Source organism: Topomyia yanbarensis, chromosome 3, assembly GCF_030247195.1.
Source record: "Topomyia yanbarensis strain Yona2022 chromosome 3, ASM3024719v1, whole genome shotgun sequence".
In the NCBI taxonomy this organism is placed as follows: domain Eukaryota; kingdom Metazoa; phylum Arthropoda; class Insecta; order Diptera; family Culicidae; genus Topomyia; species Topomyia yanbarensis.
Window position 1 is genome coordinate 288528449 of NC_080672.1, and position 144179 is coordinate 288672627.

The 144179-nt window shown below is 38.5% G+C and overlaps 2 protein-coding genes and 1 long non-coding RNA gene across 5 annotated transcripts; 2 read left to right on the plus strand and 1 right to left on the minus strand.

The window, feature by feature from the left end:
* Positions 1–4332: 4332 nt before the first annotated feature.
* Positions 4333–6884, plus strand: LOC131691875 (transmembrane protein 209). The gene is made up of 6 exons (XM_058978552.1): positions 4333–4477; positions 4540–5166; positions 5232–5514; positions 5577–5906; positions 5976–6209; positions 6381–6884. The coding sequence occupies exons 1-6, from the start codon at positions 4467–4469 to the stop codon at positions 6507–6509; spliced, it is 1614 nt and encodes a 537-aa protein (XP_058834535.1). The 5' UTR covers positions 4333–4466; the 3' UTR covers positions 6510–6884.
* Positions 6885–12177: 5293 nt separating this feature from the next.
* LOC131687100 (85/88 kDa calcium-independent phospholipase A2) lies at positions 12178–60572 on the minus strand. 3 transcript variants are annotated; one of them, XM_058971140.1, is made up of 11 exons: positions 60348–60572; positions 58913–59148; positions 58575–58776; positions 22991–23081; positions 22749–22919; positions 22561–22689; positions 22322–22502; positions 21865–22040; positions 19456–20799; positions 19256–19379; positions 12178–14509 (listed from the first exon to the last, which is right to left on the minus strand). In XM_058971140.1, exons 2-11 carry the CDS (start codon positions 58950–58952, stop codon positions 14277–14279), a joined length of 2691 nt encoding a protein of 896 aa, XP_058827123.1. In that variant the 5' UTR covers positions 58953–59148; positions 60348–60572; the 3' UTR covers positions 12178–14276. The 3 variants fall into 3 exon arrangements, with proteins under 3 accessions (XP_058827123.1, XP_058827122.1, XP_058827124.1); XM_058971139.1 differs by lacking the exon at positions 58913–59148 and adding an exon at positions 59397–59441; XM_058971141.1 differs by lacking the exon at positions 58913–59148.
* A 76025-nt stretch (positions 60573–136597) lies between these two features.
* Positions 136598–138399, plus strand: LOC131689878 (uncharacterized). Its single transcript, XR_009305487.1, has 2 exons — positions 136598–136696; positions 138156–138399. It is a non-coding gene; the product is annotated as an uncharacterized LOC131689878 (long non-coding RNA).
* The last annotated feature ends 5780 nt before the right edge of the window (positions 138400–144179 follow it).

Sequence of the window (144179 nt, forward strand, 5' to 3'; positions counted from 1 at the left end):
TGCTAGGATTGCACACAGTACTACCTCCAATCGCAGCAGGATCCCGATACAAACCCACAATCTGTACGGCCCAAGACGATACCATTGTCTTTGCAGAATCTTTGGACGCAGCTATAGAAAAAGTTCGAACAATCTATATGGGCTACGAGGAACGCAATCTACCAATTGTTCCAAAATTAATTACTATTGGAACAGAAGTATCTCGAATCGATGGCCCATTTTATATATGGTATAACGAAATACTCTATGAAGTGAACACAGCTGCAAGAGCAACGGACGTACTTCTAAAGCTGTCTGCAATATTCGGATTACCTTTTTCGAAGGTGTCTAAGTTGGTGTGGCACTTCATAAGCTCTTATGCATATTCGATCCGCCAGCGTGAGTCATATGCTGCAATAAATCGTCTGGAAAAGTATCTGGCTGCTCAGCACATATCATCAGTAACCAAAAATGATTAGTTGTATGCTATCTGACTGTAACTTTATATTTTCTAATGTAAGCGATTATTTCGATCATCTTAAAAATTACCATGTAGTACCAGTAGATTATCGGTATAGATGTACTGTAATAAGTTGCAATCAACTTTTTTCAAAGCTGTATCTATTTAAAAAGCACATGAGCAGGCATTCAATAACAGGTTTAGCAACAGAAAACTTTAGTCACCAGTCAAATGAATCGAATCAGGGCAGGGAATCAAACTACAGCCAAAATTCAAATAAAAAACAAAAAGTTGATTCAAATGAACAAAATACTCTTTCAAAATACCAATTTCCAACGTTTGAAGCGATTGATAAATCAACGGCGGATTTTACGTTAAGTATGCATATGAAGAACAATTTTACGCGCAACGATGTATACGACATTCAACGTAGAGTCTCATTAATCTTCAAAGAATTTGCTTACCAAATGGAATTGTTGGATTTAAAGTTTGCAGATCCTGAAATTGAGTTTAATTTTAAATGTTTTTATTTATATATAGGTCTTCGACTATTAATCGCACAGACTGGTTTATCAACTAATCCTAATACTAAAAGTACATCTTGCAACATTAAAATCGAAAAAAACAATGTTATCTCTCCAAACTTAAACAAATGTTTTCTTTAATCAGTTCAGACCACAACTTTTTTAAGTATTTACGCACACATGGATTTAAATTGCCTGTAATAATTGCTATTGAAAATGATAACATTATTAATAAGCCAGCCGATGTAGTGAATGAGTTGGGCATCGAACCAAACTGTAGTTATCTAATGTTAATGCCAGTTGAATATCAAATTAAAACATTTTTTGAATGTGGAGCATTATTAGAGAAAACTATCAGTAACACGGTAGAACTTGAAAAGACATCGGACATTAAAAACTTTGTTGCTGCTAGTAGATGGAAACAAATCCGAGAAAAATATAAAAACGACATTATCATTCCAATCTGGATTTACAGTGATGCATTTGAGGTAAATGACCCCCAAAGCTCTCATAGTAATAGGCATTCCATATGTGGCATATATTACAGTTTTCCAACGTTCCCTGAAGAATTTCAAGGAAAATTATGCAATATATTTGTAGCAGGAATGCTAAAAAAAGTTGACATCAAGGTAGTTGGATTCAATAAGCTACTATATGCCCTTATAGAGAAGTATAAAGGTTTAGAAGAAGTTGGAATCACGTTTATGCTTAACAGACAAGCAGTATTAATTAGGTTCGTCTTATGTTTGGTACAAGGAGATAACTTAGGAGTGCATACAATGCTACTTTTATCAAGTGGTTTTAATGCTACCTTTTATTGCCGGTTCTGTAGACGACCTAAAGAATTGCTTAAGAAGGACGTGATAGAACATGCAGATTGTATGCGTCGAAGACAAGATTATGATGAAGATATTGATATTGGGCGACATTGTGATACTGGTATTGCAGGCAACTCTATATTCAATAATCTGCCATCCTTTCATGTAATCGAAAATCGTAGTGTAGAAAGATGCTATGCACGACATTTTCAGCAATGGAATTTGTAAATACGGTTTCACTGAGGCACTAGACTATTTCATTTATACTAAAAGATACTTCACAGTTAGTGAATTCAATACACGACGATAGATATTTGCTAAGTTGTGCCTAGATAGCGAAATGAAACGCATGCCAGATATAACTGAATATTATAGTAGAGAAAAAAAGAAAACCGTTTCGTTACGAATGACTTCCAGTGAAATGCGCTGCTTTACTCATTATTTCACCTTTCTTATTGGTCAGTACATTCCTATTGAAGATCAAGTTTGGACATATTGTAAATTATTGATTAAATTAGTTCATTTGTGCCTTCTCCGTTCATTTTCATCAGAAGAAATTGATCAATTACGTGAGCAGATTAGTCAACATCATAATTTATATATTATCCTTTTCAAAAAAGACCTCAAACCTAAGCATCACTTTATTGTCCATTATCCGTCAATTATTCGCATCTCAGGGCCGATAGAAAAAATGATGTGTTTTCGTTACGAAGCAATAAACACAGAGGATTCAAGCAATACGCACATGTAATGTCATCAAGAAAAAATCTTTGCTACACGTTAGGAGTGAAAGCCAGCTTGAAATTCTATTACGATGCGTCTAACAAAAGTTTCATTGACAATTGTACTACTGGTAATTTTAAAACGGGCGACCTACGACTTAGACATTATTTCAGAAATTTGTTACAACCTCTGCGTTTGAACTCGGATTTCATAGTAATGTTTTCGAGCTCAATTGAATATAAAGGAACGCAGTATAGTGCAGGGAATTTTTTGACACGATTAGAGAAAAACAACATACATCTCTTTGAAATTTTGGATTTCATCTCATTAGGTGGATCGATTTTCGTTGTTAGTCAGTTTTGGGAAACAGGGGATTATAATGACCATTTTTTGGCATATGAGGTTAAGGCACGAAGCGCAATAGTTGATATAGTTGATATTGAGTTATTTGGAACACCTCCAATTACTTTGCACAAGATCGGTCATCTTTATATGTTTAGGATTAAAAATAGTTTTAATATCGATTGTATTGAGTGATTGATGTAAATAAAAAACGTTGCCTTAAAAAACCATTAAATTTTTATGAATTCTTGGAAAGAAAAATCTGTTTAAATTACATATAAAATTTACCACAAACAAATTTAAAGGTTACTTGAACATCCAGTTATATTTACTTGAATATTCTTGTGATTTTTAAGAAATTTTAATTTGAAGATCATTGTATATTACGATGAAATCTACGTGAAAATCATATAGTGTTCAAAATTTGCCAGAAAACGCGAGCGAAACCGAGTTCGCCCTCACGCTCATTCAAAACTACTCAAAATTTGAGTTTCCACTACTCAATTTCAAAAACCGGGGCAAACTGTCAAAAAATGAGTATCGATTTGAGTAGAATTGACTGAACTCTGGAGTAACCATGAAATTATCAACTATTTGAGTGAAAAAAAACTTACTGGTGCACGAAGTGGAACAACCCGCACACAAAATTGAAAATAGTTTCAAATGTTGATTCAACAGAAAAAAATCAACGAGGAGACATTCGGAAAACTAAAAGGTAAGTTTTCGCAAGTGTGGTTTCTTTTTTAAAATAACATACCTTCTTATTTTGCATATCCAGTAACACGAGATCCTATTTACAGGAAAAAGGAGAAAGGACCTCGGAATAAATTTATAAGCATCGTATTAACAACTAGAGATACAGGTAAGTGGAATTTTATATACAGATTAATGCGTTTGTTAGTATTATTAAGATCGGTTAAATTTCAAATTTTGTCTTTGCGTAAAAAGTACTCAAAATTGACATTTTGTATCCGAACTCAAAACTGAGTAAGTGAGGAAAACTCAATTTTTGACCATGTGCACTTTTTATGGAATTGAGTGGCTGGTCACTCATTTTTGAGTTATTTTCAATGAGCGTGTTGGCTCGTCTTGTCTTATGAAAATGTTAATAGTCGGTCAATTAATCGGTCGACCTTGAAGGGAAGCACCCGATTTCATCGGCTGACTTTAGATTTTTTGAGTGCTTCCTAGCAGCGATGCCAGATGTGAAGACATGTTTTCATTTTGAAGACATTTGGAATATTGTGAAGACATTTTTTGCATCTTTTATATTCTTAAGACAAAGTCCCTCTAAACATTTTTTTAGAATATCTGCTCGGTTTCGAGCAGAATTCTGACTAAAAATCAACCACCGATTCCGAATTCTGGTCGTTGATGGCAAAAGACATTATTTGACTAAATGTGAAAACCTTTGAAAAATATACCTGGTATCCCTGCTTAGTCTCGCACAAAACAACCACAACGATTTGCTTACCTCCTGCTGAGTCCTGAACGTCAAACCGGCACACTCTTCGCTCTTTTCACAATAAACATCACTTTGCGCCGACTGATCGGCATTTTAGTCCAAGGAAGTGTATTTCATTATTCTGAATTATTTCTAAATTGATAGAAAATATTCAAATGTCTATCAGGTAATTTAGTAATTTATCTCTTCGTAATCAGTTGTCTGAATATTACGCACGCTTGTTTCCAGCAATCCGAACTCTCCTTCCGAGCGGAGTCCACTAGTGGATCGAACGCTTGACCTATATCTCAACATTCAACGTTCCCGGGAATGCCTCAAATGGGGCGCGTTTAACATAGCCCTTCTTTCCATCATCATGTTCGATATATCTAACAAGTGTCCCTACTCCTTTTCCCATTGGTATTATCTGGAGTATGCAGCGGCTGCGATTTTGTCTTGCAGCGTGATATACTATTTTGCACGCTACTTTTTTTACATGTTCAGTAAAGAACCACTGAAGGGAACGGAAACTCAACGAAAACTGTTAAAATTTGATGTGGATGATAATTCTTTCATAAGTACTACACCAGCGCCTAAGAAACCAGTCAGTTCCGCCGATGCAACCTCAGGAAACCTGTCGTCGGTCAGTTTACATTCATTCAATGAAAGTGGTCTTACGGCGTCACCGGGATGGGTCTTTAGTCGAGGTAGTCCGCATCGTCAGGGAGATCGAAACATGTCGGTTCCCAATTACTCACTGGAAAGTTCTTTCAACGCGAGTACAAGCAATTCGATAAACTTTTCTCCCTCGCTGAGAAAAATTGCAAATAAGAATGATTTCATAGTGGACGAAAAAGGTTTGCAAAATTATTTGAGGTATGATTACAAACGCTTTGTGTATTATTTTATTTACATGTTAACCATTGTGGTTTGTCTTTTAGAGAAGTCTCTAATGAAGAAAGAAATAGTAGCTCGTACATTGAGGGTATGAACACATCTGGCAGTACTTTAAACTCATTCTGGAACAGTTACAAATTGGATGATATGTCGAACCTGCTGAAAACGTCGCTCTACCAGCTTTCACCATCGGCTCCACCAAGTAAGCAGACTTCGAAGGAACACGAGAGTGGACCGTACAACACTATAGATTCGGAAGTTAGCTCGGAGGTGTTGAAAAAAGTTTCTTCGGTTCAGCTATCGAACTATGTCGCAAACTTGAGAATGGTCGGCATTATATTCGTTGTCATATCGAGCCGTAGTGATTTATAGGTTTTGATCAATTTTAGTGGGTTTCTCTAACAATACTTCAGCGAATCGTATCGGAAATGAACAGCATTGATCACTCGTTTCGAACTCGTGGCTTCACCGACATACAGCTGGGCAGCGTTGGCTTGGAAAGATTAAAGAAAACCGCTGAAAATCAGCAACTAGTAACACTGTATATCCCGAAATTGCCGCTGATGATTCCGTTTCTAGAAATGTCTACCAACCAGGAGTATCTGGTCCAGCGAATAAAGGATTTGTCGAAGGGAAGTTGCATCGCTGACTATCGTTGGAACTCTGGTTCCGCCTACAAGGGGCTGAGCTGGGATGAACATTTGCCTACTGATTCGGCTGTAAGTGTACTCATTTTGTAGGATTATACCTTATCGAAGGTATATCGGCTACATCTTATTCCATTATAGGTAATTTTTCATCTGTTCTGTACCTACATGGATAGCCAGTTAAGGCCACTGCCCCAGCCAGGTGGTCGCCCGTTTTATCATCGGTATGTCATGATTGCTGACAAAAAGAGCTCGAAAGAAACGTTAGCGGAAGTGAAGACAAAAAACAAAGCAAAGTGCGCTATCCTTTGCTCGAATCCGATGAAACCTCGGTTCAATTTTATATCGGACGACAAGATCCACAACAGTGCTTACGTGAGTATTCAGAAAGTGGGTGGTTTAGGTTTGATATCTGAAGAATTTTACTGTGATGAAAGAACGATGCAATATCAAAGAAATCGACGGTAGGGAGGTTTATTTATGATGATTCGAGCATAACTTAAATTATTCCAAACGACATCTTATGTATTTTTTTACTTTTCACAGGATCGCAACAATCTTTTCTACGTCATTATTCAGTTCCTAATTTATATGAAAAATAACCACGAAGGCGCGGTGGAAGGAATCAACTTGGGAAAGAGCGGAATTAACATTTTGTGTGTTGTGGAAGACTGATTCATTGTAATTATTACTCGCTCTTACGATGTGTTACAATTACTGATAGCTTGGATTATACTTCATAATGTAAGATTACTGTAAATCAAAAATGGTATTTAAACTAGCATTGATTTCTCGAAATAGAGTATGTTATGTAAATGCCTACCGGTAGAGAAATTGTGTAATGTATATGTCTACGGATGACAAATGATATACGGAAGGTATATAAGGGACAGTCATATAGGGTTGTACAAGAAACTAATTGAGAAGTTTTCCATGGTTCAGGAGGTACGAAATAGTACAAGTAGTACTAGAGGGCCCCTAGGAGATTACAATGTTGAAATAATTTCTTATATTAGATCTAAGAGGAACAATTTTACGGCCATCTTAAGCTAGGAAAAGCGGCCATCTTGGAAAACAAAAAAGCAGTTTTTTTTCACACCGCTGGAAAAATCTTGAAATTGAAGATTTTCCAAACGGTGTGAGAAAAAACTGCTTTTTTCTTTTCCAAGATGGCCGCTTATTAAGGCGTCAGTTGAACCGTAAAACGCATGCAAATTGGTATACGGGTCATTCCATGCGAAGTGATCAAGGCACGTGTAATCGACCTCCACGGATTTGAACAAAATTTGGAGGAATTGTTCATCTAGGGCCAATATATAAAAAATTCTTGTGACAATTGAACCACCCCTCGGGTCATGGGAGCACCCCCCGTTTTGGCAAATTGCCAAAACCCTTGATTTTCTTTTGATCATATATCCGGTTCTATTTACTCTAGAATCAAACCACAAGATGGCTTTTGAAGAAAGATGTTCAAGGAATCTAGAAAAAATATTATTTTTTTGCTGGCAGTGATGCCAACTATGCGATTTTTTCAGTTAAATATTAAAAGTTAATTAACTTTAATTTCTCTCAATACATATATTTTAATCTTGAAAATTTTAATGCCATCGCGTTCCTCAGACATTTTTACATAAAAAACACTTACCACATCTCAATATATTATGAGCGCATCCTGAGATACACCGTTTTGAAGAGAAAAAACCGCAATTTCCCATATAAAATCGCAAGCGCACAACACTAAAAAACCAACTTGAGTATTCTGAGTTCAAACATAATTTTTCGTGAAGTAGACAAGAAATGATGAAAAACTACGAATTTGGTTTGCTTCTAGCAGATCAGGGTCGATTTTTATGACCGTTTGAAGATTTTCTCAATTCTAGCCAATAAAAATGGATTTTTATATGAGAAAATCGGAGTTTTTCCCTTCAAAACGGTATATCTCAGGATGCGCTCAAATTATATTGGGACGATAAGTGTTTTTTATGTAAAAATGTCTGAGGAACGCGATGACATTAAAATTTTCAAAATTAAAATATATATATTGAGAGAAAAATTAACTTTTATTATTTAACTGAAAAAAATGTATAGTTGGCAGCACTGTTGGCAAAAAATAATATTTTTTCTAGACTTCTTGAACAATTTTCTTCAAAAGCCATCTTGTGGTTTGATTCTAGAGTAAATGGAACCGGAGATATGATCAAAAGAAAATCAAGGGTTTTGGCAATTTGCCAAAAAGGGGGGGGGGGGTGCTCCCATGACCCGAGGGGTGGTTCAAATGACACAAAAATTTGGGTTTTTATATATTGGCCCTAGATGAACAATTCCTCCAAATTTTGTTCAAATCCGTGAAGGTCGATTTCAAGTTTGCATCTTTTTTTGATCACTTCGCGTGGAATGACCCATACAGAAGAGGGAACCATAGTTTTTTAGGGAGTATTTGACAATACAATTCGATATACAAGAGGGAAAACAATAGTTTCTGTGGGAAATTTCACATCGATTTTGAAACTATGAATATAGTTCAGTTTACAAGAAGGGAAATCTTTTTGTTTCGATTATAGAAGTTTTAACCTTAGGGTCATTCGCTCGCCAAATTTCTTTGGGAAAATCTCTAATCTTATGTGTGGGGTTGGGAACAATTACTGATTTTAATTAAGGGAATGTGAGGATTATGGTGTCAACGAAACATATAATTTTTAAGACCAGTAGTTGAGGTTTTATCCAAGAGACGTGTAAATATTATAATAGTAGCAGGGTGGCAAGTGGAATTGACTGGACTTCCTGCTCACCAATGTGGTTCCATGTCTGAACCTCTGGGGCCAACTCAAGACTGCGGGTGATATTCCGCAGGAAACCTCGCTCACAGCAGCTATAGCAGCATTTCGAAAACATCGTACCTTCTATATCATGAACCATCAACAAACGAAGCCGAACCACATAAGCTCCATTCAGATCCGGCAAATCTGTTAGCACCGTTGGCTCTTTTTTGGAAGTTTCCTCGGCCGAAGCATCTTATCACAGTACCAGTAGGCAGCTACCAGAACCGATGAAGAAAAGAGTGGCTGCCACACACTGGCGCTATAACCTAGGCGTTATAGCCCGGACGGGTCTAAACACCTCTGTCCCATCCCAGGAAGTTAGGACCAATTGAGTGACATTAACCTTTTTAGCCAAGTCACTCCCAACGATTTATCAAAATCCCTTTGAACTGAAATGGTTGGTACGGTTGTCCACATTTCTTCTTTATTCAAGGTTCAAAATGGTTCGTTGATTAAATTCTTCAAATGAATAATTTAATTGCCTTATAATTTTGAATCATCTTCTTCATTGTACGCTGCACAGTTGGCCTAGCCGCCTTAATGGTTGCGTCACATATCATATGTGTCACACATATTAATATTGACAAGAAAAATTGCAGGTTCGTCTGCAATTTTCCAGGATCCCTACATATATTGGCGGTGTATGTGTAGACTAGACTAGACTAGATAAACTAGTGAGGTCTTATCCAAGATATAATAAAACTAAGAAAATACAATCAAGTTTGCTTGTTGTAACGACGGCTTATTCTTGGCAAACTATTTACAAGGGGGCTTAACCCTCATGCCGATAGAAGCAATCGTATCAGGGGCAGAGGAGAGAAGGCAGAAAGTGTCCAAAAAAGGGTACCCAAACTTGTAACATTCAAACGGTAGATCAGCGACATTAATTATAGCCTCGGGCTGCCTTGACATCATGAACTGGGTCGACGGTTTTCGGATCCCACATCCATCCCCTTGAACCGAGGCTTCGTCGATACTTTCGGGTTAGTCGAGTGTAGCCATCATCCGATGTCCCCGTTTCTCCACGAAGTTTGCCAGCTGTTGAGTGTCCTCTGATGACAGATACTGAAAAATTGATTGAAGCCAATTGGTCTTTTGTAGATGTCACTTTCTAATGCGCCCAACATTATTAAAGAGTTGGCCTTTTCGTTACCCTAGATGGAGCAATGAGAAGGTAAGATTACCTTTGTGTGGGTCCCGATTCTTCCCCAGAAAAATACAGGAGTTGCTTTTTGGACTTTATCGCTCAAAGAGCCTCGAAAGAAGTGAGGCTATCCTAAATGATGAAGTAATAATCTGTGGGCAAAGTGTCGATGACCCTAAAGGTATACTGAATAGCTGCAAGTTCTGCGACGTAAACTGAACCAGCATCATTGAGCTTAAATGAAGCGGTGACATTATCATTGAAGAAACCGAAGCCAGTGGACCTACCGCGATTTGATCCGTCAATGTAGAACATTTTGTCACAGTCAACCTCTCGGAATTTATCATAAAATATAGAGGGGATCATTTGCGCGCGTATATGATGTAAGGTACACCGGGGCAAGTTGGAACGGGTTTTTCAATGTTGAAACAAATACATATTTGTATTTGGTTGAAATTTGAACTTCTCTAATGAAATCATAACATAAACAATAGACTGGTTCAATTTTTGCCTTTTAGCTCCACCAGGCTGTACTGATTCCTTTTATGGCCCTTAATAATTGTGCAAATTTTGGTACCGATCGGTTGCGTCTACGGACCCTCCAAAAATTTCAAAGTTTATATGGAAATTAATATGTAAAATCGGTTAAAATTGAAAATAAATTCTTAAAAAATCACCTCATCAATCAAATAATAAGAACATTATATATTGCTAAAGGTATTCTTCAACTGAACACATTCGTGGAACATTGTAAGTTTGTGAAAATTCGCTGAGAAAAGTTATTAACTAAAGAAGCAGCATGACTTCAAAACAAGTGGATTTTATTATTAATCATAGTATCAGGAATCAGGAACCAGAATATATTGGCTTAAATGGCACGTTCCCCGTATGTAGTCGGGGATTTGTGCCTTGCCGTGAGTTTTCATCATTTCCTGAGCGGAAGGAAAGGACAAGGAGGTGTGGGGAAGTCGAATCGGAAGGGTGGGAAAAATAACAGCACAAAACAAAAATAAACAACAGGTAAGTTAAACTCACAAGTAGTTCAACTTGCCTGCGAATAAGCCTAAAGCTCTTTAGTACATTGGATAAGAAACTTTAGTATGTCTCTGAGTTTCAGTTGTCCAAACATGGTTTCGTCTATATAAGGACGGCTGCGGACTCGAAATCGCAATTGCGCTACCGCTGGACAGTTGCATATCAGATGATATGAGGATTCACAAAGATCACATGAAAAAGACTCAGCGCGCTGAATAGTTGCCATGTGATAAATGAGTTTGCAGTGGCCGGTTAAAGCCCTGGTCAGCTTGCCGCAGTGGAGCTTCGAAAAATGTAGGAGATTTTTCGAAACCACTGGGCATGGTTGTTCTAGAAACGCCTTTGTTTGGCGACACGTTTGTAGATTTCTCCAATAATTGCGGTGCTCGGACGAAGCCCAGGACCGTATTTTTTCCCTTATCCAACTTATCGAAATTGACAGCGCGGGCTCAGGACCAACGAAGTCAATCGCTGAACCTGCTCTGGCCAATTCGTCAACCCATTCATTACCGCAATGTCCGGGCACCCACACAAGGTAGATAGTGTTGACAAGGCTTAGTTCTTCGATTTGGGTTCGGCAGGCGATCACTAGCTTGGACCGGGATTTGTCTGAGCTAAGGGCCTTGATTGCAGCCTGACTATCGGAGCAGAAGTTAATAACTCTGCCGGACAAACTCAGTTGAAGGGCCGATTGCACCCCGCACATAATCGCAAAGATTTCTGCTTGGAATACAGTACAGTATCTACCTAGTGAGTGAGATTGTTCCAATCTCATTTCACGACAGTAGACACCAGTTCCAGCACGTCCACCCATCAGAGAACCGTCAGTGTAACAGACCACTTGCGTTTGTTGTTGTCTTTCCATAAAGCCAGACAATCACTTCTCTCGAGAAGGAATCTTCACATGGAATGTCCTGTAAGGAAAACTACAAGTGAGTGTAATATCGCTGGGAGCAAGAATATCTTCACCCCATGTAACCATTTCTGACCACAAACGTATATGACAGGTAGCAAGATCAACATGATTACTGTTCCAAAGCCCAGTAACCTGCAGTCTGTATGCACATGATAGTGCGTCTTGTTTGAGGTGTATGTGTAATGGTTTGATATTTAGAAGTGCCTCAAGAGCAGCAGTCGGAGTCGTGGAGCACCAGTCAACGCCATGAGCGCCATTCTTTGCAGATGGTTTAGCTTTGACTGGACTGTCACCACCTCTCCCCTCTGCCACCACACAAGGCATCCGTATGACAGTATTGGACGTACAATTGTTCTCTCCTGAGACTATCTTTCCCGCGAACTAACAATATAAATAGAAGGGCTTTCGGAAAAAGTATGGTTTTCAACCTTCTTCAAAAGTCTTTACAACAATGTTTTAATAACCCATTTCAATATTTTCCAATGATAATACAATATAGTCTGAGTTTGTTCCATTTACTTGTAAATGCACACCAAGCTTAACGACAGTAAAACCATTTATTTATTCAATTTTTCCAGTTGATTTCAAGAGAAGTTTTCATTCTTCCTTTGGTTAACGATACTTGCAAAATTTGATAAGAAAAAGATTCTGCTCATAAGTATATTTTCCAGAGATGCGTTTCCTTTCCTTATTTCTTAAATAAACAATAACATGTTACACCACGGTTTGCAAAATATCATTGAATGTAGGGAATGGTATTAAATATTTTTGAAATCTACTTTTATCGCAATATAGTAAATATGTTTTTTAAAATAAAGAAAAAAAGTGCTTGAAAATAAATCAAGCTACTATGAAAACGTTTCTTTATTACTCTTTATTAGTCTTATACACCAACAGGCATACCAAAGCCCCAATGGTGTTGGTCTTAATAATAAACTTATTACTTCACACATTAGAACATATAACAAAAGCCAATAAACTCGCTTTTTGAGTTGGGTCCTTCTTACCGTCAGCCCTGAATTTATAGGAGAAAGAATCGGTGAAAATAATTAAAACGGCAGCGAAATGGGCTAAATCGTGTAAGGTTCACCAACCCCAGAATATTTGGCCAAATCAGAATCACAGATTAGAAAAGCATGAAAAATAATCAGTTGTGCAAAACGTTGTGGCGACTACGAAGAAAGAAATGATCGTACCTACAAAATCAAAATGGAACTATAAATGAGCAAACAAAAATAAAGGTTGCAAGAACAGGGCATGTGTCGTAAGAGCCGCTTTATTAGAATGTAAAAATCGGATACATATAAACTTTAATCGTAGAAATCGGACTAGGGCTTCTCGATGGAAAATCCTCGAAATTTATCCTGTTTTTACGAAGTATTGCTCTATAGCCGGTTTTTAATCGTGATTGTAACGATGTATCTTTTCATACGAATTCAGTTATTCAGATTTTCCAGGGGAAAACTTTTTACTGTTTTATGTTCAAAGACCTCAATCTGATTTTGACATTCTAATATATTCAAAGCGGAATTTATAAAGCATGTTCTGTCCCTGCGACATTTATTTTCGGTCTTTGATATAATTCTTGCTAAAAATGTTTCACAATTGCTAGCGATTTTGTGTTCTATTTTTACAGCAATTTGACGTTATTTTCAAACGTCACTGCTTGGTCTCAAATTTAGATTTCATTTATCGCAAACCTCTTTTGCACGGAATAATATACCTACAGCGAATGGGATAGACTTAAGCGGTTCGGAAAAATGAGCGAACTGCCTCAAAGGTACACTGGATCATTTCGTAATCCCTGCAAAAGTTTAGATGTCCAAGAGTTTTGGGACACTTAAATCTAGTGTGATACATTCGTATATTTAGTTATACGGTGTTAGTTGTCTGATGATCGAAGTTCACCTTAAATAAATATTCATTTTTGGTGGTAGTTTCGTCTTTTTATGCTTCTATATAGTTTTATTCCACACACATTTTTTTGTTGTGGAACGGCTGTTTGACTGTCAAATTTTTATTTGTAAGATACATGTGTTAAATCAGAATATGGTATTCCTGTCTCGGGTGAATGCACAAAACATGCAGAAAAACAATAACCAATTCCTCCTTGAAAACAATTGTATTCGTGTTTTACAGGGAAGTATTTCTGTCATTGTCTCGGATTAAAAAATACCTTATCAATTTCAGTATACAACGGACAATTTTCGATATTTTGTTGCATCATACATTTTCAACGGCAATCATCTACTTTCGATTATTGTAAAAATGAAGCCGTAGTGTTTCTTCTTCTGCTGATAATTATCTATCGTTGTACTTTAGGCTAATACTAGCCGGAATTATGTTTCATGTTTTTCTGAGGAGAAAATGAAGTCGAAGCGCTACTCGATCGACACCTGTATAGTAAAAATATGTTTCGGTTTTTGTTATTAACTTTTTGTATCCAAATTTATTCAGCTTTGATTTTGTATTGTCTGTATGAACATTGGCTTCCGCCCTAATTGTGAACGTGGTCGATTTCTTTTCATTTATTTGAGAAAGTTGATCATCTCGATTACCTTTTTTCGGTTGGCGTACATATAGGCCTTTACTTCCCACAGCATATTGATGAGAGGTTCATCAATCTTTTCATCCATTGCGATATCCACCGACATCTGTGGGTTGAATCGATAGTACGGAACGCCAATCATGCTGCACCATGCGCGAGCCCGGTCTACCACCCGACCATCCGACGCCGTTGCCTGGTCAACTAAGAGGTTTCCTATATAAGAACGAATTAAAAGAACAAACGGGTGGTTTAAATTTATTACTTTATATTTTAGCGACCGAAAATAAAAGTTGCAAGTAGAGTTGTGGTACCGGTAATACCGATACCGAAAATCTCGGGAATACCGAGCCATTTTTGGAACCGTAAAACCAGTACTGATCAAAAGTCAGTACCGGTATTTTCGGTACCATACAAATTTTTTATGAAATATATGGGAGCGGGCCATTTGGCATAATGGTCATTTGGCATAATTTTGAGAATTGATCACACTCAAGGTCATTTGGCATAACAGACATTTGGCATAACGTACATTTGGCATAGTTTTGCTAAGTGATCTTACTGAAAGTCATTTGACATAACATACGAATGTGTAGTTTATCAGGTGAATAACCCATAAGGTTAAAGCTGTACTAAGCAATAATAATAATAATGTGTTGTTATCTATTACCTATAATATTGATTACATTTCGAGTGATTTTTTTACATTTTATAACTGATTTTGCCTTCTTTCCAATATGAGCAGTTCTTTTGAATTTCATTTTTGAAGTTTTTGTGCTTGGTCATTCTTGCAATCATGGATTTTTGCTATGACATACGTTTTAGTAAAGTATAGTGTAGAACTGCGATCCACCCGACGTATGTTTTGGCTATTATTATTATGATCGCCAATGAGTTTTGATTTTCCATATAATCATACATACGACCCGCCGTCGGAAGCGGCGGCCCCTCGCAAGCAATCCTGTGATCCACTCGTTTGCCCGGATTACTCAAACATAGGGGCTATAAATTAGTTTAAGAGCGACAGCGATATCGGACAGCACGCGACGTGAAGTGATGTGGCGTATCCACATTAGTCGTAAATGTTGTTTTATTAATTGGTAAAGAAGAATAATCTAATTAATTTTGGTTCAAGTTCAATTTTAGTGCTATTGGTAAACCAACTCATTTAAAGTCATTTGAATATTTAGATAGTTGCCGTTATGCTCAAAAATGTGATCAACATGCCAGCTGCTTACAACTGCATAACTAACTTTCCCTCGAACGATGAACATTATTGTCAACATACAATCAAAATACATAATACATACAAGAAAGGATATACTCAAAAACATCCTGGTAATCAATAACTTTATCACTACATATACCTATGCTAAACGACCGTAATGCTAAATTAGTGTTTTCCTTAACCTAAAAATATTTGTACGGAAAGACTTTCAGCAGTAGCACGGCTCAAAACTATGCCGAATTACCTGCCTTCTCGAACAGTTTTAAATTATGTGTTTCCCCTTTAGTTGAAAAAATGGCAAATGACCTCCAGTGTGATCACTTCTTAAAATTATGCCAAATGTCCGTTATGCCAAATGATCTTCAGTGTAATCAATTCTCAAGATTATGCCAAATGACCATTATGCCAAATAACCGTTATTCCAAATGACCTTATGCCAAATGACCAAATTCCAAATGACTATGCCAATTGACCCAGACCCGAAATATATGTAGACTATTGGTGGACCCGTTTCCAAATATCGGTCTGCAATGTGGCTTTTAATTATATTGAACCATCTACTACATAAATCATTCAATTTAAGCCTTTGTGGGGAAATGAGGTGGGGCCATCATCATAATAATTCTTGAAGCTAAACATTACTAACTCCCGTTATAGTGAACGATATGTTTAAATTCCTCCACTATTTGGTCGAAATAAAATTTCAACTAGCTTCTATTTTATCTATAAAAGAACGAACAGCGATTTAGTAGCTTATAATTTGAAGGTTGGTGAACTGCTTCGAATGGTGCGATTCGTAATTTGTGGTGATCGGAAAAGTCAGCAAAACTCCATAGTTAACAGGAAATTAGGAGCCTTATTTTGCATTAAAGTCAGCACTAATTTACAGCAAAACGATAATGCCGAGAAGAAATGCGACCAACGTACATGGATTTCCATTCTCATTTCGATTTACTGTTGATAATAGAGTTTCTTGCATTTACCATCTGCTGAAGTCGACTAAGGTCGCACCGCTTAGCAGTTATTGAATTCAAAGTGGCCTAGATCTCGAAATAAAAGAATGTGCCGCATTAGAAAAATACCATCTGTTGCAATTAGACATCAGTTTGAGCATTCAATTTCACTTTGAAGCGTTTCTCGAATCTTTTGAAAAAAATATTAGAGTACCGGTACTGGGGGCTTCAGTACCGTAGTACCGGTTCTCGCCAAAATGGATCGGTACTGCGAACCCTACACATTATATTCAAAGTATCATCCGCCAGCTTTGTGGTGAGAACAATAGTATGTACTCATTACCTTAATAATTCTCTTGGTTCGTCTCCTTCCCAAGTGACTCGGCATTTTGATGAGTCTTGTGCAGGTTAAAAATTAAGCCGGAAGTCGCCACCCTGGATTTCAAAAAAAGGCGCCAAGCATAAATTTCTGGTACCTACTCTTCAAGACAATTCCGACAATACCCATATTCAATGGGTTGTAGGGAACCGGATGTCGCCATCTTGGATTTCAAAATGGCGTCAAACATAAATTTCTAGCACCTACTCATCAATACCATTCCGAAAATACCCATATTAATTGGGTTATAGCGAATTTCGCTAAACCAGAAGTCGCCATTTTTGATTTCAAAATGGCGTCAAAATCAATTTCTGGTACCTACTCGTCAAGACCATTCCGAAAATACCCATATTGATTGGGTTATAGCGAATTTCGCTAAACCGGAAGTCGCCATCTTTAATTTCAAAATGGCGTCAAAAATCAATTTCTGGCACCTACTCTTCAAGTCCATTCCGAAAATATCCATATTGATTGAGTTATAGCGAATTTCACTAAACCGGATGCCGCCTTCTTTGATTTCATGGCGTTAAAAATCAATTTCTGGAACCTACTTTTCAAGACCATTCCGAAAATACCTTCCAGGCCTGTCTCTTCCATCTTTCCGAAAATCTTCTAAGTCTTTTGCATTCAAAAGGACTTATTTAGGAATATTTTTTGCAAAAACCGTGTTCATTGCGAAATCCGCGCAAAATTAAAACTGCCAAAATTCTTCAAGTTCTTTGCATTTAAAAGGACTTAGAAATTTTTTTCAGAAAAAGTCTGTCTTGCATTCAAACGGACTTCGAATATTTTTGCAAAAACCGCGTTAATTGGAAAATCCGCGTAAAAAAACCGCGTTGATTGGAAAATACGCGTAAAAAAACGCGTTAATTGGAAAATCCGCGTAAAAAAACCTCGTAAAAAAACCGCGTAAAAAACCTGGGTGTACATACTATTGTTCTCACCACAAAGCTGGCGGAGGATACTTTGAATATGTGAAAATCTTTGGCAGCCCCGTTGTCAATCGGAAACAATCACTGTATCCAGAAATGCCAATGAGACCTGATCAGGCTGTACCAAACAATGATCTTGTCGGTGATGGAATACGAGAGTTTCTATTTCCGCTGCGAACATACATTTCATCAAACCGGAGCGAATCCAATATTGTTGTTTGCGTATTTGGGTTGTACTCGACCCATAGGATGAATCTAGAAGTGCTGGCGGGCGTCCTTTCGCTGAAGAATCGATTACTCATCTGATGCGATATCTTGAACCCGTTAGTAATTGCAAATTTCGAGAGGCTTCGAGAATCATCTGATTCGTATGAGTTAACAAACACGGGCTATAGCTGTTCGGAGGTCAACTTGTTTATTTGGCCAATCGTATTAATACGACAAATGATAAATTTCATAAATTCTCGGCAGCCGGCTGCCCAGAGCAATTATTACATGATGACGCTATTGACACACTTACTAACAACTCGTGATACATATGGAGATGCAGAGGATTCTTCGGTCTGTAGCAGCGACATGTATCGGACTAACATTCCTTCCTTTCCCAGAAGATCTACATTCGGACGTTGCCGGCGTCGGTATTGATCAGCATGCAGAGATCAATATGGATATGTTGTTCCAATGAACATTTTGCAATCTGAATTGGTTCTGGTCAATAACGGAGTAGCAACCACGGGCGATCTTTTATGCTTATGTTCATCACAGCTTCCAAAAATTGCACATTCACCCAGACAAGGCGAGCAAATCAACAACTGCACCTCCCATCCTGACTCAAAAGGCATCCAAGCCCCAAAAAGTCGGACCAAATAAAGAACATCCCCTCCGAAACAACACTACACCAAAGACATCCGGCATCAAAAATACGAATTCCGATCCCCAAATGGTTCTCACACTCCGCAGAGAAACCCCCTCACCCCCACGCGGTCATGATTTGCTATTCGAAAGAATTTAACTCGTTAGTTGGATCGACTGATAAATGTTAGTCAGCCAGCGAATCAAGACCGTATAACTTGTAAAGGCCACTTTTTGGTTGACGATGTGGTCCACGTAGATTGGGAAATTCTTAAAATTTTAAAACTATTGTTGGAGTTGCTTTGTTGAGATTTGTTCATGCAACGAACAAGAGTGACAATAAAATGGCCCATTGGTTTTGATTGTTTTTGTCATAGATACTGAACTTTTAGTTCCTTCCACTGGATGTCATCGCATCATCAATCCGAGGCCCTACTGTCGGTCACACGAGCAAGACTGAACCCCTGCAGTGCCAGCCTCGCCGTCAAACATTAGAAAAAAAAATACAAACAGCAACAAACCAACAGCAAACATCAGACTGGGGCATGCAATAACCGAGGAAGAGAATTCGCCTCTGTATAAAAGAAGCAAGCTGAAATAGTAATTAATTTTACTTACCAATAGCAGAGATACCATAGGCCAGCTTAGCCGTGTCCCATATACTGTCCGGTCTGAAAACATCAATTTCCTTCAACTCAGTAACAGGAATCAGGCCAGTGCCAAGTGAAACTACAATTGAAACCTGAAATGAAAATGATAATGGTAAAACGTTCCGTAATCGTTAATATCGCTACATCATCAAAGCAAACAGAACTAACCGGTACCGCTTCCGCTTCCCGTCCAATACTCCTTAGCGCCATATTGTACTCGTGTATTTCAGTCAACGCATCTAGTGTTGGATTATTTGCTATTAGTCCCCCGTCCAGGAAGCGGCCAAACGCCCGGAAATATGATGGTGCTGCACCAGTTGCCCGGGCTGCTCTCCACACCAGTTGGTCTTCCGGTGGCGGCGGTGGCTGTCTTCGGCAATTGGAAGGAGTTGCTATTCCTAGAATATCACTAGCGCATTTATAATTACGGAAAAGGTGCAGATCAACTGGCTTCCGGTCGGCCATCACCCCTGTTACCATCAGTTTAGGATGTTTGATGTCAGACATAACGGTAAATTCACCGAGCTGCTCTTTTAGCACGGATTCCAGTAGATCGCTGGGATAGGGTCGTGAACCAACAAAGGCTTGGTCTTTCATACGTAAGTATAAACACATGCACTGCTTCATTGTTTTTCCGCAACCGAGGCCGAGCGCCAGTATCCCTCCGGTGCTTGTTCCGGCAATCCAATCGAACAGATGCGAGATTGGTGTTTGTGCGAGTTTTTCAATTTCCAGCAACATTTGAGCTAGAACCAGACCACGGATTCCACCTCCATCTAGACAAAGAATACGCCCGCGGCCATGATGCTCTTCAGAATTATATGCTGGAATAGCGGACGAACTATTGGGAACATCTTCGATAATCATCGGTTCATCGCCTATATCTACGGAATGTTTCTCTGTAGGCGAGGATTTAGATGAGCTTGGAGACGTCGGTTTGGAAGCTGCTTGAACTTTATTGGTAAACATAGACAACAGCGCATCCATCATGCTGGCTCCTTTTCGTTCTTGCGTGACATCAACGGTTTTCAGTTCCTCTCTTGCTTCTCTTTCTTCGCGCACTGTCTTGATTGTATTGGAGATAAGGCTCGGTATGCTATTTCGGCCGGGTCGTGTCGCACTGGCAAGCATTTGTTGAATGTGCTCGCGCTGTTCTGTTGTTTCCGGTTGTGCCGGTGGGATTCCATTGTAGGTTCCTTTGTTCATACATCCCGGCGGGCATTTGCTTCCCCCCGTGTCCGGGCACCGTTTCGCTCCGATCGAATGCAAAATGTACAGAATCATCGCTTCTTTGGAGCCGGAATCATCTTTACCCACCATATGGCGGGGAGTTTTACACTCCTTATTCGGTTTATTCACGTCGGCTCCAAACACCACCAAACACTGAACAATTGGAATGAGTTTCTTCTCGACGGCGATGTGTAGCGGAGTGTTTCCATTGTGATCCACCACATCGATCTCTGCTTCGTGAGCCAACAGGGCTACCACGCACTCCAGTCGATCGCGGGTTACCTGTTGAATGTGGTTTGAAACAGGAGTTATTACAAGATATGTGGAACATACTTGTAATTATTAGTTTTTATGGTGAATAAAGAAAAGTAGTTTGAGTCTTAATTAGTTATAGTAGTTCTCATATAATATCACTAACTTTTTCTTTATTTAGTTGAAAAGAGATACACTACCCATGATCGCATAGTTGTCCCGTTTTCTATGGGATTTCCTATCTTTATGGGACTGATATGCGATCATGGGCAGTACAACAACCTGGTATATTCCCAGATTTTTTTTTATTTATGCGAGATTAATGTGTAATATGCCAATATTAGGTAGAAAGCACCAAGTTAGATGCTCAGCAGCAGAGGCAAATGGTCGGTCGCGGTTTAATGAAAGTAACGGTTGTTTGGTTCGAATCTATCTTCTGTATATCTAGTCCTAGGTGCGAGGCAATTTTTGAAAAGGAGCGCGTAGTAGGAGACATATTAAAAATGTAATGTAGCATTGGAAAAGATAATGTGTTGTTTTCGTCGATGCTTGCCAGAGTTAATGAAGAAACCAGTTATTTAAAAATTACTATTGAACACGAGACATTTTAAGATATTACTTGAGCTTGAGCTTCAAACACTGTCTTAACCAAAACAGTATAAAAAGAAAATGTAACTTTCCATTTTTATTAAAGTTAGAAAGCGTTATCCGTTTATTCTGCTTTCATAAAACCTGCAATCTACTTCAACACTACACTTGAACTGCAACTCACTGATATACCAAGCATACAAATGCGCTGACATCGGCGGGTTGATCAAACGTGGCAAACTGCAAAGGATTGAGCATGAAGTGCCGAATGCCGGAAGCAAGACCTAAATTGATTTTCAGCCGAATGGCTGGAACAGGTCGTAAGCTTTGGGGAAGACTTCCCATCTGCTGGCTACGCAAGCGAGGAAAATGTTCGTAAGACGATCAAGTGAAATTAATATTCAGGGACACAAGAATACATTGGAATTGTTCTGTGGTCGGAACACTGGAATTGTTCTGTGGTTATAGCAACAAAAGGAATCCAAAAATAGCGCAATTGAAATTTACCATTACATGTAGCGGAGTCTGACCGTTAAAGTTGATGAGATTGACGTCACAACCCCGTTCAATTAGTGAATTCAGAACCTCCCGGCTCGAGCTCCAGTGCAGCGGTGTACCACCGTGCTTCATATCCTGCGTGAATAGCTTATTCGGGTTGCTTACCAGAAAGTCCGCCACATTGCCTGGGAAGTAAGGTTCTATTGTGGTTACCAGATATATGTTTTGGATATTTAGTTGATTTATAAAATTATAGAGAAACAATAAAAAAGGAAAGAAGAAAAGTTAGCGTTATTTCTTTTCAATCATAATGTGTAACATAATTTTTTCATCAATTTAGATAGTAAGATATTGCATTTTTTTTTAAATAATCTTAAGATCGAAAAAATAAATAAATGAACCAGATTTTCTGATCATATGCCAAAATTTCAGAAGTTTTGAGTGTTGAATTTACATCCATACTTACTCGTAGTGGCGGTTTGGTTGTAGGCATTGCTGGCGCACTTGGCCATTTTATTCGTATCAGCTCCAGCTAACAGTAACGCCTTCACGCAGTCTGGTTTGTCCGCCAAACATGCCAAATGTAACGGCGTGTAGCCATCTGCGTTACAATGGTTCAGATTGGCTGTACTTTTTGCCGACAGAAGCTAAAGTGAATCTATTAGACGCTTTATTTATTTGGATAACAAAAGTCGGATCACTTACGTTGATCATTTCTTTGGTAGTACTCGCAGCGTAGTGGAAAACCGAATTGCTGTTGTTATCCAGGTTCTCTATTCTACTAACTGGTAGAAGTGCTTTGACCATTTCAATGTTGTTAGCTTTAGTAGCAATCTGAGGGTAGAATGTGTTGATAATACATTGCTATGATATGGAAACAGTAAAGTAATAACCTGTAAGGGTGTCAGAAGATCGGCATGGTCAGGATCGTCCAACGATTCTACAATCTTTGGATTGGCTACGTAATCAACGAGATTGAAGAACGCAATTATGTGGGCCAACGACCAGGAAGGATGCTCTATCAGTGTATCGCATAGTTTCTGCAGACCATTTATGTTGTACATCTGAAAAGTAAGTATGCGGAACTTTCAAGGGACAGCTCTAAAATCAGACTCATCGATAGAAGATCACTTACCTCGCGAACCATCTTTACTAACTCGGGTAATCTTTGGTGGAAGGCTTCGAATTTTTCTTCCGCTTCAGTTTGTGTAGTCGCCCGGTACAGACTGAAACCAATGGAAATGAATATTATAGGGAATTTTGGGGCAAGATTGCTACACTGATCTTAGGACTTCAATGTTTATCATAGATTTAACGTCACTCTCCAAAAGTTCCACCCGATTTAAGCATCAAACTACCAAGAAAAATAATGATTTTTTGAAAGGTCAATTCCACCAGTAAAATGTGAAGTAAATCGAACAAGTACAGCTACCAGACCAACGTGCCTGAAGTTTGTACGGGATATTTCGTCAATTTACATGGAGAAAATGCACTAGCTCACCGTGGTGCCTACTGAATCTGAAAGATTCTAGGAATCAAGAGCAGCGTTACGGAAACAAATCAAGTTGGCAGAACACAAATCGTAGGAAGATTTTGCCGAGCATCGCAACGACCAGACTGTGGCCTACAGTGAATACTCTGCGCAGTAACCGGCAGCGAAGCACTGTAATCAGAGTTACAAATATTCATATTCACTGAATGAAAATTGAACATATTCAGCTGCATTCATTTTCAATATTCTACCGACAACGCCACACGAGCCAACTGCCCATTCATTCACTGCAGGTTTTCAATAGTCTTCGATTATTGCACGAAGCGAACGTACAATGCTGCAGAATCGATGCGTTCTAATAGAATATCAGAGATGAATAAGGCTCTTGAGGGATTCCATGAGAAACCGGCCGACCGCAAAATATGACCATCGTCGATTCGAACGAAACTTTGCAGGTGTGTTCGCTGTATGAATCTCCATGATATTCTCTGGCAATTGGAATATTTTGATACAAGAGTAATTTTTCAGAAGGGCGTAAACGTTTCTACGTGCATGAATTTCAATTTTTTTTTGTTCGATTACTGTATTTTATACAGCAAAACTATCTGAGAACAAGTTACAGGGAATGAATACTTCTGTCCCAAAGAGAATAGGGAAAGAGACGAATAGTGTGAAGCCAAAAATACCTTATTGAGCAGACCAATCGTGCAATGTAAATAAACATTACTCATGCCTGAGTTGGAGGAGATAAGTATTGTACTTCTATCAAAAAAGAAATTTGAATTTTCATCAGAATTTAGTTCAATCGTGATTGTAAGGTGCATTCTAGAGTATATGTATGAGTAAAAATAAGCTTTAGAATTATTTCATCTCTTTGTTTCGAAATGCACATCGTTTGATAAACAAATCCATCGATCGACATACGGTTTGTTTTCAAAATATAATAGGAGTCATTTAAAGTGCTGCCTATAAAAGCGGTTGCCAAAATTCTAGTGTTGAAATCATCATAAAGGGCGTGTTGCCGTTTTGACTGATTTTCACTCTTCGTCTCTTTCCCTATTCTCTTTGTTCTGTCCGAAAAAATATACACTGAAACAAATGTTGTGTCATTTTTCAAAAAAAAAACAAGAATTTATGATAAAAATTTAAATTGCGAAAAAACCCATTTTTTAAAATTTTTTATATTTTGTTACCAAAAACCTCGTCAGAAACCAACACTAACTTATTGTCGGAATAGATTACGCCGGCTTGACGCAAATCCCTTAAAACTAAAACACACTTTGTGTTTCAATCGAACGACAAAATTTTTCTTTTCTCTTTAGGTTTTTTGGTTTTTTCAGTGTATATTTTTTTCAGACAGAAGTATTCATTCCCTGTAACTCGTTCTCAGATAGTTTTGCTGTATAAAATACAGTAATCGAACAAAAAAATTTGGAAATTCATACACGTAGAAACGTTTACGCCCTTTTGAAAAGTTGCTCTGGAGTCAAAATAATCTTATTACCTGTGGAAAATATTTAGTCTTGCATGACGGTGAAACGTGTAAAGTTTCATTGGAATCTAAGATGGTCACGATTTTAAAGATTTTCGGACGGATCTTCGTGGAATTCCTCTCTTACAGCTGGCGGCGATGTCTATCAGCCGTGAGGAAAGAGTCCATCGGCAAACACTTGTTAACTTAGAAGCGACCGATTTGCAGACAATTTGTGAATTATTCCCACTTCATCGTTCCAAAAATATCGCAGAAGGCAGACCGGTGTATTTCTGCTGCACATTGACGAAACTCCAAAATGATTTGGGATCCAACTTAACCCTACGTTGCATTTTTCGTTGATAGTTTGCAAAACAAAAACTGTTTAGTTTTTTAAAATGCGGCATTTACTAGACGTTCGGAATGCTGCTCTTTTCGCCGTTTTTAGTCGACGCAGCTCTGCTGTCTGCCAGGGGGATTAGTCAGTTTGTCGATTAATTACCTTAGTGACATGACGATCAATGAGTTAGCTCTTTATAGGGCAGAAGTTTTCAGTGGTGGAATTCTCAGCAGCTTAGCACAGAATCTCAGTTATTACTTTGTAAAATGTTCAAAATTCTTCTGTGGTTGACCAGCTCGTGGTCTTTGTCTTCGGGTGTAAGATGTAAGGTCGGATGGCGACGAATATATCTTAGGGGCCATCCATATACCACGTGGACAGTTTGGGGGAGGGTAGGGGATACGAAAAAGTCTACGCTTGTCCATGGAGAGGGGGGGTTGGGGTATAGAAGTAGTCCACGTGAACTCATACTTACATATTTTTTTCTTAATGAGGTAGTAAAACAAATTTGCATCATTGGCAAACTGTGCAATACTTAAAGAGCTACTAACAGCATAGCATGTGCATACCCTAAACTCAGTGGAAATCCACACGGAGCAAAATGTTGCTCCCAGAAACACTTGATTCAATCTTCTATAGTTAACTCTCTCTATGTCGATATTTTTCTCTATCTCGATTATTTCGTGGGTCCCTTCAGATCGCTCGTATAAAAACTCCTCTATGTCGATATTTTCTCTATCTCGATATCTCCCTATCTCGATGTACCTAGCTTTATATTTGCCTGCATTATTCTCTCTCTATGTCGATGTGTTTTTGTTTTCTCTCAGGACATCATAAAGCATATACATAATGAAATGAAAATTGGTGATCAGGGCGCTAAGTCCTATATCAATATTCTGCATGTAGGGGCAGTAAAGACATGATTTGCGGTAAAGTGGATATTCAATGTTTTCCTACGAGACTTTGTAAAACGAATTCATCTTAATCTGCATATATCGAGGTTTTCTAGAAATTATGCATTTTTAGGTTCAAAGTTTTGACTTTAACGTGCTATAAACATTTTTAAAATGCAGCCATCTGTAGCACGGAAATCATACTTTCGTGGTCAAAAAAATTTCAATTAGGGGAACATGGGGAGATTTGACCAAGCGCAGAATTCGATTATTGGATATGACATGTTCTATTAGGTTCTTAAATTTTTTTCAAAAATATTTTATGCTAGTTTCGGTCCGTTAAGGTAATTTTAAAAGTTTGGAATGAAAAATTCTTTCCTTATAGAAAAGATTCCGTATTTAATAAATTCACGTTAAATGATGTAATTTTTTATCAAACTTTGTATGGACATATCTACTCGCCTAATAATTACTTCTAAAATACTCATACATTATATATACTTTATGAACTAGTGAAATGATTTTACATATTTCGGGATATTTAAATAGTTATTACTAAAATTTGCACGAGATTGAACGCAATAACTAATGATGGGGAGGCTTGACCAAGATTTTATGGGAAGACGTGACCAAGTGGCAATAGGCCGAAATGAAAGATAAAATTTATCTGATATTTACTATGCTGTCGTACCTCCTGTTAGTGTTATTCACCTCACAAAAAAATCCCACATCAAACATCAGTCTATATCTTGTTGTACTAGTGAACAAATTTAGTAGTAATATGGCTGATTTCGTGACGTGTTAATATGCAATGTAATCCAGTTAATCCTTAAAAGGAAATGCATTAAACGCAGTCGAAATTTATGAAATGCAACCCTTTTTATATTTTTTGCTGCTACCTAATGGCCTCGACAATATGGAAAAAAAGGATTACAGTATTATTTATGTCATTATTTTTTGTTCTGATTTTTCAAAATTCTCTTGGTCAAGTCTCCCGAGGTATTGGTCAGGTCTCCCCGCATTGGGGAGACTTGACAAAAGAAAACAATCTCAAACTTTTATAACTTTTGAAAAAGTAAATTAAAAATTCCGCAAAAAATTATGAACACGAATAATACCTTTTTACATTATATCTCAATGACTTTGGAAGGATTGAAAACTTTTTTAGAGATTTATGTAGGTTTAGCTGAAAACCAGGTCAAGTCGCCCCATGTTCCCCTACATGTGGGGCAGAATGATAAACTGCAAATAAGGGATTCCTTCTCAAACGGCAAACTTGATGTTTTGCAGTGCGTGTGCACTTTACCTCGTCGTCTACTACCCTACTCCCCCCAATACGAGCAGGAAGGTCAAAAATGGTGCAGTTTCAGTGCACTCCACTACACCGGTGTCAATCAATCGAAAACCCCATAAGTAAACTAAAAGTTGTTCAGTAATTTCTTTCGACGACGGTAAAAGGATATTTTTACGGAGCTGTCAGAAAATTGTTTAAATAATTGCGGTAAAGTTTTCATTTTTTAGCGATTTTCAGTAATTTTTCGAATAATTTCTGAAACCCGCAACATTTTTTACTGAATTTATCAACAATTCTGTTTATTCGGTACATAAACATTATCCAGTAAAATACTAATTGATTGTTCGACAAAATTGTACCAACATTACCGAACCTGTGTGTGTGTGTGTGTGTGTTAACCTTCCTATCTCCCACTAGCTGGTAGTGATTTACAGAAAAAAGATGTTTGCATGTATTTAAACATTCATGCAAATAACTTGGTTCACGGATTTAGGAAGGTGTTAGCTCAATTGACTTTCCGATGACCCATTTCGTGTACAGTGCCAGACATGTTCCGAGGTCATCGTTCCATCAACTAGCCCCGCCTTACTGTAATGTTTGTATCAATTGGATTGTAACATTACAGTAAAACTTTCGATTCCATTTAAGCAGGCAATCGACGCGTATTTAGTTTATTGGTTCAATTTGCATATATAACATAATACATGTGTGCTAGAAAACTTATCATTTCTGCAGTTTTCTACCTGCATTCCTATCTCCCATTTATGTCTCCTTTGACTCTCATCCACATTTCTTGAATTCCTGCTTATTTAAGGAAGAAAAGGGGAAATAATGAAAAAGAACCGATAGACTCCGTGTTTTCCTCAGCGCTTCCGTTTCTTCTAGTCTGGTGTCACTGCCTGTTGGACTTGTGTAAGTTGTTCCATTGGAGATCTCCAAGGAGCTGTAATTGGAGGAAGATCTGACTTCTATCCAGAAGTATCAGTTTTTCACATTAATAGATTATATGTGTACACTACAAAACAATCCCGTGTATAATGCAACCATTTTTTGAACATTTATATGTACATATACACACATAAACACATACACATATATACACACATGTATACATAAAACCGATCCACCCATCAGTGGGATGAGACACCTCTCATACATATAACTGTTGTATTATTCATTAAATTGCCAAACGCACGCAAAGCTGGCAAGCAACTCTATGTGAGACAAGCACAGCCTCGAGTCCTGCACGTATAACACGTATAATAAACTGAATAAATTAAAAAACAATAACAAAACAAACCAAAAATCAAAACAATTATGAAGCAAAAAAAGTTATTCATAAAATGGATAGAATGATCCATATAAATCAAATTAATAAAACAAATCAAATTAGCTCAAATGAAAATCAGACAATATTAAAAAAGTTATGAAATTAAGAGAGTAAACTAAATTGTTTCAAGCTGTCTTTTAGTTATTGGATGACTAACTGTCATCCAATAACTAAAAGAACTTACTAAACCGAATTAATAAAATGAAGAAACTGAACAATATATGAACTGGGAAAAACTAACAATAAAATGATTAAAACAAATGAAACAAATAACATGAATAAAAAAATTATTGGATTAATAAGATAAATAATATGAATAATGTGGATAACACTAACCGCCATGTTTGAAAAATGCTAAAACAACCAAGTCCATTGCAGCCGCCAGAAAATTTGTCGTCTAAGTATTGAAATTGCCTTTAAATCGCATTCGCAAATAGCATTTGTTTTGTACCAACATTACCGAACCTCCTCAAAAACTTACAAAACAGGTACAGCAAATCATCTGTCAGGTCGCCATTTTCAGAGGAAACTGCTGACTGACCAGTATTTTTATATGTTTAGATAGAACGGATTGGGGAGAGCTCCGTAACCGAATTGTTTTACTGAACTGATTACCGAACGGTTTGCTGTTCAAAACCCCAGTAAAATTTTACTGTACCCAGTAATTCAAATTAAGTGTGTACTGTTTTATTATACCAGATGATTGCATGCCGAACAAAATAACATCTGTTTTCAACAACTATTTTAAAAATCCAAATCATGCTGTTGATTTTACATGAGCCAATTGAGGTTCATAGTTTACTTAAATTTTGTGTTATTATCTTGAGTGCAAAAAAGTGTTTTTTTGACATACAATTTTTGATATTTGTTAAATTCACAAATGTCCATGAAAGCCTACAAAGTTTGAACTATGTTTTTATTCGGTTTCTTCAGGGTACAGCCAGTATCAAAAACAGTCAAAACACAATACGAATACATGAAATAAAAAAACCATCTTTATGATACTACTTGACAAAAACTGCGGGAAAGTCCACGTGGACATTATGGGGAGGGTAGTATAGGTACATGAATTGTCCATGTTTGTCCACGTAGGGGGGAGGGGGTCAAAAACGAAGGTTTTTTAGGTTCGCGTGGTATATGAATGGCCACTTACTAGCGGGACGAGGGCGGTTGAAATATTCGACGATTGATCTCGAGCATAAACTAGGCATAGATCCAAAATCTGATCGCTCTCGTTCAGCATGCTGCTAATCTGCAGAAGCGTGGTCGCTGTATAGCTTCCCAAAAGAGTCATGCTGCCTGGATGAAACATGGATTCTTCGGGATCAAAATATAGAAATCCGTTATCAGCAGATCGCCACTTTATTGAAGAGAAGTTGAAATCGCCTAGAATCTTAATTACGCCAGTGGGTTGTGCCATCGCAGCAATAGACGTCAATGATTCAGAATGATCATTTAATAGTGCAGTGTCACGAATTTTATCGCCGTGGAAAATAAACCACACACCGCATCGCAGTACACTACTGCGAAAGATCGGCAACCTCGGACTACCTTCCATACTTTCAAGCGAAGGTACGAGTGGAACGGCAATGTGTGAATCGCTCACCCGATAGCGATGATTTATACAACACTGGTTCCACTCTGAATAAGCTTTTGTGGACTCTCGACAAACGGCGAAGTGTCTCAGTTAGGCCTGACGTGATCGGCTAGGCTCTTCTCCAACGACTCCCGCTATCCGTAAAGAGAGTATCTTCGAGATTTTTATCGCAGTTTTGCTGGCGGATTGCTATAGTTATTTCAACTCCTTAACCCAATTACAACGACTTTGGAGTTACTGACTCTAATGCGGCAAAACTCTTTTTGTTCTGGACACGGCACTGATACGTACTTTACAGAACTAGAGAGATCGCTCCCGATAGCCGACGAACATAGCTTCGTTGGATATCTGCAAGACATACGACAGAGCCAGGTAGCATGGAATACCCCCATCGAAGATGTTCTACTGTAATCCTTATGCAAATCAAGATCCAGTGCGTAAAATTACCATCGATCATGTAGCTGTTCCAAAACTAATGCAAAAAGACTGGTCAGACCGGACTCGTTGGCTAAGTAGCAGCAAGAGTGGGGCAACGCGGAGAAAGGAAGGTGGACCCACCAACTCATTCTAAATGTGACGGCGTGAGTACATAGGAAACATGGAAAGGTGAACTTCCATTTTTATCTGGGCATGGATGCTTTCGCAAGTACCTGCATCGGTTTGGACATACTTCGTCACCAGGCTTGTTATTTGCTCACACAATGAGCCACAAACAGCGAAATACACCGATTAAAAATAGAGCAGCACAAAAACACTGCGATGTGCAGAACGACCGCACAAAGAGAAACTTGAAAACGAAAAAGAGTAAGATCTGTGCACCAAGAGCTGCACAATTTCGTTCAAAGAGTCACCTTGAAGAGTCACTTTTTTGTGCCTCCCCTCACTGGCAAGCAGCTAGGAAGGTGAATCAAACTACAATTCAGATAAAGTTAGATCGGAAGAACGTTTTAAAAATGTTTTATGGTTGCCTTCTCTACTTACGTGCGCGTGGGACCAAGATACACACTAAAGAGCCTCTTTATTTCTACTCTTTGTGGTGTGCAGCCATGGAGTAGAATACACGTGTGGGAGCAACATGCATCGGAGTGAAGAGGTTGGTTCGCATGAAAAGTCCAAAGCGCGTTTGTTATTCTTCTCTTTATTTACTCTGAGGTGCATAACATCCCTGTTCGTCACCACTTTGCCCGGAATGTGTGAGCGTGCAAGAGACGCCGAAGCATGTGGTCTTCGAATGTACTAGGTTTGACGAAGATCGAAGGCATGACAATCGACAATATCGTCGAAGAGATGTACCACGATGACAACAAAGCAGCGCCGCCATGAAACAACAAATCGGGTTTGGGAAAAATTCCGCCGGAGTAGACTAGATCCACCGCCGGGGACCAGTTGAGTTATGCGAAACGCAGCACCGAGTTCGGGTTATCGAGGCGCCCGTAATCCCTTGACGAACCTCGGCACCTACTGGCTGGCCCGTTCAGTAGGGTAGCTTCACCACCGAGACTAGATCGAGTAGATCGGTATGCAGCGGAGAGCTAAATGGCTCACGAAAACAAATTCTAATTGACTGGGAGCTAATTGGCCTACGAAACAGACGTCCGTACCGAAAGAAACTCCGCCGCCGGGGATCTCTCAGTCAGAGTAGGGTAGTTTCACCGCCGGATAATATCCAAGTAGATCTTGATAAAGCTGGGTGCTTAATGGTGTCGGAAGAAATGCGTAGATTGATTTGCAAAGGAGGCCAGAACACGATGATCATTGATATGCCGATCCCAGCAGATGTTTAAAGAGAAGTTAGATATGCGATACGATGACAGTAGGATATGCAGTGATTTTGCTCCCGGGAGAAGTACAACACAATACACAGAATTGGACGGAGGGAAGCAACGCACAGTGATCACCTTCCATACAAAAGTCGTACAAAACCTCAAAAGTGGCCCGAATTCGATGAAAACTTCATATAAGGATAATTTTGCGGTGCTGAATTATTATTTAATGTATATTTTTTTCTGACCTCAAAATTTTGGCGGATGGGGTGGTTCGAAAATTCAACATTTACTTATATAAAGTGCGCTATACCTGAAAATTCATTTTCAAAACATTTGGTGTGGTACATTTCTAGCAGAATACACTTTTTTTCAATCGTTGGTAATGCTGAGAGACATTTATAAATTATAATACGAACTGTGGGTAATCAAACACTACCATGCGTCTCCATCAGACATATCAAGAAAAATCAGCATTTTTCATTCCTCGGGGCAGAAAGGGGCAAAACAAGACATTCACTTTCGGAAAGTACACTAATTTTCAAGTGTTACCAACTACAAGCGATCTTTTCGAACTGTTTCAAAAAAATTACAGCCACCTTGAACATTATAATTTTAATTTAATACACGATTTATTATTTGTTCCTCATGTCTGAGCGATAAGATAGGCTTGTATCGACTAAATCGAATGGAAATTATAAGTTCAACGAATAAACTCTAGAGAAAATTTTCAATAGGACGTAAGTAACATTGAGAGCCTCTCTTTGTTTACTTTCTCTTTCGTTTATTACGACGTCACTACAACACTTTGCAGTAATTTTCCAGCACATATCGAAAGCCGACGGTTTTTACTAGAATATTATGCAAAGAGTGGAGTAGTAAATGTTGAAATGGCCGAGTAATGAACAGAAGAGAAAGACCCCAAAGAGAATCTCTCATTGTTACTTACGTCCTATTGTAAATTTTCTCTAGAACTTTCAAATGAAACCAGTGCGACCCTAATCGGAATCTTAACTAAAAAGATATTTTCATATGAATATCACAGGTTTGAATGCAGTTTTTCTAGAATTGATCATCTATTTCACCTTTGAAGTTCTGTAAAAAATTTACTTTTCGTCCTCGACACTTGATATTTTGAGAAGACTCTATATCCCTTGTTTTGATGTCTTTGTTTTTTCCTTTTCCAAGGATTTTTATAAACGTGTCCACTGGAAAACAGGTAGAGAAAGAATGACCGGAACGGTGAGAATGAAGAAACGGTGAAAGCTTTTTATTGGAAACATTGAGAAAAGATATGTCCTCAAGCAGGAATTGAACCTGCGATCTACCAGTCTCTAGTTGGGTTGGTTAATCACTCTGCCATCGAGGAACTGTGACGATGTCATCACATATTCCCACATTGACCCATCGACCCCCAATGTCTCCTATAAGCAGATCGTCACCTCTCCCTCTCATCGATTGGGCCTAATTTCTTTCGTTATCTATTTTTAGGTCCAGTGGACTGCGCCTAGGCTTGAGATATTTATTATCACTGTTTGTCCCCTTAGCTAACTCAGTCGCCGCCAGACTTTGGCACCTACTGCCAAAGAGCTGTGGAGAGGTATGTTGATGTCTGTCCTCAAAGCCTATCGGCATATGCTAACGACAAATCCAGTCGTTGATGGAATTTATATATCCCTTGTTTTGACGTGAGTCTTTGTTCTTTCCTTTTTCAAGGATTTCTTCATTCTCACCGTTCGGGTCATTCTTTCTCTGTCTGTGGACACGTTCATAGAAATCCTTGAAAATATAATTTGTGCTTAGAACCAACCTAAAATGTTTCTGGAATCTTGTCAATTAACAGAGAAAGGAAACTGGACTACCCAAACATATGTCACTTGACGGCATCCAATCGTCAACCGCTCTCGATATTTGCAGCTTATTTCGTAAGCACTTCAGCAGTGTTTTCTCCGATGAAACTTAACTGACCAACAAATTTCTGATGCTACCAATAACGTCCCGCTACGCTCCCCATCGGTTGACATCCGATTATTACAGCTACTATAGTTAACTCAGCATGTTCTAAGCTGAAGTTTTAGACAAGTATCGGACCTGATGAAATCCCAGCTGCGCAAATAGTTTACTTGTTCCACTTTCAATGCTGTTTAATATTTCTTTGCATTCAGGAATTTTTTCAGACCTTTGGGAATAATCGTGCATTTTTCCAGTCTTTGAAAAAAGGAGTGAAATGTGACATCGCAAACTGGGATAGATTCATTACGCGCAGTATCAAAGTTGTTTGAAAAGCTTGTTCTGGATTTCATTACTCACAACTGCTCCGAATATATATATCTGAAAACCAACACGGTTTTATGCCTAAGCGATCAACTTCTACTAACTTAGTATCCTTCACATCATTCATCATCAATTCATTGCAAGCAAGACTTCAAGTAAATGCCATATACACTGACTTCTCCGCAGCTTTCGACAAAATCACTCACCAGATGACAATTTCCAAGCGAGACAGACAACTCTCTTCTAAATTGGCTCCACTCGTACCTGTCTGGACGTGAAATGACTGTTAAAATTGGCGACACCACGACCTTCCCATTTGCTGCAAGCTCTAGAGTTTTACAGGGCAGTCATCTAGGCCCATTAATATTTTACTCTATCTGAATGACTTAAACCTTTCGACACAAAGAACAGACATCCATGATCGAACAAAAATATTAAAAAAACGTGTGTAAACATTTGAATTAATACACGATAAACACTAGCGCCGCCACACCAACCTATCCCAACTATCCGTCAAATCCATTCCGGAACCGGTTCGAAATCCTGAATGGATTCTGTATGGAATCTTATAGTTTCCTTATAGTTTCCTTATAGCACATTTTTGGTGTAGAACCGGTCTGATCGGCATTTCGCCCTAGGCCAAAAATGCGTGCCCCCCTCAACCCAAATTTTAACTAGGACGAATTAGCGCATGGGCGCCATTTAAACTCCTTTTTTAATATTAAAATAATTATTTAGTATCATTCAGTATCATTATTATTATCATTATTATTGGTTATAATGCATTCTTAGCTTTGCGTTTCCATAATTTACCTTGAGGCTACATACACACATACATACACACATACATGTACATATATATATACACATATATACATATACATACACACACTCATATATATATATATATATATATATATATATATATATATATATATATATATATATATATATATATATATATATATATATATATATATATATATATATATATATATATATATATATATATATATATATATATATATATATATATATATATATATATATATATATATATATATATATATATATATATATATATATATATATATATATATATATATATATATATATATATATATATATATATATATATATATATATATATATATATATATATATATATATATATATATATATATATATATATATATATATATATATATATATATATATATATATATATATATATATATATATATATATATATATATATATATATATATATATATATATATATATATATATATATATATATATATATATATATATATATATATATATATATATATATATATATATATATATATATATATATATATATATATATATATATATATATATATATATATATATATATATATATATATATATATATATATATATATATATATATATATATATATATATATATATATATATATATATATTGGGAATGGAGGCCAACACCGACAGTCTAAGCGGGGATGCGCTGGTAGCTGTTCTATCACGCGCGTGCGACGCCACTATGCCGAGAAAAACACTGCCAAGAAACGGTAGATGCCCGGTATACTGGTGGAGTGCCGAGATTGCAGCTAGACGGTCAGCCTGTCTCAGAGCTAGACGTAGGATGCAAAGAGCTCGCACCGAGGATGCAAGAGAGAACCGCCGTGAAGTGTTTCGAGCTGCGAAATTAGCCCTTAACAAGGCTATTAAAAGCAGCAAGAGAGCGTGTTTCGACAACCTGTGTGAGAGTGCCAACGCGAATCCGTGGGGTGACGCCTACCGGATTGTGATGGCCAAGACCAAAGGGGGCTCCTCACCCCCAGAACGGTCTCCGGACCGGTTGGCAACGATTATCGAAGTACTCTTCCCGTCTCGAGCCACAAGCCCCTGGCCACCTGCACTACGAGACAGTGCGGGCACGGTCGAAATGGTGGCTCCAGTGACGAACGAAGAACTACTCGCAGTGGCTAAATCCCTAGCAATGAACAAAGCTCCAGGGCCGGATGGAGTTCCGAACAACGCTCTCAAGGCAGCGATCATAGCGAACCCGAACATGTTCAGGCTAGCTATGCAGAGATGGCTTGACGAGTGCCGTTTCCCCGATAGATGGAAAAGGCAGAAACTGGTGCTGTTGCCGAAGCCCGGGAAGCCGCCAGGCGACCCATCGGCGTACAGACCAATCTGTCTGATAGACACGACTGGCAAACTGCTTGAGAGGATCATCCTCAACAGGCTCACCCCGTACGCGGAAGGTACGGACGGTCTGTCAAGCAACCAGTTTGGCTTTCGGAAGGGTAAGTCCACAGTGGACGCTCTCAACTCAGTGATAAATACTGCCGAGATAGCGATCCAACGAAAAAGGCGAGGTATTCGATACTGTGCGTTAGTGACACTTGACGTGAAGAACGCATTTAACAGCGCAAGCTGGGATGCCATCGCGCTCTCGTTACACCGGCTTAGCCTACCGGTGGGTCTGTACCGGATCCTGGAAAGTTACTTCCAAAACCGCGTACTGATATACGAGACCGATGCCGGTCAGAAAAGGGTTCCGATTACCGCCGGAGTCCCGCAGGGCTCGATCCTAGGCCCGGTGTTATGGAACCTCATGTATGACGGGGTTCTGAGACTGAAGTTCCCTCCTGGGGTCAAGATCGTCGGCTTTGCCGACGACGTAACCTTGGAGGTCTACGGGGAGTCAATTCCTGAGGTAGAACTAACCGCAGAACACGCGATTAGCACGCTGGAGGAATGGATGAGCGCGAGAGGCCTGGAGCTCGCTCATCATAAGACGGAGGTAGTTATCGTCAACAACCGCAAGTCGGCACAACATGCAGTTATCCATGTGGGAGAAGTCGCGATCACTTCACAGCGAAGTCTGAAGTCTCTCGGAGTCATTATAGACGACAAGCTGACCTTCGGCAGCCATGTCGACTATACGTGCAAGAGAGCGTCGACTGCTGTTGCGGCACTATCGAGAATGATGTCCAACAGCTCAAAGGTGTGCGCCAGTAGACGTAGGTTACTGGCAGGCGTTGCCGTATCTATCCTCAGGTACGGCGGCCCGTCATGGTCAAGAGCACTGAGGGTAACCAGTTACCTACAGAAACTGGAGAGCACCTACCGCGTGATGTGCCTCAGAGTGATATCTGCCTACCGCACGGTATCACACGATGCATCCTGCGTGATAGCGAGCATGATGCCAGTCGGGCTGGTCATTCGGGAAGATGAGGAGTGCTTTGAGCTACGTGGAAATAGGGGAGCCCGCGAGCGCACCAGGGTGACCTCGGTCGCCAGATGGCAGCGCGAGTGGGACAACTCCTCGAAAGGTAGGTGGACCCACCGGCTGATACCTAGCATATCGAGCTGGGTGGGAAGACCCCATGGGGAAGTTCACTTCCACCTGACACAATTCCTGTCAGGCCATGGCTGTTTCCGTCAGTACCTCCACAGGTTCGGGCACGCGGAGGTCCCAGTCTGCCCGGACTGCCCAGGTGTAGATGAAACTGCCGAACACATACTGTTCGTATGTCATCGGTTCGACGTCGAAAGAAGAGCAATGCTTGACGTCTGTGGCTGGGACACAACCCCGGATACCCTTATTCAGCGGATGTGTCAAACGGTGGAGAAGTGGAACGCAGTCTCGGCTGCTACCATCCAGATTGCCAGTAGGCTACAGGTAATCTGGCGAACCGAGCAACAGACGGCGGGCACGGCTAACTAGTGATTGGTTAGTTGGAGCGAAAAAGGCCAAGCGCAAAATAAGAGAGTCAATGGTCTGTTCATGCCGAGGTAGGTTGGCGCAGCGAATGGCAACCGCGTAAGGGGTAAACCCAGCCACCCCGAAGCAAGACAGAAGAGTGAGTGTATAGGCGTATAAGTGGACTGCCTCATGCCAAGACGGGAGGGTCGTAGCGTAGTATGTTGGAACTAAGCTATCGATGCCTCATGGCGTGGCAGAGGAGTGAAAGGGTGAGCATCCAAGTCAGTCTCACACTGCATGTTAAGGGTGAGCATAAAAGTTAGCCTCACAGGTTGGTAGAGGCTAGCACAAAAGTCAGCCTAGCAAGGAATGAAAAAGGTGAGCACAAAAGTCAGCCTCGCATGGTATGTCAGAAGTGGGGCCTAAGAAAAATGTCCCACATGGGATGCCAGAGGGAGTGACAAAGGTACAATAGAGTGGCACGATTGAGAGTGAATCAGGTGATAGGGTGAGCACCCAAGTCAGCCTCACATGGATGGGTAGGGCGAGCACAAAAGTAAGCCTAGCAAGGAATGAGTAAGGTGAGCACGCAAGCCAGCCTCGCAAGGAACGAAAAAGGTGAGCACAAAAGTCAGCCTCATGTGGGAGTGTTTGAGAGTGAATCAAGGTGCGATAGAGAGAGCACCCAAGTAAGCCTCATACAGGACGTATGAACGCGTGAGTGAGAGTGAATGAGTACATTAAGTACAGCCATCTCCCCAGAAGTAATACCGAGAGGTAGTTCCTGGGAGGAATGATGGCGGAGCCCAATGGAGTTTAGTCGGTATTAATGGCTGGTCACCATTCGAGTCCGACACGCCCCCAGTGCACCCCGTGTGGTAGATTGGACCCTACCGTTAGCACGTGTACTGGGCTAGGACATAAAGGTCTTCTCCATTGTAAAAAAAAAAAAAAAAAAAAACACACATACATATTAGGGTGGCACAAATTTTAGAATCCGGTAGAACCGATCTAAAACTACTCGCTATACGACCTCATTCAATCATGCAAAATGTTGATTTGATAGGTTGCACTATATTTTAGCACAAATGGTTTAAAGTTTGTATGTGATTTAACATGGATAAACGAACCACATTATTTAATATTTCGTAGACACGTTCCTATGTACTCTAAAAATATATGCTATGCTAATTTCGGTAGATACGGGTACCGTGTACAACTTCCTTGAAGAGTATAATAAGCTGCGACTTCTGGTTTAAAAGTTATTCTTTATACAATGCATAAGTGTCTACATCGTTGGTTAAAATTGAATTTATCTGGATACTCTGGCTTCATACTTCAATCAAGTTAACCGTGATATGCTAGTCATAAACCGAATTAGGCAGCTATCAACATAGGCGGTTTTATAGTTCAGATGCGAGCGTCATAAATAGACAAGCTGAGGACACGAGTTCGGTTCTTAATTTTTTAATATTTTAATTTTTTTTTGCTTCCTGTAAAGCGGGAACGTTCTTATGTAGAATTGTTAGTTTCAAATAAAGTAATGATCATAACCGTTATTTCTGATGTGTTATTTTATTTTAGCAAAGTTATGTTCTAATGTAATATTCACGATACTACTCCAATCTTAATCCCTGGATGATTCGTTAAAAAGTTTTGGTTAAAATCAAATCGTGCTTCATGGCCGGAGACACTTGCTGGCGTTTAGTGACAAATATTGCCCGGCTTACTCAATTAACCTACCTTCAGTTTACGGGCCACTCTATAGCCAGTTCCAGATCCACAGGGATGCACCATGGGCCATAAATCGATTTTTTTGGTCGAAAATCCAGAACTTATAAACCGTTAGTGCTAGACTTTCAGTGTCTTTGGAACAAATTCTCTACAATAAGTGCCCTTCATTTTAGGGAAAACAAAATTAGGGTGGTCCTCTCGATTTTTGAAATAAAAAAATTATCTCCGGAATGAAAAAAGGTAGAAGGATATGACCTTCCCAAGAAATGTAGAGAAATCAATTTTGAGTAACTTTACTGAAAACGTCGAAACTCTATCTTCAACGGTTGTTATTTTACAGCGATTTCCCTTGTTCCTTTTAGGGTGGCTCTTAAAAATTCAGTATTTTTAATATAACATCTTTGAAGTTGATTTCTCGTGAATGTTGTCTTCGAACAAAAGTTAGCTCTTTCAAATGCGCACATTTCTTCTTCAGAGGTCCAACTCATTAACTTTTATATAAACAGAGTTATTGACGATTTTATGCTCAAAATTGGACATTTTCTAAGCTAAATAACTCCGAAGGTGGCAAAATGTGGCAATCAATGTTATGACCATCTGATAGTACTTCAAAAATACTACAAAATAAGGGGTACATGGTTTGTCTCCTAGCGACTCTTCATGTGAAATGTTTGCTTATAAACTACCTCTGTTATAGAGAAGGTATGCGGTATTCATCTAAATTCGTACTTAAAATATATATTAATCATAGTCGCCGTTCTTATATACACACACATCCGGATCTCCGATGCAAATCAAATTTAATGGTGCTCTGGGAAGATGTTATTCTAAACATGTGGTTTTTGGACTAAAATGAATGTTTGGAGTATTTGCATGGCATACGTTTTATTCGCATGGCAAAAAAGAAATTATTATCAACATATTACAATTTATTGAAAGCTCGAGTTTATGGTAAAGGAAGCACCCTTTGTTTAGCATTAAAGATTTATTTGTCTTTTATTAATTATATTACCTCCTCTGTTTCAGTTCACTGTAATTTGCCCTAATAATTTCCCAAAATACCCTTTGTTGCCTTCGGAAATTAACAATAAAAAATTCCACGTGAATGTACGTTGGGGAACAAGCTGTTCAGCTCTCATTTAAATTTTTTTTAAAGAACTAACCGCAGAACACGCGATTAGCACGGTGGAGGAATGGATGAGCGCGAGAGGCCTGGAGCTCGCTCATCATAAGACGGAGGTAGTTATCGTCAACAACCGCAAGTCGGCACAACATGCAGTTATCCATGTGGGAGAAGTCGCGATCACTTCACAGCGAAGTCTGAAGTCTCTCGGAGTCATTATAGACGACAAGCTGACCTTCGGCAGCCATGTCGACTATACGTGCAAGAGAGCGTCGACTGCTGTTGCGGCACTATCGAGAATGATGTCCAACAGCTCAAAGGTGTGCGCCAGTAGACGTAGGTTACTGGCAGGCGTTGCCGTATCTATCCTCAGGTACGGCGGCCCGTCATGGTCAAGAGCACTGAGGGTAACCAGTTACCTACAGAAACTGGAGAGCACCTACCGCGTGATGTGCCTCAGAGTGATATCTGCCTACCGCACGGTATCACACGATGCATCCTGCGTGATAGCGAGCATGATGCCAGTCGGGCTGGTCATTCGGGAAGATGAGGAGTGCTTTGAGCTACGTGGAAATAGGGGAGCCCGCGAGCGCACCAGGGTGACCTCGGTCGCCAGATGGCAGCGCGAGTGGGACAACTCCTCGAAAGGTAGGTGGACCCACCGGCTGATACCTAGCATATCGAGCTGGGTGGGAAGACCCCATGGGGAAGTTCACTTCCACCTGACACAATTCCTGTCAGGCCATGGCTGTTTCCGTCAGTACCTCCACAGGTTCGGGCACGCGGAGGTCCCAGTCTGCCCGGACTGCCCAGGTGTAGATGAAACTGCCGAACACATACTGTTCGTATGTCATCGGTTCGACGTCGAAAGAAGAGCAATGCTTGACGTCTGTGGCTGGGACACAACCCCGGATACCCTTATTCAGCGGATGTGTCAAACGGTGGAGAAGTGGAACGCAGTCTCGGCTGCTACCATCCAGATTGCCAGTAGGCTACAGGTAATCTGGCGAACCGAGCAACAGACGGCGGGCACGGCTAACTAGTGATTGGTTAGTTGGAGCGAAAAAGGCCAAGCGCAAAATAAGAGAGTCAATGGTCTGTTCATGCCGAGGTAGGTTGGCGCAGCGAATGGCAACCGCGTAAGGGGTAAACCCAGCCACCCCGAAGCAAGACAGAAGAGTGAGTGTATAGGTGTATAAGTGGACTGCCTCATGCCAAGACGGGAGGGTCGTAGCGTAGTATGTTGGAACTAAGCTATCGATGCCTCATGGCGTGGCAGAGGAGTGAAAGGGTGAGCATCCAAGTCAGTCTCACACTGCATGTTAAGGGTGAGCATAAAAGTTAGCCTCACAGGTTGGTAGAGGCTAGCACAAAAGTCAGCCTAGCAAGGAATGAAAAAGATGGGTGGGTAATGTCTGCGACATAACCGGAGAGATGTAGAATACATAAGGAACACGTTCTTCAAATATGTTGATACTCATTGGAATTTTCGGACAAAAGGTGATTTGGGCGAGGAATATTTCAAATTATTCTTTACAAAAATGATGGTGGTCCTGAAAAGGACCAGTTTTGTTGGCGTTGTTGGCCTTGGTGAGGGAGATGGCTAACGATGAAATTAATTGTTAGCATGAGGAAGTCGCGTAGTACTGGCCAATGGAAGAACAGATAATAATTGATTCCTGAAAATCAATTTTTCTTTATTCATGTAAATTATACATACTTACAAATCTAACAGAAGATTCCTGATCATATTTCTGAATCATTAGTGCGAACATTGTGTAATTTGGTTAAGTACAATGAAAGTTACAAACTTTCCAAACTCGACCTTCTGTTCCTTCAGAAATATTGAAATGGGGTGTCTATATTAAACCGTTAGTCGTGGTCACAATAAAAAAAGATGGGTGGGTAATGTCTGTCACATAACCGGAGCGTCGTGATTTCAATTCGAGACGTTAATTTAAATCTAATAATATTCAACAGAATCACGTTTGAATGGGAAATTTTCAAATAATTCTCTATGGTAATAATGGTGGTTCTGAAAAGAACCTTTGGTATCGGCGTTGGTGTTGATGGTGATGCGCTGGATCGTTGGATATTTTTGGTATGATAGTTACGTGCCTGGCGAACTGTTTTGTAGCCTCGAACAAAACGACAAGACTGGCTTCTTCGGGTCCCATTACGGCTGAACTTTATAAGCTTAGCTCGACTTTGAAATCTTGCACAATCTCACGAATCAGACACTAGTAGGGCCATTTTGTTTGCTACTAGCACGGAGCTGCACAAAAAAACCAGTTAATGCAGTTAGTTCACGGGGGCTGCCAAAAAGCTTGAATATAAGCATGCGACTTCAACGTTTCTCTTAAACACATGCAACAACACATTCGTTTTGGTAATACTGATAATAACAGTAGAAAGGAATGGAAAAGCAGTGCACGAAACGAGCGAGAGGATAATTTAAATTTTTGTTCCGTGTGCAAGCTACTTCTTTCCACACAACGTATTATGTTGCTTGTTGAAAATTTGCTACACACCTTAAAATGAAAGTTTCAGTTTAACTCTCACTAGAACACAATTGATTGGTCCTGAAAAGAACCGTTGCTTTTATTGTAATTTACGCCCACTCCCACAAACCGACCAAGTAGGCATCACTGGCTTCATTACGGCTGAGTGTTGTAAGCGTAGCTCGACTTTGAAGTAATACACAACCTTACGAACCAGACGCTGGAATGTTAGCCAGCGGATTAGTTGCTCCGTTGCCCTCTAGTTGGGGCGAAATACTAGCACGGCGACAGTTCCTGATCGGTAGTTGGTTGCGATGGGCCACCAGTAGCTGGGGCACTTTTGCGGACCGTCATCATCGCCAACTTCTTTCCTCCGGTGGACTGGCTGCTTGCTAGTGCTTGAACAAATACGAATGATGAGAAAAACCGACCGACCAATATTCATATATGAAAACACGAGAAAGCACTACTATCGCTCTCCCGCTCGTTTTCGTGCCATTCCTGTGCCTTTCCTTTCCGTTCGGCTACCAATACTAGCATAACCAAAACGAATATTCTGTCCTTCCATCGCCTTCAATTTAGTGGCCAGTGCTAGCAAACTTGCATGTTCAGTTTTTCAATAACAACATTTTCAATATTTTCAAAGAATGTTGCAGATTTGAAAAGAAGGAAGGAGAAGATTTTCACAAATTTAAATTCTTTTGTCTTATTTGTTAGCGCTGATAAAGGCTATTTAGTTTGCTACTAGCAAGGAGCTGCACAAACAAATCGATTTATGCAGTTAATCAACGGAGGCTGCCAAAAAGTTCGAATAAAAGCATGCGACTAGTGTACTTTGCATATTCTATATTTTATCAATACTAGAGAGGATCAATAAAATAATTCAAATTGTTATAGCAACATGCAATTGTGGCAACACTGGCCATGAGATGGTGGGAGAACGCGCACATTCGTTTTAGTTATGATTGTAGTAGCAGCAGAAAGGAATGGAAAAGCAGTGCACAAAAACGAGCGAGAGAGGATAATTTAAATTCTCTTTCTTTCTTTCCACACATCGTATTTCTTATATAGCTTTCTGAAAATTATTTGTTATACACCATAGAATGTAAATTTCAGTTTAACTCTTATTAGAACACAATTAATTGGTCCTGTAAAGAACCGTTTATTGTTTTATTGCGGGAGCATAATTCAGACGCACTCCCCGCGGACACGGTGAGCCCGTTTAACTCTTATTAGAACACAGATTAGTTTCTCTGTTGCCCTTTAGTTGGGGCGAAATTCTTGCAGGGCGACAGTTCCTGATCGGGTTGCGATGAGTCACCAGTAGCTGGGGCACTTTTTCCGACCGTCGTCATCGCCAACTTCTTTCCTTCGGTGGACTGGCTGCTTGCTAGTGCTTGAACGAATACGAATGATGAGAAAAACCGACCGACCAATATTCATATATGAACACACGAGAAAGCGCTACTATCGCTCTCGCTCGTTTTCGTGCCATTCCTGTGCCTTTCCTTTCCGTTCGGCTACCAATACTAGCATAACCAAAACGAATATTCTGTCTTTCCATCGCCTTCAATCTAGTGGCCAGTGCTAGCAAACTTGCATGTTCAGTTTTTCAATAACAACATTCAAACAATATTTTCAAAGAATGCTGCAGATTTGAAAAGAAGGAAAAGATTTTCACAAATTTAAATTCTTTCGTGTTATTTGTTAGCGCTGATAAAGGCTATTTAGTTTGCTACTAGCAAGGAGCTGCATAAACAAATCGATTTATGCAGTTAATCAACGGAGGCTGCCAAAAAGTTCGAATAAAAGCATGCGACTAGTGTACTTTGCACGTTCTATATTTTATCAATACTAGAGAGGATCAATAAAATAATTCAAATTGTAATAGCGACATGCAATTGTGGCAACACTGGCCAATTGCTGGCTGGGGGAACACGCACATTCGTTTTAGTTATGATGGTAGTAGCAGCAGAAAGGAAAGGAAAAGCAGTGCACGAAAACGAGCAAGAGAGGATAATTTAAATTCTCTTTCTTTCTTTCCACACATCGTATTTTTTATATAGCTTTCTGAAAATTATTTGTTATACACCATAAAATGTAAATTTCAGTTTAACTCTTATTACAACACAATTAATTGGTCCTGTAAAGAACCGTTTATTGTTTTATTGCGGGAGCATAATTCAGACGCACTCCCCGCGGACACGGTGAGCCACAAAGCACTATTTTGCATCCTCGAACAAACCGACCAAGTAGGCATCGTTGGCTTCTCGGGGCATCATTACGACTGAGCTTTGTAAGCGTGGCTCGATTTTGCAGTCCTGCACAATCTCACGACCCAGACGCTGGAACGATAGCCTACTCTGTTGCCCTTTAGTTGGGGCGAAATTCTAGCAGGTCGACAGTTCCTGATCGGGTTGCGATGAGTCACCAGTAGCTGGGGCACTTTTTCCGCCGTCGTCATTGCCAACTGCTTTCCTTCGGTGGACTGGCTGCTTGCTAGTGCTTGAACGAATACGAATGATGAGAAAAACCGACCGACAGATATTTATATAATCGCGCTAATATGCACTACTATCGCTTCCTCGCTCGTTCTCGTGCCGTGCATGAGCCTTTCCGTTCCGTCCGGCTTCTAATGGCCTAACCAAAGGAATATGCCGTCTTTCCCCCACCAACTGCTCTCGTCAAGCAACCCAATGCGAATAACCATAGGAACAAACATGTAGTGGACCTATATATAAACTTTTCATTATTTTATTGTTCGGTTGGTCCACCATTTTGACGGCTCTGTGCGGGATGGGCTGAAAATTTTCACTTTTCCGAGTCGTTTTCGAAAGATTTTTCAAAACACAATTTTTTGTTATTAGTGCATGTTATACATACTTCAAATTTTAATACAGCATAGAGGAACATATTTGCAACAAATTGGCCTAAAAATCAAATCATTCTGTTAGGTATGATATAAGTTATTAACGTTCAAAATCTGACGCGGCGCCGCAGCCGATATTTTGAAACGGGACCCCTATATTGAAACCTTAAATGTATTCTACATTAAAAGGTGAGCACAAAAGTCAGCCTCGCATGGTATGTCAGAAGTGGGGCCTAAGAAAAATGTCCCACATGGGATGCCAGAGGGAGTGACAAAGGTACAATAGAGTGGCACGATTGAGAGTGAATCAGGTGATAGGGTGAGCACCCAAGTCAGCCTCACATGGATGGGTAGGGCGAGCACAAAAGTAAGCCTAGCAAGGAATGAGTAAGGTGAGCACGCAAGCCAGCCTCGCAAGGAACGAAAAAGGTGAGCACAAAAGTCAGCCTCATGTGGGAGTGTTTGAGAGTGAATCAAGGTGCGATAGAGAGAGCACCCAAGTAAGCCTCATACAGGACGTATGAACGCGTGAGTGAGAGTGAATGAGTACATTAAGTACAGCCATCTCCCCAGAAGTAATACCGAGAGGTAGTTCCTGGGAGGAATGATGGCGGAGCCCAATGGAGTTTAGTCGGTATTAATGGCTGGTCACCATTCGAGTCCGACACGCCCCCAGTGCACCCCGTGTGGTAGATTGGACCCTACCGTTAGCACGTGTACTGGGCTAGGACATAAAGGTCTTCTCCATTGTAAAAAAAAAAAAAAACACACATACATATTAGGGTGGCACAAATTTTAGAATCCGGTAGAACCGATCTAAAACTACTCGCTATACGACCTCATTCAATCATGCAAAATGTTGATTTGATAGGTTGCACTATATTTTAGCACAAATGGTTTAAAGTTTGTATGTGATTTAACATGGATAAACGAACCACATTATTTAATATTTCGTAGACACGTTCCTATGTACTCTAAAAATATATGCTATGCTAATTTCGGTAGATACGGGTACCGTGTACAACTTCCTTGAAGAGTATAATAAGCTGCGACTTCTGGTTTAAAAGTTATTCTTTATACAATGCATAAGTGTCTACATCGTTGGTTAAAATTGAATTTATCTGGATACTCTGGCTTCATACTTCAATCAAGTTAACCGTGATATGCTAGTCATAAACCGAATTAGGCAGCTATCAACATAGGCGGTTTTATAGTTCAGATGCGAGCGTCATAAATAGACAAGCTGAGGACACGAGTTCGGTTCTTAATTTTTTAATATTTTATTTTTTTTTTTGCTTCCTGTAAAGCGGGAACGTTCTTATGTAGAATTGTTAGTTTCAAAGCAAAGTTACTCAAAATTGATTTCTCTACATTTCTTTGGAATGTCATATCCTTCTATCTTTTTTCATTCCGGAGATAATTTTTTTATTTCAAAAATCGAGAGAGCCACCCTAATTTTGTTTTCCCTAAAATGAAGGGCACTTATTGTAGAGAATTTGTTCCAAAGACACTGAAAGTCTAGCACTAACGGTTTATAAGTTCTGGATTTTCGACCAAAAAAATCGATTTGTGGCCCATGGTGGGATGTGGTGAACATCAGTTGTGCTTCAAAATAACGGGAATCTTTCCCGCTTCAGTCTCGTTTCAATTTTAATTTACTCAACGTATATTATTTTGCACAAAAAATACATAAAAAGAATTCTGTTACAATTCGATCCCAAGTCCTTTAGATCACATGTTTCGGACGATACCATCTGGACTATATTTCCACTTTACATCAACGGTATAACTGGTGACCACAACAAATACGTCAAGGTTCACTTGATTGAAGGTTCAGCTCACCGGGTGGCCAGAGACAGCACAATTTTCATAACTTTCAGGGCAACGAAAGTTTAATTTTGCAATAACTCATGAACCAGTTGTCATACCTATGAACTGTCTTTAGAAGAAGTTGTTCTACTTGACTAAAGCTATAGAATGTAGCATACAATATATTTTCCAGGGGCACCAGGCAGCATATTTATGAATTTAATGAAAATGTATTATTTTTTCATAGTAAACTCCATACAAACTTAGAATCATTTGTGCTAAAACATTCTCCAACAGATTTGGCATAGGAGTTCATTGAAGAATTACGAATTTTTCTAACTTGGTTCTGCGTTATTCAATTTTTTTCATATATCCTTGTGCCACCCTAATATATATATATATATATATATATATATATATATATATATATATATATATATATATATATATATATATATATATATATATATATATATATATATATATATATATATATATATATATATATATATATATTTATATATATATATATATATATATATATATATATATATATATATATATATATATATATATATATATATATATATATATATATATATATATATATATATATATATATATATATATATATATATATATATATATATATATATATATATATATATATTCAGCTTTTTGTTGGTGGCTGCGTTCCCAAATGCGCACCCCACTTTGACAAGTCGTCCGTCCAATGTCAATTTTGACAAATCATCAGTCTTGTCAATTTTGACAAGCCGTCGCTTGAGTTTCAATGTTCACATCACGGTAGGCGTTCATTTCTGTTCTCAACTAAAACGTTAAACGTCAAATTAAAATTTTGTATATTTTTCCGTGAAAATAAAAAAACCGATTTCCTTTCGAGTCGGCACAATCGAGTGAATTGAGGTGTTTGTTTTGTGGATCATCTCTAATTCAATTCGCCGATTGATATACTGAGAAAAACAATTATCAGCGACACTCGATTTAGTTGAAACAAATAAGCCGGTTGAATTGCAACCGATTTCGTCATTGCAGCTGCAATCGTCAATTTTCTATGAGATTGTTTTTATCGCTTTTCTAGTTTGGCTTTATTCTTTTTTACGACGAATGCAAGATTCGTTCGGGCTTACTTCGAATAAGGGTGGTTGTGATAAATGGTTAATTTTGATCGAAAATCGCCCATCTCTAAACAAGGTTTGCAAATTTACTGTATTAAAAAAGATGGAGTGCTTTTCCGGGTGATTTTGCACCGAGTTTCGTTGGTCATATCGTACGTGATGAATTCATGTAGGAGCAGAAGCTTGAATCCCTTAATTCTCTCGACACTCATAGTAGCATCCAAACAACTGAGAATATGTTATAAATCTATTAACCAGCCTACAAAAAGATGCGCGAAGCGATTGATATCAACGGAAAAGATTATTGAAAACAAACTAACAAATTTTAAATTTGACGTTTAACAGTTGAGAACATGAGCAGGGTAGGTTAAAGTTTGTGACACTGAAGGCTTGTCAAAATGGACACTCCTGTCGATTTCTCAAAATTGACACTGGACGGTCGACTTGTCATAGTGGGGAGCGCATTTGGGAACGCAGCCACCAACAAAAAGCTGAATATATATATATATATATATATATATATATATATATATATATATATATATATATATATATATATATATATATATATATATATATATATATATATATATATATATATATATATATATATATATATATATATATATATATATATATATATATATATATATATATATATATATATATATATATATATATATATATATATATATATATATATATATATATATATATATATATATATATATATATATATATATATATATATATATATATATATATATATATAACTCCGCTAGCGAATGACGGATCCCAATAGTAGCATGTCTGTAATAACATACGTACATGGAACTATTGAGATCCAGAGCTACAGGTCCAAAGCCCTGGTAAAGGAGGATGGTTGTGATGATCCGGGCCGAGATCACCACGTAAAGCAAGGTAGGGCATAACCCCAATTCCAAGGCGTGAAGCGACCCGTGCCGAGGGATGAGTGATCGAGGGGGTGAAAAAGATGCTCGATCGTTAACGGAGCCTGTGGGGTACCTGGGCAACCCCCACAGTAAGCGTCCCTTACCACGCTAATGCGGAGCTCTGGCGTGGCGGACATATATTTCTCGCGCTACTCGTGGGACTATACATGGAGGCAAATAAAAATAAAAATAAACAGACGGAGATGCCAAACCCCTTCGCAAGAGGTGGTTTGGCGAGGTCTCCCCCCCGTGGGGAGAGTAGTGGAACGATGAGTGCTGCACTCGAAAGCACCAGTGACCCCCCAGCAGCGGTAGGCAATACCCCTACCAATGCATCGGAGGGGCCAATAGCTGCGATGCGCAAAGTAGCGAAGCAACTCGATGCTATAATCGACTTCGCTAGCGCAAAGCAGAACATAGCCAAGGAGTTGAAGTTGAGCTCCGGAAAGCTGTTCGTGTCGCAAGACAGGAACAGCAGGCATATGTTGAGAGGGTGGAATGTCGGGAGAGGCCCGACATAGAAACCCAGACAGTGGCCTCCAATAGGGAGGAAAGAGAGAAGGTCAATAGAGGTTCACAGACAGTGGCCTTTACCTTCTACGGAGCAGCCACGTCGATCGGAGCGGCGACCGAGTTCCCCTCGAAGGGAAAGGGAAAGGGCAATCGCAAGACGGCATCGAATGCGAAGCGCCCTAGGAAGTCGCCAGGCGAGGGTGCCAAAACCGACACCACTCGGCGTGCAACCGTCAAGGTCAAACGCCGCTTGGGTGAGGTAAGCGAGGGCGAGAGTGACCTCGCTGTGGAGAGCGATGGTACCAGCAACCCGGCACGACCGGGGCAGGGGGGCTCAAACCCCTGGACGCTGGTCACCAAGAAAAAGCCGGCACCGAAACCGGAGGTACCGCGGCCTGCGAGGAAGGCCAAGGACAGAGGCGAAGCCTTGTGGTTAAAAACCGACAAGGACAAATACGCCGATGTCCTTAAATCGATGAAGGCGGCCGAAAGCCTCTCGGCCCTTGGGCAGGATGTGCGTAGCGTAAGACGCACCAATACGGGAGAGATGCTCCTGGTGCTGAAGCGAGGCGCACAATCAAGTGCAATATACAAGGCCTTGGCCCAAGAGGTCCTGGGTGAGGGCGCCCAAATCAGGTCGCTAGGTGCGGAAACAACTCTCCAGTGCAAGCACTTGGACGAGTTCACGACCGCAGAAGACGTCGTCGCAGCCGTCAAGGAGCAATGCGGCGTCACAATCGAGCGGGCCTCTGTGCGATTGAGGGACGGACCCTCTGGCACCCAAGTAGCCTACCTCAGGCTACTGAATGCGGATGCCAAAAAGGTAACCGAGAAAGGGAAGCTGAAGATCGGCTGGTCGGTATGCCCTATTAGTATACCCCAGCCTCCTTCAGTGGACAGGTGCTATCGGTGCCTAGAATCCGGCCATAAAGCTTACGAATGCAAAGGCTTAGACAGGAGCAAGCTATGTCGTCGATGCGGCGAGGAGGGGCATAAAGAGCGGGGGTGCACTAAGGCATATAAGTGCCTTATCTGCACCTCTAAGAAGCAAGCCCATAAACATGCTATGGGCGGACCTTCGTGTCCCTTCGGCGAGTTAAATAAGAAGAAGCCGGGAGAGTCACACAGCTAAATCTTAACCATTGTGCAGCAGCCCAACAGCTGCTGTGGCAGTCGGTCTCGGAGTCGAGGACAGATGTCGCCCTATTATCAGACCCGTACAGCATCCCTGCCGGCAACGGCAATTGGGTGTCGGACGGGTCTGGAATGGTGGCAATCTGTACAACGGGAAGGTTCCCGGTTCAAGAGGTAATACACCCCTCCGCCGAGGGTGTGGCGATTGCCAAGATCAATGGTGTGTTCTATTGCAGCTGCTACGCCCCACCAAGGTGGCCAATAGAACAGTTCTACCAGATGATCGACAGGCTCTCGTCGGACCTCGTGGGCCGGAAACCGGTAGTAATAGCGGGAGACTTCAACGCTTGGGCAGTGGAGTGGGGCAGCCGCTGTACAAATAGCAGGGGTCAAGCGCTAATAGAAGCGTTTGCGAAACCCGATACTGTGCTAGCTAATGATGGCTCCGCTAGTACATTCCGTAGAAACGGAGTGGAGGCGTGGATTGATTTGACCTTTGCCAGCCCGAGTCTGGCTCCAGGCATGGAATGGAGGGTAGACGAAGGCTACACCCATAGTGATCATTTAGCAATCCGCTTTAAGATCAACTATGGTGTGCAGCATCCGAGGGCGGGAGATCCCTGTCAGGTACGCGGGTGAAAGTCCAATCACTTCGACAGCGAAGCTTTCACCGCGGCCCTGGGACTGGAGGCCAACACCGACAGTCTAAGCGGGGATGCGCTGGTAGCTGTTCTATCACGCGCGTGCGACGCCACTATGCCGAGAAAAACACTGCCAAGAAACGGTAGATGCCCGGTATACTGGTGGAGTGCCGAGATTGCAGCTCTACGGTCAGCCTGCCTCAGAGCTAGACGTAGGATGCAAAGAGCTCGCACCGAGGATGCAAGAGAGAACCGCCGTGAAGTGTTTCGAGCTGCGAAATTAGCCCTTAACAAGGCTATTAAAAGCAGCAAGAGAGCGTGTTTCGACAACCTGTGTGAGAGTGCCAACGCGAATCCGTGGGGTGACGCCTACCGGATTGTGATGGCCAAGACCAAAGGGGGCTCCTCACCCCCAGAACGGTCTCCGGACCGGCTGGCAACGATTATCGAAGTACTCTTCCCGTCTCGAGCCACAAGCCCCTGGCCACCTGCACTACGAGACAGTGCGGGCACGGTCGAAATGGTGGCTCCAGTGACGAACGAAGAACTACTCGCAGTGGCTAAATCCCTAGCAATGAACAAAGCTCCAGGGCCGGATGGAGTCCCGAACAACGCTCTCAAGGCAGCGATCATAGCGAACCCGAACATGTTCAGGCTAGCTATGCAGAGATGCCTTGACGAGTGCCGTTTCCCCGATAGATGGAAAAGGCAGAAACTGGTGCTGTTGCCGAAGCCCGGGAAGCCGCCAGGCGACCCATCGGCGTACAGACCAATCTGTCTGATAGACACGACTGGCAAACTGCTTGAGAGGATCATCCTCAACAGGCTCACCCCGTACGCGGAAGGTACGGACGGTCTGTCAAGCAACCAGTTTGGCTTTCGGAAGGGTAAGTCCACAGTGGACGCTCTCAACTCAGTGATAAATACTGCCGAGATAGCGATCCAACGAAAAAGGCGAGGTATTCGATACTGTGCGTTAGTGACACTTGACGTGAAGAATGCATTCAACAGCGCAAGCTGGGATGCCATCGCGCTCTCGTTACACCGGCTTAGCCTACCGGTGGGTCTGTACCGGATCCTGGAAAGTTACTTCCAAAACCGCGTACTGCTATACGAGACCGATGCCGGTCAGAAAAGGGTTCCGATTACCGCCGGAGTCCCGCAGGGCTCGATCCTAGGCCCGGTGCTATGGAACCTCATGTATGACGGGGTTCTGAGACTGAAGTTCCCTCCTGGGGTCAAGATCGTCGGCTTTGCCGACGACGTAACCTTGGAGGTCTACGGGGAGTCAATTCCTGAGGTAGAACTAACCGCAGAACACGCGATTAGCACGGTGGAGGAATGGATGAGCGCGAGAGGCCTGGAGCTCGCTCATCATAAGACGGAGGTAGTTATCGTCAACAACCGCAAGTCGGCACAACATGCAGTTATCCATGTGGGAGAAGTCGCGATCACTTCACAGCGAAGTCTGAAGTCTCTCGGAGTCATTATAGACGACAAGCTGACCTTCGGCAGCCATGTCGACTATACGTGCAAGAGAGCGTCGACTGCTGTTGCGGCACTATCGAGAATGATGTCCAACAGCTCAAAGGTGTGCGCCAGTAGACGTAGGTTACTGGCAGGCGTTGCCGTATCTATCCTCAGGTACGGCGGCCCGTCATGGTCAAGAGCACTGAGGGTAACCAGTTACCTACAGAAACTGGAGAGCACCTATCGCGTGATGTGCCTCAGAGTGATATCTGCCTACCGCACGGTATCACACGATGCATCCTGCGTGATAGCGAGCATGATGCCAGTCGGGCTGGTCATTCGGGAAGATGAGGAGTGCTTTGAGCTACGTGGAAATAGGGGAGCCCGCGAGCGCACCAGGGTGACCTCGGTCGCCAGATGGCAGCGTGAGTGGGACAACTCCTCGAAAGGTAGGTGGACCCACCGGCTGATACCTAGCATATCGAGCTGGGTGGGAAGACCCCATGGGGAAGTTCACTTCCACCTGACACAATTCCTGTCAGGCCATGGCTGTTTCCGTCAGTACCTCCACAGGTTCGGACACGCGGAGGTCCCAGTCTGCCCGGACTGCCCAGGTGTAGATGAAACTGCCGAGCACATACTGTTCGTATGTCATCGGTTCGACGTCGAAAGAAGAGCAATGCTTGACGTCTGTGGCTGGGACACAACCCCGGATACCCTTATTCAGCGGATGTGTCAAACGGTGGAGAAGTGGAACGCAGTCTCGGCTGCTACCATCCAGATTGCCAGTAGGCTACAGGTAATCTGGCGAACCGAGCAACAGACGGCGGGCACGGCTAACTAGTGATTGGTTAGTTGGAGCGAAAAAGGCCAAGCGCAAAATAAGAGAGTGAATGGTCTGTTCATGCCGAGGTAGGTTGGCGCAGCGAATGGCAACCGCGTAAGGGGTAAACCCAGCCACCCCGAAGCAAGACAGAAGAGTGAGTGTATAGGCGTATAAGTGGACTGCCTCATGCCAAGACGGGAGGGTCGTAGCGTAGTATGTTGGAACTAAGCTATCGATGCCTCATGGCGTGGCAGAGGAGTGAAAGGGTGAGCATCCAAGTCAGTCTCACACTGCATGTTAAGGGTGAGCATAAAAGTCAGCCTCACAGGTTGGTAGAGGCTAGCACAAAAGTCAGCCTAGCAAGGAATGAAAAAGGTGAGCACAAAAGTCAGCCTCGCATGGTATGTCAGAAGTGGGGCCTAAGAAAAATGTCCCACATGGGATGCCAGAGGGAGTGACAAAGGTACAATAGAGTGGCACGATTGAGAGTGAATCAGGTGATAGGGTGAGCACCCAAGTCAGCCTCACATGGATGGGTAGGGCGAGCACAAAAGTAAGCCTAGCAAGGAATGAGTAAGGTGAGCACACAAGTCAGCCTCGCATGGAACGTAAAAGGTGAGCACAAAAGTCAGCCTCATGTGGGAGTGTTTGAGAGTGAATCAAAGTGTGATTGAGAGAGCACCCAAGTAAGCCTCATACAGGATGCATGATCGCGCGAGTGAGAGTGAATGAGTACATTCAGTACAGCCATCCCCCCAGAAGTAATACCGAGAGGTAGTTCCTGGGAGGAATGATGGCGGAGCCCAATGGAGTTTAGTCGGTATTAATGGCTGGTCACCATTTGAGTCCGACACGCCCCCAGTGCACCCCGTGTGGTAGATTGGACCCTACCGTTAGCACGTGTACTGGGCTAGGACATAAAGGTCTTCTCCATTGTAAAAAAAAAAAAAAAAACACACACATACATACACACACATACACATATATATATATACACACATACACATACATATATACACGTATTTCTTCATCCTATTCATTGTTTCCGAATCTCCCGGGTTAAAAGGGATATCCACAGATCTCCCATGCTTAGCCTTCCGGTGAGGGCGCTGATTTGTGCGACACTAGCAGAGCTAAAACGATATAGAAAGGAAAAAGGTGAGTGTTATGGATAAATAAAGTTATTTTGGCCACTCAGTATGGTTCCACGGACATGAAACAGGAACATGGTTATTCATATTTTGTGATACATACACATTTGAATATTAATTACTTTTAATTATATTATAGTTTATTTACTCGAAGCAGTTGGCAAATTATGACAATGTAAACTAAACTGCTTTTAATGAGGTACATGTTTCCATTTCAAAGTCTTCGATTGATCCTTGACAGTGATTGCCATCGGCTCAGGCACTTTTGCGCGTCAAGCATTCACCGACTTACAATCGAATTGTGCCTCGACCAATCTGGCACAACGCGCCCATTCCCCTTACTGAGCCAAAGGGCAGGGTGAATGGATTCTGTATGGAATCTTGCTAAAAAAAACAACCGATTCCGACTCTATCGGTTGATGCATTCGAGCTGGAATTCATGCTGGAAGTCCGAACCGGTTCCGGACTAGTCTGACTGGGTAGAGGAATAACCGCTGTCAATTCTGTCGAACTCAGCCACAAAAAAAACATGACGACAGTAGCGCACCTGGTTTGGATATCCCAACTACCTTCGAAACCGTTAGAGATTTTACACAAGTTGAATGCTGAAGATGGACGTCTGTTCTCTGTGCTTTCGACTAAGTGCATGAAACTATCGTTTGCAGATGACTTCAAACTATTCCATATCACCACAACACCCACCGATACCGATTTCTTTCAGTCTCAGTTGGATATCTTTACAAATTGGTGCAAGGTTAACAGGTTGGAGTTGAATCCCTCTAAACGCTGTTATTTCTTTCACACAGAAACACTCTGCCATCAAGTTCGACTATAACATATCACAGACTATCCTAAAACGGGAATGGTCCGTCAAGGATCTGGGCGTTCTGCTGGCCTCCAAACTGATTTTTAAGGTACACATATATTCCACTATTTCCAAAGCATCTAAGCTCTTAGGATTAATTTTCCGAGTCGTAAAGGACTTGGTCTATATGAACTGCTTCAAAGCAATGTATTGTGCCTTGATTCGTTCCACGCTCGAATATGCAGCTGTTGTCTGGTCACCTTATTATCAAAACGATATTCAACGCATCGATTCTATCCAAAGTAAATTTGTCATGTTCGCCATGCGTCGTCTCCCGTGGAAGGACCCGTTTAACCTCCTGAGCTACCAGGATCATAGTAAGCTTATCGACCTAGATCTCCTGTGTGTTCGTCGAGATGTTTCAAAAGCAACGTTTATCGCAGATCGACTGCAGTCACGTATCAATTGTTCTGATCTTCTGCAGATGCTAAATTTCGATATTTGTTGTCGTACCCTTCGATATAATACTTTCTTCCCAATTGCTTTCGCTAGAACCAATTACGGCTATAATGAACCATTCGCCTGTATGTGTCGTATACTTTAACTTGTCCCGTAGCGTTACCAAGCGAATATTCATTAATTATATCATAATCCCAGTTAGCTTTAATATCAAAGTTAGTTATAATTTAGCAATTGCACAATGTTACTATTAATTGTAGAAATAAGCGCTGAGATGTATCATTTGGATGTTTGTAATCTGTTGATGCAAAAGATGAGGAGGTTTCATGCCTGCTAGAGAAAAAGCTTGAATGAATGAATCACAACTCCAGCGGGCTTTTCCCTGCTCCAAAAATAAATAAAAAATGAACAGTGGTAGTAGTAGAACTAGTACTGATGCAATCCCTAAAGAAACGAACAAAACATCTATGTCAACCGAAGCAGACATTCAAGGATTCGACGAGAATGAAAACACTTTGATCCTCTCGGATAGAACGAATCAAACACCCCAATCAGTCCCACAACAATCAAGGAGCAGAAACCTCTCGGCAAGTCTATTAGCAGCACTTCCACCGCGGATGAATTCAACGACTAACCACAGCGACGGGGGAAGAGAACCACTAGAAGCGCGATGCGCCAATCGTGTAAGAGGCTCCCAAGTTACAAACAGCAGATATAGTGCGTAGAAAGAGTTCATTCTAGATGACCGAATATTCAGCAGTATTTTACTACTGCCTTATAAACCATCAAGAACAGATACGAGCGATGCCGATGAAAAAGCGAATTACTACCACCTAGGAGATGAGTTATTACGACAAATGAACCGGCGAACTCAGGAATACATTCCTAGGCCGCGGTTAGAAGAAATAAGGACGCTGAAAGTAATCCATAACTGGCCGTTTCTGTAAAAAGGCGAGGAGGATTGCTCATCGTTGAATTCATTTCTGCAAATGGTGGATACATTCGCAGCATCGGAGGCGGTTTCGGATGACATATTGCTGCAAAAAGATAAAACTTCTCTTGATGGACGACGCCGTGAACTGGTACAGCGACATTTATGCGATGGGAGTGTTAGCAACTTGTGAAAAGTTCAAGCGACGGATCAGGCACGAGTTTCTACCATCTAGCTATGCTTACATCCTGAGAGCACAGGCCTACCATGGCCCCTTTAACAACTTTTACAACGCGCCAATTGCCGCATCACAACATTCCATCTGTTTACGGGTGCAGGCGTGCAAGGAGTTGGATGAGCTCAGAAAACTCCAACAACAGCAACGTAGGGCTATCGCTTTGGAGCAAATAGATTTTTTTTTATCGCGAAACGCGTCTTCTGTTTGCAGTAACAAAACTAGAAACGCATCAAAACACTCACCTGTAGGACGTGTTGATCGTCTCAGAGTGCGGTCGCTCCAGGACGATCTCGTAGACCATTTTCTTCTCGTTAGTCCCATTGTTCGGGGCATACAGCCGCATGGCGTCGTCCCGGTGAAGTACGTGCAGGTTGATGTACGCATCATTTTTCACTTCCAACACCTTGTTTGGAGGGGCATCGCCGCCCAGAAGTCGTTGCAGAGCTATTTGGGCAGACCGATTTAACACGAGTTAGTTTTAGTATGAATGGAAATAAAGTGAAAATGTAGAGATATTGAAAATGATTCAAGTAATGGGTTATTAGTTTTAAATGGTAATTTTATTGAAATATGATCATACCTAAACCGGAAGCCAATGCGCCAATACCAAGCCAAGCCATTCGCGTATGATGTTATGTTTTTGATTTGTGTGGATGGATGTGCGTGAATAGCTTAATAGTGTAAGCGTGAAATTGTTGCTCTATTTTTCTTGAATTATTATAACGATGGTAAACAAATATGCCTGCTGAATTTTCAAAATAGTTGTGTGTGTTGTGATTACACTTTTAATCAACCTTACTATTTAAATCCAAGGGACTGAAAAATACGAATTAAATATGATTGGATTTGTAAATATTTACATATTTTTGTATTTGACACATCATCTCAAAATTGACACTGATATACACCACAATCTACTGAGAGGGAAAAATCTTGATGTTATCAAGTTAAGACAACAAACAGGGATTTTGCAAGAGTAATAATTATTTAATGAGCTTCTAGTGTTGATGAGCAGTTCTATAGCGGATTTATGAAAGCTAATTATTCGCTTTTATTTGATATACCTTGCAATAAGTCTCTTTCTCCAATCGCAGGATTTTTCCATAGTCCTGATAAATACAAATTTAAATGTAGTATACATAATTATATGAAGTGTACCTACTGCAATGCTCGATTGGATATTTTAAAATTCTATATGAAGGAGTTATACAGATATCTACTAGTACGGATTTAGTAGCGTCTATCTATTTCTATTTCAAAGCTGAAACCCAGATAAGGTATGTTTTTGCTACGCAAACTAATCTAGACTGACTACGCGAAAAATGTGGACAATACGAGAAACATTCTACATCAAAATCTACGTCCATTTTATATTGTTCCATGACAGTCTCTGGTGCATATTGTTATTTTTGAATACATAAACCAAGCATAAAGATCTAGTAGAAAGTAATTTATCAGCTTTCGAAAATCTGGAAACGATCGGTTGTTGCAGCTAACAACTCTACTGGTAATTGATACAGATGTCAGTTCAAGATCAACTGCTACTGTAATAGTAAAATGAAAGTTATGTGTTCATTGAACTTTCTAGAACTATCGTGATATCACAATGGATTTGGAAATTTAGTGCGCGGTGCTAAAATTCGGTGGATCAATTTTAATCACTATTCTTGAATCATCGTCTAATGCTAATGTCCACATTGTTATCACGCGATTCTCTCTTCAATTTCTCGCTGAAATGATGACAGGATGAACTACTTACCCTTCACATTTTGATCTTTTGTTTTTTACGTCAATTACTAGATTGGAATAGGTCCGCTAGTTCAAGTATGATTACAGAAAATTAACAATAAGAAAAACTAAGAGTGGCATTCTATCAGATATTAGATACAAACGTACACAAAGAGAAACCTATCTAAGAAAAACAGATGGCATGCAAATGAAACATCACAACACCCCTTAGAATTTTCATTGTTCTGTGGTGAAAATTTTTCCACCCGCACCCCGTAACAACTCACCATTCAACATTTCCACTGCCCTGACGCAATTATATTCGAAATCTACGGAAAAAGTGTGACAGTATTTCACCGGTATCTGTTACGAAGTCCGGCACGATTTCTGTGAAAGAACGAACTCACTCGAACTTTTATCTTGTTTTAAAATCACGGGAAAAGTACGATTCCTCTACCAGCATTCGACACAACTTGAACTTCGAGACGTTTTATTTGTTATGACTAATGAACGGTAGCTGGATTGCACATTCACAGACACATGGAGTTTGACAGTTGAGAAAGCTCAAGATCATTTGTGTAATAAAAAGGTGCGCTATAATAATGTCGTGTAATATTTGGTAAGGGCAGGAAACTCGCATCAATGTAGTACAACCATTTTTGCAAGATATAAATATTGTACTTTTAGCAATAATCAAAATATCAGCGCAACCGATTTTGCTTTACCCTCCTGTTTGACGCCGCAATTTTGTAGTATAGTAGTGCAATTCCCCAATAAAAATAATTATACACGAACTTTAACCCATATAATGCAACGATTCCACATATTATTTGGATGATACCCTGAACAGGTCGTTAGGCTCATAGAGGGTAACCAACCAATGTTGGACCCCTAAAGGAAGTGAAATTACATGAACGTCAAAAAATGTTTGCTTGCCTATGTTTTTTAATGCAATACATGCACGAGTCTGCTCCAAAATTACTGTTCTTGAAAGAAAACTGCCAATGGATGTTTTAAACATTGACATAAACTCGAAAATGACATTTCTTCACAGCATGAATTTTTCACATTTCGGATCCTTCCACACTAATTTGGACAGTGTTCCAAGCATATTGTGAACACACTGAATGTGACTGAATATATTTTGGAAACAGTGAAGTTTTTTCTACTAAACTGACCTACTGACTCGTTCTCTTTGCAGTATATTTAATGCGTGAAAGAAGAGCATAGGCAAATCAATGACTGTCAATCAAAAATGGTATTTTTTTAGTTCTATCATTTTAAGAAATAGAAAAACTTTCGGTACAATTAGGTTACTGCAGGCTTAACAAAGCAGCATTAAATGTTATGCACTAGAGTTAACTATAATATATTTCGTGTAACAATTCATCTGTAGCAGCATTATGGAGTACCATCCTCAAGTGGATGATAAATCAAGGTTCAAAGTTCGTCAGGAATCTTCTTGTACTAAATATTAATTATTATTTCTTTTGTTTACGAGGTGGTTTCTTGTTATTATTTCTAAGCTCAATTTTTCTTTGTTTCTCTTCCTTTACTTTCCTTTTTCTTCAGTTTTCGCCTTGTGGTATTCAACTGTTCGGCGCAATGTTAAAACAGCAGGACTACGTCGCTTGAATCGTGATGCTCGTGTGAGTGTTTCAGGCGATTCTAGGAATTCAGCAAGCACACTCTTGTTATCATTGTTTATCTGTGATATGTCTCTTAGATTTGTCAACATATAGCTCGTCGAATTCAACAAATTCGAACTACAAATGTGCTTCAACGTGGATTTTAGAAGTCTCCTCTTTGGTCATATTATGGTCTTCAATGAAATGTTCCTCAATCGTTTGATTTTCGACATCCATTGGTTTGAACATTTTTAAATAATTTGACCAAAAAGAGTAGGCGATCTACCTTTACGAAAATTTTCACTTTTTGATTATTCTAACTCGATAACCAAATAGCGGTCAAGAAAGAAAATCGAGGGGTGTCCAAAATAAGTTGATATCAATTTTTTAAGACATATTGTGGACACTATTTATTTTTTAGATAAAACATTACGAACAAACCTTTTCAAACACGTAACATGCATCATACCAAATCAGACAAACTAATTAAATCGATAAAAAATATTACAATTGTACATTTAAAACCAATTTCAAAATGTATCATTTCCACCGGTTCCTCTTGGCTATCGTTGAAACATGAAACGTTTACGGTGATATTTTTGAAAACTGTGGATTCTGTTCAATTTTAAACAATTAGAGATGAACTAATGATATTGAAGTAGACAACCCAAGGAATGTAATTGCTGCATCAAACCAAACAAATGCAGAGAAACTTGTGTAGGAGGTAAATACATTAACAGGGTCCAAAATATTGAGGGGTCCAAATTAGGTTGGTTACCCTACTATGGCTCTTAATATTGAAAAATATACTTCACCTTTCAGTCCCTATTAAATTAAATGCCGTAACAACTGTTGACAAATTGACTCAATAGGTCGTTAACAAAAATGGTTAACAAAATTGGTAAAAATATATGACAGCAATGAACAACAATGGCACTCATATGGTCTCCTGGATAATCGAACATGATCTCCGACAATCTACGGCGCGCTAAACGTAAAAAGCGACGCTGCACGGTTTCAATTCTCTAAATGCCGTTATTGTAGCTTGGGCTCCATACTTCAGAGCAATATTCTAGGATTGGTCGTGATAAAGAGCAGTGGAGCGATTTGAGACAACAGATATCCTTAAAATTTTTGGCTATCCTGAAGATGTATCTCAGTGCAAGAGACGCTTTACCAATTGCTTGGAAGACGTGTTGTTTAAACGTAAGTTAAGAATCCAGAATCGCTCCCAGATCCTTCACGCAACTGACGCGTTCTTCCGTGAAAATTAATCCGAAGATTCGTGCGGTTCGTGTTACACAAATCTGCAAAGACTTGATGCTGCTATTGGTGGTTTCCTTGAGGCATTCCTGACGTAGAAGTGAAGGTGGGGCCTAACAATCTCCTATGACAGCCGCTATCTATCGTTCTGTGAGGAGGGATTGAAACCACTGCAAAATACTACCAGTTATTCCAAATCTTCCCATTTTTGCGATTGCGATATCGTGATTTATCTTATCTCTGTTATGTCGTATATTAAACACAGCAGGTTAGACGCAGTTGATCATCCGGATGTGAAGCCGCGATCGTGAGGTTCCTACACCCGTACATGTCTGAATCGTACAATGAATATCACATTCAAAATTACGGCCAGCTGGAATTGGCCTTAAGAAGTGTTTTAGTGGGTGACATTTCCCGCCTTGTCTGCAATTGTATTGAGTGATTCTGGGGGGGAACCCTGCTGAGATCCTAACTCAACAGCTCCAGTAGGACAGCTCTCGATAAAAACAATATTTCTGGTGATATGCAGAATGTTATTGTGAATTTTTCCAATAAATTGAAAAAAACTTCAAAAAGTACCTTCTTTGCGTACAGAATTATATTGGAAACTAAACATCAGAATCAAAAACAAATTAATTGCGTTCTGTCTGAATGTTAGACCATCCATTTGAAATTGGTTTGGATAAGATCGAATGAGAGTTTGCCACATACATACACACGCAGACTTGGGAGCTAAACGAAAGCGAGTGTCTTCGAAGAACTCTCAGTCGGAGAAGGGTGAGTTCACGGTGTTACTTCGTAGTCGGAAGGACCTTGACTAAACCCCTAGTCCCTGGTCAAGCCACGGGAACCGTCTGGGGTGGGCATCAAACGCCTCTTTTATCACGGCTAGCTCGAGCTTGAGAGTCTGTTCTCTCAAGGTCGGCTCAGGGACACCAACCAGAAACACAAAGATGGTTTCTTGTCCGGATTGCGGTTCCTTGCTTGGGCAGCTGTTCACCGTGTGGCGTTTTGCTAATGAAATCTAATGGGTCCTATTCAGGATGGAAATGGACTATCTCAGTACGGGAAAGAGGTCGCTAGATATAATCACAACGATTATCATCTTTTTTGTCATACCTGATTCGACTGTACGCAAATCTTAATATTCACTTCAAAATTTTAATACTCTTTCTTAACTTGTCTTCCGATACACTAGCTATTTACTTCAACTTACAAATCGGCATATGCACTTAGGCAGTTCAAACGGAAATGAGCCTGCTATACTAAGTAGCAAAACCTTCATCTCATCTTCTCTTTTTCCTTCTTGTGTTTCATATTCTTTTCTCATTTTTCCCCTTTTCCGGCAGGTTCGCCAATTAGTTTATGTGTTGTGTATAAAAATTAAAGTGTTTTAACAAATAGTGTTCTATAATTTTCAAAATGACAGTTAATTATATTCATCGTAGTGGAGTTTTATTAATTTATTATTCTCCTTTTTTATAATTTCATACCAGAAATTTGACATGTAGATTATTTAATATGATTAAATTATATTTATTATGTACACATAACATTTACATATATATTAAGTTAAATTTATCAAATTCTGTTTATGCTTTTATAGCATATACTCGTACAAATAAGCTTGCAACGAACAGTAGTATGACCTGTACTGAGTAAAGCCATGTCAAGTGATCCTCGAATTTTTCGCAAAATCACCGATCTTCATGAGGTATATTTTATTGTATAGGGATTATGGTTATTAGCTTTTGGCATAAATATTTCGTTACAATTCCTTTTTTTCTTTAAGATATTAACCCTTAAACTTTATTTCATGATAAAATTGAAAATTTTATATCTCAAAAACTACTAAATATAATTCAATGAATTTTTGCACACTTATGGAATGATATTTGCACTATCTTATAAAAATGTTTTTGCTTTATAATTGTGTGAATAACGGTACTTTGCATCTGTTTAAAATTTTCAATTGTATTTTTTCTTGTGTTCTTCACGCTAAAAATTCTCAAAACTTATGCCAAATTATGCAAAAATCTTTCACCTTCAATAATCTGTATTGATAATTTTTCATTTTTGTTCCTATCAGGAGTTATGGAGGATTTTGTAACAGTGCGCTCTTTCAACGCACGTCCCACTTTGATGCAACCCGCGAGAACGTACATATTGGCAACGCCGCACGTCGCAACGTCCTAATGCGCATCGCTTTGAAGGAGCGTATCTCATGTTCAAAATTGGCATCTCGGGATTAAAGCAAAAAGACAAGCTTTTCTTTATGGATAATTGAAAGTGATGTTTTCTGAGTAATCTGCATGCTCTTTAGCGTTATTATATTGTTCAAGAGTTATTTAATTTTCTGTCACTCAATACCTCGGACAAGTGCGCTCGGATGTTGCCAGCCGATGAGCAAAGTTAAGTAGTGGGCATGTTTTAACCTGCGTTGGCATATTTTTTCGCAAATTGCCATACTTCACCACGTTTTATTTTCAGTTGATTCTGTCTGAGAGGTAGCACGGTATATTGTGAATCTTTTCTTAAATCCACATAGCGACTTTTCAGCCATGCGCCATCGGGTCGCGCGTTAAATTACGCGCTCATTTAATTTGCATCAGTGCGAGTTAGAAAACGTTTTGACGTTCGTTTTTGTTTCGATCGCACTTAGGTGTTACCTATATAGAGACAACTCGACGAAGTGCTATATTATCTCAAGATAGACAATATTTGCTCAAAACATTCGATTGATTTATGTTATAAATATGGGTCGATCACACGAATGATGTATTGCGTTAAAAAAATTTCATAAATATGTTGGTCATATCTTGTTTTTGTGGCATCCATGTGGAGTGAAAAATTTAAAAATTATTTTGGTCAACACATGTGTAGCATATGTCGTAATGGGCGCAAAAAATACAACGAAAATATGGACATGAACAAAACACAATTTTCCTTAAATTTTCAATTTTACATCCCATGTTTATAGTAATGGGTTCCTCTATAACGCGTTTAAAATATAGGAAAATTTACACGTTTAATTTTTCTTCTTATAGTGTTTGCCAAAGTAATTGAACTGGAATATTCGATGACTAAACCGGTACATGCGGAAAACTGTAACGATGATTTTGAAATAAAGATCGTTGATGATTAATTGAAATTCGACAAAAATAAATAATATCTTACAAGAACTTGAAGAACCACCATTTAACAGGATTAACAGAAGCAATAGAACCCCAACATCAATGCGATTGAACAACAGATTTTAGATAAACTTTTTTCAAAAGACGCATCGTTGTTAAAAGGTGAAAATAATATAAGAAATGTAAAAACGTGAAATAAAATGCTGTTGACATAAGATTTTCCACTTTCATATATTAATGTTGTAGACTAAAAAAGAATTTGGATATAACGTAGATGTATTTTGACTAACAAAAGTGTTTTTAAAGATGTTAATTGTTAGTAGCGTTAAATTATAATAATAAAAAATATATTAAACAACTATAATTTTTGTTCAGTCAAAAGAATTTAACGCATCTCAAAATATCCGGAAAAAATCACCTTCGATAATTCGTATTGAAAAGTTTGCCCTTTTGCGCTAATCGAGAGATATGGTTTCTTTTAGTCATGCGATGCGCACTTCCCACACGATGCGCTTTCTGACGTAGTGACGTGCGACGTTGCCAATATGAACGTTCTCGCGGGCTGTATCAAAGTGGGCCGTGCGTTGAAACAGCGCACTGTTACAAAATCCTCCATAACTCTCGATAGGAACAAAAATGAAAAATTATCAATACAGATTATTAAAGGTGAAAGATTGCCGCATAACTTGACATAAGTTTTGAAAATTTTTAGCGTGAAGAACACAAGAAAAAATACAATTGGAAACTTTAAATAGATGCAAAATACCGTTATTCACACAATTATAAAGTAAAAATATTTTTATAAGATAGTACAAATATCATTCCATAAGTGTGCAAAAATTCGTTGAATTATCTTCAGTAGTTTTTGAGATATAAAATTTTCAATTTTATCATGCAATAAAGTTTAAGGGTTAATATCTTAAAGAAAAAAAGGAATTTTAACGAAATATTTATACCAAAAGCTATTCACCATAATCCCTATACAATAAAATATACCTCATGAAGATCGGCGATTTTGCGAAAAATTCGAGGATCACTTGACATGGCTTTACTCAGTTGTTTAATATATTTTTTATTATTATAATTTAACGCTACTAACAATTAACATCTTTAAAAACACTTTTGTTAGTCAAAATACATCTACGTTATATCCAAATTCTTTTTTAGTCTACAACATTAATATATGAAAGTGGAAAATCTTATGTCAACAGCATTTTATTTCACGTTTTTACATTTCTTATATTATTTTCACCTTTTAACAACGATGCGTCTTTTGAAAAAAGTTTATCTAAAATCTGTTGTTCAATCGCATTGATGTTGGGGTTCTATTGCTTCTGTTAATCCTGTTAAATGGTGGTTCTTCAAGTTCTTGTAAGATATTATTTATTTTTGTCGAATTTCAATTAATCATCAACGATCTTTATTTCAAAATCATCGTTACAGTTTTCCGCATGTACCGGTTTAGTCATCGAATATTCCAGTTCAATTACTTTGGCAAACACTATAAGAAGAAAAATTAAACGTGTAAATTTTCCTATATTTTAAACGCGTTATAGAGGAACCCATTACTATAAACATGGGATGTAAAATTGAAAATTTAAGGAAAATTGTGTTTTGTTCATGTCCATATTTTCGTTGTATTTTTTGCGCCCATTACGACATATGCTACACATGTGTTGACCAAAATAATTTTTAAATTTTTCACTCCACATGGATGCCACAAAAACAAGATATGACCAACATATTTATGAAATTTTTTTAACGCAATACATCATTCGTGTGATCGACCCATATTTATAACATAAATCAATCGAATGTTTTGAGCAAATATTGTCTATCTTGAGATAATATAGCACTTCGTCGAGTTGTCTCTATATAGGTAACACCTAAGTGCGATCGAAACAAAAACGAACGTCAAAACGTTTTCTAACTCGCACTGATGCAAATTAAATGAGCGCGTAATTTAACGCGCGACCCGATGGCGCATGGCTGAAAAGTCGCTATGTGGATTTAAGAAAAGATTCACAATATACCGTGCTACCTCTCAGACAGAATCAACTGAAAATAAAACGTGGTGAAGTATGGCAATTTGCGAAAAAATATGCCAACGCAGGTTAAAACATGCCCACTACTTAACTTTGCTCATCGGCTGGCAACATCCGAGCGCACTTGTCCGAGGTATTGAGTGACAGAAAATTAAATAACTCTTGAACAATATAATAACGCTAAAGAGCATGCAGATTACTCAGAAAACATCACTTTCAATTATCCATAAAGAAAAGCTTGTCTTTTTGCTTTAATCCCGAGATGCCAATTTTGAACATGAGATACGCTCCTTCAAAGCGATGCGCATTAGGACGTTGCGACGTGCGGCGTTGCCAATATGTACGTTCTCGCGGGTTGCATCAAAGTGGGACGTGCGTTGAAAGAGCGCACTGTTACAAAATCCTCCATAACTCCTGATAGGAACAAAAATGAAAAATTATCAATACAGATTATTGAAGGTGAAAGATTTTTGCATAATTTGGCATAAGTTTTGAGAATTTTTAGCGTGAAGAACACAAGAAAAAATACAATTGAAAATTTTAAACAGATGCAAAGTACCGTTATTCACACAATTATAAAGCAAAAACATTTTTATAAGATAGTGCAAATATCATTCCATAAGTGTGCAAAAATTCATTGAATTATATTTAGTAGTTTTTGAGATATAAAATTTTCAATTTTATCATGAAATAAAGTTTAAGGGTTAATATCTTAAAGAAAAAAAGGAATTGTAACGAAATATTTATGCCAAAAGCTAATAACCATAATCCCTATACAATAAAATATACCTCATGAAGATCGGTGATTTTGCGAAAAATTCGAGGATCACTTGACATGGCTTTACTCACATGTCATTTATTTTACAGCAATGTTGGATTAAAAATACATTAAAGTGCATTGGTTTGCCGTTTAATGAAACTGTAATTTTCAATCAACGTGTAAAATTATAATAAAATTCGTAGTAGAAAGCATGAAAAGTTGTGTGAATTTGTGGTGGAACTTGATTTTACATTTATATTCATGCTGCAACTATGTGCATGGAAATACATTTAAAATTACAAAATATTTTTTTCTGTGTATATATCTTTAGGCTCACTGATGTTTTCGTGTTCCACGCCATACTCAAAACACTGCTAAAGAATGTTGCATTCATTCAAATTTTCATTCAAAAATGGATTAATTTGCCGGCCTTTCTACCGAACCATTTCCTTACAGTAGCGTTAATGATGCGCACGATATCTCTGCCAGATTTTTAACAATTCTTTTAATAGTTTATTTTAATAGTTAGATCTTGAATGAAAGGGCTTGCAATCAAATTAGTAATGGAAATTGCGTTTCTTTCTTAAAAAATCGATGTGTGTGTTTCAAAACTTGGGATGGTTTGTAGTGATATCATGCTTAACGCAAACGCTATTTAAAATAAGGAATGTTTCTAGAACGTGTGCAGAAATATTTAGTCGGTTCATCGAATGCATATTTCGTCTTATTTGTTATACTGTAACTGTAATATCTGTAAATTTTTGGATGTATGAAAAGAGATACATAACGTTGTATCTGTCCAATATCCTGCGCATCCAAACTCTTTGAATGCTTTCAAGGATGCAGGCAAGATTTTTGAAGGGATACGATCAAGCAATCCAGATACTTGCCCGTAACAGGAAATCGATATGTAATAGGCTTCATCCATCGCTGCACAGTTCGTCCATTATCTGCTTGATTTTGAATCACACATAATTCGAAATGATGCTGATCCTACTGTGACGGAAATGGATTCCATATATAAACTTACCTCTTTTGATCGGAAGTAACTGCACACTACCCAGAAGCAGCTCAATCTTTTCATTCAAAATTACCAAAGAAGGTGCTTTGCATTAAATTGATCACATTCCATCGTATCAGAACAACGAATTCCTTTTTGGACAGTAACTCTAGCAGCTGCGTTTAGTATATCGTCTCAATCGTAATCGTAATTACCCAAATTTAGGCTATACATATAGCCAAGTAAAAGTTTTGCGTAAATTTATTGACGAGTTATCAAATGATTGAATGATGTGTAGGCCACCAAATCGCCATCTTCTGACAACTGCTTTAGGGCAGATATACATGCGGGTTTGAAAACTTTTCAATTTAATTTATAACATTCACCTTTTTATTTTTCTTCTGTATTCCCGGGATCCCCGGATTTCCCGGGAAATTTATTATTTATTTCCCGAATCCCGGGAAACTGAAAACCGTCGGGAAATGGAAGCTCTAGCTTACACCAGATTAATGCTAGTTCAAAACGGAAAAAATGATTTGTGTTTCTAAGGGCCGATTTCTTCACCCTCGCTTAACTTTTAAACCAGGTTTACCAATACGTTTAAACCTGGCTTAAGCGTTAAGCGAGTGTGAAGAAATTGGCCCTAAGGGCCGATTTCTTCACCCTCGCTTAACTTTTAAACCAGGTTCACCAGCACGTTTAAACCTGGCTTAAGCGCTAAGCGAGGGTGAAGAAATCGGCCCTAAGAAAAGTAGCATCGCGGTTGCTTCTATGCTTAAGATTTACTGCATGAAGTTATCTTGTGATCCCTTAGCATTACCGAAGTGCTCACATTACTAATCCATACCATGCGCACGCGTCTCTACATCGAAGTCGGTGATAAAACTATCCGACAACTGTCGACAAGTCGTGCGTGCTCCTTATTGCCATGATTTCAAAACATTTCAACCGAAATTAAATCTATTTGCTCATTGTGAATTTGCATTCACCGGTACAATTGTTCAATCAAGTATTTTCCGAACGCTGAAGTTGACCCCTATCACGAACTTCATTCTTTCAAGCGAACATGCTTCAGGTCGGCTTGCTACATCGATTTGCCATCAACCTATAAATCTTCCTCGAAAGCATTACAATCTACGAGCGTAACACAATAAATCTAAAAAGCGTGCGAGAGTAGGTTAAAACGTGAGTTAAATCAGGTGTGGTTTTACATTTTAATGTGTTTTTTCCTTTGCGTGCCATTATATTTCCAAGTTTGATATCAATCGCTAAAGTTAGGGGCAATAACTCGACTTTTTTTAATCAGTGGGATTCAAAAGACGCGTAAGTTATGCAATACAGTCCAATAGATATACAACAGCTAGGTTTAGTCGATGTAGTACACAAACTTATCAAATAATAAATCAAGGGAATGTATAGAGGTGTACGCCGATAAAAATATCGATGTCGGTGGCGTTGATGAGCTTTCGATTGACTGCGGCGGCGTATCGGCGTGAAACAGTTCGACGAACTAATTTGCGTCGGTAGCGGCGCAATGCGGCTTGGGATATTATCATTTGTAACGTCTGAACTCCTTACGTTCTACACTCTTATAACTTACTATTACTATTATTACTACTATTATTATCATTCATTTGGGGTACGTGAACTTTTTTAAATAGGTTTTACTTAAGTGCTTATCATTTTATTTCGAAAAGAGCCATTAACATTCGTTCAACGTTGTATATTACTCGATATTGACCAGGCACAGTGACGATTCGAATTTGTCAGCCTCATGGTGTATTTTGGGCAGACGTCGGAACATCATTTTCCTTTCCTTTTTCAGAACCAAAACTATTTGAACGTTCATCCTTAGTTCGTGGCCACCACCTCATACACATTTCTTATTATTTGATTGTAAGATATTTTTTTATTGGACATATTGTGCAACTATAAAATTAGAAAAATGCGTCAGCATAAGGCCACTGTGATGTAATTTGGTTTGAGTTGGAGATTGTACAACTTTATTTTTTTTATTATTTAATTTTATATTTGATTATATTGTTTCCTTAACACGGGAAATATCCGTTCATAAATTTATGAATCACGATTTCGTATACTGAGCGATTTACGAAAATCGTGTCAAGTTGCTAAACTTATGCATAATAATCCTCGTATTCATGAAACTATTCGTGTTTTAAAAGAAATTAAAGGGTTGTGTACAGGACACGACCACGGTGACATTAAAAATGTAGCTTTTTTCAAGAGCCTGCAAATGAATTTTATCTATCACACATATCGACTCACGTTCTTGCTCACTCGCCTGTTTCCATATATTACAATTTGCTATATACCCTTCCCATTAAAACATAATTTATTGAAGGTCATTTAACGGTAATCTATTATTACAATTAATCAAGTATCTCACTATGTGATTGGCATTATTTGGCTGATCCATCTAGTCAAAATAGGCTGGTCTGTCCAGAAAATATATTCAAAAGAAAAGTTCCATATTGAGAACTGTGATGAGGAAGCCCGCCCGCCAACGGAAAAATACAGTTTCTCCATGAAATATGAAATTTCATTTTCCATTTAAATTTTCAATAATGTACTAATGAACTTAAGTAAACAATCTTAAGGTTACGTATTTCTTGATCGATTAGTGGTTGAACAAATAAAATTATTTGATAAATTACATTGTTATAAAACGTTCGCACTACCAGTTAAAACGGGTTTTTATGCTATCTTGGTGACATTTTTCTTGTTGATAATAATTATAACGTGTTATAACTCTGTAGTGTAAACATTGTATTATTAAACCAATTCTGCAGCGTTTTATGTTATATAGGTGTTTTATGTGGTAATAGGACTGACATAATTATATCTTCAGTACAGCGGTTTGTTTTATAATTTAAAACAGATTTATTTTAAAATTTAAATTGGTATACCCAACCGTTCTATTTGTTGAATACTTTAAAACGCGATTATAACTGTGTTTTAAATACATAGGGCAAGACAGATACTCTGACTGCATAAACTGGGAAAACAAATTTTAAGTCGAGTAACGCTTAAGACAAGGCTTGAATTATAATCGAAAAAGAACACCCGCTTAAACTGCTGCTGGGACGGTAAGTTCTGTTTTAAAATTTTCCTTTTCGTGCAGTACGAAACAAAAGTGTTTGAAATTAAAAAACAAAAAATTCTGCTGGGAATGTGATTGTTTCCGATGCAATTACACTCAGGTTTTTTTACGCGGGAGATACAGGCCGCGTAAATGAAAACCGCGTAAATTTCAAAAAACGCGTAAATGAACACCGCGTAAATTTCAAAATCCGCGCAAAAAAACCTGAGCGTACTCTCCTATATAAAATACTACGCTGCTGAACAGTGTAATAAATACAGAAGCACGTTGTCAGATGCCTTACTGATAAAAAAAACATATAAGCGATATATATATATATATATATATATATATATATATATATATATATATATATATATATATATATATATATATATATATATATATATATATATATATATATATATATATATATATATATATATATATATATATATATATATATATATATATATATATATATATATATATATATATATATATATATATATATATATATATATATATATATATATATATATATATATATCACATATAACCGAAATATGAAACATATGAAAGCCAATAGGCTCTTTACCCTACGCAGCTACAAAGCGCCGTAAACATGGATTAACAAGTTATAATGCACACGCATGCATAAAAATTTTTTTTTTCAACGCAGCACTCTCAAGCAGCACACATAAGTCGCATCTTGCCGTATTTAATTAAATCCAAACCACCCCACCCACCCACTTTGCAAATCATTCTGTGACACCGTGCTGGTACCCGAAAAATCCGAACATGGCCACCGCTGCCGAAAATGCATAGCATCTACCGCATAGTGTGCCGTCCAAACGCTGTAACCATGATCTTACCCGTTCGACATAAGAACAAAAACTGATTCAAACGTGTACGCGTCACCTCTATTTAGGGTGATGTGCCTATTATGGCAGTAGAGCCTATTGTGACCCTATTTCGTACCCCTTGGTTTCGAACCAAGCATATGAGATAATGACAATATCGATTTGGCTAAAACAGGTGTGCAAAAATAAGTTATATTCTTTATTTGTTGTGCACATACGTATTCAGAACTATCCACTAAATCCAACTTTTAATTAAAACAAAATCACCTTATTGAAATATCTGCTGATTCGCCTCACTCGCGTAGTGAACCGAAACAGGACGCAACGGCGCTTAGCAAAATAAACACTTTCGAGCCAGCATTTACCGCCTCATATCTCGTTATTCCGGCACAAATATATTAAATATTGCACTAATACCTTTATTACATTTATTTCAGCTGGAGAACCTTTTTACGATTATTTCACTTTAAAAGCACTCGTCAAACACTAGGATATGCCTAGTGTTATAATAGGAAAATATTAAATACTGGCGTTCATAATTTTGCCATGTTTTGCGATACACTACCACAATCAAAACAAACTTTTTTGCATCCATCGTACAGAAAAGAATCACCAGTGCGGCCAACCCAAAACATGAACTTGAAAATATATTGTAATGCAATTCCGTGTATAAGTAATCAATTATTTCAAGCTATTCAACTAATTGTTGATTGCAGATATTTTATTTTCATCTGCACATACAATTTGGATCGGGAGGAAGTAATGTGTGATGTGAAACTTTATATTCCAGTTGTTAACTATCGCATGGTTATTTCCTGCATGCGCAGTTCTGGGCGCTCTTCTACTAACAGCTGATGAGTTTCTTTCGTGTGCGTGATGTTTACGTTTGTTTTGATCGTCTGAAAAAAGCAGAATGATTCGTTTTACAAATCACGCGTTGGCGTCCATGATCTGGATACCTAGTTAGAATCGACACAAATGAAATATGAGGCATTGCGTTTCAACTAGATTGTTTTTCGATGAGGTGGAAATCGGCACACCCATGAGGCGATAATTGGAACGTTCAGGTGGGAATAGATGCACAGAATAGAACATTTATTTTCATTTGTGCTGAAAATTGAGACAATTCTGCCAAATAAGAATTATACAGATGTTTAAGAAACAGTACACTGATACTTTATTCTGAAAAAGGTTATAGGTAATATGGCTTCTTTTTAAGTTGTTCAAAAAATAGTGCGACTCTCTCCATAATGGTGCCAAAATAGGCTCATCACCCTATAAACATATGGTTTAGTCACTTAGGTGCGAGTGTGTGCAAATGCCAACGTTGCCGAAAATCGATAGCGCTTATTGCATCGCCCGGAGACGATGTTACTCGTATGGGATATTAGCAACAACTGATTTAAACGGACATGCGTCGCTTCTATTTATGACTTTTCGTGTTCGATTGAGCGACTAAGGTGCCCTCTAATGACGGCTGTGTCTGAGAAATCTGCCTCACGAATGGTAATTTTCCCGTTTTTCGTGAACTTTTTAATTTTTCCAATTTCCAAAAGTTTACTTTTATTTGGGAGATATTAAATAATTACCAATATTTAAGTAAGGTGTTTCTGAATCGGTTGGTGTATGAATGATTAAAATCCATCTAGTAATATCGGAGTTATAAGCGTGCAAACCTTACATAGTTTCGTTACATGGGAGATAGTTTAGATTTTAGAATGACACCTAGCCCCAGATAGTGGACAAGGCATTTTTAATGTCAAAACTAATTCTCGCAAAAATGTACATGGCGTTGAATTGTAATTTTTGGTTGGAAACATCCTGGATATGTTTAATTTTTATTATGATTCTTGTTCATACTTTGGGGATACACTGGTTTGTAGTATATCAACTAAAACTGGACATGATTTTAGGAGTTTAGTCGCGATTTTCGTAGTTTCTCATCATGTTACTGTGATATTTTATTCATGAGTTTTATATCGTATTTTTCTGACAGAGTAGCACGATTTATGTTCATGATTTCAGGGTTTTGAATAATGAAACTCGAGGTCCTGATAGTTTTCTTATATCTGCTGCTCGCACCTATTACAATTCACGACAAAACCCAAATTTTGTGAAATAGTTCACGTGAAAATTTCAAGACCATGTACAGAGTTGTATGAAATAGAAAATGATTACGGATGTCATATATTACGAGTCATGAATCAGTCTACAAATACACAAATTGATCTTTTATTCGCTATTTATCGATAATTAGAAAATGATATTTTTCCTTCGAAAATTGAAAATGGCGGCTTCAAAATGGCATTTTTCTCGACATCATGTTTTTTTCTTCTTACGGCAAGAACAGAACCCAATAAAATGCTCATGGGTTCAAACACCATACAACCCCATGAATATGGTCCGCGACAAATTTTACAACCATCGAAACTCCATGAAATTATCTCAAAAACCCATAAATACACCAGAATATGATTTTTCAATGGGATCTTCCGGACCATGGTGATGGTGTTTTCAAGGATTGAACCCATTCCAAACACTGTCAAAATACCATGCAGTGAGGGTAAATTTGGACTATGAGTATGGAAGTTTTATGGGCTTTTCGTTTGCTCGGGTGTTCTATTGATCTGATTTCCTTTATCCAGATTTTTTTTTGAAGTATATACTTTTTTGTATGACTTATACTTAACATTGGCATGAAAAATTATTTATTTATAAATTTTAAACAAGATTACAGTAAAAAAGAGGCAAATTTCACTTTTTTCTTTAACGTCTAGGAGAAGGTCCCCTTAAAGTTCATACAAATAAGAGACATTGCAGCAGAATTGAAATTTTGAACATTTAGCAATTATAGTGGACAGCGGTTTTTAGTATATCAATTTCATCACCCTAATGCACATTTTATACCAATAATTTTTTTTGATTTTTTTAAAAATTCTACTGTGGTGTAATTCCTTAAGGAAAAGCTCGATAACGGAGAGCAAGGGATAAAGGGTAAACAGGTTGATGTCCTGCCATCTCGTTTTAAATCAAGACGGGTTATTCATTACTCAAAGAAAAAAATTAGAGAATTATTCACTATACGTAACCCTGATCTTAAAGTAATCAATGACTCTTTGACAGACCATTGCTCTCTAGGAGCTCATTTGGACGAGTTAGGAAAGGCTCAAGACAGTTTCAGCAGAAAAAGCCATAAAACCGAGGAAACAACCAAACACACACTATACTGCCCATGATCGCAAATCAGTCCCATAATGATAGGAAATTCCATAGAAAATGGGACAAATATGCGATCATGGGCAGTATAGCACTGCCCAGTTCTTGCCAGAACCAGAATGAGCTCAATGATTTTTAGTAAAAGTTTCCCAGTTTTTGAAGAGATCAAATAGACTTTTTCATGTATTCTATTAAGGTTTTTTAGAAACCTTAACTTGACGGACGATTTAGCATTATCCAATGCACACCTAGGGGATTCACAATGGTACTATGAAAGGACCAAGTGACCTTCCCTCGTGTACTTAACGCAGTATCAGTTACCGTGCATAAGTAGTTATCAATTATATTTATTTCTTGAATTCACTTCAAAACAAAAGATATTTTTTATTGTGTACCTCGCAGGAGACTTGGGCTATGGTCCAACGATTTTCAAAAATTAGTTAAAATACTGACGTATGGAGCTTGAAAAATAATGGCAAGGGTCGATTTATTGCAATATGCTAAATTTATCCCTAAAGCACAACTCAAACCATTTTATAATATTTTTTTTCCAAAAATGTGGCTCTTGGCAAAAAATAATGAAATCCATAGACACAATCGATCACCATTAAACTTTGCACGGTTACTAAGGAGTTAGCTCTCCTAAGTTGAACCAGTCTTTGTGCATACACTTACACGATTCTACGTGGCCGTGGATAGAAGTTCCGCATGACTAAACAGAATTTGATAATCAAACAAAACTGTTTGACTCGAACCGAATATTATTATGCAAGCTTATTAGCATATACACAAATCAACCCACTTGGATACGCTAGCATCAGAAAACCAAAATGATGACCACGCCAACGGGCATTAGCGTCCACCATTGAGGCGTGCTGTTGCACTGTGTTGCCGAGCTGGACAAAACTTCACGATTTTATTTTGATTTATGATTTAAATTATTTATGGTTATATAGGTACAGGGTGTAAAGTTTTCTCGGAATATTCATTCTTGGGGAAGAAAATTAGATTTTTTACTGCCTATCAAAGCTAAATAGAATTCTGAAGAAAATGCTATGATTCCGGTTAGGTCTACTGCTTTTTGCTCAGAGGTATGAAAAAGCCCATTTTTTGAAAAAAAAAAAATGTAGACGAATGTTAGAGCTTGATTATCTAGTATTCGTTATGAAATTTATAGATGCCCCCAGAATTATCAACAATTGATAAAAGTGTGTTAAAATCCATTCTACTGCAATTTACGAAAATAAGACTTAGACAAACTAAACATCATTTCAATAAATATTGAATTACTGAATTGCTCTACGTAGTATCAAGTAGAAAATATACATTAAATATGAATAAAGCATTGCAGAATTATCCTATTTTAGAGTTTTCAACTTTTGAAGTTTTAACCGACATTTATATGGAAGGAGACCACTGTGCGTCGCATGTAGGTCCCATATCGCATCATGCGTAGAGGAGAACTTATCTTCGTTTGGATGCTCTTCGTGATTCGATGGGAAACCTATTGGATATTGCTGATTTTATTTGCTTTGACTCTTAGGGAGTGAGTTGTGAAATTTTTTGCCATCTACATCTAACGGTAAGATGATACAGGGTGTCAAACACTTTTTCGATATAGATTTCCCACCTTATGATTGAGGGGAATTCAAATATGTTGTGAAGACGAACGTATGAAATTTCGTTCAAGCCAAAGTTATCCAATGCTCAAGGAGTATTCCGTGTGTTGAAACAGATCCATTGAGTATCATACAAATTGTCAAATCATCACTACAACGTTCTACAAAATGAGTTATTCTCGTTGTTTTAGCGATTTCTTTATACAAATTAAATGTCTACCCGATCGCATCATAAACACCCTGTACACTACCAACTCCAACAGGTAGGCCATTCACGAAAAAACTGATATGTTCATGTACGTTCGAATAATAAAAAGTTAAAGGTACATCACGAACTGGCCAGACCGGTCGCGACACCGGGATTTCATTCATGCCATCTTTGTTTGCCTATTCGATAATACGCACACGTCTCCCACATTGAATATATTGTGGAAGGCTGACCAGTGGTAACATCTTCAAAGCAAAATTTGCCGAAAAGGTGACGGTGCATCGAAAATGAACGAACAAAACTTGTCTTCTTATCAAGACAATTTCAGCGATTGACCAATGAACTTGAAATATGCAAATATACTTGCCCAAATCTATTTAACGCCTTTTAAAGTAGATAGTCACACAATATTTAATATCTCAATATTCAAAAATAGGCACAATGTTTGCATGAATCGCGTGATCAGGATGTTCTGGAGGAGGGAAAAAAGTACTAGATGGATCTTCTAAAGCAGTGATTCTTAACCTGGGGTCCGCGGACCCCTAAGGGGCCGTAAAGTCGCTGCTGGGGTTCCGCAAAGAAAAATATATTTTCCGAGTGCATATTGAAATGTCAAGCCTTGTTTCCTAAAAATATGAAAATAACATATTGATAGCATAAAAAATCGAGGTTTATCCGTGGGGTCCGCAGTAACACAGAGTAATTTCTAAGGGGTCCGTGGTACGAAAAAGGTCGAAAACCACTGTTCTAAAGGTGTTGTACTAGATATAATGACGCGAGTTTTAGATGGTTAACAAAATCGTGGATGTTTTCAATATATTGATAAATAAAGATAATAAAATAAAACTCAATCTCAACTTCATTGAATCCTGCGCACGTAGTTTACCAGTACGAACTCGGATTCTTTTCCTTGCTGGCGGGGTATTTTCAGTATCTTCTGTTAATACCTGAGGTTCGTTTGGTCCGCATCTTGGAATACCTTTTTCGACCAACACATCGTCGCTGTTGTGCTATCTTATGACAAGCGCCATTTAGCACTTTTCGAGAAAAACGATTTTTAAAGTTTGAGATTGAATATCTTAAAATTTATAAATGTTAGAAGCTTTTCAGAGAAGGCATTCGATGCTTCTATCTTTTCTGAAGTAATCTCTCGATTTGTGCGAAGATCGGTTGACTATATTTACAGTTTTTGCTTAAAATGTAAACCAAACTCGCTCACATACGTGTCATAAGTGTGTATTGATGATAAAATATGTATGATGTGTCACAAATGTGTACAGAAGATTTCATATAAAAATGAATTATAACTGATTCGTAAAATTATGCGTTATAGATCACTATGTCCAATATTATTCTTTTCCATGCGATAGCAGCAATATCAGGTTACAAAATGATGGTATTAGAACACAAAGTTTGTCCAGTTTTCCTCCTTTATTCAGGAAAAACAATGAACAAAAATTGGTTTCATTGACAATTTAGAGACAATGTGTATCAAACAATGTTATTGTTGACAGGTGACTAGACGAAACAAATGTTCTTCTTGCATAATCCATCACTACATTTCGGTATACTTTCCAAAACAAGTGGAAATCTCAAAAGGAAATTTGTTCAATAATCATGAATATATAAGCCAACCATTCCCAGAAAAAAACTATAGTAGGAAAAGTTTTGCTCCCGAGACAAGAACCTAGCTAATGCTTATGGTTGATCTGCATAGGAATTACCTATGTCATCAGAGACATCTGTTGGCTTGCTATAAGCTTTTCGGCTTATAGCAAGCCAACAAACTAAGAATGTTGTCTCTTTTTTCTTTGTCATAAGATAGCACAACTCGATCACTCGAGAAACTGGCGCTTGTCATAATCGTGTTTCGCTATATCTCAGTAACCCAGCAGAATTTCAAAATTCTGAAAACGCGACTTTATGGAGATTTTAAAACTTAGTAACATGGCATATCTAACTCAGTTCACCCCAAAATGGCGTTTGTCATAAGATAGCACAACAGCGACGACATGTCATCATTCCATCACTGAACGTGAAATGATTCCGAGAATTATTGGTTGAAATATTTTATAAAAAAGCTAACGAAACTTTGAACGGGAAAAACAAAAGTAGCGGTATTTGTTAGATCACAGATGTTATTCGAAGAAGTACAATTTTTGAAACATTTTAACAATACTGAATCAAGGGAACTTTGGCGACTTTTCGTGACATTGTGCGACGTAGGGGTTAGGTTTTTTTTTCATATAATGCGTTTGCAAAGTCAGTTAAGTAGTTTTTGGATGACAGATTACACCGCAAATCGTGTTTTTTCAGAGACGTTCTACAAAAAGATCCGTCACCGAGTTGCTTGTCGATATTTTTGCACAGAAAAATTACATAATGTTATTGAAATAATACATTATAATGTACAAAAGTTTTGATCAATTCGCTTCATCCAAATTTCTAAAAAAATCGCAAAAAAATGTTTTTTATCAGGCTGAAACCCCACTTCAGAATAGCCTCTTCAAAACAGGCAATCATTAAATTTAGTAAGTAAGTGCACTTGAAGATAAAATTTTATGATTTTTACTTTCTTGCGTGGTAAGTCAAAATTTCTCAAACGGGCCACTCAAATTAGATGGAATTGAAATAGCGATGGAAGATACAATTATTCGGTAGTATTTGGCATTACCAAATTAAATTCAGATGGGATTCCGATACCATTTGAACTGGTTATTGATTTTATTAAAAGAATGATTTACTCACGAGATACTGACCAATAACTAAAAGACGAAAAAATTGATTTTCGAGAAAAAATCTCTAAAACGCTTCTTTAAAAAAAAAATGAATATTGTTTTTGTGCTCAGCGAACCCAGAAAATATTTTTTCTCGCAACTTATTTTTTTTTTTGAAAACTAGTGCGACAAAAGATGGAACATACATGTTAGCCCGTGAGGAATCGCGGCAACGCAAGCTGTTTATGCCTTCAATCCGCCGTTGAAAATCTGTGGAATAACTCAGTTGCAAATGGCGGGCCATTTTTTATCCGCGGCATGTTGTTACGTACTAAAAGTAGTCTTTCCGTGCGAAGTGATCAAGGCACGTGTAATGGACTTTCACGGATTTGAGCTAATTTTGGAGAAATTGTTCACCTAGGGCCATATAAAAATTCAAATTTTTGTGTCAATTCATCATGGGAGTGTCAGGTCATGGGAGCTTGTTTTGACAAATAGCCAAAACGGGCTCCCATGATTTTTTTATTTTATATCCGGTTCTATTTACTTTAGAATCAATCCACAACATGTTTTGTGAAGGAAATCATTTAAGCAATCTTGGAAAAACATTATTTTTTTAAGCGGTAGTAGTGCCAACTATGCGTTTTTTTTCCATTCAAAAATTTATTTTCTCGCCTTACGTATATTTTAATTTTGAAAATTTTTATGCTATCGTATTCCTCAGACATTTTTACATGAAAACAGTTATAATCTCAATGTTATTTGAGCTTATCCTAAGATACACCGTTTTGAAGCAAAAAGACCCCAATTTCCCATATAAAATTTTTATCGTTCAACGAGAAAATACCAACTTGATTATACTGAGTGAAGTAGCCGAGAAATGACGAAAACCTACGATTTTAATTTGCCTCTAGTAGATCAGGGTCAGTTTGTATCATCATTTGAAGATTTTCTCAATATTAGCCAATAAAAATGGAATTTTATATGGGAAAATGTGAGTTTTTTTATTGAGATTATAAGTGATAACGGTTTTACCATTATAATGATTTTTGTTTTGAGGATGGCGAAAAAATGAAACACGTTGTTGGGGAAACCGAGGAGAGTTGAAACAGTGCCCATTACTAGCGAAACAGTTCCATCAGGGATAAAACAATAATACATTTGTTTTATTTATATCGGGCCCACAAATCCTCCAATACACGCCAGCTACGTTATATGAGTGGTTAAGTATTTACGTTAAACATGCTACAAAAAATGAGCAAAAGTAAGTTTTCGTTATTTTCTTCAAATTGATATAAATAGGATATTAAGTGATGTTCGATCATGAAAATATCACTATTATGTAGTCTAAGCGTTAACATTTATGAATTGTATGCGTTTCTTTCTACCTTTGCGATGTATAAATTGTAAATTGGGGATCAAGCTTTACTTCTCGACATAGGAGAGTTGAAACACACACCTTCTGTCAACTCTTCTCGATGATGAACCTCTAGTCTTATGGTAATACTATAATTACATTAACGTTCCTGAACAAATAATAATAATCAAGATTCTTCTTTCCTGAATTGACAACAGTGATCAACGTTCTCAATTTATTAGATCAAAGTCATTTAAAACCACGGAATATGTATTTTTTCTAATTGTTTACTCATATCAGCTTCTGAAGCTTGGAGCGAAGTGACCATAATCCAAAATGAACTAAATACTACCGACATGGATACCAAATTACGTATTTTCATAAACCCGTATCACTTTTAGTCATAAATAGTATCACTGGTTATATCAACAATTTTAATCAATGTAGAATGTTCTAGGGGAAGTGGTTGGAAAATAATACATAACTAAATATATGAAAAATGGGCATTTCTTGATTTCACAGTTATAGTTAATTAGTGGTTGGGTAAAATATCTTACTGTTATTACTGTTGGGATAAGTACAAAAAATCTTGCATTTGTAACCAAAATCTAACATTACTTTTAAAAACAAGTGTCAGTTTGAAACGAGTTCATAGTCGTTTCATAGAAGCAATAGTTTTAAGTAGATTTAGCCTACACGTATGCAACGTGGAGGACAGTGCTCGAATCGCAAATATAAATTTTCGCGTAAGGGTAATGTGGGAGAAACGGGGGAAAACTGATATCAACCTTTTGTACCGGAAACCATTTTTTCAGAAAAAATTATAACGTAGTAAAAATAATTCAAGAAACCGGAAACATAATAAAACCGGAAATCAGTACAAGGGGATATTGAGTCCAGTAGAAATGTAGGTCTGTAGATCGCAGTTCACGATCGATCGACTCTTTCCCTTACGAGCCGCTGAGTGAACAACATTAAAAACAGTGTAGTGAAAACTAATTATTTAGACCGTAGTAATAAACATAACTTAAATTGAAGTTGGCTTTTACCAGTAGCCGAGATTTACAGAGTTTCTTCTCTTGGTGAATTAGAAAAAAGTCGTGAGTGATTAAAACAATAGACTATATTTGAATTGAATTATTTACTATAGATCGAGAGTGAGTGAATCGAGGAATAATTACAAAGGCTAGAGTAGAAAAAAAGACCTAGAGTCAGCTTCCATGTTGGTGGCCGACATCGTTGGGTTTTCTATATATTTAGTGTTGGTCTAAGGATCGACCAAGCACCGGAGTGCAAGTCGACGCTCAACACCGACCGGGCTCTGCTCCATCCAACAGGGCGACAGTGGAATACATCCACTATTTCCGGTGAGTGCAGTAACCTCGGGTATTTTTGGCAATCCCCCGGATGTGACAATCGCCTCGTAGCTGCGTGATACTATTGGCACATCTGAAGTGCGTTGGCTGCAATAAAAATCTCGGCCTCGCGGCACCACCCGCTATTACCGGTTGTCACGAAAGCGAGTGGTGTTCAAAGGGAAAGATTCTTCCCAACGCCAGAGAGATTCGCCTGCTACTCACGCAGCTAACAGCCCAGAAGCGACCCTGTACCGCGCCCTCGTTGTGCGACCACGTGTGCAACCCTTGGTGCACGCCATCACCGCCCGCAGTGCACCGGCTGTCAAACGCCGACCCCGTCGCAGCGAACAGCATCAGTTCCGCTTCGCACTGCTCGAAATCATCCAACCGCAGCATCAGCAACCGTGAAACCAAAGCAGTACGCTTCGCCACTATCCATTGGTGGCCCGCATCGACCGCCGTACAAATCGTCCGTGGGCGAACCGAAGCAGCACGCTTTGCCACCACCCACTGGTGGCCCACAGTGAACACAGCGTCGTCCGTCGAGCATCGATACGTTGTAATTTACCACCCATTGCCGAAACCATTGGATTATTCACCACTCGAATGCGAACCAGGAAACCGTTCCAGTGCCTGTAAGTACGACCAACAACAACCATACATACGAACTTTCATAGTGCGCGTTGAGAGTAGGGAATTGGAAATTGTAAAGTAGGGGAAGAAGCGAGAGAGAGAGAGAGAGAGAGATTAGGCCCCGCATAGTTCGGGAGAAATTAAGAAACCAAGGTTAGAATACGTCACGAAGGTAGGATAGCGATAGGAGAGAAACAGGAAAATAAACTCTGAAACGATATTAAAGTAGACGAAATTTGCAATCAAAAATAAAAGGGCTTAAATAAAAAGTTTCTCTAGACTGTTTAAAAGCAAGATAATTTGAATTTCATTATTTTGGAAAGTTTTTGAGAATATTCGTAAAGACTGGTAGCAATAGGTATTGGGAGCTTTGGAGTTGGAGAGGAACTGGAGGTGGATTCTGCGGTAGGGTTAGGAATTAAAGCTAGCCAGGACAAACTGATCTGTAATCCCGGCAGACGACTTCGTCGTTTGGCGCATAAGCCGGGTATTTAGAGGCCCTACCAGAATCCCTCTTACAAGTTATTACATAGATATGCACTGTGAAAAATAATGATAAGAATGCATGTCATTTTAAGGAATTATCTTAGTGTGAACTGAAAGTATTCTTGAAGAACACCATGCGGTTAGCTCACCTTTTTAATGTAGAATACATTTAAGGTTTCAATATAGGGGTCCCGTTTCAAAATATCGGCTGCGGCGCCGCGTCAGATTTTGAACGTTAATAACTTTTATCATACTTAACAGAATGATTTGATTTTTAGACCAATTTGTTGCAAATATGTTCCTCTATGCTGTATTAAAATTTGAAGTATGTATAACATGTACTAATAACAAAAAAAATGTGTTTTGAAAAATCTTTCGAAAACGACTCGGAAAAGTGAAAATTTTCAGCCCATCCCGCACAGAGCCGTCGTTATGGTAGACCAACCGAACAATAAAATAATGAAAAGTTTATATATAGGTCCATTACATGTTTGTTCGTATGGTTATTCGCATTGGGTTGCTTGACGAGAGCACTTGGTGGGGGAAAGACGGCATATTCCTTTGGTTAGGCCATTAGAAGCCGGACGGAAAGGAAAGGCTCATGCACGGCACGAGAACGAGCGAGAAAGCGATAGTAGTGCATATTAGCGCGATTATATAAATATCTGTCGGTCGGTTTTTCTCATCATTCGTATTCGTTCAAGCACTAGCAAGCAGCCAGTCCACCGAAGAAAAGCAGTCGGCGATGACGACGGCGGAAAAAGTGCCCCAGCTACTGGTGACTCATCGCAACCCGATCAGGAACTGTCGCCCTGCAAGAATTTCGCCCCAACTAAAGGGCAACAGAGTAGGCTATCGTTCCAGCGTCTGGGTCGTGAGATTGTGCAGGACTGCAAAGTCGAGCTACGCTTACAAAGCTCAGTCGTAATGATGCCCCGAGAAGCCAACGATGCCTACTTGGTCGGTTTGTTCGAGAATGCAAAATAGTGCTTTCTAGCTCACCGTGTCCGCGGGGAGTGCGCCTGAATTATGCTCCCGCAATAAAACAATAAACGGTTCTTTACAGGACCAATTAATTGTGTTCTAATAAGAGTTAAACTGAAATTTACATTTTATGGTGTATAACAAATAATTTTCAGAAAGCAATATAAGAAATACGATGTGTGGAAAGAAAGAAAGAGAATTTAAATTATCCTCTCGCTCGTTTTCGTGCACTGCTTTTCCATTCCTTTCTGCTGCTACTACCATCATAACTAAAACGAATGTGCGTGTTCCCCCACCATCTCATGACCAGTGTTGCCACAATTGCATGTCGCTATTACAATTTGAATTATTTTATTGATCCTCTCTAGTATTGATAAAATATAGAACGTGCAAAGTACACTAGTCGCATGCTTTTAATGTAGAATACATTTAAGCTTTCAATATAGGGGTCCCGTTTCAAAATATCGGCTGCGGCGCCGCGTCAGATTTTGAACGTTAATAACTTTTATCATACTTAACAGAATGATTTGATTTTTAGGCCAATTTGTTGAAAATACGTTCCTCTATGCTGTATTAAAATTTGAAGTATGTATAACATGCACTAATAACAAAAAAATGTGTTTTGAAAAATCTTTCGAAAACGACTCGGAAAAGTGAAAATTTTCAGCCCATCCCGCACACAGCCGTCACTTTGGTAGACCAACCGAACAATAAAATAATGAAAAGTTTATATATAGGTCCACTACATGTTTGTTCCTATGATTATTCGCATTGGGTTGCTTGACGAGAGCAGTTGGTGGGGGAAAGACGGCATATTCCTTTGGTTAGGCCATTAGAAGCCGGACGGAAAGGAAAGGCTCATGCATGGCACGAGAACGAGCGAGAAAGCGATAGTAGTGCATATTAGCGCGATTATAAAAATATCTGTCGGTCGGTTTTTCTCATCATTCGTATTCGTTCAAGTTCAAGCACTAGCAAGCAGCCAGTCCACCGAAGGAAAGCAGTTGGCGATGACGACGGTCGGAAAAAGTGCCCCAGCTACTGGTGACTCATCACAACCCGATCAGGAACTGTCGCCCTGCAAGAATTTCGCCCCAACTAAAGGGCAACAGAGAAACTAATCTGTGTTCTAATAAGAGTTAAACTGGCTCACCGTGTCCGCGGGGAGTGCGTCTGAATTATGCTCCCGCAATAAAACAATAAACGGTTCTTTACAGGACCAATTAATTGTGTTCTAATAAGTGTTAAACTGAAATTTACATTTTATGGTGTATAACAAATAATTTTCAGAAAGCTATATAAGAAATACGATGTGTGGAAAGAAAGAAAGAGAATTTAAATTATCCTCTCTCGCTCGTTTTCGTGCACTGCATTTCCATTCCTTTCTGCTGCTAATACCATCATAACGAAAACGAATGTGCGTATTCTCCCGCCATGGCCAGTGTTGCCACAATTGCATGTCGCTATTACAATTTGAATTATTTTATTGAACTATTTGGCAGCTTCCGTTGATTAACTACATAAATCGATTTGTTTGTGCAGCTCCTTGCTAGTAGCAAACTAAATATCCTTTATCAGCGCTAACAAATAACACAAAAGAATTTAAATTTGTGAAAATCTTTTCCTTCCTTCTTTTCAAATCTGCAACATTCTTTGAAAATATTGTTGGAATGTTGTTATTGAAAAACTGAACATGCAAGTTTGCTAGCACTGGCCACTAGATTGAATGCGATGGAAAGACAGAATATTCGTTTTGGTTATGCTAGTATTGGTAGCCGAACGGAAAGGAAAGGCACAAGAATGGCACGAAAACGAGCGAGAGAGCGATAGTAGTGCTTTCTCGTGTGTTCATATATGAATATTGGTCGGTCGGTTTTTCGCATCATTCGTATTCGTTCAAGCGCTAGCAAGCAGCCAGTCCACCGAAGGAAAGCAGTTGGCGATGACGACGGTCGGAAAAAGTGCCCCAGCTACTGGTGACTCATCGCAACCCGATCAGGAACTGTCGCCCTGCAAGAATTTCGCCCCAACTAAAGGGCAACAGAGAAACTAATCTGCGTTCTAATAAGAGTTAAACTGGCTCACCGTGTCCGCGGGGAGTGCGTCTGAATTATGCTCCCGCAATAAAACAATAAACGGTTCTTTACAGGACCAATTAATTGTGTTCTAATAAGAGTTAAACTGAAATTTACATTTTATGGTGTATAATAAATAATTTTCAGAAAGCTATATAAGAAATACGATGTGTGGAAAGAAAGAAAGAGAATTTAAATTATCCTCTCTCGCTCGTTTTCGTGCACTGCTTTTCCATTCCTTTCTGCTGCTAATACTATCATAACAAACGAATGTGGGTGTTCCCCCACCATCCCATGGCCAGTATCACCGCTAACAAATAAGACAAAAGAATTTAAATTTGTGAAAATCTTTTCCTTCCTTCTTTTCAAATCTGCAACATTCTTTGAAAATATTGTTGGAATGTTGTTATTGAAAAACTGAACATACAAGTTTGCTAGCACTGGCCACTAGATTGAAGGCGATGGAAAGACAGAATATTCGTTTTGGTTATGCTAGTATTGGTAGCCGAACGGAAAGGAAAGGCACAGGAATGGCACGAAAACGAGCGAGAGAGTGATAGTAGTGCTTTCTCGTGTTTTCATATATGAATATTGGTCGGTCGGTTTTTCTCATCATTCGTATTCGTTCAAGCGCTAGCAAGCAGCCAGTCCACCGGAGGAAAACAGTTGGCAATGATGACGGTCCGCAAAAGTGCCCCAGCTACTGGTGGCCCATCGCAACCAATTACCGATCAGGAACTGTCGCCATGCCAGTATTTCGCCCCAAATAAAGGGCAACAAAGAAACTAATCCGCTGGCTAACATTCCAGCGTCTGGTTCGTAAGGTTGTGTATTACTTCAAAGTCGAGCTACGCTTACAAAACTCAGCCGTGATGAAGCCAGTGATGCCTACTTGGTCGGTTTGTTTGAGGATACAAAATAGTGCGCCAAGTACGTAACTTTCTCGCAAAAGAAATCAAACTGGCTCACAGTGTCCGCTGGGAGTGGGCGTAAATTATAATAAAAGCAACGGTTCTTTTCAGGACCAATCAATTGTGTTCTAGTGAGAGTTAAACTGAAACTTTCATTTTAAGGTGTGTAACAAATTTTCAACAATCAACATAATACGTTGTGTGGAAAGAAGCAGCTTGCACACGGAACAAAAAATTAAATTATCCTCTCGCTCGTTTCGTGCACTGTTTTTCCATTCCTTTCTACTGTTATTATCAGTATTACCAAAACGAATGTGTTGTTGCATGTGTTTAAGAGAAATGTTGAAGTCGCATGCTTCTATTCGAGCTTTTTAGCAGCCTCTGTGAACTAACTGCATTAAATAATTTTTTTGTGCAGCTCCGTGCTAGTAGCAAACAAAATGGCCCTACCAGTGTCTGATTCGTGAGATTGTGCAGGATTTCAAAGTCGAGCTAAGCTTATAAAGTTCAGCCGTAATGGTACCCGAAGAAGCCAGTCTTGTCGTTTTGTTCGAGGCTACAAAACAGTTCGCCAGGCACGTAACTATCATGCCAAAAATATCCAACGATCCAGCGCATCACCATCAACACCAACGCCGATACCAAAGGTTCTTTTCAGAACCACCATTATTATCATAGAGAATTATTTGAAAATTTCCCATTCAAACGTGGTTCTGTTGAATATTATTAGATTTAAATTAACGTCTCGAATTGAAATCACGACGCTCCGGTTATGTGACAGACATTACCCACCCATCTTTTTTTATTGTGACCACGACTAACGGTTTAATATAGACACCCCATTTCAATATTTCTGAAGGAACAGAAGGTCGAGTTTGGAAAGTTTGTAACTTTCATTGTACTTCACCAAATTACACAATGTTCGCACTAATGATTCAGAAATATGACCAGGAATCTTCTATTAGATTTGTAAGTATGTATAATTTACATGAATAAAGAAAAATTGATTTTCAGGAATCAATTATTATCTGTTCTTCCATTGGCCAGTACTACGCGACTTCCTTATGCTAACAATTAATTTCATCGTTAGCCATCTCCCTCACCAAGGCCAACAACGCCAACAAAACCGGTCCTTTTTAGGACCACCATCATTTTTGTAAAGAATAATTTGAAATATTCCTCGCCCAAATCACCTTTTGTCCGAAAATTCCAATGAGTATCAACATATTTGAAGAACGTGTTCCTTATGTATTCTACATCTCTCCGGTTATGTCGCAGACATTACCCACCCATCTTTTTTTTCGATCTCAGGGTCGGCTACCGTTCTCGGGAGGACTCACTGTACTTATCGCTTTTAACCAATCTTCTATCAAAGCGAACCAATATAAAATCATAGAACAAAGACAAGGCTCTTATGGGAACGAAAAGAAATGGTATGCAATTTTACAATTTATTTTGGAACATAGTTTTAGGCGCCTAATGCTAAACGTTGGGGCCCTTCGTTGATCCGACACGTGGGTGGGAGAGAGGAGGGACGGAACATACTTGAGCCCTTTTGGTGGGCCATCGACATCGTTACGGTCGATGCTGCTTAGCGTACGGAACGGTGATTTCAGCGTCAATTCCAGTGTAGCACCGATGCTTCCAGCGAGGGTAGACAAAATGCGCGTGGCTTTGTAGGTAACCGTAGCACGCGTCCTGGGTGTTACCGCAACTGGGTGCTTTCGTGGACCTCGGGAACCCTCCTCGGTCTCCCCTACCTGCTTAAGAAAGCAAAGAATGAGATTCAGCTGTCAAAATTAATATTTTAGAATAGTGGTTCCACAAATATGTACGACAGTTAGAAAGTCTTACTATTTTTTGAAAATCGAGGGGGTCCGAATTACCCCCACGGTCTTAAAAGCCCAAGCTCCTCGCCCACGTACTGCGAGAAAAATTAACTTTAAGGCTCAAGTTACCTCAAGGGTTGGTAGTATGCGTAAGAAAAATTGTGTTCAGCTTTGCCACCAGATTATCCATTTAAACCTTTTCAAAACTCTAAAAGAAGAATATCAGTCGATTTATTAGATCATCAGGATTCAGTTCATGCAAAATACCTGCTGGAAAAACCATCGGCTTAGCTGGATGGTGCTTTTGAAAAAGTGGCTGTGATTTTTTGTCACACTACCACACCGAGCTGGGGTACGCAACACAACTGCGCAATGAAAAAACCATAGCCACTTTTTCAAAAGCACCATCCAGCTAAGCCGATGGTTTTTCCAGCAAGTATTTTGCATGAATTGAATCGTGTTGATCTAATAAATCGACTGATATTCTTCTTTTAGAGTTTTAAAAAGGTTAATATGGATAATCCGGTGGCAAAGCTGAACACAAATTTTCCTACGCACACTACCAAGCGTTCAATTCTAACACATGCTTAAAAAAGGTAACTTGAACCTTAAACTTTTAACTGGAAAAGTCGCACAGTTTGCAGCACTGTCGCTAAAACCAAAAATATTGTTTCTAGATTACTTGAACAATTTCCTTAAAAACCATTTGGGGTTTGATTCTAGACCAAATTCAACCCGAGATTATAATCAAAAGAAAATCAAGGATTTTGGCTATTTGTCAAAACGGGGGGTGTTCCTAGGGCCCGAGGGGTGATTCAATTGACACAAAAGTTTCTTTTTTATCACTTCGCACAGAATGATCCATATGTGGTTTTCTTTCAACCGTAAAATAGGCTCTACCCCATTAGGCATAAATACGTTAGGCATACGAATGTTAGACTTACTGAACTTTAGGCATAATATACGTTAGGCATAATAGACGATTTGTATAATGGACGTTAGGCATAAATTATCATGTCGATGTACAACTATAAAAACTCATTCTTCGACTGCTACGCGTTTGCCTTTTTTATCTTGCGTGAATGTTTGCATTTACTAAGATCTAACTTATTTATTAAGAGCTAACCAATTTCGATCAACATTTTATCTTATTGTATAAAGTTAAAGACAGTTTTGCTTAAATAAAAGAAGCGAACCCTCAACGTGGGGGAACTCATTTGTATTTAGGTATGAAAAATATATTCGTGTTGCAATTGTCTAATAAGAAAATATTTGATTCGAGGAAAAGCTCATGAAATGAAGAATGATCTTTTTTTTTGCTACTATTATTCAAATGCTCAATTTTTCATCGGTGCTTCGATCGTAGTGCATATTCTTCTTGTTATTCAGTCTATGAGTTGTTCCACTTTTCAAGAAATTGAGTACCCTTTAACACGAAATTGAGTAAATACCTACTTAATTCGGACAAAAATGGGAAAAACGGTAAAATAAGCAACATTCAGCACCAAATACATCAACGTTTGGGTGAATTCACAGTAAGGAACGCAATCGACTCACCACGTGCTGGATAGCAAACGTATCTAGGGTGATGAGCCCATTTGCGCCATGTTTCTATTATCACCCTACCCATTTGAGGCCGTTGGTTAGAACAGTGTGTGCTATCTTTGTTCAACGCATTGATTCAAATGGTAGCGCAACAATAAAGGCACTCGATTAGAGAATTTCACTGTTTTCAGTGCATTGGTGTTATTATATTGGTTCTTAACAACGAATCAAAGCTGTTGATGTCAATTTTTACGTATTCCATTGATTGTAGGGTGAGAAATTAACGAATTAGTGAGGCACCTTGCTTAGTATGGTGAAATTAGGCACTTCACCCTATATACTACAAAATTTCCAAAGAAATGCGGGATGCGATGATTTTAGCGAGGACGACACATCTGACCACCCAGTAACCGCATAAATCCGTTTTAACCGAGAAAAAACTCTGGGTTTTCTCCAAAATCATAAAAACCTCATTTGGCACAATATCGTATATCAATTATTATATCTTTGAAATAGGCAAACCACTTTTATATAGTTCAGTGCGAATCTTCGTTTTGATGGGTATCATGGAACAACGAAAGCGGATCTATCTAGTTCTATTTCAGCGGCTGTGGCACCGCACCGTAGGTTTTTTTCAAACCCATTAAAAATAAAATATTCCGATCTCGTCCGACGGAATTTTAATATATTTATTTGTTTATCTCGAAGAAGACTATCTCGCTTCGAAATGATAATATCCGGGTTTAAATTTGCCGATGCCGATGTGTACTAGGGGTAGAATGTTTGTCAAGTTACGATTTGTCATAATTGTCGGCCTGCGGTCGGTGCAGTAACGTTTTATGTAATTGCATTGCTATGGTTGTTTGTCGTTCTTAAGTGAGAAATAAATAGGCATTTGTCTGAAGCAAATCTTTGCCAAGACTATGCAAGCATATTAATAATTGCATTAGGTCGTGTGAAAGTTTCTTTTAGGTAGACCATTCATTCTAAAGCCGTGATTTACTTTGTGTGAAGTGACCAGATGTCCCGCGTTTCGCGAGACTGACCACCGGCGCCGGTTGAGTGGTAAGCGTGACCGCCACTCACTCCAGTTGGGTTCAATCCCACCCGAGGTCGTTGAGATTTTTCCGACGTGAAAAAATCTGTGTTTACGTCTTCCTTCGGAAGGGAAGTACAGCCGTTGGTTCCCTGTCCATGAGTTGATGGATCGATATCTAGTCCAGTAGTAGTGGAGTCACCTCTCTGGCGTCGGTAAAGAAGTAGAATCCATCTACTATACTTACTAACAAATATGCTCCTCCCGTGATACTTGTGGAGTGCGGTACTATACGGTCTCTAGCAAAAGCAAGTATCGTACTAACATTTCTTCCATTTCCATCCGCGATCTACGTTCGGGCCTGACCGGCGCCGGTATTGATCAATAAACACTTTAGGATTACCAGGAGTTGCACATTGAAAAATGTTTCGTTTCTGCCAAGCATAATTATCTTCTGATTCATCACTGTAGAACCGTGTTATCATCGAGAAGACAACCACATGCATTAACGTGAGAATTGTAACCTTCTCGATGCCGGAGGAGTTCGGCAATATAGCAAAGTTGTCGCTGCAAAATCTAGGCCAGTCCTACATTAAGTTGATTCTCTGGTTGATATGTCACATGAGATTTTCGGTCTTCATGGAAGTGCTGGAAACTCCTTGTTTGATTTCAAATTTCTAAGACCGTGATATCTTCACTACGATTTTTTTGTTAGAGCTTCCTCGAGCTGTCGATAGTTTTTAGGAGCAGAAAATATGTCCGTTCATGGGAATCGTCACACTCTTCCTTAGCTAAGAGAGCATAATGATTTGTCTCGGTGAATGGTGTAGTTCTTTTTAGTATTTCTGCAAAAGAATATCTAGAGAGTATTTTAAAGGAACGCTTCAGAGTCCTCGCGCGCTATTTTACATGGAACATGAAAATAGAGCACATGGACTCATTCCACAAAAGGTACACCTTTCAGCATTGTCAATGCAAGATCTAATGATCCGCTACGCAATTGTCACACAATGGCTCATTCACATGTATTTTGTGCAATGATGCAATGTATGGCGCGTGGTACAAACAGCTGAACAGGCGGAGATCCTTTGCGAAGAAAACGTAATTATTCGCAAAGCAGGACACCCTACGAGTTTGAATGGACACACTTTTTTGTTCTGCTCAGTGAGATTGCCATTCAAAGCTTTTGCTTAAGAGAGTTTCCCTATCAGTCAGCTTAGAAAAATCGATTTTTTCCTTGGTTCAATCGTTAGAATTTAAAAATTCTGAGAATATTCTTTCAAAGTTTCAGGGTATAGCTGATTAACTCATGACTCATAAGTGTTCATTAATTTGTTTGTTTCCTTCTAAAAACTTTAAAGTCCATTTTATGAAAACCATGTTTTTTTTTAAACTCCGTGCACGATTACAAAAAAAACTATGAAGTGCATTAATGCAAATCTCAATTTACAATGTTAATAACGTCAGATATGTATTCAAAAAACGTTCGTAAATATTACGAACTTTTTCGTGTATATTTTCAAGCTATTTCTTGCTATTAACATAATAGATGTACCATTAACCCAAGAAATTTGTTGTGCGCTATTGACGGTTTTCGCATACTTTGGCAAAAATTCCAACCATATTGCGGGATATGTTTTATTCACTAAAAATTAGTTACTACGAGAAGGTATCTAACTCTCGTAAACTTTTTTCGTAAATGTCACGAACAAAAATACCATTATCATTCTAGCACTTAATACACGGAGAACTTTATTTATTCATCTTTAGTATAATTTTCTATACGCTTCTCATTTCGTCTGCTGTATAGTTTATGCATTGATTGAACATATTCGGTCTATCTATTCATTGAATGCCAACTAGAAGAATACGCTAGAAAATGCAAAAAAAAACACAGCAGAATAAGAGACGAAAATAGAAAATATCCAAACTCTGCATATTTTTGTTTCTGAGTTTAGTGGGATTGATTCTTTCAATTAAAGAAATCAATGAATCGATATTAAATGTAGAAATACGAAAACATTTGTGCGATAAGGGATCATCCATAAATGACGTAGCATTATATGGGGGAGGGGGAGTTTTGTATTATGTGATGATGTGTGACGACAGGGGGGTAGGGGATCATGTCATGCTACGTAGCTTTTTTAAAGGGGAATAACTACTACCGTTTTTTATATTTTTAAATAATTTTACGGGGACAAGGGGGGAGAATCACCATCAAGCTATGTAATTACCAGGGGGTATTTAGAGGTTTGTGGCGAAATGCTACAATGGGGGAGGGGGGTGTTAAAAATCGCTCAAAAAATGCTACGTCTTTTATGGATCCTTCCGTAAAGGAAATGCAGTCGAGCGACTAACGAAAATATACACACATTTAGTAAAAAAAAACGAAATATATATTTCGTTTTAAACACGAAAAATAGATTCGTCATCGTCAATAACATTCGTGCAACGTACACTTAATATTTTCTTTCATCAAGTCGCCATATTTTCAGTTTGTGAAATGAACGAAACTATTTACAGCGCACGAAAATACTTCGTTGCAGAAAACGGCGAATGAACTCGTGCATTGTATGATCATTTTCGTTCTTTTTGCGAATTTATTTTATCAGTGCGCTTATTCTTACAAAAAACGCCAATGAATATTGGAGAAGGCCCTGGTCAGCCGGACGACGCAACTTAGTCGCGAAAAATGCTGGATTAGATAAATCTGCTGTGAACTTTTATTGAAAATTTCATAACACTTTAGTGTTATGCTGGTGATTCATATTGATGGCATTGGCATATTCGCTGACAATGCAGCTAGCGTTGACAAATGCCACAACTTTCAACAATTTCATTTTACCTTCACAGGCTCGTGGCGTGCTATTGGCTGGGTTGGCGCCCCTTGGCAGAGCGTTATAATCTTGATCTTGTCAGGACAAGTATATCATTTCCATGTACACACCAAATTATTGTTCGAAAGTCGAGCTGAAAAGCATGCCAAATTAAACACCAAAAGGGGGTAACACAGAAACTCCAAGAGTACTGGCAACACTCCCGATGGCCGGCTGTCCGGAGTTCAAATCGGCAATCGATTTACCAATTACGCTCTGCCGGCCCTTATTAGTTAAACCTTTCTTATGTTGCTTTTGTGTGAAGTGATACTGAGTCAGCTTCTAATTCCAACTGCTGTCAAAATGTGTGAACTGACAGCGGTTGGGGTTGAAACTTGACTCAGATTCGGGGGATTGACACTATTTAATTCTACGGATTCCGTCAGGCGTAGCCCGAGTTATTAACGAAATAGTTTGACACCATCCTAAATGGAGCCAAAACATGCTCATTACCCTGTATGAGTACATACAATATTTATCCGTATGATGATATGATTGATTATTGAGAACTTTATTGTTCGTCGAATAATCCGGAAGGGAATCAAAATGCTAATTTCCATATAAATCTAAACGATTGTTGAACTGTATTTGCAATGTGACTCTGTAATTACAAACACTTGAAAGAACATTATACGCATAGCACCAACCACTCAAACTTCCAATTATTCAATTTCCGACTGCTCACAAGTGAACTCACTCTTAACAACTTCCTGATTCATACGAGTGTTTTTTCATCTTCCCAGTTAGGATGTTTTTTTTAAACAGAAAAATAGAAACCCAGAGGTGTGAAAAGATATAATCCAACAAAGCAGATCTTTGGCGTATAGTTTGGACATCTTTCATATACAAGTTATTTCAGCTGTTTCTCAAAGTGTTTACGTATCCTTGAGGATGACACTGACGTGGTTTACAATTCAAACTAGGTAATTAATTTCTTTTTTCGGCACGTGTAGCAATCATGTACGGTGGCGTTCACAAAAGGTGGAGAGGGGGTAGGGGGGTGAGTTATAGCTCGTCCAATTGATCTGAAATAATTTTAATTCTTCTTAGAAGAGATCAAAATTTTGAATATAGTGTAATGTATCTTTATTATCGTATTAGGGAGGGTGCCGCACTAAATTTTCCGCCATCATCCGATAGGATGACTGAAAATTAGTATAAATATCTTTGTTCCGTTCCCTAAATTGCAGTATAATAAGAAAATGGCGAGATACTCGCTTTTGATCGCAACGAAGGCTCCAATAGAGTTTACATTTCGAAACAAATCGGTAGTATGTACTATAGAGTAGAATCTCTGGAATCCTATTCGACGAACTTTTAGCATGGAATCGGTAGCTGAAGTGACACTTGAAATTCAGTTCGTCAAAATCACGTTTTGCCTGTCTCATATATATCTCAAAATAATTGTGTTGTTAAAATAAAATTTAAAATATCTCGAGAACTACTACATTTCAGAAAATTATTGTTATGTGCATTTTGATTTAAAATGGCGTTTAGAATCATATTCAAAAATGAAATTGTATTTTTGACTGCAAATAGTATGAATTATAAAAATATGTCAAAAGTTGTTGTTAGGAAAACTTTTCTATTGAAAGCTTCTCTATGATCCAAATATACTGAAAAGGTTTCTTTTGCGTCTTTAAAACGATAAATATTAGATTTTTACATTTTATGACGGGGTAACACGAATAACTTTAAAAAAAGGCATAATCACACGAATTAACTGTTTATATTGGAACAAAATTTCAAATATCTCGAAAACTATCGCATTTTGGAAAATTTTTGTTGAATGAATTTTGATTACAGTTACAGTTTTGTATGTCAATCAGTATGGAATTCAAAAACATGTATAAAGTTGTTAGAAAAACTTTTTTAGTTCTCCATCATACAATCATATTCAAAATGTTCCTTTTCTCTTTACTAACTCGTTCTCAGTAATCGAACAAAAAAATTGAAATTAATGTATGTAGAAATGTCTACGCCCTTTTAAAAAATTGCCCTTGAGTAAAAAAAAAATCTTACTGATAGGGGAAAATGTTGAGTCTTCCATGCCGGTGAAATGCGTAAATGTTCATTGGAATCTAAGATGGTCGGTCACGATTCTAAAGATTTTCGGACGGATCTTCGTGGAATTCCACTATTTCAAAATTGAAAATAATTTAAAATTTCTTAACAAGATTAATATTTTTGGCGGAATCCGGACCCCTCGAATTCTCCTCCTGGATCCGCCACGGGTTTCAAATTTTTCGACACATAGCATCTCAAGTTCGTGGTTGGCGATCCATTGTATATATGTGCAAATCGGACTGAATATGTAATGTACATTTGCACCATTATATTGAATATAACCCGCCACGGAATCGTAGTTTGCACAAATGAGAAAGGCACAATTGCACCACTAGGTGAATTAAAACAGGTTTTTTTTCAATATTCCACTGCTCTGCGACCTTGGCCAGAAGGGCATCACGAAGGACTAGGGGTTTTCTTAGAAACACAAATGTTTTCATTTTTGGAGCTTGCGTCAATCCAGCGCTAGCTTAGTCCTGTCGCTATGTTACTGTCGGATTCTGATGAGAGGGACTTGAAAAACTTTTACAAAAACTAATTTATTTTCAACATTTACTACCCGTCAAAAGTTTGGAATCGCTTAAATAAGAATTGCAACATTCATACTAAATATTTCAACAGCTCAAAAGGTTTAGCATCACCTTGAATTCCTTAAATTCAGGATGCAATATCTCGAGATACTGCTTTTCTGCAAAACGAATGTCTTCAGCAAAGTTGTTCTAAACACCAAAAGTGTTCGCAAGGTGAACATTTTAAGTGTGTTTTTTGTCACTACGTGGCGTTAGTGTGCATGTGAAGCTGAGTATTTTAACTTGTTTTATGTCGTCTCCCGAATGCCCCACATAGTTCGTTTCTTGTTCAAAAAGAAATGGCCGTGTGGATGATAATCATTTTAGTTCGGTATGCTGTTACTACGTGGCACTAGTGTACATGTATAATATTATAGTTTGAACTACTTTAATCAAGTGATTCTGAGTACCGTAAAACGGGGAAACATTGATCACTTTTTCAAATGTTTTTCGAATAACTATTTTCAATTTAATTAGATGTAACTGTTTGCATTTTTAAAACAAGTACTGGTATCCATAGATTGAAAATATTCAAATAATTGGGTATTTTATTTCGTTTTACTATAAAAATAAAATTACTTTGGTGTAAATTTTCATTCGTTGTTTTCGGGGTAGCTTTGATCAGCAAAATATGTGTATCGAAATTATAGATAAAGCTAGAAATGTTGTGCAAAAGGTATATCTGTAGGCAATTTCATGGCCCGATATTGTGACGTCTCGAAAGTAAACATAATTACCTAGAAGAATACAGCTGACTTTTAGGGTAATTTGGGGAGAGATGCCGAACATTTTTAAAAATCGATCCTGCATTAAAGTGATCCATTCAATATTTGATGAAATCATTTTTATCAATTGAGACAAGTTTCGAAAATACTGTGAAATGGTTTTCGTCATGAAAAAAAAATTCATAAAATTTTCATGAGTATTAAAAAAAGGTTATTGCGGGAGAGATGCCGCATGTGCGGATGAGACGCCGTACCATGGTCACAAACTGAAAAATGGTGAACAAAAGTATTTTTAGTTATCGTTGATGTTTTTGTGATTAGGGGTCTTCAGTCGAGTTTCATGAAGTTTGATTACACCCATAAATCGGCCAGCATCATCATTTTTTTATGGGGGTAATACCATTTCTAGAAGCATTTTTATTAAACATTTTAAAAATATGAACGGTTGAGATGTTGTTTGTAAAAAATAATAACAAACATACTTTTGTAAAGAGCTTTCATAGTTTTCTGTGATTTTTCTCATCACGATAACCTTACCACCCTTAAGTTACGAGTCGTTCGTAAATAGCACAAACAATTTTCATGAAATTATGTCGAATCTATTTAATAAATCGTATGAATTGTTTGATGAAATACACAAAAAACTTTCTTATATTTAAAAACACCTTTTTCGATCATTATTGATACAAAAGTTGTATCAATTATGTTGTATATTATGAGGTATGAAACTGGAATGTCTTAACCGATTTATAAGCACTTTTTTCTCGAAAGCCTAATTTGTCGTTCTTTTACCATATGTCCCCTGGCGAACACATACGAAAATTGAATAACGTCAAATGTTTTGAGGGATAACAAAATTAGATGACGGTCATAAAAATTATATTTGCACTTCGCTTCGTATTACCAAGGCTGAAAACAGTTGGGGATCCGAATTGGTCCAACTTCTTCTATGACATATTTGTAAATCTGCTACGAATAGGTTTGGTAGAACCAAGTTTAGTAAATGTATGATTTTTTTCGTAGATTTTCAGCTGTGGTTTTATTATGTATCTAATTTGTAAGTAATACTAATTTAATTTATTTAATAAAATATATGAAAAACTTTGTAGTATTTACAAATATCTCTCGTATGTAGTATAAATGATACTTGTGAATATAACTTGTCGTGCTTGTTACGAATGGTGTTCGTATATATTACGAATAATTTTCGTGAATATTGCGAATAATTTCTATTTCGCCATTTCTTCTTAAAAATGCATAGAATTTGCTCACACTGTCAAGATTTCTTCAATTTTAAAGTCTGATGGTGGCATTTGTGTTTATTTCTTAAAATGATTCGAACTATTCATCTCTTCACAACCAAGGGTCATTCAGTTCTTTACCATTACGGCAATCGATCGAAGCACCTATACCTGTATGTGTAACAATTAATATAACCATCTCGTCAATCATTCGAACGATTCTACTCATCGACAGAACAAAGAAATGAAAATTTCTTGTCCCTTGCGCCTACTAGTAAGGTTGAGGTCATCATGTTTCTTTCGAACGTTGACCGCATCCATGTGAACTCGCAGGAAGTGCTTACGGCACAAACTCTTTCCTTACCTTTAAAGGCACTGAATGTGGGCAATATAATCACAGACAAATGGTAAGAATTATTCTGCTGTTTAAATATGTTGAGGTCGTATTATTTTAAATATATTGAGCATATAATTTTTACGTCTGGTTATGATTGTTATAGTTCCATTAGACACGGGAGTAATATCAAGAAAAAGTCAATTGGAACCACATTACAGTGCGACGGGACCTGCTATATGTGAATAAAAAGCTGTTGATAATAAGAGTAACGTTTTTTAATGTCAACGACTACGTGTGAGTCATTTTTTTTTCTTTTTTATGTTATGACGACATTCCGTCAGTAAGGAAGATATTTTATTTATTAGGAGCCATAGAGGAATTTCACGAAGATCCGTCCGAAAATCTCCAAAATCGTGACCATCTTATACATACCATCTTATATTTCGATGAAACTTTATAGGTTTCACCGGCATGGAAGACTAAACATTTTCCATAGTCAATTAGATTATTTTGACTCAAGCGCAATTTTTTAAAAGGGTGAATACGTCCTCTCGAAAAACATATACACAAAAAAATGTTATGTCATTTTTCACAGAAATAAAAATTTAAAATTTAAAAATTTAATTTGCAAAAATCCTATTCTTTTATATTTTTATATTTTGTCAACGAAAACCTAAAGAGAGAAGAATCATTTTGAATGTAATTGCATGATGGAAAACTTATCGGTAAAAAAATGCGATAGTTCTCGAGATATTGGATAGGCCTTCTGAAAAACCTACTGTTGTGGAAGGAGAAACGCGAAAAACTTATGAAAAGGTTGTAATAAAACAAAATAATTGTGCCAATTTAATATTAAAAAAATAAAATTGCGTTTTTGACTGCAACTAGTATGAATTATAAAAATATGTCAAAAGATGTTCTTAGGAAAACTTTTTTATTGAAAACTTCTCCATGATCCTAATACACTGCAAAAGTTTCTTTTACGTCTTTAAAACGATATACATTAATTTGTTGCCATTTTATGGTGTGATACACGAATTTACTGTATTTGTTGGAGCAAAATTCCAAATATCTCGAAAACTATCGCATTTTGGAAGATTTTTGTTAAATGCATTTTGATTTAAAATAATACTTAGAATTACATTCTGCAATAAAATTATAGTTTTTTATATCGATTAGTATGAAATGTATTGTTATTGTTAGAAAAACTTTTTTACCGATAAGTTCTCCATCATGCAATCACATTTAAACTGTTTCATTTCTCTTTAGGTTTTTGTGGACAAAATATAAAAGAAAAGTCTACACCCTTTTAAAAAATCACTCTTGCATTAAAATATTGCGATAGCCAGAGAAATTCGTGGAGATTCATAAACCGAACACAACTACAAAGCTTCGTTCGAATCTACGATGCTCATATTTTGCGGTCGGCCGGTTTCTCATGGAATCTCTCCACAGTACTCAAGGTAGAGCAAGGAGATGGAGGAAGAAAGTTTGAAATAGGGTCATATGAGCAAGCTTAGAGTTTCATGACGCCCTAACTCTTTGTTTTCTTATAATGTAAACCCTTTCATACAAATAACGAGAAGAAGATTAGAATATAAATTCACTACTAAGATTAATATAGCAACTAACCGTCGTTAAGATACTATAATTGGTGTTAATCAATTGTCATTGTAAACAATAAACCTATGGTTTTACCTTCAGTGGATTTTTGTATAACTCGTTTAGAGAAATTCGTTACATAACGTATGCGGAATGAAATTTGGACAACGCTTCCAGCATTAAAATAAAAATGCAACACTGCGTAAGGCACCATACTAAATGTCATACTTAAGGCACACTTATTTTAAACATCCAGGGTTAATTACGACCCGCTAGGAGATATTATGTGAACAAAATGGCAGCGAACGCCCAATCTGGCACATAGCTATTATGCCAAAAAAAAGTTTTGGCCCAGTGGAGGATTATGGCATACCTTTGGTACAAAAGGCTGATAACCCTCCAAATATACCACAACTGCGTCCAAATGAGGATTTCTGGGATAATTTGAAGCAGTGAGTATATGCCAATAATTTTCGACCTAAAACTAACAAACATGATAATTAAAATTAAGAAAGAAATCAAGAACATTGCCAACATCAATTTTTTCGACTCCTTTGCCAAAAGTTCCTGCAAACTGACGTAAAGCTTCTTGAATAGGCTCAAATTTTTTCTACATTAAGTTAATAAGTTGATAAATGTTTTCATATAGAGAGAATATTTGATAAAGGATTTTCTACAAAAAAGTGCCATGTGAAGTTTGTCCAAATTTTATTCCGCATACGTTATATACAGGCATTGTCTCAACACGTCGAACTGAGTCGATCGTTATATGAGACTCAGCTTTTCGTGCTTTGTCACAAAAATATGGAAAGTCAAAGCGAAGTTATTATTGAATAAGAAAGGTAAGAATGTAGTGAGATTTTTCCACTCGCTAAACTGTAAGATGAAATTCCTCATCTCAAGATGAAGATTGCTGTTGTGAGAGTAACGTTCTTATCCCAGAGCAGAAAGCGGATCTTGTGGTATAAGAATTCAATTTTGCGTTTCTTGCAGAAGCGGGTTTTCTTTTTGTTTCTTTCACGCAGAAGTTCGCATCTTCCGGGAGTGTGTATTTCTGAGCACAGCGCAAGCAACAGGTGTGCTAATGAATGCGCAACTATTTATAACGACTAATATACTCAAGGACAACCTGTGAATCTTCGCAACTCAAAGACGATGGTAGTCGTTGCATTTCATTAGGAGATGATGGCCTCCGGTAAAAACGTCAGCCAATCCATGAAACATGACTGCGTCATCAGATGTGTTGTCTTAGGCTTTGCGGTTTGTTCTACCGCGTTTATCTGCTGATTGGCATTGAAATCACTTTCATTGCGCATAGTAAAATGGCAGACACCAAGCAATTCACGGTGTCATCTAGATGAAACCTAATTTTACGTTTCAGTGTTGAATTTTGTACCTAACACATAAAATAAATGATTTAAATTAGCATTTTGTTCCAATTAACTTTGGGTACACTATTTCTCAGATTTCAATTTCGGAATGTTACTATGTGCTATTACAAATATCGCACGTAGTCGTTCTGACCTTGGTTTAATGGGAATTACGAGCGAGCAGCATTTATCGGTAACTTGTTTGTCCAAAATGCATCGTTCAAGTGAGATAATGATAAAACGTATATGTAGCTATTTGTTGTTCTACTATCGATCACACCCGGTTCGCTCCGTATGGCGGTCACGTCACGGAAGAAGAGCATCAAATGCGACCGAACGAACGTTGATGATTATTTTGCAACACCATGATGAGTCCGGTCGTTTCTTTATTGGAACTATTTTCGGCAAACTTATAGCGAAATCGCAAATGAATTCTAAGGTCGAACAGGATGTTTTTGTGGTTTGTTTTTTTTTCTTTTAACCAGCTCAACTCTAGTCTAGATGCCGTTTATTTCGCCTTCGGAAGCTTTAAATTGATCGTCTCGATTAAAATGTCTAATTTTGCATGATTCGGAAATTTTAATCAAGAAAGATTATAAATCTATGAATAGGCCGAATAGATTTAAAATCATCTTTCTAAAGTGTACTAAAATGTTCAACAAACTCTTCTATTGTACCGAATAGAGCCAGCGCTAGTTGATTGCATCACAACCATTCTTTTGCTCAATATTACATCAATAAGTACATATACCTAAAAAAAACTCGCGACACACTTTGGGATGAGTACTAAGTTTGGAAAAATCGGGCCAACTGTTTGCCCGGTCACGTTTACATTCATATTGGACACGATCTACGATATTCACTTGTCCGATAAGGTAAGCTGTACTGTAAATCCGAGTGGAATAGCAAGTTGGGACAAGTGAGGGCGCAGCAAAGCAAACAGTGTGTCAAGAGCTCTGAGTTTGGTGGGTATACCGCTTGGTACATCGGCGTGATCCCTTGCTATTTACGCTGTTGTACTATTATGTGATGATGGGTGCAGCTACACTTGTCTCCCCACACACAGCGGTTTCGGAGTGGATTATGCGTCAAAAATTTTACCGAAACTTATACCATCAAAATCTAAACTAAATTTATATGTGGAACAATCTCTTCGTGGAACCCAATCTGTCGAAGCAACAGATGCAAGCAGAAAAGCACAGGTTTAAAGAACTGTTTTCATCGTATAGATTAATGAATGTCCCTCTGTCATGAGACATGTTGATAGACTCGAGAAACACCCGATACCTGCCAGCAGAAGACAAAAGATTAGTTTTCGTAAGATATCAATCAATCAAGCAAGACACTTGTAGTATATTTCCAATCCTTGCGTACAATTAAGTACTACATGGTCCGGCAATTAATGTAGTGTAGTCAATTCAAAAGGTCAAAAATTCGGTTTGAAATATTATTTTCATTCAAAGTAAAGGAAAATAATATTCCAAGAATTCAGAATCAATTCACTTTTGCTCGATATGACCATCTATTACCTTGACTATGGCCTTGCGAGGTGGAAAAACGAATTGCAAGCTGACGAATGTGACTTGCCGTTTTTTTAGCCCACTCCTGGACCATAGCTTTCTTCAGCGTCTCGAGGCTGGTGCATTTTTTACTTCGAACCCTGCTCTCCAAAATGACCCAGAGAGAATAATTCATTAGATTCGTGTCTGATGAATATGGAAGCCAATGTGTGGTTCACTCGCGCTGTGTGAGATGGTACCGAGTCTTGTTGAAACGTTTGTCTGCCCACGGCTTTAGGGCAGCCTCCAGAATACTTTCCCAATAATATGACGTTTTTACTCTGACACTAGGCTCGATGAAATCGATTGGAGAGCATACCAGCGGCCCAAACCATTATTTGTTTTGTGGGTTTACGAATTACCCAATTTAATTTTTTTGTGAGAAAAGAAAGATGTTCGAAATTTCCCTCCCCTAGCTTAAGAAGTTTGACGGAATTGCAAACATCGTCAAGCATATTGCGTACATCAGTGATAAAGATTGACAGACAATTGCTTTATGATGGTTATTCCATTACGCCTCAATAGTGGTGCATCGAGGTCACCGATAGTGCATATGGGCCTTTTTTATGTTTTGTGTTTTGTCATACTCTGCACTAGCCTTAACTAACGCTCAACTGGTAGGTCGACGTGGATCGATTTCTGCTGTGGGCCATGTTTGCAGACATTGTTTCACAGTTTAATGGCAGTGTTGGACATTGTGTGTCCATTTATCGATCTACATCGTCATCGTGTACAAGCTAATAATAAAAAAACCTAAGCCTATCAGTGCTTGTTTTGTAATCATTGTAGTCTTTAGTACTAGTGAATAAATGTTATGTGCTAGTCGTATATCTATCTGTGTATGTGTTCATTAGCCTGTTTTTGTTGTACTTCTATTAGTTTTCTTTTCCACTACTGTATATCAAAATAGTATCGGGAAATTTATACACTTCTAACCAATCTCTTTGTTTTTTTTTCTTTATTTGGCATGATATAATTCCTTTTATTACTATGTGCTAAATAAGATTCATACTAACACTCACTAACACAATTTATTGTTTATTCGCTCATATACGTACAAACGTACTAACGCTTGTGCCTTTTGCGATAACACAAACCTGGTGACAAAGGCGAACATGATATTGCAATCATCTACACTTACTTATGCCCGCGATTTCGTCAACATTAAAAAAACCCGGTAATTTAGTAAACATTTTAGCACCTATGACCTTACAAGCGCGGTATCAAACATTAACCCACCGCTCGCGCGATCATGAATCGGCCAATTCCGGAAGGCTCTATCCTCGGTCCTAGCAGTCTAGACTTATGCCTGCAGTTGGACCAATCAAAAAATGACGCTCGTATTCACGCCGAAGACTAGGGAAGTAGTCCGTTCAATTGGTGAAACCCGGCGAAATAGGACTTCTGTACCATACATTAAAAATTTAGCATCAGATTCACGGTCCGCACGCAATCATTCAATAAAACACGCGAATATGCGAATGGCCACACGGTTAAAAAATCGAATTTATACACTCAAAGCCACATACACGCGACAAACACCTTCGCGACAATCCACGCAACCTACACCCGCGATCTAAGGTGATAAGGTGAACGTTTCAGTGCTTATAAATTTTCAAACGCGGTCACTTCCGGAAGTCTCTGTCCTTGGTACCAGAAGTGTAGGTTCATGCCTCCAATTGGACCAATTAAAAAAACTCCACTGGACAACACGCTCCATGGCCGCCTGACCGGGAACTCCAGTGATATGGGATAACACATTCCCTGTCAGAATGCGAACCGTACACCGAAAACTAAATATCGGAATAACGGTCCGCGTGATCATCCAAGAACACACGCGAATATGTGAATGTCCACACGGTTACAAAATCGTATTTATACACGCACCCGAGCACACGCGAGCACACGCGACAAACACGTGAACATATGAACGCTTAAATCGTTCGCGATCAACCATCTACACCTACGCCCACGATCGCGCAAACTTGATAACACCACGGTAATAAGGTAAACGTTTTAGTACTTACGAAGTTTCAAACCGGGATCCAAAGGCGAACCTACAAACGTCCGTTCTCGCGCGATCATGAATCGGTCACGTCCGGAAATCGTTACCTTCCGTCCAAGCATCTGCTTATGTACGCTAATAAACATTACTCCGAACTGTCATTCAGCCGACTTATATATAGCTGATACCAGTGCGACAGCTCCACGAACGATCTGAATTTGGTTTCACTTCGAGTGCCGGACCTTGAAAGGCTCTAAATTTTTTAGAACACTTTTCCGTACTCTCTAGCCAATTTAATGCCGTTAGAATCAAGTGTTTAGGAATCAGGAATTAGAATATATTGGGTCGATTGGCACGTTCCTATATTATTCGGAGATTTGTGCTTTGCCATGCCATCTCATCATTTTTATGATCTAAAGGAAAAAGAGATGGAAGATAAAAGAAGGGAAATTGAAAACGACATCTCAATACAATCATAACACAAAACCGTAAACCACCTGCATTCTTCACCCCCGAAGCGTTAATGAACCCTACTGATGAAGCCTATATTGCTTTACCCCACTCGGCAAGAAACAGTAACATACTCTTGAGTTTACCAGGTGTTTAACTTTAAATCCGCTGTTTTTGTCAAAGAAACGGATTTTTTTATATAGAACGCAAAAAAATTATTTGTTCAAGGTATTTGCCCTCGCTAGCTATACATTTTTCCCATCTTTCGGTATTTTTTGACCTCTGCCATTTTTTTTTACTTTTGCCATTTTCGGGTGTCTTTGTACGAATCGAAGTGCTGTTCTCCGGGCGCGTTACCCATCGATGAAAACAGATGATAATCCGAAGGAGTCAGGGTCTGGTGAATTAGCGGGGGATGTGGCACCTCCCAGTTCAGAGTCTCCAAGTAGTTTTGGACCATTTTTAACTTGTGCGATGGGGGCTTCTCATGTCTTTGTTCAAAACCTGGGGTGGCATTGCGCATCTCGAAACGAAAGGTTTATTGTATGCAAGCTTGTATGAAAAAGTTGATTCGAAATGGCTCCATAATGTCGCCCCTGGCCTTTTTCACGCAAAGCATTTAGCCAACGAATGTGGGAAATTGCGGAATCGTGTGTAAGAATAGTGGAACAAGACCTCTCACCTAAAGTCTTAATGAAAGTCAGATTGTGGTAAGTTTTGGTGTGCAATACCAATTTCACCTTTCTATGGTTTGGTGGTGATTACCTAGTATACCGATAAGTTTATGTGAGAAGATAACGAATCGATGTAATTTTCATATAAAGCAATTATAGGCGCTTAAATGGCGCGTTCCCTGGGCGATTTCGAGGCGATCTAACGCCGCGGCGGGTAGGGCGGCAAAAATTATGGTGTCAGATCGCCCAAATGTTGCATTTGAAACAGCCCCCTGATTGCCAGCAGTTTGTTGGCAAATTGAAGGCCAATTAGCGCATCCGAGTAGGCAAATAGCCCCCCCCCCCCCATTAGCCAGCAACTTGCCCTTTTGATTGGGATATACCAGGTGAATAAGTTTAAATCCGCTGTTTGCTTATAGATGACGTTAATGAGCATATTTAGCTACCATAGAAACGTCATAGGTTTTTTGCGTGAGTTCGACAGCTGTTTACATCAATCATTGCACATCAGTGATTTCATATAACAACTTACATTTTCCCATTACTTTCTTACATTGCGTAATCATGTTTAATTTTGTGCCACAAATACGCATACGCGGGAAGTTCTACTTTTTTGCTTTAATTTGAAGAAATCATCTGCCTAATCGCATCAAATGCTTGTGGAGGCCTATAGTAACAGTGCGTTATCGGAAAATATAGAAAAACTCTAGTAAGAGAACTGCGGAGAGAAAAACAGCATTTTTGGCAACGTATGCCCCGGCATTGTATGGCAACACGTCCAATGTTATAAGGATAGGCAATGTTCGATTGGATTCGTTTTTTGACAGCTAAACGCGAATCCAATCGATCCAAAATGGAGTCTCCGCAGTTCTCTTTCTAGAGTTTTTCTAGGAAAATAAAAAAAAATCAAAAAAAATCAAAAAAATTAAAAAAATTTAAAATTTAAAAAAAAAAACTGAAACTGTCAATGTTTACCGCTACCAACAATAAATAGTCAACTTGCGTCGTGTTTTGCGTGAAAAAGGCCGGGTTATGAACAAAGATGCGAGGAGCCCCCATTGCACATATAAAAAATAATTCAGTAAATGTATCCTTCGATGCCAATTCATCGAACGCGGTCACGGACTTGATCACTGTTTTACAGTGGAATTGCAGGAGCATTATCCAGAAAATAGATTCATTTGAAATTTTACTAAATAACTTGAAATGGCATGCATTTTTATTACGTTTTTTTTTGAGTTTCCGTTATATTTGAGCAGAATCCTTTGAAGGAACTCACTCTCATTTCCGTTACGTTTTATTCACCTTGGTTTTCCTAAATTTTGTTCTCGATTCGACGGTTTTCAGGTTTTGGGAGAGTGTGAAAGGTACATAGGTAACAGTAGTGGTGGCGAAGGTAACACGGCGAGCAAAAGGCGTTCAGATATTTTTTGTGTAGCTACCTGAGCAAATTCTCATGGGTTCAAAAACCATGCAACCCCATAGAGATACCATGAACATGATCCGCGCCAAATTTACAACCATCAACACACCATGAAATGGTCTCAAAACCCCTTAAATACACTAGAATAAGGTTTTAACTGGGATCTTTTGGACCATGGCGATGGTCTTTTCATGGGTTGATCCCATTCCAAACGCTACCGTCATCATGGGTTACTTTACGCCATGGGGGCTACTTTAAGCCAAAAGCAAAGAATGATACTTGAGCTTCTAGTTAAAAAATAACGATGAAACTGAAATATAAAATATTCGCAAACATTGTAACTTGAATTTTCTTGGGAAAGTGAATTAACCTGGCAATGTAATGCAATTATTTGTGTTTGTACTTTTTATCCGTATTTTTGTTTGTTTGGTAATTGTCCATTTTATCGAAAATTGTTGCTACTTTACGCCAACCTTTACTTAAGTCTATATTACACAATTTGTATATTTGATCTAAAATTTACTCTTATTTTAGGATTTGTTTCTAATTCAAAGCATAGCCCCCCCGTTGGGGGCGACTTTACGCCAATTTTTGTACTCATGTTCAACATTGATTTTCCAAAAGTTATTTTCACTGATTTTTGATGTACTTCTGCCATATGTAAAACATCAAACAGTTTCAAATTTGAATTTGAATGATCGTAGTTCTTGAGTGTAATGTACAAAACGTTCTCGTTTTGGCGTAAAGTTACCCTCGATGACGGTATCAAAACACCATGCAGTGGGGGTGAATTTAAACCATGATCATGGAAACATTATGGGCTTTTCGTTTGCTCAGGTATGCGAACGGTTACATAGGAATATATTTCAACTTTCTCGATTTCAACATTATTCGCTTGGATCGAGAAGGTTTACTCTCGTAGAGCTCCCTTCGAGTCAGTTAATTTTCATCATTTTCGGAACAGTTTACTGCCTCCCGGCTATCAAAAGTGTGAATAACGGTGCAATTTAACGATTATACAAAGTGAAGTTGCTTATAAAAGCATTTTTCGGCATATTTTCGACAGACGCGAGTGATGACAGTTTGTGAAAATCGAATTCCGGCAAATGAAAAAATATCTTTTCCTCGCATTACGGGCCGTCGATTCCCGATGCAAGGACAATAAAAGTGCACAGAAAATGTCTAGAAACATAGTGTATATTGTAAAAATAGTATGGTAAAAAATGGTTTTTCAGAGAAAAAAATTCAATCCGAAAAGAGAAAAAATATGGTAATAAGAAAAAATTGACATAGGTATTCAAATACTTGGCGCTTCACCAGCGTCTAGCGACTACCAGGAGTCGCCCCAAAATTCTTCGCCCGAAAAATAGGTGGCAAACCAGCCGGTCGGTGCTCAGCCAATTTCGTCCGCGTCCCTTGTCACCTATTTTTATTAAGTGATTCATCGGCGGTGCTATCTTTGAAAATGAGCCGCCTTGGATATTCAACTGTTTTTTTTTTTACTTTCTTATTTTATTGCAAATGAGTAGAGGTTTTAAATCTTTTATATTTGGGATTGCAGATATTTTGTCGCATGTAAATTTTGGGTGTCCGTTGATGTGATGGCGCTGTAAGGGAACACGTATCTACCGGTCGGCAAACTAATTTCTATGTTTGTTTAAGCTTTGTTTTACCAACGGGGGAACTGATCCACAGAGCATTCAATGTGCTTAGGGAAATGACCTTATTTGAGTGGAACGATGACATCAATCATGTATAAGGTTTGAGAATTGACAATTCGCGAGAGGGATCAGGTACCGGTTGGCAATTACATTCAGTTATGTTTGCACGAAGAATAAGTGTTTTGCTGTCATTTTCATTGGTTAGCTTTCAATTCTATCTCATGCCTCCACGCGAGTCTAAGTCTATTGATGACATTTGGTCCTTAGAACGGCGACGACTGGGAGCTATCAGCCTTCTGCCGATAGTAGCAGAATGAGAGCGTGCGAACAGATCTAGCCGAGAAAGCAATACCGTAAATGTTGTTCGGAAATCAGCTCCAATAAGACTTTAATTTGACTAGTATCGATGATCGCGGATCAATACGTACTGAAAATTCGCCGCGTCTGTTTTAATTAATTTAATTTCAAATTCCGTTATTGGTAACGATCCTCTGTATTTCCCTTCAATGTTCGATATAATCGTTCGTATACGTGTATTTCACAAACAATCCGATATTACAAATAGGAAGCACTTTCGTTGATTTACAACATCTAGAGCTATCATAACTCTTTGTCTGAATAACGTGTTATCACTCGGTAGTTTGCAACCCAAAAAATATATCGTAGAGAAGGAATAGCGAAGTTAGTCTAAATAATGTCGTAATAAATAGTGATCCGGCCTATTAAGCAGATAAGATTAGTTTTTCTGGGCAATACTCCCACGATCGGCTGTGTGGAGTTGAAATTGCTTTTGTTTAGAAAACATAGGATACTCTCGGTAGCCGGCTACCCAGATTTTAAAAGAACAAAAAGCTAAACAAGATCTTATTTTTCGAGCGATTGTGTTCTCGAAAACTAACTGAACTACAAACTAATAAACTATGCTTTACAGGTCGCATCGCTTGCTTGGAGCGAATCCTAGATCCTATTTCCAACCAAACCACCAACTCCGCGACACCTATGGAAGAGTCTGATGAACCTTCTGTATAAGATTCTTCATTTTATTCAAACGATCGCCGGGTAAAATCAGCACCGACACAATAGAAACCACGAAAAAATTCGTCGCGTGATTGAATATTATTAAAAAATATAAGCAGTGCTCCTTTTAAGCCGGCTATCCGGAGTTCAAGTTGCTTATTTTGCTAATCGTATTAATACAACAAATGATAAATTTCCCAAATTCTCGGCAGCCGGCTGCCCAGAGCAATTATTACATGATAACGCTATTGGCACACTTACTAACAACTCTCCCCTTCCCGTGATACATGTGGAGATGCAGAGGATTCCTCGGTCTCTAGCAGCAACATGTATCGGACTAACATTCCTTCCTTTCCCAGAAGATCTGCATTCGGACGTGGCCGGCGTCGGTATTGATCAGCATGCAGGGATCAGAATAGATTGTACAATGTGGCTCATCATGTTATTCCCAAGCATGTTGTTCCAATCAACATTTTGCAACCAAATTTGGTTCTGGTCAATAACGGAGTAGCAACTACGGGCGATCTCTTATGCTTATGCTTATGCTTCAACATTATTCGCTTGGATCGAGAAGACTCTTACGGAGGAGTACTCATGGGGATCAAAAAGTGTTAGTCCTTCAATCGAATTCCCCCTAGAGCCTCATTTAACCACCGATAGCTTTGCGATGTAGCGGAGCTCCTCCCCGCACCTAGGCTAATTTTAAGTAATTTAGATGAAATGACACGTATTCCGGCTCCCCCAGCGTGCTCGAGCACCATAGACTTGTCCCTCTGTTCGACATTGATGCGGTTAGATTGCATGTGGAAGGAGTACGGGTTCCTGGCTGCTTTGATTCTTGACACCGCGATTCAAGTTAAGACCAAACGCAAACCAGACGCGAGCACTCGCGGTCGGCTTCCCAACCCAGTCGGGTACAAATAGTGCTCAGATGTGTACGCGGAGAAGACCACCGCGTATAAGGCCTTCCGGGACGGTTACCTACTATAGTTAGCGACAGTACGCGACGTTAGACACGTGAATGAAGAGTTTGATGAAAGGTAAGATACAGTGTTACTGGTGCCAGTTCGTTGAAGGACTAACGAGAGAAACATCGATAAGCCTGACGTATGCGAAACCGAAACAGTACTAGCGAGGAATATTCAAACCGTTGGATATTCAATTTCGCCAAGAAGGTTTGTCCGAATTCAACCCGCAACAGAAGATCTACCGCGCCGCGTCCCCTCACGATAACGCGAACGAAGCACCATTTTCGATGGTAAAGTTCTCACTTGTCCTTTTATCATTTATCAATAAAGCCCCAAGGGCAGACAGAAACTAATTTAACTTGTTAAAGAATCTGACAGACTCTGCCAAGAGACGCTTGTTGAATTTATTTATTAAGTTTCTTGAGAGTAACATTGTCCCTCATGACTGGAGGCGCAAGTAAAGGTCATCGCCATCCAAAAACCAAAAAAACCAGCCTCCGAGCATAATTCGTATCGACCAATCGTAATGCTCTCCTGTATCCGAAAGTTGTTTGAGAAAATGATCATATCTCGCCTCGACAATTGGGTCGAAGCAAATGGTTTACAGTCACACACACACAATTTGGATTCCGCAAAGAGTTTCGATTTTATTGTATATTAAGAGGGCTTTTGATTCAGTTTCTATCAACATTTCTAGACCTTTTATTGAAAACGACATATCTCCAATGAGTGACTCTCTTTGTTTACTTTCTCTTCTGTTAATAACTCTGTCGCTTTAACATTTATCCCTCAAATCTTTGCATAACTAAAAAGTGCTATAGTGACGCCGTTAAAATCGAAAGAGAAAGTAAACAAAGATAGTCACTCATTGTAGATGTCTTTTTGAAAAAAAAAAAAAACGCTCAAGATTTTTTTTAGAATCTGCACCAGTATGGTCTTTCACCGATTTTAAACAACTTTTTGCTAAACTTGCAGTCCGACAAACACATGCATTTATCTCATGGTGATTTATCGACATCACGAATTAGCTACATGGGCTTTCCCCAGGGCTCATGTCTAAGCCCCCTTTTCTAAATCTTTGCGAACATACATTTCATCAAATTGGAGCGAATCCAATATTGTTGGTTGCATATTGCTCTGGGTTCATGCACTCGACCCATACGATGATTCTAGAAGTGCTGGCAAGCATCCTACCGCTGAAAAATTTGAGACCTCTCATATCGAATGCTCATCCGATGCGATATCTTGAAGCCGTTAGTAATTGCAAATGTCGAAAGGCTTGTCCAGCTTAATTCTCAAACCCGACATAACCTTGTACTTCGATTACATGGCACAAAACATCAATTCTTCTTCGTACTATCCCAACCGTGACAATCTCTCTCATGCTTCTGATTCAACTGTATTCTTCGACACTTCCATGTAAGACGAGTCTGCAAATGAACCCAAGCATCTTTCATAGTAAATTTCGGGAAAGTCGACTGTACCAAGATGTTTTACACCGTTAAGTTTCGACGGCTCCACTGGTTTCGGAATATTCAATCAAAACCTTACTGTCCCATTCAAATTGCTTCAGTTTACGTCGCAGAACTTGCTGCTATTCAGTATACTCTTGAGATTATTGATATTTTACCCCCGATCATTACTTTATGGTTTCGGATAGCCTCAGCTCAATAGAATCTCAACGATCGGTGATACGTATTGATATTTTTCAACAGGTTAGTCCAAGTCGAACGTTTGGTTTTCGGAAAAAAATTAAAGCATGTGGTTGCAAATGATAACATTGGAATTAAGATTTCCGCATATATATAGAAAATGACTATATGAAGGTAAGGCTAAATTATCTATCACCTCGTACCTCTTCTTAGCTAATTGAAGAATGCATCTCGCAATACGAAGAAGTAGAATACGTTTCACCTGATACGTGGGGAAATTTCTTCCCTGGTATTGCTAACGGTGTTCTTCTGGTGAGGATGCAGGTCGAATGACCTATTCCCTCCTACATGACTATAAAACTCAAAACTCACGGAACTACTATTAAACAAACTACGTTATTCACCCATGAGCGGCAAATTCCTACGTGCAAGTACTACAATCAGACAATACATCATAATGACCATAATGACAACCGCAAAAACAGAGTCCACCTACTCAAAACAACTGTAAACAATAATGACGGATCTACGCTGGTCATTCGTAAGTGCAAGAAACAGAGAAGAATATCTAATCGCGAGCACCAAGACAGCTGTAAGGATGTTGACCTTAACGTGACAGACAGATTTAAATGACCCTCATGACGAAGTAGACGAGCAGACAAATGTTTCGCCGCCGCGAAAGAAGGTCTCTCCGCGTGCACGAGATCGAACGGATAATCGATAATATTTATTTTTTAAAATTTTTTAACTTAATAAAGATCTAGGATTTCGTTAAACTGCCGCTATGAGCCACGTCAAATAAACGAATTGAAAAAAACCAGTATGCCAAACTTGGTTCAAAAGATAAGTGAGACTGAAAAAATCGGCCCTTATAAGAGTCAGGCCCAACCATTTCGAACATTTAATTATTATGACCACATTCATTCCACATCAGAGACACCATGAGCTCTCACTTTCAATTTGAAGCCGGCCGGGTCGAATTCGATACCAGTCGGCATCTTTTCGACACCGGCTATCTACTGATTGAATTACCCGCGCAGCGCATCTCTCCCTTCCAATGCCAAACGATCGGAGGTGGTGTAAATTTGAAATAAATACCTAGCAGCAACACGCGAAATATGGTTATGGATAGATAGTTGCGCGCCTATGTGGAAGCGCACTATTACGGCAATCGGCTTTTTGTGATGTTCGCACTAAGACGCTTTATATTTTCGTCAACTGATATACAAAATAACGGCACCAACCCGCATGGTATAGGTTAACCAAACTAGACTGTATATGTCATTAAAGTTTATCTCAATTTCAGTCTGGCGTGAAGTTGCAACGATTTGTTTGCTTCTTAATTTTTCGTCTGGCTTTGATCGGTCATTTGGAGGGGTCGGTCTGTGACGTTTTTTTTCTTTCTACTAATGCGGGTTTCGTTTACATTTTCTATCGACCGGGTCAGCTGTCGGGGATGCTGGTTTCAATGTTCGGAGGAGTAATATGCAAACAGAGTTTTATTACACATTAGTGCAAACCAAAGACGATGTTCACCACGAAACGATGACAATAGTGCAATGGTGATAAATAATTCATTCATTGCCAAATCGGGTGAAGTGGGAGGGTGGTTGTGGTGGTACAGGAGCCAAACCTAGAGGAAAATTTGTCTCCAAGGTGTCCCTACTTTTGGGACAGTGTGGTTTGAACAAATTGTTTTCTTCAACCGCGCACCATCTATAAAAAGCGTACTACCTTTACTGGTCTGCATCAGTGCTAGTTACGAAGTGATCAGTGCTTTAGCAAGCTGTACTAAGTCCTTCGAAGAGTTCCAAGAGTGCGAAAATGAAATTCTTAATTGTGGTACGTGTGTTTGGTATTGTACTTGGTGGACGATAGCGGGTGGAGAAGATCTGAACAAACAGTCAACTGGAATGTGATTCAAATGGTTCTTTTTATGAAAAGTTACATCAGTTTCTTATTGTACAGTCTATTCTATTAAAGATTTCTTCGAAACAATAGATGATTGTATATGTGCATAGTTAAAGTTAGGAGTGATTTTTAAATTACTTCAATCTAAAATCTTAGAACAATTGGGTAATTAAGCCATATGCTGTTCTTGATTTTTTCCGATGCAGCTATCGTTGAAGATACACAACTTTTTTTTACTTTTTTGTATGCAAAAAGCAAGACCGCACCTTCCAAAAATAGAAACATTACTAAAACTATATTTCTTGAATCCGTAAATTACCAACCTTCTGGGTAAGGTAGAGTATTGAGTGGGCCGGAAATTTGTAATGACCTATCTTTAAATCAGAAATATTACGATATAATTGCGAGGAAATTCAATGTAATTCCATACTCCTTACTTTCTACTAGCTTGGATACTGAACATATTGGATCTAGTTTCCTCGTAACATACATACATTTACGCTCGATGCAAATAATACCGATGTCGTCCGTGATCTCAAAAAGAATATGAAACTTTGTGACAGTGGATCAGTTACTTCGCGCACCAGATTGTCGTATCGCACCTTGTAGCATATGGTTTACCAAGTATTGCATCGTTTTCATTCAACCCATGTAATGTCTCAATCGAAGCGAGCATCTTAACGTCTGTTTAGATCTATGTGAATCCACTTGATTCACTGAATCAATCGTGTGTCTAGTTTGTACTTTCGTTGGGTCCGGTCACAAAACTTGATAGCTCCTGGTTTACTTGGAGTTTTTCAACAGAAACAGTCTTTCTCAAGAAGTTTTTTTCAGCACTAAAACGTTTTAAGAACAATTCAGCCTAAAGAGATATTTAATTCTTCCAACATGTCTGAGGACTCCCAGGAAGACCGTGTGCTAAATATTAAAAAGAAACGAAAAGGGGTAACTTCTTCACTCGCAAATCCAGTTGATTGTAGCAACTCATTCGATGTATTATCCGAATGTGAAGCTGAGGAAATTTGTAAATTTCCTCGGATTGTGCATGATGATGCCAATGAGAAGAAAACACCGATAACAGTGAAGATCTCCGGCTTCAAAGTCTTTCTAACTGAGCTTTCAAAGTTCCTTCCGGACGTGGAAGTCTCTTTTCAGATTGGCCGAAGGAGAATGTCGAGTTATAGCGGAGGACTTGATTGGCCACAAACGACTACTCCAGTATTTTACGGAGAAGTCATATAAATTTTATTCATATGATTTTGGGACAGATGTATTCAAGGCTATCTTGAAAGGGTTACCACAAGTTCTAAGTTTGGACGAAATATCAAACGGATTGAAAAATTTACTTGGCTTTTCTCCTTCACAAGTTTTTTTATTTTGTTTATAGACCTTAAGGCCATTCGCCTATTCGGATTAGAAAAATCTCTAACCCTATGTGCGGGGTTGGAACTTGAACCTGGGTGAGCTGAGTGAAAGGTATTTGATTTAACAATTACGCTATGCCTGCCCCAACCTTCATTCACAAGTTATTAATATGTAGAGAAAAGATAAAGGCACTATCACGCCACCACGCGCAGGAGCTTCATTTAATTTATTTTAACCGTAATGTAACAATTGGAAAGTATTAGAAAAACTACGTTTTATCTTCCACGTGCAAGTAAAGTGGAAACATTATATACGACGAATTCGAAATCTGACCCCGTGTCGTAGATGCTAGGGCTTTGGAAACAGCACAAAAATTGTCATTTGGATTCCAAATGTATGATCTGTGGTGATAAATCGCACTCAATGGACACTTGTCCGGTGAAAGAAACCACAAAAAAAATTCAAATGCGCTAATTACAGCGAAAACTATTAATCGAATTTCTAAGTAGAGTAGAGTGAGGCCAAATATGTCAGTTTTCTTTGGTGAGCTTGAGCGAAGGTACTTTTGCACTAGTTTTGACAAACAAGCATTCGTTGGCAGTGGCGTAGCCAAGGGGGGGTTTTGGGGGTTAAAACCCCCTCCAAACCAAAATATTTGAATCGATGAAAAAAAAGTTTGATGCTGACTAGTTTATTAAATATTCAAATAATAATTTTGGAAGTTTATTATCTGTTCATTACATTGAGAACCTAATGTTTTAAATACTATGGGGACTTTTTATAAATTGTGAGAATGGGATCTTGTAACTAATATTTTGGTGAGGATCCTATAGTTGATAAATCATGTAAATATGAAGCAAAATAGCTCAATGAAAACGCCTACATAGAAACTGATGAAAAATGGCGTTTTACGCTTGTCTCTAACAGGTCAGAATCGGTTTTTATGTGCATTTGATTTTTTTGGGTTATCACTTATATAAAGCTAGCTAAGATTGGTAATAAAACAATGAAAAAATTTCACGTTTTTCGCTATTTATGACGTACATTTGGGTATCGAATTGAATGGCGCCAAGATTCCATAATTTGAAAACATTCAGCTTTTGGACGTTTAGTATTTAGCAGCACAATTTTGTTGATTAATTTTTCCAGTTGGATACATTACTAGTTCCAATCAAATTTAGTTCAAGACTTAGTGTCTTCAGCAAAGTTTTCAAGAATGTTATTGAAAATAGCTTGGTTGAAAATATGAATTCAACCCGTATTTGTGCATTATAGGCCATATTGTACTACGAATTCCCTTACTAACGGTTATAGGCGACAACAATGAATTTGAGAGAACACCTTGTAGATGACGTTTACTATCCTAGTATGCAAAAGTGACTTCAACTTCACTTTGGGCAAATTTAACTTTTTTAAGTTCACTACGAAAATTCGCAGCTTTCAGTGCAAACGACTTCAAATAATAAAAAAATAACCTGTTGAAATGCGAAAAGCAAAGTGGCGAAAGTATGCTTTTACCCGCACCAGACAAGATTTGAAAATTGATTTCCTGAAAAATATACTCGATGGCATTTACGTCACCTTGGCATACAAGGGCAGTTCAGTAATGTGATTAATCGGTAATTAGTTGCAAAAATCCCGCTAAGCACCATTTTTATAGATGGAACATACTATTCCCTACATCCTATACTTCGGTAAAATCTCCTTCCAAATCTTCATAAGCACCCAGTGGAGTGCTCTAGCCAATTCCTCTACTCTATGTTTGAGTAGCTCACATGACAGTTGATTATTGCCAGCGGTTCAACCGTCCTATTTTTTCATGAATCTTAGGTAGATCCGGAATCTGTCGTCGACTGCACGCGTCTCCAAGCTGATTCTTGCAATACTCTTGTCGTCTACTGCTTCGCTATTTAGGTGTTCGTCATAATATACTTATCAATCGTGACAATTTCTGCACATTATTTATAAGGTGTACAGACTATCCTGTTTATACAATGCCCCCGGCCTATCAGGAGTTTATGTCACCGATGACGAGCTTAACGTTCCGCCATTGGCAGCTATCATAGACATGCTCCAGCTGTGCATAAAATGCATCTTTCTCAGCTTCGTGAGGTCAGTGCACATTGATAATGCTCTAGTCGAAGAAATGGCCTTTGATCCACACTACACACATCCTTTCTCTGATCGCCTGCCACTTGATCACGCGTTGGCGCATTTGGCCCAGCTCTTGTGCCGTCGCTCGATCCCCGCATTTCCACACCTTCTGCCCCGTCTAGCAAAGCTCCTCCAATGCTACGGTTTCGAAGTTGCGAGTTTTCAGCTCATCCTTTTCAGCTTGATTGTTAGTAAAGTGGTTTCTTTGGGCCACTCGTTGAACTTGACCTAACCTGTCTCGTAGTCCGCCACCCAATATAACTAACACCTGCGACAGGTATTTAGTTCTGCCTGCCTGATCGCGGCCTACAAAAAAATCTAAGATTTTCGTCAAAACCCCCTCCAAACCAGATTTCTGGCTACGCCACTGTTCGTTGGAAAGATTATAAATCTGGCAACGTTTCGACAATAATGATTTTATGCCTGGCTAAATATTTTTAAAGCTAAATCTAATAAGGCGAAGGTACTTTTCTCGATGTTTTTAAATCTAGGAATACGATAAGTCACTGTATTCGAGGTTAAATAAAACAATGTACATGTCTAGAAAATCAGACGTTCAACTATTATTTGAAGAGTACGAATACTGCACATCATTTAAAAATTAATATCACAAATGATACATGCAATCCATTGACGTTATTCAGGTAAGAAAATAATGGAAGTGGCAAATGATGTGAAAAATCATGAACTCGCGGAGGGAAATATTGAAAAAATGTTGAAAAAACATGTTTTTTCAGCAGCTGCGTATGGTTTTGTACTCGCGAATGACTTCTTCGGTGTCCTCGTCCTCTCCAGAGTGTGGAACTGAAGTTGTGCATTCCGCCTCACGTGGTTGCTTAATTGTGCGGCGATCACGTTCACGAGCTTCGGAGCATTTTTTTCTGGATTCATTTTCCTACTCTTTTTTAGATCATGTTTTTTCGATTATCTACTTCAACAACACCTTTCCTTTCACACGAGCACGTAATGTGTGAACGGAACCTTAATTATTTTAGATGCTGATCGAATACTGACGCCATCTTGAACAGGTGCAATTGTGTTCTTTATATCCTCTTGGCACTTACGTCAAAAACAGAATTTTAATTCGAAAGATAGGTTCGACAGTCCGCAGCTCTGTTACCCATCGAAGTACGATGATAGTAAAATCCAGGGCCTTGGTATCTAGCGGAGAAATTAAATAGATTTTTTCCTTGAATAGTTTCATCACTGCACAGACAATGGTTCGGGCCATTTGCAATTACTTTGCGATCCGTGTACCCTTTTTAATTTTTTCACGGAGTACCAAGAGGAAGACTTCGTAAACAAAGTGCTGTCAGAAGATTCCAGAACCGATTACACATAAATTGGCAGATATTTTTTGACTGTGAATCCGATATAGTGTATCGAACAGATTCAGCGGAATGAACTCGATCCGTTTCAAAGTATTACGAAAAGAGAGAATATGTCAAAAGTTACTATTCTTCAGAGTCTTCCCACACTACTTTTACAGTATACGGCAGGTTACGGCGGATAGCCTAGAACAACGTTTCAATAGCCTATCGATCGTCAGCATCTAGTTTAACCTGCCTGTCCGCCATTTCGTTTACTGGGTTAATGTACATCCAATTCACGTAACATTAGCGACCTCTGTAATAACATAACAAAGATAATGTTCTATATCTATTGTACCCCCATACCTATTTGATCCCATTCTACTCTATATCAAATTCGAGAAAAAATATAAATTCTCGTTCAAAGCAACAAACAAAAAAATTACATACTTCTTCGGGTACACTTCAAGAAAACAAGTTTGAACGTGTTAATCCGCTTCGAAATCGACTGACAACTTCTCTATCAATTAGGTTCTTTAGTGACACAGATAACCTCACTTTTCTTGACAGTTCGCTTGTACTGTTTACATGGATTTAGACAAATTTGTAGACGACTAGATTCGTTAGAAGCAAATTGTAAAGAATTTTTCTAAGTCCATGTAAATGGTTTGAATTTGAATTTGAAGATAATCATTTAAATTTATTAAATTGGAATGCTCGTTCATCAAAAAGGTGCAAATTTTTCAACGTCTTGAGGATACATAATGTGCATATAGCCGTTGTGACCGAAACTTTTTTAAATAAAATATTAAATCGAACAGTAGCTCTAATTTTGTTATTCATCGGTTTGGTCGAATTGTTTGATTCGGCGGAGGAACCAGCGGATAATCGCAGGATCAAACATTGCGTCATACCGTCTCTTGACACCAAGATGGTCGAAAGTTTGGGTATCGAAGTTGAAACCGATCTTGGTATCATTTTCATTGCTGCAATGTATTTCAATGCACTGGCAAGCAAATTAACTTCTTGAAAGGAGACTTACAAAAACTTACAAGAAATCGGTCGAAATTCCTTATAATCGGTGATTTTAACGCTAAACATCGATCCTGGAATAATGCTCAAAACAATTCCAACGGTAACATACTTTTTAATGATTTCTCTACTGGTTCTTTTAATGCTTTCTCTACTGGTTCTGCTTCTACTCTGTTAACTGGGCAAGGTACCAGAAACTGACAGTCTGCATAATCTCTGTCACCCATCAAAGTACGATGGGTAATGAGCTAAAATTAGACACCTGATGATAACAAAAACCCGGGCCGTGGCATCTAGTGGGGAAATTAAATAGATCAAATGTGTTGGGTGGCAGCTGCGGTTGCGTGTTATCTCGCTTTAGAGAGAGGGTACGATCACTGTCGCCAATGCGGTATCAAAGCCCAGGGATATCATAAGGGTTTGTGCATTGCGCTGGAGTCCCAAGGGTTGCAGGTTCGAATCCTGTCTCAGGGGGGATTTTTTCACATGATTGGGTATGAAAGTGTTCATAACCTGATAAACAAAGGAAACTTCCCGTAAGTGTATTTTTCGGACAGCGCAATGAACAGCAATGAGTTTGTTTTGAAAGCCTTCACTACGTTCCAACTTCTGTGCCATTTCGACACTTTAATGGCTTCTTCGCGGGAAACAGACAATTGTTTCTTGAACAGTTCCATAATAGAACACATGGTGGTTCGCGCCATTTTCAACCACTTTGCTATCCGTGTACCTTTTTTAATTTTTCCACGGAGTACCAAGAGGAACACTTCTCAAACAAATTGCTGTCAGAAGATTCCAGAACTGATTCTACATAAATTGACAGATATTTATTGACTGTGATTCCGATATAGTCTATCGACCAGATTCAGCGGAATGTACTCGTTCCAATAGTATTTTACGAAAAGAGAGAATCTGCCAAAAGTTACTATTCTTCAGTGTCTTAATGCACACAGAAAACACTTCATAAATTCATGAAAAAACCACAATTTCGTACTCATGAAACTATCTGTGTCTAGAATTTCTGTCGGGCTTATCGTCATATTTAGTCCTTTAACTTCCTGTAGGATTTTTCACGCGGAGTAATGTGACACATGTTCTTGATATAAGGAGCTTAATCACTATAATCGTGATATCAAGAGCTTAGCCACGATTTTTATAATCCTAAATTTATGAATTTTGAAAGATTGCGGGCGCACAATGTGTGAATCATAACCAATATACTTTGAATCTGATACCAGTTATCGAGACTATTCTGAATTTTGAAAAAAAAAAGCTCACAGCTAAAAAGACTGTGAACGTGAACTTAATTACAACTACGCAAACTAGATGAGCTAAATGTAAAGAATCATAAATCAGTTCACGTCGTATAGTCGGACCGCAAATAATGTTTCTAAATTTATGAATTAAATCACGAATCCACATTTAGTTCATGAATATTATGCCCAACGTTGTGAATTAGTTACGTAAAGAAAAGGGAAAAGGCTATAACATACATGAAAGCACGGCAGAAGTTCAATAAAGAACACAAATATCTTCTAATTGTTGTGCAGGTTTTATGGAAGAGAAATTGAACACAGCTTTAAAACGTATGATTTTTTAATTTTACTCTGTGAAATACGTCGGGATTATTTAAATATACCATTTCTAATCAATACGCAATTTCTAATAAAACTGTTTTTCATCTTTCCTACAGACAATCGCTCTAGTTGTTCTCGCCGTGGCCTTGGTGTCCGCCGTACCCGCCGTCAACGACGAGTCCATCTTTGGCGATGGCCTATACGCAGCTGAGTTGGATGGCAGTCTCAACCCCCAGGACCCACAGTCGTTCTTCAAGCTAAAGAAACTGAAGAAGCTGCTCTTCTTGGGCTAGGTCAGTCATTTCACCCGTTCGTTCCATCCAGGGGGGACAGCAGCCATCAAAGCGCCAAATCTTCCGTAGCTTTACCATTATTAGCTTAGTCGTCTCAGCATCATCCATGCATTTTGAAGGAAAAGACCAACGGAGAAGCAGCGTCAGCAAGGAGTTATTCTAGTTCATTAAAGTTAGTGATGTTACTGTTTTTTGAAAGAAAAAATACTGAAATCCATATACAGTTACAACCTGAACAATAACATACAAGCAGCAGAGTGTCTCTGTAGGAACTCCGATTAAAGTCCACGGTATTCGTGAGGAAACAGGTTCAAACACAAACTCAGCCAGTATACTTTTTTTGTAAATACATTTTATATGTTTTAACCACGAAACCATGATCATTTCGTTTTCTATCACATAACCAAAGGAAATCCCGAAATTTCTTTCAGAGGAAGATCGCAGGATATGTCTACACTAAAAGAACTCCCTGGACCGGTTTACCTAATCGAAATATCAGGATTTTGGTTGTTGAGAAATAAAAGCACCTGCGTGGTATATTGAGCGATTCAATTTTCGCTTAATTATAATATCGTGGCGCGGTGATGTGGGAAATAGAAGGGAACCAAATGTTTTTGATGGACACTAAAAAGCAGGTAATTTATTCAAATTTATTTTCATCATTCCATCAGACATATTTTGCCCTAGCATCGAAATTATCGTAAAATTTTTAACGAAGAGATATAGTCAAAAACAGACGAAATGCACGTCGCTTCTCCGTGATTGGGCTATTAGCACTATTGTGCGGCGATGCTGCTGTAATGCTGTGGAAGGTGCCGTTATGATAATCTGCTGAAGAAGGCAGTTGATATGGGCGGCCATAATTACCAAAATAGTCATGGTGCGTACTGTACTGCGTACGTACGACTCGAGTCGAATGTATTTGCTCGATAGTTTTATTGCTATCGACTATCGTTCGAGATTATGATTTGTGTATTTATTTCATGTCATTTTTTAAATTGGTTAACAATCGGAATACTTAGAGGATATAAAATCACCGAAATGTGTAAAAAGTTCCCGCGTACTTTGAGCTACTTTATGTTACATCTATTTTCACCATCAGTAAAAAGTAATACTAAATATTGATAGTGAATTATCCTATACCAAGTAATAATAAAAAGTGTTAAAACAAATCGATGGAGTAAAGTGAAGACACCTTGACTTGTCTAATCGCTATTTGATAGATGTATAGAATCACAATCATTCTTGATTTGAAAGTGGTGAGTTACACAATTTTATATTCGAATTAATGCATTTGTTTTCGGCTATACCTCAATTGTTTTCAATATCACAAGAATGTAGCCTTGAATTCAATTCCATAATGTGCGTTTTATACACCAATGGATTTAAATAGAATTAGGTGTTATATCGTCATTTGTATTAAATGCATGAAAATACAAAATATTATCTTATATATCAAAGAATTTTGAATCAAATTGCATTACTAACAAATTTGAATGCATCAACCGATTGAAAAGTATGCCATCTACAATTTCTGGGAGCACTAACTTTTATAATCTTCATTTTGTTTGTGTTCTCCCTACCTCTAGTTGTGTGCTATATCTTTAACAAAATAATTAATTAACAAGTACACGGGAAACTCCGCAAACACAAAAACGAATTTTTGTTTTGACTATTTCAACTAAAAATGGCTATTTCAACGAACTACTTTTTTGATTTTTGCGTCATAAATTGTTGAAAAAAATGTTGCTTTTGGAAGCTATTAGTTTTCTGAAAAAACCCCGAAAACGAAAATTTTAATACAAAATTAGCCATTTTTATAGAAAGGGGCAGTTTGTTCGCTATGATTATTTTCCAAAAATTTTGAGGCTGATATAAAAGCGGCTTCGCAGTTGTGTTGTTTTAAACAATTATTTTTGATGTCTCAATTTAGTTATTATATATGTTATTTAATCTAAGTATAATTGTGAATAACTCATTCTGCAGATAATAAATTCCATCTTGCGCTGAGGTCCGAATAAAAGACACTACCAGCTAGGCATTTTGATGTTTCGGTGCTTCATCTTAAACAGCGAGATATATTAAAATTTTGTGGTAGGAAGTTCAAGAATACAGTTATATCAAACTAAAATAATGCCCAAGCATTGAAAAGAGGTGGTGAGGGTGAGTGACGTAAACAAATTATGAACATGTTTGGGTCAATTTCTTTACCACTACCACTATTTTTATTCTGTGAATTTGACGCCCATCAAAAAAAAATAAAACGAAGTCAACGCTTTTTGTTGAAAAGGGCGATACTAGCAGTGACACCATTCAAAGAAAATCAACAGTGAATATTTCCAGACTTGGTTTTATTTTCTATTTAAGAACTATTGTGTTTTTACATCCTAGATTGCATGATTCAGTGATCGAAACCCAAAACTTCATAAAGTATTTGAAATTATTGAATAAAAATTTGTTTTTGCTATTGAAATTGACAAAATGATAGTATCGCCCCTTTGGCGATTGTTTACTTTTTCGGACCCACCTATCAGCATTGAAGTATCGCCCTTACGTTTTTTTACAATAACTACCGTTTTACACCACCGATTTCGTCCGGGTTTTTTTTTCAATAGCGATCTTTGTTACTATTTACAGCTGGTATCAGCTTGATGATTCTAAAAAATACGAAAAAACAGATGCGCCTCTAAACTGCTAGCAAAAAAAAAGTATCGCCGTCTTTGTTTGCATGGAGGGCGAAACTTTAAATAAGCAAAAAAACAGTTTCGCCCGTTGTATTTTTTGCTGTAGTTTAAGAATCCAAATTTTTGCGTTTCAAAGCCCTCATTCGCATGTATGAAAAAGCCTTATGTTTACATTTGTAAGTATCGCCCTTTTCACAAAAAAGCGTTGAAGTGCAATTTTGTTTACACTGAAAAAAATTCTTAGGTGGAATGAAAATTATCATACAATGAACGAAATCATTACTCGTTTTCTTCAACGAAGCATTTTCGTACATTGTAAATAGTTTGTTTCGTTTATTTCACGAATTGAAAAAATGGCATCTTGATGAACGAAAAGTTGAGTAATGTTACATATTTAATGTACGGGTCATCCCACGGCAGATTTACAACCATAATTTTAATTTCTTCCAAAAAATTTTCTTGCATTCTTAGCACGAAATAATTGACATCCATTTTTTTTTGTTTTGGCTGTATGCGATAGATTTTTTTCAAGTTATGAGTTTTTGAATTTTGCGAATTCGACCATTTTTCAACCACTGATAACTCGGAAACTCTTCTTTGTACGGAAAAATGTATTAAATAATAAAAGTGCGTTTTCGCATGAGCTCACCAATAAAAATCTGATATAGTTTTTTTGTTATTTTTTTAATGAATTCTGCAAATGTTAGAAGAAAATTAAAAAAAAACAAGCTTGGATTAAAAAGTTTTTTATTCTATGACAACATTTATAATTATATTGAGAACTTTATTACTTTACGAGATATTTCGATTAAAGCTAGCCCATAACATGGCGTTTACTGCGAAATTGCCCCTTTTAATGTTATAATTGTAATATCTTGTAAAACATTTTAAGATTCACTGCAAAATTTTTACACAATATGTTTAACATGATTTTTATCATTTAAAGAAAAAATAAACCAAATGGATTGATTTTATTGAAAAAATAAACAAAAAAAATTGACTTTTAAACAATTCTTTTTTTTTCCATTATAATTGCGGAATATAGAAGTTGTAAAAAATTCTCAATTTTTCCGGCAAACTCATGTGAAAATGCAACTTTTTATATTTAATATTTTTCCCATGTATCAAATACTTTCCGATCTATCGGCAATTGAAAAATGTTCAATTTTTCAAACTTCAAAAGTTAAAAGCTCACAACTTAAAGTAAATATTATATTCAGCCATAACAAAAATACCTGTCAAATATTTTTAGCCAAAGAATTAAAAACAAATTGTGATTGAACTAAAATTTTATTTGTAAATCTGAAGTTGATTGGCCCGTACGGTGCATGAAAGTTGTCACCGATATCCAAACTATTTTTTGTGAATGAAACGAAATTATTCGTTCTTTTATCATTTCCCCAGTAACAATTGAAGTTTTATAGCATGCTACAAGTGCAATCTAAGTTTTATGAGTCACTATTAAACTACCATAAAACCTCGATTGTTACTAGGGTTGTTTTATATGGTATGAATATTTTTGGAAAGGTTAAATTTTTTTGTGCATAAAAGGAAAAATTATATCGGATCTTTTTGGTTCGATGTTTGACAACATCGATTTTATTTCAAAGTGCTCACCCGTATTGAGTACTAGAAAAAATGTTATATTTGCGAAACTTATCCATATATATTTCGATAACAAGCAACTATTTTTAATAAAAACTAAATAAATGAAAACAATTCCTATATTTTACCATAGTTGGTTTTATGAAACTTATTTGTAGCAGAATTTAAAATATATTTTTTCAGTCTATACTCTCATTTGACAGTTTGCGCTCAAACAGGCAGTCGAAATCTAGTACCGCAATCTAACAAGCTCGAACGCTTGGTCGAATGCGATACGTAATGCCGCAAATTAGTCGAAACGACTTCAAAACGTTTCGAATCGAGTCACTCGAATCAGGATGCGGAATGCCACCCCTGATTTTAATTAAATGAGGTTTTCAGGTATTACATATTGTACAAAGTTTAATCAAAATTTCAAACACGTCCCGAATTTTTTTTCTGGATTCGCCCCTGAAGAGTGACGATTCCATCGGACTACCAACTCACGAAGATATTTTTTTCTCCGTATTGTCCCATTACTGCTACCACATTTACTCACGTTTCTTGCGTTTTATTGATTTCATCATCATCTTCTTCCTCACGTTTCTTGCGTTTCATTGATTGTATCACTTGATATCCTGCGCCAGGGATCATATCGGCGATAACGCATACTGCCTCCGAAGATATTATTCTGTACGCAATCGTACGACCACCAGCCGGAGCGTCCTGTTCAACTTTTCTTCGTCCTGTTCCATTTGGTTTTCAACTGGTCGTCGATTATCACTCCCATTTGCTTCCGTGCACGCTTCGATGCAATCACGTGCCCTTCGACGGTGAGCTGTATCCGCTGAACCGCTTTGCAGTTGTTAACCAACAACACATCCGTCTTGTGGTGAGCTAGTTGCAGTTTGACCCCGTTCATCCAGCTCTCGATCGCGTCTATTGTCTCCGTCACCGACACATCCACTTCTTCAAGTGTCTTACTCTTCACCGTTAGTGACACGTCGTCCGCGAAACGCACGATTTTAAGACCCCATCGTACATCCCGTTCCAAAGAGTTGGACCGAGAATGGAGTTCAGAGGAACGCCCGCTACGACTCGCATTGACTTCTGCCCTTCGTTCGTCTCGTACAGCTGTACTCTACTTTGGCAATAGCTCTTCAGGATCTGGCTCATTTTCCTATGCAGCACTGCGGCTTTGGCTTATACGAGGCTGGATGGCCCGGTGACATCCCTAAATTTAAAAGTAGCACCAGCTTCTGTACCTTCTACATCTCGGGGAAATTGCCATCATTTAAACACTTCTACAGTAGTATCCTGAACATGTCCGGATATGCCAGGATCGCTGCTTTCAGCGTCAAGTTTGACATTCCATCTGGAGTATTCTTTGATTTCAGTCGCAATCTTTGAGCTCGTTCGTTAGTCGCTTGCCACTCGGCTGTGTTTGCGCCTTCTTCTTCGCCGTACGGTGTCGGTGACCAGGTAGTTGGATTGTGCTTCGGGAAGAGACCCTCGATAATTATCTTTAGCATACCCGGGCATATTTCAGCTGGTGTCAACGGACCCTCGTCTTCGTCATGACGACTCACTACGCGTCCTACAGAGATTGGCGTTTGCTTCTCAACACAGCTACCTATAGAAAACTGGCTTACTAAGCTTGATCTCCCGTTTTAAAAGCGTCCCTGCCTTCTCGAAACGTCGCTTGCACTCCTCGCTCACTCTCCGAACCCGCCTTCTTGGTCTAAGACAAGTAGCGTGTGGCGTACTAAGCTACTCATTGCGCGTCTACTGCATGGCTCCAGTTTTCGTGGCATTCTAACGTCGCAATTCTTGTTAGATCAGCCGCATCAACGTACTTGATTCCCCTGTTCGCTGAAGTGACTCAACAAAGAGGTTTTTGTTAAAGACCTTCGTCTTCCACTTTAGCTTGCTGGTCGTCCTTATCCGTGCTGCAACAGGGTTCCATTGGCCGATGCGGTAGCAAATTGCCTGGTGGTCGCTATGAGGATACTTCTCGCACACTCTACAGTCCATATTCGCCGTCAGTCAAGAACTACAGAATGTGGCGGAATTTCTCTCGGCTCCGATGTCCGTTTTGTGAACCAATATGCTCCCAGTTTTGTTACGATACCAGGAGCCATTTAGATGCCCGCTTCGCCGCGATCTACTTGTTGTAGTTTTCGGCGGTAGACCTAGCGTCCACAACGAGCCGACCGGTAGATATCGAGGTCTGTCGCCAATTTTCACTACAAGGAAATATTCTCACAAGACATTTTCGTATTCAATTTTTTCTAATTTCATCAAAATATTTCGGTGGGGAAGGGGGGGGGGGGTTGTCCACAAGCTGTCCCTCGTCCCGCTACTACGCCACTGTTACATAGATTAGGTGGTCATTCCAGAAGGAGACATGGTGAAAACGGAGCTCATTTCAAATTGATGACCAACCAAAGTTGTCATATGCTCTGTAAGAAGTATAGTAAGAAGTATGTTCAGGGTGGTTTTGCTTGAAAAACCTAGTCAATACCCCTCTCAAGGTCAATGAAATTGAAAATGAATGGAAAATGATTGAACAGGTCGGATATTTGAATGAAAGATGAAAACGAACAACTGCGAATTGAACGTAGTAGGACATGATTTGAGATTTGTTCCTCCTTCAAGTTCAAAACAACCTGGTGAAAATTTGCAGCTCTGATTGCAGCAAATTGAAACTGGTTCGATATATGTAGTTTAACATCCCTTTGAAATAAATATGAAAACACGGGAATTTTTCAGATTCTTTTTTTTAATTTTTACATTGTTCAATGGAGCAAACAATATCATGCATATGGAAAAACATAATCCAAAAATCATTTCCTCATTTTCTATTAACAATTTTCTAGCTATTGCGTCATCCGCCATATCATAGACATATTTGAATTCTTGTGCGTGGATTGGAAGAAGGTACATCAATGAGTTCATATTTGACCTAAGGCTTGTGGAGCCTATTACCATTCGATTAACTTGTGTTCCGGGAACAAGCCAATATTTGCGTTTATCTTATGTACACGGATGACAAGTACATATTACGTCTTGGTAAATAAAAACTCGCATAATATTACATACAACCCTTCTGCAATTAGAACATGCGTGCTATAACGTCAAACCGATGCGGATAGCAGTGCCCATAGGCGTGAGTAGTCTTCGGCATTAGGGACGGGGCTGATAATCACCTATTCCTAGTTGTCCATTAGACTGGTTCAATTTTCGTCTATTAGCTCCACCAGGCTCTACTGATTCCTTTTATGGCCCTTAGTAAATGTTCAAATTTTGGTACCGATCGCTTGTGGACCCTCTAAAAATTTAAATGTTTATATGGAAATTAGTATGGATAATCGGTGGACATAGAAAATAAATTCTTAAAACATTTCCTTTTCATTCAATTTATGAGGACCCTATATAATTCTAAAGGTATTCTTCTACTGAACACATTCGTGGAACATTGTAAGTTTGTGAAAATTTGCTGAGAAAGTTATTAACTAAAGAAGCAGCATGACTTCAAAACAAGTGGAATTTATTATTAATCATAGCAACCTTGTTTGAATAGCTCCATCGTTATACAAGTGTAAACTAGACTTGCACAAATGGTTTAAAGTTTGTATGTGATTTAACATGGATAAACGATCCACATTATATAATATTTCGTAGACACGCTACTATGTATTCTAAAAATATTTGCTATGCTAATTTCGGTAGATACGAGTACCGTGTACAAATTCCCCAAAGAGTGTAACAGGCTGCGATTTCTGGTTAAAAAGTAATTCTTTATACAATACGTAAGTGTCTACATCGTTGGTGAAAATTGAATTTATCTGGATACTCTGGCTGATACTTCAATCAAGTTAACCGTGATATGCAGTCATAAACCGAATTAGTCAGCTATCAACATAGGCGGTTTTATAGTTCAGATGCGAGCGTCATAAATAGACAATCTGAAGGAGATGAGTTCGGTTCTATTTTTTTTATTTGTTTTGCTGCATGTAAAGCGGGAACGTTATTATGTAGAATTGTTAGTTTCAAACGAAGTAATAAGGGAGATCATAACCGTTATTTCTGACGTGTTATTTTATTTTAGCAAAGTTATGTTCTAGCGTTATATTTACGATGCTACTCCAATCTTAATCCGTGGATGATTCGTTCAAAAGTTTTGGTTACAATATGGCATATAGTGCCAGATATTGCCCGGCTTACTCAATTAACCTACCTTCAGTTTACGGGGCACTCTATAGCTATTACAGTTCCAGCTCCACAGGGATGTGGTGAACATCAGTTGAGCTTCAAAACAACGGGAATATTTCCCGCTTCAGTCACGTTTCAATTTTAATTTGCTAAACGTATATTATTGCACACCAAAAAAAAAATACATGAAAATAATTCTGTTACAAATCGATCCCAAGTCCTTTACATCACATGTTTCGGATGATACCATCTGGACTATATTTCCGATTTACACCAACGGTATAACTGGTGACCACAACAAATACGTCAAGGTTCAATTGATTGAAGGTTCAGGTCGCCGGGTAGCCAGAGACAGCACTATTTTCATAACTTTCAGAGCAACGAAAGTTTAATTTTGCAATAACTCATGAACCAGTTGTCATAGCTATGAACTGTCTTTAGAAGAAGTTGTTCTACTTGACTGAATCTATAGAATGTATTATACAATATATTTTTCAGGAGCCAGTCGGTATATTTATGAATTTATTGAAAATGTATTATTTTATCATAGTAAACTCCATACATACTTAGAATCATTTGTGCTAAAACATGCTCCAACAGATTTGATTCAGATTTAACATAGAAGTTCGTTGAAGGATTACGAATTTTTCTAACTTGGTTCTGCGGTATTCAATTTTTTTCATACATCCTCGTTCCGCTACTAGTTAGTCATGATTTTGAAGCAAATTAAGCAATCTTAAAAATGATATTTGTAAGCGTATTTTACGTCTGCTATTAACTAAAGAAAACACTTAACACTTATTAGTTTAAGGGCCGATTTCTTCAGCCTCGCTTAACGCTTAAGCCAGGTTTAAACGCACTGGTGAACCTGGTTTAAAAGTTAAGCGAGGGTGAAGAAATCGTCTCTAAATCGGATGAAAACTGTGAAAATTGTTAATTTTTTAGTAGAATTGGAATTTTTGAATCTCTGGGTCAACTTATTGAACCACCTCAATTCCATTTTATTTTGCTAGGACTTTTGCTTTTTTATGGCCCTTAGTAATTGTGCAAATTTTGGTACCGATCGGTTGTGTCTACGGACCCTCCAAAAATTTCAAAGGGTTGCTATGGTTACTAATAAAAATCCATTTGTTTTGAAGTCATACTGCTTCTTTAGTTAATAACTTTTCTCAACGAAATTTTAGAAACTTGCAATGTTCCCGAATGTGTTCAGTACAAGAATACCTTTATAAATATATAGTGTACTGATTAATTGATTGATGAGGTGATTTTTTAAGAATTTATTTTCAATGTTAACCGATTTTCCATACAAACTCCCATATAAACTTTGAAATTTTTGGAGGATCCGTAGACACAACCGATCGGTACCAAAATTTGCACAATTACTAAGGGCCATTAAAGGAATCAGTAGAGCCTGATGGAGCTAAAAGTCAAAAAATGAACCAGTCTAATCCACAATTGTAAAGAGAGACAAGTCTATCTTTGTCGTAAGACATGTTGGTAGAATTGAGCGATTCGTAGTAATGCTCGACTCCTGCCAGAAAAGGACAAAAGGTTAGTCCGTAAAATTATAAACCTCTTTCTAATGACTCTGCCACTTCTAATTTTCTGATCGATATATTTCACATCCTTGCTCTCAATTGAGTATGACCCTAATGTTTATAATTTTCCCTACTCAGTAACCTCTTGAATTTCGTTAAAAAGTAAAAAAAAATGTGACTAAAAATTAGGCAAAAAAAGGAACAGAGAATTTTATGATATACTAGCTAATACCCATCGCGCGTTGCTGCGACCATCAACGAAATATGAGGAAAATACAAATTGTTCCGAAGCGCCATCTGGCGGGCACATAATCCCCAATCAATTGCACACAAACACGCTCCATAACAAATGCCTACTATGTATAAATTTTTACGACGATCGGTTCAGCCTTTTGGGAGTCCATAAATCATATACATACAAACATTGACTTTTATATATATAGATTTCAGAAGAAAAATCGTAAATTAAAAATGAGTCGAAATTTCACTAAAACCCTAGCCACGCTACCGACACCATACAAATAAGCGCTAAATATTTAAAACGAATACCAAAATCCTAATTGTCCAAAACCAGCATTTTAATTAGAGGTTGATCCAACCCACATTGTCGATTAGCAGGAATAGACTGGATGGAGACGTTTCACGGACAGGTGACAAAAAAAATCAACACAGGTGGGTCCAGTTCAAATAGTCGTAAACGCATGAATGCCCCAAGTAGTATAAGCTTTGCTATTCCTGTGGGACTGTCATACGTTTGTGTGCCGTGCAAAGCTTCCCAATATCGCATCGTGTTCGTTTTCAGCAGTCACCATACCCATCCCGGATAAATTGATGACAGTTGGGAATAATTTGCACTTGTATGCGAAATGTATAAAAGATCATAAACTGCGGTCGAGAGTCCAGTTTCAACGTGGTGGCCATACCGAAAAGGTTTTCCATTCTCGATAGATTTAATAGTCGTAGTGGTGTTACGGAAATCATCTAGAATAATGAAGTTCATAGTAACGGTATAATTAAATTTACTAATTAGATTGGAGGGATTAAGTGATTGGACAATAGTTATGTTAGAACATGAGCCAGCAAAGTTAGAGAACTTTTCAGAAAATGCGGTGATAAAAAACTGGGAGGATTTCTACGAACAAGTGCATTTAATAGTAACTAAGATGCACTCATTCCACTTAGTTACCAAAGAGACAAAAAATTACAGAAAAACGTATGGAACAATTATTGTGATGTAAAAGTTTGTAAAATCTTATCCACGTAATCCGCAAAAATGTTGGATAGCATCTTTCAGTTTAATTTTTTTTAAAGTGAAGAATAAAATAGGAATATGAGATACATGATTTCATCAGTGAAATGCTGTTTTAATACAATCGACATTTTGGGGGTGTTCAGCCAATTTTCATTCTATTCCCCTATTTTAAACCATCGGTAAGAGCAGCATTTGACGCGCTCGATTTGCATTTTTGTTTCATTTAAACGCCAGTATCTTACATTTTGGGCTAAGTTATTGATTTCGATTAAAACGCATTCCATCGATTGTAGGCCTCGAAATTAGCACGTAACTAAACAGGTGAACACACGATATTTACCGAATGCTCGTGATCGTATCTTAAAAAGCATCTTCACGTGGAGTTTGGAATGCTTTTTTATTAAAAAACTAACATAACAGAAATAGTTCAATTTAAAAGGCTTTCAAATCAAAATGGGAAAACTTGACAATTATTTTATGATGTTTTTGGCGTCAAATATTTTTCGACCATATAATATATATTTTTAAGAAGCGCCTTGATTTTCCAATCAATAGATGAGCATCAACGTATAAGATTATATCAATTCTCGATGTGTTGGTCGCGTGGTTGCCATATGAGCTTAGGAAAAAATATGAAACAAAATTAATGTCAAGTTTTGTGTGTGATTGATAACACTTTATATGTGAGTACAAACGTTTGAACAATGCCTCAAAAATACCACTCCGAAGTGTGCAAATAAATCAAACCATACAATACAACATATTCGGTTGTCGCACCTTTATTTCTTAGAATGTAATAGTATATTTATTTGAGCAGAATTCTGCCCAATCTTTAAAACATTTATTTTAAAGTGGAGCACGTAAAGTTGCTAACTCGATAAGCCGCTGATGGTGAATACGTTTAAAATCAGGGATCCTCGGTTCTAGAAAGAGAAAATTTTGCTAGATGTGTTCCAATCAAGTAGCATATTTTTCAAAATATTTGTGCTACATAACTTAAGAAATAGAGAAGAATATGTTGATGATAATACCAGAGAGCGCTAATTTCACGTGTTCGAGGGTATCTGTGGACTATCGCTGATTATTTTCTTCTATTAAGTACCTATCTGATTTACTCAATTCGTAGTTTTCTAGTCTCTATATTCCAAACATTTCAGTGACAAACAATTTTCCACAAAATAAATAATTGTTTTCCCATTGACCACCATCCACAGCTCGCATGCCTTTTTGCCCTTGTGCTAGCCGTTGCTTTTGCTCTGCCAGCCGTCAATGATGAAAGTATAATTGCCGTTCCATCCGATGCCCTCGTAATGAACGAGGCTGAGAATCCGCAGGATCCACAGGGTACCTTCGGATTGTTGCTGCTGAAGAAGAAATTACTACTCTTAGGGTAAAGTTTGGAGTCGTATTTTTTTGCGAATAAAAAACTGCCATTTAAGTTCTAAGCACTCAATAAAATGTTAGCATTAATGAAAAATACAATGATGACGCCCTTAGGTTATAACCAATTCATCATCCGACTTTCGTCGCTGGTGACTGATCTCTTAATCTTCAGTATCTACTTTGTTTTAGACCAATACTTCTCTATTGAACAGAACTGGGTGGGGATAATTTGATGGATTCAACTCGTTGTACAATTGTTTTGGATAGGTCTGGCCAAAACGTAACTGTCCCATCATGAAAGCGTAAAATCTGTTTGTTTAGGCACTCTCCTCGGTATTCCGAATTCATACTTTTTTTGCCAAAGGAACATATTTCTTGCCAAATCATTTTTTTTTCGTGAGTTTGTCGGCGAAAACAACTTGAGTCTGTCAGGAATCTTGTCGTAAACTAAAGCCTTGTAAAATTTGAGTTCAAATTTCAAAAACCAACGATAAAATCACAAATAAGTTGAAATGTTGTTAAATACATTTGAATGCAATAAATATGAACATGTTCAGTGACACAAAATAATGTTGGCATTGAAAATGCCTTCTTCGACTATTTGGGGCTGGGGCTAGATGTAAAACTAAAATTTGGAATTTGACCCGCGCCCCAATAATGTGGCCTAATTTTAAACGACTGTAGCACTGTTAGTTGTTGATGGATTTGAGTCATTTGTTTATTTGTTGTATCATCACCAACATACCCCTTAGCCCAATGGTGGTTGCTTAAACTAATTTCAATTTAGAATAGCAAATATTTTAGATTAAATCGAATTCCTCGTCAGATTGAAATCAAAAGCCGCCACTACACTATTAAAAATACCCTAAAGTCCGGTAATAGCGTTTTGGCGACCAAAGTTGGTTCTCCTGGACGGTATTCGCAAAAGAGAGTTATTGCGTAGAGCTCGAACGCGGGCTTGAAGATCCAAGTGCCCGAGGACTGTAGGGCAATCCATTCTGGTAGACAGTCCGAGACTAACAGGACTGGAGAGCAGTTCCGTCGGATGCCTAGAGTGTTGAGCTGTATCAACTGATACAGGTTTTCGTAGCTCGGCAGTTGAAATCTGCTGTGCCAAGGAAGATGTCGGAGTGCAAAGCATATGAACCGGCGTTGGATGGCTCCGAATCTGTCAACGCCGCCGTTCTGACGCACACGGGGAAAGTTGGCGGTACTATTTACAGTGCATAAATAATCATCAAATATTTTTATTTTTGGAATTCGCTCCAAAGAAAGATTTTTTTTGTGTATCTGGTCAAGCAGGGGACATTTAGTTCGGCCAGTAGCCAGAAGAATTTCGAAAATTTGCTTTTGAAGATGGAGTACGCGCCGAAGTCAAAATGCAGTGGTATTGAGACACGAATATAAAAGTAAATGTCAGTTAATATACAGATTTATTGGAAACATATGGAGCACGTTCCATAAAAACCCCTGAAGTAATTGATTCTCCATTTGATTGCTTATTTTCTGGCGTATACAGGCATACCGCCTTCTTTCCCCAGGCGCCGTGGTAAGTTGGCGGATTTTCCGCGTCCCATATTTCTCTCTATGAAAACAAAGGCAATGCAATAACAGTTTGATAAAATTCTAGAATGTTGCCAACCGTCTACCCTTTTATGCAACATGTTCTTTTTTACAAGATCTACCTAAATCAAAACGGTAACAAATGACAACTGAAAACACTGCCAACTAGCCCCGCTCTCCCCTATACGCCCCTAAAATTCTTCGCTATTCGGAAGATGAACTCAAACTGACTTCATGCCTTATCCACGATGTATGAATATGAAGTTTGTGGTTCGAACGTTGGTGCCAAATCCATGATGGCTCTGAGGTCTTTGACGTGAGAGTGTCTTGGAATGGTTGAGTAGTAGGAATGGTAGTTTAACTGAGTCGGATGGCGTTTCTGTGTGAACGTAAAGATTAAACATTTTTTCGAATTGAAAATCATTATGTTTAGATCACAACACGTACCAAAGCTCTTCAGTTCACTCTGTAGAAACTCGGCATCGGATTTATTCCGTACTTGTCGGAAAATTTCCATGTCGGCGGCGAAAGAAAGGCGGGCTCCTTGTAATTTGATATTGATGACATTAAAGTACAGAAGGAGGACCGGGATGGCTTCCTTGCGGGATGCCGGATGCAGCGAAAAATGGTACAGATAGACAGTGCAGAAGTTTCCCACGAATACCGAGTTTGTCCATCTTTGCTATTGCTATCATGGTTGATTTTGTCGAAGGCAGATCCATGTAAATAGCATCGGTTTGTCCGTCAGCGACTTCATCGAGTACATATGTTGTGAACGAGAGCAGGTTGGTCGTTGTCGATCGCTTAGGCATAAAACCGTGTCATCTGCAATGTAGTGTTTGCAGTGAAAGAAAATAGAGCCCAAATCAACCAGTTTGAATAGTTTTGATAAGGCACTTAATTATCAATGTTCGATTTATCCTCGATCCTTTTTATGAACTGGAAACATGTGCGCTGCTTCCCAGCAGGAAAGGAATGTTCCAGTAGTGAGTGATAGCATGAAGGCTCGCTTTGAAGAAGCTCGTTGATGCACTTTTTGACAAAAATCGAAAGAACGCCATCTAGGCCCGGGGAATTAGACGCTTTCAACTTGGAATTTGCTGCAAGAATGGTAGCATTATCGACGTAGATTCGGTCGATGGTTCGTTTTCGAGAAGATTGGTGGCGGCAGCGACTTTTTGTGGTGGAAGGCTCTCTTCGGAAAAACGCTTGAAAATATGTCGAAGAACAGTTGGTAAATTTTCTTAGTATCGGTGCCCAAATCTCCATTAATTGACATACAAGATTTTAAGCCAGATTCTTTTCGCTGCTCGTTCACATACTTCCAGAACGACTTGGGCTTAAAATTCAGTTGACGCTCGATGTTTCGCTGGTGTCTAAAAAGGCCCGTATGCTTTGCTGTTTGTATTCGTGGTTGAGTTGAAAGTAGTGGTTTCGTAATGCAAGTGTCTTATGTTTCGAGAATTTTGTAATGCAGCTTTTTTGGCAGTTTTAAATCATCTAAGGACAGTTGATTGCCAGAGAGGGTGTTGATTGGTACTAATTGCTCTTTTTGGCACATAACGATCGATTAGGTAGTTAAGAATATTATAAAACTTCATCGCTGCTTCGTTCGCGTCGTCATTGATAAGATTTTCATCCCAGTTTATATTCAGCAACGTGTTAACGATGCTGTCATAGTCAGCATTTTTAAATTTTTAGATGATAGAGATTGTGACGCCTTCAAAGTTCACTACTTGGTCCAGCGAGTACAAGATGTAGTGGCGGATGATGACACACATGATGGACTAAAGGAGTCGCAGCAGTGCAGCAGTACGGAGCGTAGTCCCGGGCACTAACAAAGCATAGCTTTACTTTAATAAACGCTCATTCTCGTTAATGAGTTCATTGATTTGCGGAAGAGTTGTGCTGTTGTAGCCATCCAGAATACAACCACGTCAAGCCAGGTAAGTTGAAAATGCTCAGTATAACAATGTCATCAGAAGGGGCGGCTTTCGAAGTGGTAAAAGAAACGGAGGAAAAATGTACATCGATCAGACTGAAATCACGAATTCTGTCAAGTGGAAAATACACGACACACCACATACCATGGCGAACGGCGATAAGCACACCACCACCTGATGTCTTGTGGCGTTGCTGTCGCAGCGGTAGACATCGAATGTTGAACCAAAAACCTAGCGAGACAGAGTACGGTTGTCCAGCCACGTCTCGGTCAAGGCGATGACGTCGCACAGTGTCGCCTAGCCGGACAAAACCTCAAAATTTTATTTTAGATTTTTCATGATTTAACATTTTTCTCTGTTTCTTAACAGGTTGAATAGAATCTTCTTAAATATTAAGTCCCGACAACGAGAGTTCGATTTTTTACAGAACTTCAAAGGTGAAATAAATTATGAATTCTGAGGAAAACTATTTTGAAACCTAAGTTATTCAAATGAATATATCTTTTTAGTTAAGATTCCAATTGGGGTCGAACTGATTTCATTTGAAAGGTTATTCGCTGGCCTTATAGCTGCCATTCGAGTTAGTCGATACAAGGCTACTCCTCGCTCGGACATGAGAAACAAATAATAAATCGTGCAATAATTTAAAGTTATACTGTTCAAAGTTGCTGTACTTTTTTGAAACGGTCCGGAAAGATGCTGTGTACTTTTCGAAAATGAATATCTTGTTTTGCCCCTTTCTACTCCGATGTATGAAAAAAGGTGATTTTTCATGATACGTCTGAAGGAGACGCATGGTAGTCTTTGATCACCCAAGGCTCGTAATAAATTTTATAGATGTGTCTTATCATTATCAACAAATAAAAAAATGTGTATTCTGCTAAAAAATTCACCACGCCTAATTTTTTGAAAATGAATTTTCGGATATAGTGCACTTTATATTCGTAAATGTTGAATTTTAGAACCACACAAAGTGCCAAAGTTTTGAGGTAATAAAAAAATGAACATCAAATTTGAATTCAGCGTCCCAAAATTACCCTAATGTGAAGTTTTCATCAAATTCGAGCCACTTTTGAGGTTTTGTCCGACTTTTGTATGGAAGGTGATCACTGTGCGTCGTAACAGCAGCTCGTAGTCACGAACAAATAACTGTCCGTTGATCAATTTAAACCACTAACATTCTGGTAGTAAACCTCGATGTTCTTGGAGGAAAGATCAGGTTCAGCAGAGAGCGAAGACATGTTGCCGTTTTGTGCATATAGGAAGATCCCTTCGACAATCCCACGAACAGTATCGGAACTTCCATTGTACCAACTGCGGTGTGTCTCAGTATGCGTTGAATCCCAATGGCGTGATGCGGACAGCAGGAACGGGACCGCAGTAGCTTACGACGAGAGTCAGACGATGCGCTAGAAGCGTGAATCGGTTAAACCGTTGTATCGTTACAATCTGTATAATACTTGCCGAGAAAGGCGGCTTGGAAGACTCCTTCTCCATCCATATACACAGGATGGAGACGACTGATGAACGGGGATCGAGGGCTTCCATAGTATCAACAGCGTTGCGTCCCAGTATACGATCAGCATCGACCCTACTACACAATCGCGGTGTAGGTCACGAAAACAAGCCTCTTTTTGTCTCCCAAAGCAGTCCACCACCTTCATTGCACGTATTAATTTAGGACACATTTTTATCACAAACTACCCAAAAAAAGGAACGAATGGGAGAAGGTTCGCCAAATTTTTAAAGAAACCGTGAAATTATTCATTTAACAAACTACCAAAAATGGTGTAGTAGGTGTAGTTCAAGATATCCTCAAACAAAATCATCAAGTAGACAGTATTCGAAGAAGTTTCTTGTGGATGAGTTTATAATGACTTTGTTTCCACTTACTTAAAGTCATTTAATTCGGTTCTCGTTTTTCGAGATATATTTTAGATCGATGAAAGGGTCATAAATTAGAAAATTTGCTGTCATAAGGCACTGGCAAATGAAAGATTGCAGTGATCAAGACACAATCAGAAAACTTGAAATTGTTTGGTGCTTATCTAAGCGGTGGTAGGTAGAAAATGAAGTACAAAATTTGTCCTGATATCATCCTTTTCCGTTTTATCGAAATAAAATTCGACTGGTATATTAAAACGGATCATTACTATATTGAACGATAAATAACATGCTATAACTTTTAAATCATACAAGACAGATGCTTGGTGTCTTCAGAAAAGTTGTTTGCAAAAGAAAGAGCTATAAATTTTCAGAAGACAAATATAATCACTTAAAATAAAATTAATGTAAATATCTCATTTATAAACATAATGTCAAAAGAAAGAGCTTCTTAAATATAATAAA

What these genes read in the sequence shown, in the direction of transcription:
- LOC131691875 (XM_058978552.1), top strand. An exon ending in ATGTCGCAAACTTGAGAATG is followed by an intron (nt 5,515 to 5,576) that starts GTCGGCATTATA and finishes GATCAATTTTAG; the next exon opens with TGGGTTTCTCTAACAATACT. An exon ending in ATTTGCCTACTGATTCGGCT is followed by an intron (nt 5,907 to 5,975) that starts GTAAGTGTACTC and finishes ATTCCATTATAG; the next exon opens with GTAATTTTTCATCTGTTCTG.
- LOC131687100 (XM_058971139.1), bottom strand. An exon ending in AGAAAGAGACTTATTGCAAG is followed by an intron (nt 58,777 to 59,396) that starts GTATATCAAATA and finishes CTGCCCAAATAG; the next exon opens with CTCTGCAACGACTTCTGGGC. An exon ending in TAGTAAAGATGGTTCGCGAG is followed by an intron (nt 22,920 to 22,990) that starts GTAAGTGATCTT and finishes CTTACTTTTCAG; the next exon opens with ATGTACAACATAAATGGTCT.